Genomic DNA, 143,538 nt, shown 5'->3' on the forward strand with positions numbered 1-143,538 from the left:
GATATGCCAGAGTGAATGGGAGTAAACGCGGTTTGGAGAAATATCTGCTTCTAAAACCAAAACGGAGCAACCTAACTGAACGGCCTTCAATGTGTGCGTTCAACTTACAGAGTTGATCTGACGTGTGTTTGCAGGAGTTTGTAAACCCTTTCTGTGAAGAAGCGCAAAACGCATTTTCCCAGGCAAAAGCAAGCATTTCCCAAATAGCTGTAAATCTCCGTCTGAAACACAAAACGAACGTATCCTTCAGACTGCTCTGCTGGGTGTTCGCTGACCTAAGGGAGTTGAATCTGTTTCTAGATTAAGAAAGTGAGAAGCACGTTGCTTCTCGGAGCTACGTTTTGATATGCCAGAGTGAATGGGAGTAAACGCGGTTTGGAGAAATATCTGCTTCTAAAACCAAAACAAAGCAACCTAACAGAACGGCCGTCAATGTGTCCGTTCAACTTACAGAGTTAAACTGATGTGTGTTTGCAGGAGTTTCTAAACCCTTTCTGTGAAGAAGCGCAAAACGCATTTTCCCAGGCAAAGGCAAGCATTTCCCAAATAGCTATAAATCTCCGTCTGAAACACAAAACGAACGTATCCTTCAGACTGCTCTGCTGAGTGTTCGCTTACCTAAGAGAAGTGAATCTACCTCTAGATTCAGAGAGAGAGTAGCACGTTGCTTCTCGGAGCTGCGTTTTGATATGCCAGAGTGAATGGGAGTAAACGCGGTTTGGAGAAATATCTTCTTCTAAAACCAAAACGGAGCAACCTAACAGAACGGCCTTCAATGTGTGCGTTCAACTTACAGAGTTAAACTGATGTGTGTTTGCAGGAGTTTCTAAACCCTTTCTGTAAAGAAGCGCAAAACGCATTTTTCCCAGCCAAATGCAAGCATTTCCCAAATAGCTGTAAATCTCCGTCTGAAACACAAAACGAACGTATTCTTCCGACTGCTCTGCTGGGTGTTCGCTGACCTAAGGGAGTTGAATCTGCTTCTAGATTCAGAGAGTGAGAAGCACGTTGCTTCTCGGAGCTGCGTTTTGATATGCCAGAGTGAATGGGAGTAAACGCGGTTTGGAGAAATATCTGCTTGTAGAACCAAATCGGAGCAACCTAACAGAACGGCCTTCAATGTGTGCGTTCAACTTACAGAGTTAAACTGATGTGTGTTTTCAGGAGTTTCTAAACCCTTTCTGTGAAGAAGCGCAAAACGCATTTTCCCAGGCAAAAGCCAGCATTTCCCAAATAGCTGTAAATCTCCGTCTGAAACACCGAACGAACGTATCCTTCAGACTGCTCTGCTGGGTGTTCGCTTACCTAAAAGAATTGAATCTACCTCTAGATTCAGAGACAGAGAAGCACGTTGCTTCTCGGAGCTGCGTTTTGATATGCCAGAGTGAATGGAAGTAAACGCGGTTTGGAGAAATATCTGCTTCTAAAACCAAAACGGAGCAACATAACAGAACGGCCTTCAATGTGTGCGTTCAACTTACAGAGTTAAACTGATGTGTGTTTGCAGGAGTTTCTAAACACTTTCTGTGAAGAAGCGCAAAACGCATTTTCCCAGCCAAATGCACGCATTTCCGAAATAGTTGTAAATCTCCGTCTGAAACACAAAACGAACGTATCCTTCAGACTGCTTTGCTGGGTGTTCGCTGACCTAAGGGAGTTGAATTTGCCTGTAGATTCAGAGAGTGAGAAGCACGTTGCTTCTCGGAGCTGCGTTTTGATATGCCAGAGTGAATGGGAGTAAACGCGGTTGGGAGAAATATCTGCTTCTAAAACCAAAACGGAGCAACCTAACAGAACGGCCTTCAATGTGTGCGTTCAACTTACATAGTTAAACTGATGTGTGTTTGCAGGAGTTTCTAAACCCTTTCTGTGAAGAAGCGCAAAACGCATTTTCCCAGGCAAAAGCAAGCATTTCCCAAATAGCTGTAAATCTCCGTCTGAAACAAAAAACGAACGTATCCTTCAGACTGCTCTGCTCAGTGTTCGATGACCTAAGGGAGTTGAATCTGCCTCTAAATTCAGAGAGTGAGAAGCACGTTGCTTCTCGGAGCTGCGTTTTGATATGCCAGAGTGAATGGGAGTAAACGCGGTTGGGAGAAATATCTGCTTCTAAAACCAAAACGGAGCAACCTAACAGAACAGCCTTCAATGTGTGCGTTCAACTTACAGAGTTAAACTGATGTGTGTTTGCAGGAGTTTCTAAACCCTTTCTGTGAAAAAGCGCAAAACGCATTTTCCCAGGCAAAAGCAAGCATTTCCCAAATAGCTGTAAATCTCCGTCTGAAACACAAAACGAACGTATCCTTCAGACTGCTCTGCTGCGTGTTCGCTGACCTAAGGGAGTTGAATCTGCCTCTAGATTCAGAGAGTGAGAAGCACGTTGCTTCTCGGAGCTGCGTTTTGATATGCCACAGTGAATGGGAGTACACGCGGTTTGGAGAAATATCTGCTTCTAAAACCAAAACGGAGCAACCTAACACAACGGCCTTCAATGTGTGCGTTCAACTTACAGAGTTAACTGATGTGTGTTTGCAGGAGTTTCTAAACCCTTTCTGTGAAGAAGCGCAAAACGCATATTCCCAGGCAAAAGCAAGCATTTCCCAAATAGCTGTAAATCTCGGTCTGAAACAAAAAACGAACGTATCCTTCAGACTGCTCTGCTGGGTGTTCGCTTACCTAAAAGAATTGAATCTACTTCTAGATTCAGAGAGTGAGAAGCACGTTGCTTCTCGGAGCTGCGTTTTGATATGCCAGAGTGAATGGGAGTAAACGCGGTTTGGAGAAATATCTGCTTCTAAAACCAAAACGGAGCAACCTAACAGAACGGCCTTCAATGTGTGCGTTCAACTTACAGAGTTAAACTGATGTGTGTTTGCAGGAGTTTCTAAACCCTTTCTGTGAAGAAGCGCAAAACGCATTTTCCCAGGCAAAAGCAAGCATTTCCCAAATATCTGTAAATCTCCCTCTGAAACACAAAACGAAAGTATCCTTCAGACTGCTCTGCTGAGTGTTCGATGACCTAAGGGAGTTGAATCTGCCTCTAGATTCAGAGAGTGAGGAGCACGTTCATTCTCGGAGCTGCGTTTTGATATGCCAGAGTGAATGGGAGTAAACGCGGATTGGAGAAATATCTGCTTCTTAGACCAAAACGGAGCAACATAACTGAACGGCCTTCAATGTGTGCGTTCAACTTACGAAGTTAAACTGATGTGTGTTTGCAGGAGTTTCTAAACCCTTTCTGTGAAGAAGCGCAAAACGCATTTTCCCAGGCAAAATCAAGCATTTCCCAAATAGCTGTAAATCTCCGTCTGAAACAAAAAACGAACGTATCCTTCAGACTGCTCTGCTGGGTGTTCGCTTAGCTAAGGGAGTTGAGTCTGCCTCGAGATTCAGAGAGTGAGAAGCACGTTGCTTCACGGAGCTGCGTTTTGATATGCCAGAATGAATGCGAGTAAACGCGGTTTGGAGAAATATCTGCTTCTAAAATTAAAACGGAGCAACCTAACAGAACGGCCTTCAATGTGTCCGTTGAACTTATAGAGTTAAACTGATGTGTGCTTGCAGGAGTTTCTAAACCCTTTCTGTGAAGAAGCGCAAAACGCATTTTGCCAGCCAAATGCAAGCATTTCCCAAATAGCTGTAAATCTCCGTCTGGAACACAAAACGAACGTATCCTTCAGACTGCTCTGCTGGATGTTCGCTGACCTAAGGGAGTTGAATCTGCCTCTAGATTCAGAAAGTGAGAAGCACGTTGCTTCTCGGAGCTGCGTTTTGATATGCCAGAGTGAATGGGAGTAAACGCGGTTTGGAGAAATATCTGCTTCTAAAACCAAAACGGAGCAACCTAACAGAACGGCCTTCAATGTGTCCGTTGAATTTACAGAGTTAAACTGATGTGTGTTTGCAGGAGTTTCTAAACCCTTTCTGTGAAGAAGCGCAAAACGCATTTTCCAAGGCAAAAGCAAGCATTTCCCAAATAGCTGTAAATCTCCGTCTGAAACAAAAAACGAACGTATCCTTCAGACTGCTCTGCTGAGTGTTCGATGACCTAAGGGAGTTTAATCTGCCTCTAGATTCAGAGAGTGAGAAGCACGTTCATTCTCGGAGCTGCGTTTTGATATGCCAGAGTGAATGGGAGAAAACGCGGTTTGGAGAAATACCTGCTTCTAAAACCAAAACGGAGCAACCTAACAGAACGGCCTTCAATGAGTGCGTTCAACTTACTGAGTTAAACAGATGTGTGTTTGCAGGAGTTTCTAAACCCTTTCTGTGAAGAAGCGCAAAACGCATTTTCCCAGCCAAATGCAAGCATTTTCCAAATAGCTGTAAATCTCCGTCTGATACACAAAATGAACGTGTCCTTCAGACTGCTCTGCAGGGTGTTCGCTTACCTAAGGCAGTTGAATCTGCCTCTAGATTCAGAGAGTTAGAAGCACGTTGCTTCTCGGAGCTGCGTTTTGATATGACAGAGTGAATGGGAGTAAACGCAGTTTGGAGAAATATCTGCTTCTAAAACCAAAACGGAGCCACCTAACCGAACGGCCTTCAATGTGTGCGTTCAACGTACAGAGTTAAACTGATGTGTGTTTGCAGGAGTTTCTAAACCCTTTCTGTGAAAAAGTGCAAAACGCATTTTCCCAGGCAAAAGCAAGAATTTCCCAAATAGCTATAAATCTCCGTCTGAAACACAAAACGAACGTATCCTTCAGACTGCTCTGCTGGGTGTTCGCTTAGCTAAGGGAGTTAAATCTGCCTCTAGATTTAGAGAGTGAGAAGCACGTTGCTTCTCGGAGCTGCGTTTTGATATGCCAGAGTGAATGGGAGTAAACGCGGTTTGGAGAAATATCTGCTTCTAAAACCAAAACGGAGCAACCTAACAGAACGGCCTTCAATGTGTCCGTTGAATTTACAGAGTTAAACTGATGTGTGTTTGCAGGAGTTTCTAAACCCTTTCTGTGAAGAACCGCAAAACGCATTTTCCCAGCCAAATGCAAGCATTTCCCAAATAGCTGTAAATCTCCGTCTGAAACACAAAACGAACGTATCCTTCAGACTGCTCTGCTGGGTGTTCGCTGACCTAAGGGAGTTGAATCTGCCTCTAGATACAGAGAGTAAGAATCACGTTGCTTCTCGGAGCTGCGTTTTGATATGCCAGAGTGAATGGGAGTAAACGCGGTTTGGAGGAATAACTGCTTCTAAAACCAAAACGGAGCAACCTAACAGAACGGCCTTCAATGTGTGCGTTCAACTTACAGAGTTAAACAGATGTGTGTTTACAGGAGTTTCTAAACCCTTTCTGTGAAGAAGCGCAAAACGCATTTTCCCAGGCAAAAGCAAGCATTTCCCAAATAGCTGTAAATCTCCGTCTGAAACACAAAACGAACGTATCCTTCAGACTGCTCTGCTGGGTGTTCGCTTACCTAAAATAATTGAATCTACCTCTAGATTCAGAGTGAGAAGCACGTTGCTTCTCAAAGCTGCGTTTTGATATGCCAGAGTGAATGGGAGTAAACGCGGTTTGGAGAAATATCTGCTTCTAAAACCAAAACGGAGCAACCTAACAGAACGGCCTTCAATGTGTGCGTTCAACTTACAGAGTTAAACTGATGTGTATTTGCAGGAGTTTCTAAACCCTTTCTGTGAAGAAGCGCAAAACGCATTTTCCCAGCCAAATGCAAGCATTTCCCAAATAGTTGTAAATCTCCGTCTGAAACACAAAACGAACGTATCCTTCAGACTGCTCTGCTGGGTGTTCGCTGACCTAAGGGAGTTGAATTTGCCTCTAGATTCAGAGAGTGAGAAGCACGTTGCTTCTCGGAGCTGCGTTTTGATATGCCAGAGTGAATGGGAGTAAACGCGGTTTGGAGAAATATCTGCTTCTAAAACCAAAACGGAGCAACCTAACAGAACGGCCTTCAATGTGTGCGTTCAACTTACAGAGTTAAACTGATGTGTATTTGCAGGAGTTTCTAAACCCTTTCTGTGAAGAAGCGCAAAACGCATTTTCCCAGGCAAAAGCAAGCATTTCCCAAATAGCTGTAAATCTCGGTCTGAAACAAAAAACGAACGTATCCTTCAGACTGCTCTGCTGGGTGTTCGCTTACCTAAAAGAATTGAATCTACTTCTAGATTCAGAGAGTGACAAGCACGCTGCTTCTCGGAGCTGCGTTCTGATATGCCAGAGTGAATGGGAGTAAACGCGGTTTGGAGAAATATCTGCTTCTAAAACCAAAACGGAGCAACCTAACAGAACGGCCTTCAATGTGTGCGTTCAACTTACAGAGTTAAACTGATGTGTGTTTGCAGGAGTTTCTAAACCCTTTCTGTGAAGAAGCGCAAAACGCATTTTCCCAAGCAAAAGCAAGCATTTCCCAAATAGCTGTAAATCTCCGTCTGAAACACAAAACGAAAATATCCTTCAGACTGCTCTGCTGAGTGTTCGATGACCTAAGGGAGTTGAATCTGCCTCTAGATTCAGAGAGTGAGAAGCACGTTCATTCTCAGAGCTGCGTTTTGATATGCCAGAGTGAATGGGAGTAAACGCGGTTTGGAGAAATATCTGCTTCTTAGACCAAAACGGAGCAACATAACAGAACGGCCTTCAATGTGTGCGTTCAACTTACGAAGTTAAACTGATGTGTGTTTGCAGGAGTTTCTAAACCCTTTCTGTGAAGAAGCGCAAAACGCATTTTCCCAGGCAAAAGCAAGCATTTCCCCAATAGCTGTAAATCTCCGTCTGAAACACAAAACGAACGTATCCTTCAGACTGCTTTGCTGGGTGTTCGTTTTGCTAAGGGAGTTGAGTCTGCCTCTAGATACAGAGAGTGAGAAGCACGTTGCTTCACGGAGCTGCGTTTTGATATGCCAGAATGAATGGGAGTAAACGCGGTTTGGAGAAATATCTGCTTCTAAAACCAAAACGGAGCAACCTAACAGAACGGCCTTCAATGTGTGCGTTCAACCTACAGAGTTAAACTGATGTGTGTTTGCAGGAGTTTCTAAACCCTTTCTGTGAAGAAGGGCAAAACGCATTTTCCGAGGCAAAAGCAAGCATTTCCCAAATAGCTGTAAATCTCCGTCTGAAACACAAAACGAACGTATCCTTCAGAATGCTCTGCTGGGTGTTCGCTTACCTAAAAGAATTGAATCTACCTCTAGATTCAGAGAGTGAGAAGCACGTTGCTTCTCAAAGCTGCGTTTTGATATGCCAGAGTGAATGGGAGTAAACGCGGTTTGGAGAAATATCTGCTTCTAAAACCAAAACGGAGCAACCTAACAGAACGGCCTTCAATGTGTGCGTTCAACTTACAGAGTTAAACTGATGTGTGTTTGCAGGAGTTTCTAAACCCTTTCTGTGAAGAAGCGCAAAACGCATTTTCCCAGCCAAATGCAAGCATTTCCCAAATAGTTGTAAATCTCCGTCTGAAACACAAAACGAACGTGTCCTTCAGACTGCTCTGCAGGGTGTTCGCTTACCTAAGGCAGTTGAATCTGCCTCTAGATTCAGAGAGTTAGAAGCACGTTGCTTCTCGGAGCTGCGTTTTGATATGACAGAGTGAATGGGAGTAAACGCAGTTTGGAGAAATATCTGCTTCTAAAACCAAAACGGAGCCACCTAACCGAACGGCCTTCAATGTGTGCGTTCAACGTACAAAGTTAAACTGATGTGTGTTTGCAGGAGTTTCTAAACCCTTTCTGTGAAAAAGCGCAAAACGCATTTTCCCAGGCAAAACAAGCATTTCCCAAATAGCTGTAAATCTCCGTCTGAAACACAAAACGAACGTATCCTTCAGACTGCTCTGCTGGGTGTTCGCTGACCTAAGGGAGTTGAATCTGACTCTAGATACAGAGAGTGAGAAGCACGTTGCTTCTCGGAGCTGCGTTTTGATATGCCAGAGTGAATGGGAGTAAACGCGGTTTGGAGAAATATCTGCTTCTAAAACCAAAACGGAGTAACCTAACAGAACGGCCTTCAATGTGTGCATTCAACTTACAGAGTTAAACTGATGTGTGTTTGCAGGAGTTTCTAAACCCTTTCTGTGAAGAAGCGCAAAACGCATTTTCCCAGGCAAAAGCAAGCATTTCCCAAATAGCTGTAAATCTCCGTCTGAAACAAAAAACGAACGTATCCTTCAGACTGCTCTGCTGAGTGTTCGATGACCTAAGGGAGTTGAATCTGCCTCTAGATTCAGAAAGTGAGAAGCACGTTCATTCTCGGAGCTGCGTTTTGATATGCCAGAGTGAATGGGAGTAAACGCGGTTTGGAGAAATACCTGCTTCTAAAACCAAAACGGAGCAACCTAACAGAACGGCCTTCAATGAGTGCGTTCAACTTACTGAGTTAAACAGATGTGTGTTTGCAGGAGTTTCTAAACCTTTTCTGTGAAGAAGCGCAAAACGCATTTTCCCAGCCAAATGCAAGCATTTCCCAAATAGCTGTAAATCTCCGTCTGATACAGAAAACGAACGTGTCCTTCAGACTGCTCTGCAGGGTGTTCGCTTACCTAAGGCAGTTGAATCTGCCTCTAGATTCAAAGAGTTAGAAGCACGTTGCTTCTCGGAGCTGCGTTTTGATATGACAGAGTGAATGGGAGTAAACGCAGTTTGGAGAAATATCTGCTTCTAAAACCAAAACGGAGCCACCTAACCGAACGGCCTTCAATGTGTGCGTTCAACGTACAGAGTTAAACTGATGTGTGTTTGCAGGAGTTTCTAAACCCTTTCTGTGAAAAAGCGCAAAACGCATTTTCCCAGGCAAAAGCAAGCATTTCCCAAATAGCTGTAAATCTCCGTCTGAAACACAAAACGAACGTATCCTTCAGACTGCTCTGCTGGGTGTTCGCTGACCTAAGGGAGTTGAATCTGCCACTAGATACAGAGAGTGAGAAGCACGTTGCTTCTCGGAGCTGCGTTTTGATATGCCAGAGTGAATGGGAGTAAACGCGGTTTGGAGAAATAACTGCTTCTAAAACCAAAACGGAGCAACCTAACAGAACGGCCTTCAATGTGTGCGTTCAACTTACAGAGTTAAACAGATGTGTGTTTGCAGGAGTTTCTAAACCCTTTCTGTGAAGAAGCGCAAAACGCATTTTCCCAGGCAAAAGCAAGCATTTCCCAAATAGCTGTAAATCTCCGTCTGAAACACAAAACGAACGTATCCTTCAGACTGCTCTGCTGGGTGTTCGCTTACCTAAAAGAATTTAATCTACCTCTAGATTCAGAGTGAGAAGCACGTTGCTTCTCAAAGCTGCGTTTTGATATGCCAGAGTGAATGGGAGTAAACGCGGTTTGGAGAAATATCTGCTTCTAAAACCAAAACGGAGCAACCTAACTGAACGGCCTTCAATGTGTGCGTTCAACTTACGAAGTTAAACTGATGTGTGTTTGCAGGAGTTTCTAAACACTTTCTGTGAAGAAGCGCAAAACGCATTTTCCCAGCCAAATGCACGCATTTCCGAAATAGTTGTAAATCTCCGTCTGAAACACAAAACGAACGTATCCTTCAGACTGCTTTGCTGGGTGTTCGCTGACCTAAGGGAGGTGAATTTGCCTCTAGATTCAGAGAGTGAGAAGCACGTTGCTTCTCGGAGCTGCGTTTTGATATGCCAGAGTGAATGGGAGTAAACGCGGTTTGGAGAAATATCTGCTTCTAAAACCAAAACGGAGCAACCTAACAGAACGGCCTTCAATGTGTGCGTTCAACTTACATAGTTAAACTGATGTGTGTTTGCAGGAGTTTCTAAACCCTTTCTGTGAAGAAGCGCAAAACGCATTTTCCCAGGCAAAAGCAAGCATTTCCCAAATAGCTGTAAATCTCCGTCTGAAACAAAAAACGAACGTATCCTTCAGACTGCTCTGCTCAGTGTTCGATGACCTAAGGGAGTTGAATCTGCCTCTAAATTCAGAGAGTGAGAAGCACGTTCATTCTCGGAGCTGCGTTTTGATATGCCAGAGTGAATGGGAGTAAACGCGGTTTGGAGAAATATCTGCTTCTAAAACCAAAACGGAGCAACCTAACAGAACAGCCTTCAATGTGTGCGTTCAACTTACAGAGTTAAACTGATGTGTGTTTGCAGGAGTTTCTAAACCCTTTCTGTGAAAAAGCGCAAAACGCATTTTCCCAGGCAAAAGCAAGCATTTCCCAAATAGCTGTAAATCTCCGTCTGAAGAACAAAACGAACGTATCCTTCAGACTGCTCTGCTGCGTGTTCGCTGACCTAAGGGAGTTGAATCTGCCTCTAGATTCAGAGAGTGAGAAGCACGTTGCTTCTCGGAGCTGCGTTTTGATATGCCACAGTGAATGGGAGTAAACGCGGTTTGGAGAAATATCTGCTTCTAAAACCAAAACGGAGCAACCTAACAGAACGGCCTTCAATGTGTGCGTTCAACTTACAGAGTTAACTGATGTGTGTTTGCAGGAGTTTCTAAACCCTTTCTGTGAAGAAGCGCAAAACGCATATTCCCAGGCAAAAGCAAGCATTTCCCAAATAGCTGTAAATCTCGGTCTGAAACAAAAAACGAACGTATCCTTCAGACTGCTCTGCTGGGTGTTCGCTTACCTAAAAGAATTGAATCTACTTCTAGATTCAGAGAGTGAGAAGCACGTTGCTTCTCGGAGCTGCGTTTTGATATGCCAGAGTGAATGGGAGTAAACGCGGTTTGGAGAAATATCTGCTTCTAAAACCAAAACGGAGCAACCTAACAGAACGGCCTTCAATGTGTGCGTTCAACTTACAGAGTTAAACTGATGTGTGTTTGCAGGAGTTTCTAAACCCTTTCTGTGAAGAAGCGCAAAACGCATTTTCCCAGGCAAAAGCAAGCATTTCCCAAATAGCTGTAAATCTCCCTCTGAAACACAAAACGAAAGTATCCTTCAGACTGCTCTGCTGAGTGTTCGATGACCTAAGGGAGTTGAATCTGCCTCTAGATTCAGAGAGTGAGGAGCACGTTCATTCTCGGAGCTGCGTTTTGATATGCCAGAGTGAATGGGAGTAAACGCGGATTGGAGAAATATCTGCTTCTTAGACCAAAACGGAGCAACATAACTGAACGGCCTTCAATGTGTGCGTTCAACTTACGAAGTTAAACTGATGTGTGTTTGCAGGAGTTTCTAAACCCTTTCTGTGAAGAAGCGCAAAACGCATTTTCCCAGGCAAAAGCAAGCATTTCCCAAATAGCTGTAAATCTCCGTCTGAAACAAAAAACGAACGTATCCTTCAGACTGCTCTGCTGGGTGTTCGCTTAGCTAAGGGAGTTGAGTCTGCCTCGAGATTCAGAGAGTGAGAAGCACGTTGCTTCACGGAGCTGCGTTTTGATATGCCAGAATGAATGCGAGTAAACGCGGTTTGGAGAAATATCTGCTTCTAAAATTAAAACGGAGCAACCTAACAGAACGGCCTTCAATGTGTCCGTTGAACTTATAGAGTTAAACTGATGTGTGTTTGCAGGAGTTTCTAAACCCTTTCTGTGAAGAAGCGCAAAACGCATTTTGCCAGCCAAATGCAAGCATTTCCCAAATAGCTGTAAATCTCCGTCTGGAACACAAAACGAACGTATCCTTCAGACTGCTCTGCTGGATGTTCGCTGACCTAAGGGAGTTGAATCTGCCTCTAGATTCAGAAAGTGAGAAGCACGTTGCTTCTCGGAGCTGCGTTTTGATATGCCAGAGTGAATGGGAGTAAACGCGGTTTGGAGAAATATCTGCTTCTAAAACCAAAACGGAGCAACCTAACAGAACGGCCTTCAATGTGTGCATTCAACTTACATAGTTAAACTGATGTGTGTTTGCAGGAGTTTCTAAACCCTTTCTGTGAAGAAGCGCAAAACGCATTTTCCAAGGCAAAAGCAAGCATTTCCCAAATAGCTGTAAATCTCCGTCTGAAACAAAAAACGAACGTATCCTTCAGACTGCTCTGCTGAGTGTTCGATGACCTAAGGGAGTTTAATCTGCCTCTAGATTCAGAGAGTGAGAAGCACGTTCATTCTCGGAGCTGCGTTTTGATATGCCAGAGTGAATGGGAGAAAACGCGGTTTGGAGAAATACCTGCTTCTAAAACCAAAACGGAGCAACCTAACAGAACGGCCTTCAATGAGTGCGTTCAACTTACTGAGTTAAACAGATGTGTGTTTGCAGGAGTTTCTAAACCCTTTCTGTGAAGAAGCGCAAAACGCATTTTCCCAGCCAAATGCAAGCATTTTCCAAATAGCTGTAAATCTCCGTCTGATACACAAAATGAACGTGTCCTTCAGACTGCTCTGCAGGGTGTTCGCTTACCTAAGGCAGTTGAATCTGCCTCTAGATTCAGAGAGTTAGAAGCACGTTGCTTCTCGGAGCTGCGTTTTGATATGACAGAGTGAATGGGAGTAAACGCAGTTTGGAGAAATATCTGCTTCTAAAACCAAAACGGAGCCACCTAACCGAACGGCCTTCAATGTGTGCGTTCAACGTACAGAGTTAAACTGATGTGTGTTTGCAGGAGTTTCTAAACCCTTTCTGTGAAAAAGCGCAAAACGCATTTTCCCAGGCAAAAGCAAGAATTTCCCAAATAGCTATAAATCTCCGTCTGAAACACAAAACGAACGTATCCTTCAGACTGCTCTGCTGGGTGTTCGCTTAGCTAAGGGAGTTAAATCTGCCTCTAGATTTAGAGAGTGAGAAGCACGTTGCTTCTCGGAGCTGCGTTTTGATATGCCAGAGTGAATGGGAGTAAACGCGGTTTGGAGAAATATCTGCTTCTAAAACCAAAACGGAGCAACCTAACAGAACGGCCTTCAATGTGTCCGTTGAACTTACAGAGTTAAACTGATGTGTGTTTGCAGGAGTTTCTAAACCCTTTCTGTGAAGAACCGCAAAACGCATTTTCCCAGCCAAATGCAAGCATTTCCCAAATAGCTGTAAATCTCCGTCTGAAACACAAAACGAACGTATCCTTCAGACTGCTCTGCTGGGTGTTCGCTGACCTAAGGGAGTTGAATCTACCTCTAGATACAGAGAGTAAGAATCACGTTGCTTCTCGGAGCTGCGTTTTGATATGCCAGAGTGAATGGGAGTAAACGCGGTTTGGAGAAATAACTGCTTCTAAAACCAAAACGGAGCAACCTAACAGAACGGCCTTCAATGTGTGCGTTCAACTTACAGAGTTAAACAGATGTGTGTTTACAGGAGTTTCTAAACCCTTTCTGTGAAGAAGCGCAAAACGCATTTTCCCAGGCAAAAGCAAGCATTTCCCAAATAGCTGTAAATCTCCGTCTGAAACACAAAACGAACGTATCCTTCAGACTGCTCTGCTGGGTGTTCGCTTACCTAAAAGAATTGAATCTACTTCTAGATTCAGAGAGTGACAAGCACGCTGCTTCTCGGAGCTGCGTTTTGATATGCCAGAGTGAATGGGAGTAAACGCGGTTTGGAGAAATATCTGCTTCTAAAACCAAAACGGAGCAACCTAACAGAACGGCCTTCAATGTGTGCGTTCAACTTACAGAGTTAAACTGATGTGTGTTTGCAGGACTTTCTAAACCCTTTCTGTGAAGAAGCGCAAAACGCATTTTCCCAAGCAAAAGCAAGCATTTCCCAAATAGCTGTAAATCTCCGTCTGAAACACAAAACGAAAGTATCCTTCAGACTGCTCTGCTGAGTGTTCGATGACCTAAGGGAGTTGAATCTGCCTCTAGATTCAGAGAGTGAGAAGCACGTTCATTCTCAGAGCTGCGTTTTGATATGCCAGAGTGAATGGAAGTAAACGCGGTTTGGAGAAATATCTGCTTCTTAGACCAAAACGGAGCAACATAACAGAACGGCCTTCAATGTGTGCGTTCAACTTACGAAGTTAAACTGATGTGTGTTTGCAGGAGTTTCTAAACCCTTTCTGTGAAGAAGCGCAAAACGCATTTTCCCAGGCAAAAGCAAGCATTTCCCCAATAGCTGTAAATCTCCGTCTGAAACACAAAACGAACGTATCCTTCAGACTGCTTTGCTGGGTGTTCGTTTTGCTAAGGGAGTTGAGTCTGCCTCTAGATACAGAGAGTGAGAAGCACGTTGCTTCACGGAGCTGCGTTTTGATATGCCAGAATGAATGGGAGTAAACGCGGTTTGGAGAAATATCTGCTTCTAAAACCAAAACGGAGCAACCTAACAGAACGGCCTTCAATGTGTGCGTTCAACCTACAGAGTTAAACTGATGTGTGTTTGCAGGAGTTTCTAAACCCTTTCTGTGAAGAAGGGCAAAACGCATTTTCCGAGGCAAAAGCAAGCATTTCCCAAATAGCTGTAAATCTCCGTCTGAAACACAAAACGAACGTATCCTTCAGAATGCTCTGCTGGGTGTTCGCTTACCTAAAAGAATTGAATCTACCTCTAGATTCAGAGAGTGAGAAGCACGTTACTTCTCAAAGCTGCGTTTTGATATGCCAGAGTGAATGGGAGTAAACGCGGTTTGGAGAAATATCTGCTTCTAAAACCAAAACGGAGCAACCTAACAGAACGGCCTTCAATGTGTGCGTTCAACTTACAGAGTTAAACTGATGTGTTTTTGCAGGAGTTTCTAAACCCTTTCTGTGAAGAAGCGCAAAACGCATTTTCCCAGCCAAATGCAAGCATTTCCCAAATAGTTGTAAATCTCCGTCTGAAACACAAAACGAACGTGTCCTTCAGACTGCTCTGCAGGGTGTTCGCTTACCTAAGGCAGTTGAATCTGCCTCTAGATTCAGAGAGTTAGAAGCACGTTGCTTCTCGGAGCTGCGTTTTGATATGACAGAGTGAATGGGAGTAAACGCAGTTTGGAGAAATATCTGCTTCTAAAACCAAAACGGAGCCACCTAACCGAACGGCCTTCAATGTGTGCGTTCAACGTACAAAGTTAAACTGGTGTGTGTTTGCAGGAGTTTCTAAACCCTTTCTGTGAAGAAGCGCAAAACGCATTTTCCCAGCCAAATGCAAGCATTTCCCAAATAGTTGTAAATCTCCGTCTGAAACACAAAACGAACGTATCCTTCAGACTGCTCTGCTGGGTGTTCGCTGACCTAAGGGAGTTGAATTTGCCTCTAGATTCAGAGAGTGAGAAGCACGTTGCTTCTCGGAGCTGCGTTTTGATATGCCAGAGTGAATGGGAGTAAACGCGGTTTGGAGAAATATCTGCTTCTAAAACCAAAACGGAGCAACCTAACAGAACGGCCTTCAATGTGTGCGTTCAACTTACATAGTTAAACTGATGTGTGTTTGCAGGAGTTTCTAAACCCTTTCTGTGAAGAAGCGCAAAACGCATTTTCCCAGGCAAAAGCAAGCATTTCCCAAATAGCTGTAAATCTCCGTCTGAAACACAAAACGAACGTATCCTTCAGACTGCTCTGCTGCGTGTTCGCTGACCTAAGGGAGTTGAATCTGCCTCTAGATTCAGAGAGTGAGAAGCACGTTGCTTCTCGGAGCTGCGTTTTGATATGCCAGAGTGAATGGGAGTAAACGCGGTTTGGAAAAATATCTGCTTCTAAAACCAAAACGGAGCAACCTAACAGAACGGCCTTCAATGTGTGCGTTCAACTTACAGAGTTAACTGATGTGTGTTTGCAGGAGTTTCTAAACCCTTTCTGTGAAGAAGCGCAAAACGCATTTTCCCAGGCAAAAGCAAGCATTTCCCAAATAGCTGTAAATCTCGGTCTGAAACAAAAAACGAACGTATCCTTCAGACTGCTCTGCTGGGTGTTCGCTTACCTAAAAGAATTGAATCTACTTCTAGATTCAGAGAGTGAGAAGCACGTTGCTTCTCGGAGCTGCGTTTTGATATGCCAGAGTGAATGGGAGTAAACGCGGTTTGGAGAAATATCTGCTTCTAAAACCAAAACGGAGCAACCTAACAGAACGGCCTTCAATGTGTGCGTTCAACTTACGAAGTTAAACTGATTTGTGTTTGCAGGAGTTTCTAAACCCTTTCGGTGAAGAAGCGCAAAACGCGTTTTCCCAGGCAAAAGCAAGCATTTCCCCAATAGCTGTAAATCTCCGTCTGAAACACAAAACGAACGTATCCTTCAGACTGCTCTGCTGGGTGTTCGTTTTGCTAAGGGAGTTGAGTCTGCCTCTAGATACAGAGAGTGAGAAGCACGTTGCTTCACGGAGCTGCGTTTTGATATGCCAGAATGAATGGGAGTAAACGCGGTTTGGAGAAATATCTGCTTCTAAAACCAAAACGGAGCAACCTAACAGAACGGCCTTCAATGTGTGCGTTCAACCTACAGAGTTAAACTGATGTGTGTTTGCAGGAGTTTCTAAACCCTTTCTGTGAAGAAGCGCAAAACGCATTTTCCGAGGCAAAAGCAAGCATTTCCCAAATAGCTGTAAATCTCCGTCTGAAACACAAAACGAACGTATCCTTCAGAATGCTCTGCTGGGTGTTCGCTTACCTAAAAGAATTGAATCTACCTCTAGATTCAGAGAGTGAGAAGCACGTTGCTTCTCAAAGCTGCGTTTTGATATGCCAGAGTGAATGGGAGTAAACGCGGTTTGGAGAAATATCTGCTTCTAAAACCAAAACGGAGCAACCTAACAGAACGGCCTTCAATGTGTGCGTTCAACTTACAGAGTTAAACTGATGTGTGTTTGCAGGAGTTTCTAAACCCTTTCTGTGAAGAAGCGCAAAACGCATTTTCCCAGCCAAATGCAAGCATTTCCCAAATAGTTGTAAATCTCCGTCTGAAACACAAAACGAACGTATCCTTCAGACTGCTCTGCTGGGTGTTCGCTGACCTAAGGGAGTTGAATTTGCCTCTAGATTCAGAGAGTGAGAAGCACGTTGCTTCTCGGAGCTGCGTTTCGATATGCCAGAGCGAATGGGAGTAAACGCGGTTTGGAGAAATATCTGCTTCTAAAACCAAAACGGAGCAACCTAACAGAACGGCCTTCAATGTGTGCGTTCAACTTACATAGTTAAACTGATGTGTGTTTGCAGGAGTTTCTAAACCCTTTCTGTGAAGAAGCGCAAAACGCATTTTCCCAGGCAAAAGCAAGCATTTCCCAAATAGCTGTAAATCTCCGTCTGAAACAAACAACGAATGTATACTTCAGACTGCTCTGCTGAGTGTTCGATGACCTAAGGGAGTTGAATCTGCCTCTAGATTCAGAGAGTGAGAAGCACGTTAATTCTCGGAGCTGGGTTTTGATATGCCAGAGTGAATGGGAGTAAACGCGGTTTGGAGAAATATCTGCTTCTTAGACCAAAACGGAGAAACATAACTGAACGGCCTTCAATGTGTGCGTTCAACTTACGAAGTTAAACTGATGTGTGTTTGCAGGAGTTTCTAAACCCTTTCTGTGAAGAAGCGCAAAACGGATTTTCCCAGGCAAAAGCAAGCATTTCCCAAATAGCTGTAAATCTCCGTCTGAAACACAAAACGAACGTATCCTTCAGACTGCTCTGCTGGGTGTTCGCTTAGCTAAGGGAGTTGAGTCTGCCTCGAGATTCAGAGAGTGAGAAGCACGTTGCTTCACGGAGCTGCGTTTTGATATGCCAGAGTGAATGGGAGTAAACGCGGTTTGGAAAAATATCTGCTTTCAAAACCAAAACGGAGCAACCTAACAGAACGGCCTTCAATGTGTCCGTTGAACTTACAGAGTTAAACTGATGTGTGTTTGCAGGAGTTTCTAAACCCTTTCTGTGAAGAAGCGCAAAACGCATTTTGCCAGCCAAATGCAAGCATTTCCCAAATAGCTGTAAATCTCCGTCTGGAACACAAAACGAACGTATCCTTCAGACTGCTCTGCTGGATGTTCGCTGACCTAAGGGAGTTGAATCTGCCTCTAGATTCAGAAAGTGAGAAGCAAGTTGCTTCTCGGAGCTGCGTTTTGATATGCCAGAGTGAATGGGAGTAAACGCGGTTTGGAGAAATATCTGCTTCTAAAACCAAAACGGAGCAACCTAACAGAACGGCCTTCAATGTGTGCATTCAACTTACATAGTTAAACTGATGTGTGTTTGCAGGAGTTTCTAAACCCTTTCTGTGAAGAAGCGCAAAACGCATTTTCCCAGGCAAAAGCAAGCATTTCCCAAATAGCTGTAAATCTCCGTCTGAAACAATAAACGAACGTATCCTTCAGACTGCTCTGCTGAGTGTTCGATGACCTAAGGGAGTTGAATCTGCCTCTAGATTCAGAGAGTGAGAAGCACGTTCATTCTCGGAGCTGCGTTTTGATATGCCAGAGTGAATGGGAGAAAACGCGGTTTGGAGAAATACCTGCTTCTAAAACCAAAACGGAGCAACCTAACAGAACGGCCTTCAATGAGTGCGTTCAACTTACTGAGTTAAACAGATGTGTGTTTGCAGGAGTTTCTAAACCCTTTCTGTGAAGAAGCGCAAAACGCATTTTCCCAGCCAAATGCAAGCATTTCCCAAATAGCTGTAAATCTCCGTCTGATACACAAAACGAACGTGTCCTTCAGACTGCTCTGCAGGGTGTTCGCTTACCTAAGGCAGTTGAATCTGCCTCTAGATTCAGAGAGTTAGAAGCACGTTGCTTCTCGGAGCTGCGTTTTGATATGACAGAGTGAATGGGAGTAAACGCAGTTTGGAGAAATATCTGCTTCTAAAACCAAAACGGAGCCACCTAACCGAACGGCCTTCAATGTGTGCGTTCAACGTACAGAGTTAAACTGATGTGTGTTTGCAGGAGTTTCTAAACCCTTTCTGTGAAAAAGCGCAAAACGCATTTTCCCAGGCAAAAGCAAGCATTTCCCAAATAGCTGTAAATCTCCGTCTGAATCACAAAACGAACGTATCCTTCAGACTGCTCTGCTGGGTGTTCGCTTAGCTAAGGGAGTTAAATCTGCCTCTAGATTTAGAGAGTGAGAAGCACGTTGCTTCTCGGAGCTGCGTTTTGATATGCCAGAGTGAATGGGAGTAAACGCGGTTTGGAGAAATATCTGCTTCTAAAACCAAAACGGAGCAACCTAACAGAACGGCCTTCAATGTGTCCGTTGAACTTACAGAGTTAAACTGATGTGTGTTTGCAGGAGTTTCTAAACCCTTTCTGTGAAGAACCGCAAAACGCATTTTCCCAGCCAAATGCAAGCATTTCCCAAATAGCTGTAAATCTCCGTCTGAAACAGAAAACGAACGTATCCTTCAGACTGCTCTGCTGGGTGTTCGCTGACCTAAGGGAGTTGAATCTGCCTCTAGATACAGAGAGTGAGAAGCACGTTGCTTCTCGGAGCTGCGTTTTGATATGCCAGAGTGAATGGGAGTAAACGCGGTTTGGAGAAATAACTGCTTCTAAAACCAAAACGGAGCAACCTAACAGAACGGCCTTCAATGTGTGCGTTCAACTTACAGAGTTAAACTGATGTGTGTTTGCAGGAGTTTCTAAACCCTTTCTGTGAAGAAGCGCAAAACGCATTTTCCCAGCCAAATGCAAGCATTTCCCAAATAGTTGTAAATCTCCGTCTGAAACACAAAACGAACGTATCCTTCAGACTGCTCTGCTGGGTGTTCGCTGACCTAAGGGAGTTGAATTTGCCTCTAGATTCAGAGAGTGAGAAGCACGTTGCTTCTCGGAGCTGCGTTTCGATATGCCAGAGTGAATGGGAGTAAACGCGGTTTGGAGAAATATCTGCTTCTAAAACCAAAACGGAGCAACCTAACAGAACGGCCTTCAATGTGTGCGTTCAACTTACATAGTTAAACTGATGTGTGTTTGCAGGAGTTTCTAAACCCTTTCTGTGAAGAAGCGCAAAACGCATTTTCCCAGGCAAAAGCAAGCATTTCCCAAATAGATGTAAATCTCCGTCTGAAACAAACAACGAATGTATACTTCAGGCTGCTCTGCTGAGTGTTCGATGACCTAAGGGAGTTGAATCTGCCTCTAGATTCAGAGAGTGAGAAGCACGTTAATTCTCGGAGCTGGGTTTTGATATGCCAGAGTGAATGGGAGTAAACGCGGTTTGGAGAAATATCTGCTTCTTAGACCAAAACGGAGAAACATAACTGAACGGCCTTCAATGTGTGCGTTCAACTTACGAAGTTAAACTGATGTGTGTTTGCAGGAGTTTCTAAACCCTTTCTGTGAAGAAGCGCAAAACGGATTTTCCCAGGCAAAAGCAAGCATTTTCCAAATAGCTGTAAATCTCCGTCTGATACACAAAACGAACGTATCCTTCAGACTGCTCTGCTGGGTGTTCGCTTAGCTAAGGGAGTTGAGTCTGCCTCGAGATTCAGAGAGTGAGAAGCACGTTGCTTCACGGAGCTGCGTTTTGATATGCCAGAGTGAATGGGAGTAAACGCGGTTTGGAAAAATATCGGCTTTCAAAACCAAAACGGAGCAACCTAACAGAACGGCCTTCAATGTGTGCGTTCAACTTACAGAGTTAACTGATGTGTGTTTGCAGGAGTTTCTAAACCCTTTCTGTGAAGAAGCGCAAAACGCATATTCCCAGGCAAAAGCAAGCATTTCCCAAATAGCTGTAAATCTCGGTCTGAAACAAAAAACGAACGTATCCTTCAGACTGCTCTGCTGGGTGTTCGCTTACCTAAAAGAATTGAATCTACTTCTAGATTCAGAGAGTGAGAAGCACGTTGCTTCTCGGAGCTGCGTTTTGATATGCCAGAGTGAATGGGAGTAAACGCGGTTTGGAGAAATATCTGCTTCTAAAACCAAAACGGAGCAACCTAACAGAACGGCCTTCAATGTGTGCGTTCAACTTACAGAGTTAAACTGATGTGTGTTTGCAGGAGTTTCTAAACCCTTTCTGTGAAGAAGCGCAAAACGCATTTTCCCAGGCAAAAGCAAGCATTTCCCAAATAGCTGTAAATCTCCCTCTGAAACACAAAACGAAAGTATCCTTCAGACTGCTCTGCTGAGTGTTCGATGACCTAAGGGAGTTGAATCTGCCTCTAGATTCAGAGAGTGAGGAGCACGTTCATTCTCGGAGCTGCGTTTTGATATGCCAGAGTGAATGGGAGTAAACGCGGATTGGAGAAATATCTGCTTCTTAGACCAAAACGGAGCAACATAACTGAACGGCCTTCAATGTGTGCGTTCAACTTACGAAGTTAAACTGATGTGTGTTTGCAGGAGTTTCTAAACCCTTTCTGTGAAGAAGCGCAAAACGCATTTTCCCAGGCAAAAGCAAGCATTTCCCAAATAGCTGTAAATCTCCGTCTGAAACAAAAAACGAACGTATCCTTCAGACTGCTCTGCTGGGTGTTCGCTTAGCTAAGGGAGTTGAGTCTGCCTCGAGATTCAGAGAGTGAGAAGCACGTTGCTTCACGGAGCTGCGTTTTGATATGCCAGAATGAATGGGAGTAAACGCGGTTTGGAGAAATATCTGCTTCTAAAATTAAAACGGAGCAACCTAACAGAACGGCCTTCAATGTGTCCGTTGAACTTATAGAGTTAAACTGATGTGTGTTTGCAGGAGTTTCTAAACCCTTTCTGTGAAGAAGCGCAAAACGCATTTTGCCAGCCAAATGCAAGCATTTCCCAAATAGCTGTAAATCTCCGTCTGGAATACAAAACGAACGTATCCTTCAGACTGCTCTGCTGGATGTTCGCTGACCTAAGGGAGTTGAATCTGCCTCTAGATTCAGAAAGTGAGAAGCACGTTGCTTCTCGGAGCTGCGTTTTGATATGCCAGAGTGAATGGGAGTAAACGCGGTTTGGAGAAATATCTGCTTCTAAAACCAAAACGGAGCAACCTAACAGAACGGCCTTCAATGTGTGCATTCAACTTACATAGTTAAACTGATGTGTGTTTGCAGGAGTTTCTAAACCCTTTCTGTGAAGAAGCGCAAAACGCATTTTCCAAGGCAAAAGCAAGCATTTCCCAAATAGCTGTAAATCTCCGTCTGAAACAAAAAACGAACGTATCCTTCAGACTGCTCTGCTGAGTGTTCGATGACCTAAGGGAGTTTAATCTGCCTCTAGATTCAGAGAGTGAGAAGCACGTTCATTCTCGGAGCTGCGTTTTGATATGCCAGAGTGAATGGGAGAAAACGCGGTTTGGAGAAATATCTGCTTCTAAAACCAAAACGGAGCCACCTAACCGAACGGCCTTCAATGTGTGCGTTCAACGTACAGAGTTAAACTGATGTGTGTTTGCAGGAGTTTCTAAACCCTTTCTGTGAAAAAGCGCAAAACGCATTTTCCCAGGCAAAAGCAAGAATTTCCCAAATAGCTATAAATCTCCGTCTGAAACACAAAACGAACGTATCCTTCAGACTGCTCTGCTGGGTGTTCGCTTAGCTAAGGGAGTTAAATCTGCCTCTAGATTTAGAGAGTGAGAAGCACGTTGCTTCTCGGAGCTGCGTTTTGATATGCCAGAGTGAATGGGAGTAAACGCGGTTTGGAGAAATATCTGCTTCTAAAACCAAAACGGAGCAACCTAACAGAACGGCCTTCAATGTGTCCGTTGAATTTACAGAGTTAAACTGATGTGTGTTTGCAGGAGTTTCTAAACCCTTTCTGTGAAGAACCGCAAAACGCATTTTCCCAGCCAAATGCAAGCATTTCCCAAATAGCTGTAAATCTCCGTCTGAAACACAAAACGAACGTATCCTTCAGACTGCTCTGCTGGGTGTTCGCTGACCTAAGGGAGTTGAATCTGCCTCTAGATACAGAGAGTAAGAATCACGTTGCTTCTCGGAGCTGCGTTTTGATATGCCAGAGTGAATGGGAGTAAACGCGGTTTGGAGAAATAACTGCTTCTAAAACCAAAACGGAGCAACCTAACAGAACGGCCTTCAATGTGTGCGTTCAACTTACAGAGTTAAACAGATGTGTGTTTACAGGAGTTTCTAAACCCTTTCTGTGAAGAAGCGCAAAACGCATTTTCCCAGGCAAAAGCAAGCATTTCCCAAATAGCTGTAAATCTCCGTCTGAAACACAAAACGAACGTATCCTTCAGACTGCTCTGCTGGGTGTTCGCTTACCTAAAATAATTGAATCTACCTCTAGATTCAGAGTGAGAAGCACGTTGCTTCTCAAAGCTGCGTTTTGATATGCCAGAGTGAATGGGAGTAAACGCGGTTTGGAGAAATATCTGCTTCTAAAACCAAAACGGAGCAACCTAACAGAACGGCCTTCAATGTGTGCGTTCAACTTACAGAGTTAAACTGATGTGTATTTGCAGGAGTTTCTAAACCCTTTCTGTGAAGAAGCGCAAAACGCATTTTCCCAGCCAAATGCAAGCATTTCCCAAATAGTTGTAAATCTCCGTCTGAAACACAAAACGAACGTATCCTTCAGACTGCTCTGCTGGGTGTTCGCTGACCTAAGGGAGTTGAATTTGCCTCTAGATTCAGAGAGTGAGAAGCACGTTGCTTCTCGGAGCTGCGTTTTGATATGCCAGAGTGAATGGGAGTAAACGCGGTTTGGAGAAATATCTGCTTCTAAAACCAAAACGGAGCAACCTAACAGAACGGCCTTCAATGTGTGCGTTCAACTTACAGAGTTAAACTGATGTGTATTTGCAGGAGTTTCTAAACCCTTTCTGTGAAGAAGCGCAAAACGCATTTTCCCAGGCAAAAGCAAGCATTTCCCAAATAGCTCTAAATCTCGGTCTGAAACAAAAAACGAACGTATCCTTCAGACTGCTCTGCTGGGTGTTCGCTTACCTAAAAGAATTGAATCTACTTCTAGATTCAGAGAGTGACAAGCACGCTGCTTCTCGGAGCTGCGTTCTGATATGCCAGAGTGAATGGGAGTAAACGCGGTTTGGAGAAATATCTGCTTCTAAAACCAAAACGGAGCAACCTAACAGAACGGCCTTCAATGTGTGCGTTCAACTTACGAAGTTAAACTGATTTGTGTTTGCAGGAGTTTCTAAACCCTTTTTGTGAAGAAGCGCAAAACGCGTTTTCCCAGGCAAAAGCAAGCATTTCCCCAATAGCTGTAAATCTCCGTCTGAAACACAAAACGAACGTATCCTTCAGACTGCTCTGCTGGGTGTTCGTTTTGCTAAGGGAGTTGAGTCTGCCTCTAGATACAGAGAGTGAGAAGCACGTTGCTTCACGGAGCTGCGTTTTGATATGCCAGAATGAATGGGAGTAAACGCGGTTTGGAGAAATATCTGCTTCTAAAACCAAAACGGAGCAACCTAACAGAACGGCCTTCAATGTGTGCGTTCAACCTACAGAGTTAAACTGATGTGTGTTTGCAGGAGTTTCTAAACCCTTTCTGTGAAGAAGCGCAAAACGCATTTTCCGAGGCAAAAGCAAGCATTTCCCAAATAGCTGTAAATCTCCGTCTGAAACACAAAACGAACGTATCCTTCAGAATGCTCTGCTGGGTGTTCGCTTACCTAAAAGAATTGAATCTACCTCTAGATTCAGAGAGTGAGAAGCACGTTGCTTCTCAAAGCTGCGTTTTGATATGCCAGAGTGAATGGGAGTAAACGCGGTTTGGAGAAATATCTGCTTCTAAAACCAAAACGGAGCAACCTAACAGAACGGCCTTCAATGTGTGCGTTCAACTTACAGAGTTAAACTGATGTGTGTTTGCAGGAGTTTCTAAACCCTTTCTGTGAAGAACCGCAAAACGCATTTTCCCAGCCAAATGCAAGCATTTCCCAAATAGTTGTAAATCTCCGTCTGAAACACAAAACGAACGTATCCTTCAGACTGCTCTGCTGGGTGTTCGCTGACCTAAGGGAGTTGAATTTGCCTCTAGATTCAGAGAGTGAGAAGCACGTTGCTTCTCGGAGCTGCGTTTCGATATGCCAGAGTGAATGGGAGTAAACGCGGTTTGGAGAAATATCTGCTTCTAAAACCAAAACGGAGCAACCTAACAGAACGGCCTTCAATGTGTGCGTTCAACTTACATAGTTAAACTGATGTGTGTTTGCAGGAGTTTCTAAACCCTTTCTGTGAAGAAGCGCAAAACGCATTTTCCCAGGCAAAAGCAAGCATTTCCCAAATAGCTGTAAATCTCCGTCTGAAACAAACAACGAATGTATACTTCAGACTGCTCTGCTGAGTGTTCGATGACCTAAGGGAGTTGAATCTGCCTCTAGATTCAGAGAGTGAGAAGCACGTTAATTCTCGGAGCTGGGTTTTGATATGCCAGAGTGAATGGGAGTAAACGCGGTTTGGAGAAATATCTGCTTCTTAGACCAAAACGGAGCAACCTAACAGAACGGCCTTCAATGTGTGCGTTCAACTTACGAAGTTAAACTGATGTGTGTTTGCAGGAGTTTCTAAACCCTTTCTGTGAAGAAGCGCAAAACGGATTTTCCCAGGCAAAAGCAAGCATTTCCCAAATAGCTGTAAATCTCCGTCTGAAACACAAAACGAACGTATCCTTCAGACTGCTCTGCTGGGTGTTCGCTTAGCTAAGGGAGTTGAGTCTGCCTCGAGATTCAGAGAGTGAGAAGCACGTTGCTTCACGGAGCTGCGTTTTGATATGCCAGAGTGAATGGGAGAAAACGCGGTTTGGAGAAATACCTGCTTCTAAAACCAAAACGGAGCAACCTAACAGAACGGCCTTCAATGAGTGCGTTCAACTTACTGAGTTAAACAGATGTGTGTTTGCAGGAGTTTCTAAACCCTTTCTGTGAAGAAGCGCAAAACGCATTTTCCCAGCCAAATGCAAGCATTTCCCAAATAGCTGTAAATCTCCGTCTGATACACAAAACGAACGTGTCCTTCAGACTGCTCTGCAGGGTGTTCGCTTACCTAAGGCAGTTGAATCTGCCTCTAGATTCAGAGAGTTAGAAGCACGTTGCTTCTCGGAGCTGCGTTTTGATATGACAGAGTGAATGGGAGTAAACGCAGTTTGGAGAAATATCTGCTTCTAAAACCAAAACGGAGCCACCTAACCGAACGGCCTTCAATGTGTGCGTTCAACGTACAGAGTTAAACTGATGTGTGTTTGCAGGAGTTTCTAAACCCTTTCTGTGAAAAAGCGCAAAACGCATTTTCCCAGGCAAAAGCAAGCATTTCCCAAATAGCTGTAAATCTCCGTCTGAAACACAAAACGAACGTATCCTTCAGACTGCTCTGCTGGGTGTTCGCTTAGCTAAGGGAGTTAAATCTGCCTCTAGATTTAGAGAGTGAGAAGCACGTTGCTTCTCGGAGCTGCGTTTTGATATGCCAGAGTGAATGGGAGTAAACGCGGTTTGGAGAAATATCTGCTTCTAAAACCAAAACGGAGCAACCTAACAGAACGGCCTTCAATGTGTCCGTTGAACTTACAGAGTTAAACTTATGTGTGTTTGCAGGAGTTTCTAAACCCTTTCTGTGAAGAACCGCAAAACGCATTTTTCCAGCCAAATGCAAGCATTTCCCAAATAGCTGTAAATCTCCGTCTGAAACAGAAAACGAACGTATCCTTCAGACTGCTCTGCTGGGTGTTCGCTGACCTAAGGGAGTTGAATCTGCCTCTAGATACAGAGAGTGAGAAGCACGTTGCTTCTCGGAGCTGCGTTTTGATATGCCAGAGTGAATGGGAGTAAACGCGGTTTGGAGAAATAACTGCTTCTAAAACCAAAACGGAGCAACCTAACAGAACGGCCTTCAATGTGTGCGTTAAACTTACAGAGTTAAACAGATGTGTGTTTGCAGGAGTTTCTAAACCCTTTCTGTGAAGAAGCGCAAAACGCATTTTTCCAGGCAAAAGCAAGCATTTCCCAAATAGCTGTAAATCTCCGTCTGAAACCCAAAACGAACGTATCCTTCAGACAGCTCTGCTGGGTGTTCGCTTACCTAAAAGAATTGAATCTACCTCTAGATTCAGAGAGTGAGAAGCACGTTGTTTCTCGGAGCTGCGTTTTGATATGCCAGAGTGAATGGGAGTAAACGCGGTTTGGAGAAATATCTGCTTCTAAAACCTAAACGGAGCAACCTAACAGAACGGCCTTCAATGTGTGCGTTCAACTTACAGAGCTAAACTGATGTGTGTTTGCAGGAGTTTCTAAACCCTTTCTGTGAAGAAGCGCAAAACGCATTTTTTCAGCCAAATGCAAGCATTTCCCAAATAGCTGAAAATCTCCGTCTGAAACACAAAACAAACGTATCCTTCAGACTGCTCTGCTGGGTGTTCGCTGACCTAAGGGAGCTGAATCTGCCTCTAGATGCAGAAAGTGAGAAGCACGTTGCTTCTCGGAGCTGCGTTTTGATATGCCAGAGTGAATGGGAGTAAACGCGGTTTGGAGAAATATCTGCTTCTAAAACCAAAACGGAGCAACATAACAGAACGGCCTTCAATGTGTCCGTTCAACTTACAGAGTTAAACTGATGTGTTTTTGCAGGAGTTTCTAAACACTTTCTGTGAAGAAGCGCAGAACGCATTTTCCCAGGCAAAAGCAAGCATTTCCCAAATAGCTGTAAATCTTTGTCTGAAATACAAAACGAACGTATCCTTCAGACTGCTCTGCTGGGTGTTCGCTTTCCTAAAAGAATTGAATCTACCTCTAGATTCAGAGAGTGAGAAGCACGTTGCTTCTCGGAGCTGCGTTTAGATATGCCAGAGTGAATGGGAGTAAACGCGGTTTCGAGAAATATCTGCTTCTAAAACCAAAACGGAGCAACCTAACAGAACGGCCTTCAATGTGTGCGTTCAACTTACAGAATTAAAATGACGTGTGTTTGCAGGAGTTTCTAAACACTTTCTGTGAATAAGCGAAAAAGGCATTTTCCCAGGCAAAAGCAAGCATTTCCCAAATAGCTGTAAATCTCCGTCTGAAACACAAAACGAACGTATGCTTCAGACTGGTCTGCTGGGTGTGCGCTTACCTAAAAGAATTGAATCTACCTTTAGATTCAGAGAGTGAGAAGCACGTTGCTTCTCGGAGCTGCGTTTTGATATGCCAGAGTGAATGGGAGTAAACGCGGTTTGGAGAAATATCTGCTTCTAAAACCAAAACGGAGCAAGCTAACAGAACGGCCTTCAATGTGTGCGTTCAACTTACACAGTTAAACTGATGTGTGTTTGCAGGAGTTTCTAAACCCTTTCTGTGAAGAAGCGCAAAACGCATTTGGCCAGGCAAATAAGCATTTCCTAAATAGCTGTAAATCTTCGTCTGAAACACAAAACGAACGTATCCTTCAGACTGCTCTGCTGGGTGTTCGCTTACCTAAAAAAATTGAATCTACCTCTAGATTCAGAGAGTGAGGAGCACGTTGCTTCTCGGAGCTGCGTTTTGATATGCCAGAGTGAATGGGAGTAAACGCGGTTTGGAGAAATATCTGCTTCTAAAACCAAAACGGAGCAACCTAACAGAACGGCTTTCAATGTGTGCGTTCAACTTACAGAGTTAAACTGATGTGTGTTTGCAGGAGTTTCTAAACCCATTCTGTGAAGAAGCGCAAAACGCATTTTCCCAGGCAAAAGCAATCATTTCCGAAATAGCTGTAAATCTCCGTCTGAAACACAAAACGAACGTATCCTTCAGACTGCTCTGCTGGGTGTTCGCTTACCTAAAAGAATTGAATCTACCTCTAGATTAAGAGAGTGAGAAACACGTTGCTTCTCGGAGCTGCGTTTTGATATGCCAGAGTGAATGGGAGTAAAGGCGGTTTGGAGAAATATCTGCTTCTGAAACCAAAACGGAGCAACATAACAGAACGACCTTCAATGTGTGCGTTCAACTTACAGAGTTAAATTGATGTGTGTTTGCAGGGGTTTCTAAACACTTTCTGTGAAAAAGCGCCAGACGCATTTCCCAAGTCAAATGCAAGCATTTCCCAAATAGTTGTAAATCTCCGTCTGAAACACAAAACGAACGTATTGTTCAGACTGCTCTGCTGGGTGTTCGCTGACCTAAGGGAGTTGAATATGCCTCTAGATTCAGAGAGTGAGAAGCACGTTGCTTCTCGGAGCTGCGTTTTGATATGCCAGAGGGAATGGGAGTAAACGCGGTATGGAGAAATATCTGCTTCTAAAACCAAAACGGAGCAACCTAACAGAACGGCCTTCAATGTGTGCCTTCAACTTACAGAGTTAAACTGATGTGTGTTTGCAGGAGTTTCTAAACCCTTTCTGTGAAGAAGCGCAAAACGCATTTGGCAAGGCAAATAAGCATTTCGTAAATAGCTGTAAATCTTCGTCTGAAACACAAAACGAACGTATCCTTCAGACTGCTCTGCTGGGTGTTCACTTACCTAAAAAAATTGAATCTACCTCTAGATTCAGAGAGTGAGAAGCACGTTGCTTCTCGGAGCTGCGTTTTGATATGCCAGAGTGAATGGGAGTAAACGCGGTTTGGAGAAATATCTGCTTCTAAAACCAAAACGGAGCAACCTAACAGAACGGCCTTCAACGTGTGCGTTCAACTTACAGAGTTTAACTGATGTGTGTTTGCAGGAGTTTCTAAACCCTTTCTGTGAAGAAGCGCAAAACGCATTTTCCCAGGCAAAAGCAAGCATTTCCCAAATAGCTGTAAATCTCCGTCTGAAACACAAAACGAACCTATCTTTCAGACTGCTCTGCTGGGTGTTCGCTTACCTAAAAGAATTGAATCTACCTCTAGATTCAGAGAGTGAGAAGCACGTTGCTTCTCGGAGCTGCGTTTTGACATGCCAGAGTGAATGGGAGTAAACACGGTTTGGAGAAATATCTGCTTCTAAAACCAAAACGGAGCAACCTAACAGAACGGCCTTCAATGTGTGCGATCAACTTACAGAGTTAAACTGATGTGTGTTTGCAGGAGTTTCTAAACCCTTTCTGTGAAGAAGCGCAAAACGCATTTTCCCAGGCAAAAGCAAGCATTTCCCAAATAGCTGTAAATCTCCGTCTGAAACACAAAACGAACGTATTCTTCAGACTGCTCTGCTGGGTGTTCGCTTACCTAAAAGAATTGAATCTACCTCTAGATTCAGAGAGTGAGAATCACGTTACTTCTCAAAGCTGCGTTTTGATATGCCAGAGTGAATGGGAGTAAACGCGGTTTGGAAAAATATCTGCTTCTAAAACCAAAACGGAGCAACCTAACAGAACGGCCTTCAACGTGTGCGTTCAACTTACAGAGTTTAACTGATGTGTGTTTGCAGGAGTTTCTAAACCCTTTCTGTGAAGAAGCGCAAAACGCATTTTCCCAGGCAAAAGCAAGCATTTCCCAAATAGCTGTAAATCTCCGTCTGAAACACAAAACGAACCTATCTTTCAGACTGCTCTGCTGGGTGTTCGCTTACCTAAAAGAATTGAATCTACCTCTAGATTCAGAGAGTGAGAAGCACGTTGCTTCTCGGAGCTGCGTTTTGACATGCCAGAGTGAATGGGAGTAAACACGGTTTGGAGAAATATCTGCTTCTAAAACCAAAACGGAGCAACCTAACAGAACGGCCTTCAATGTGTGCGTTCAACTTACAGATTTGATCTGACGTGTGTTTGCAGGAGTTTGTAAACCCTTTCTGTGAAGAAGCGCAAAACGCATTTTCCCAGGCAAAAGCAAGCATTTCCCAAATAGCTGTAAATCTCCGTCTGAAACACAAAACGAACGTATCCTTCAGACTGCTCTGCTGGGTGTTCGCTGACCTAAGGGAGTTGAATCTGCCTCTAGATTAAGAAAGTGAGAAGCACGTTGCTTCTCGGAGCTACGTTTTGATATGCCAGAGTGAATGGGAGTAAACGCGGTTTGGAGAAATATCTGCTTCTAAAACCAAAACAAAGCAACCTAACAGAACGGCCGTCAATGTGTCCGTTCAACTTACAGAGTTAAACTGATGTGTGTTTGCAGGAGTTTCTAAACCCTTTCTGTGAAGAAGCGCAAAACGCATTTTCCCAGGCAAAGGCAAGCATTTCCCAAATAGCTATAAATCTCCGTCTGAAACACAAAACGAACGTATCCTTCAGACTGCTCTGCTGAGTGTTCGCTTACCTAAGAGAAGTGAATCTACCTCTAGATTCAGAGAGAGAGTAGCACGTTGCTTCTCGGAGCTTCGTTTTGATATGCCAGAGTGAATGGGAGTAAACGCGGTTTGGAGAAATATCTTCTTCTAAAACCAAAACGGAGCAACCTAACAGAACGGCCTTCAATGTGTGCGTTCAACTTACAGAGTTAAACTGATGTGTGTTTGCAGGAGTTTGTAAACCCTTTCTGTAAAGAAGCGCAAAACGCATTTTTCCCAGCCAAATGCAAGCATTTCCCAAATAGCTGTAAATCTCCGTCTGAAACACAAAACGAACGTATCCTTCCGACTGCTCTGCTGGGTGTTCGCTGACCTATGGGAGTTGAATCTGCTTCTAGATTCAGAGAGTGAGAAGCACGTTGCTTCTGGGAGCTGCGTTTTGATATGCCAGAGTGAATGGGAGTAAACGCGGTTTGGAGAAATATCTGCTTGTAGAACCAAAACGGAGCAACCCAACAGAACGGCCTTCAATGTGTGCGTTCAACTTACAGAGTTAAACTGATGTGTGTTTTCAGGAGTTTCTAAACCCTTTCTGTGAAGAAGCGCAAAACGCATTTTCCCAGGCAAAAGCAAGCATTTCCCAAATAGTTGTAAATCTCGGTCTGAAACAAAAAACGAACGTATCCTTTAGACTGCTCTGCTGGGTGTTCGCTTACCTAATAGAATTGAATCTACTTCTAGATTCAGAGAGTGAGAAGCACGTTGCTTCTCGGAGCTGCGTTTTGATATGCCAGAGTGAATGGGAGTAAACGCGGTTTGGAGAAATATCTGCTTCTAAAACCAAAACGGAGCAACCTAACAGAACGGCCTTCAATGTGTGCGTTCAACTTACAGAGTTAAACTGATGTGTGTTTGCAGGAGTTTCTAAACCCTTTCTGTGAAGAAGCGCAAAACGCATTTTCCCAGGCAAAAGCAAGCATTTCCCAAATAGCTGTAAATCTCCCTCTGAAACACAAAACGAAAGTATCCTTCAGACTGCTCTGCTGAGTGTTCGATGACCTAAGGGAGTTGAATCTGCCTCTAGATTCAGAGAGTGAGGAGCACGTTCATTCTCGGAGCTGCGTTTTGATATGCCAGAGTGAATGGGAGTAAACGCGGTTTGGAGAAATATCTGCTTCTTAGACCAAAACGGAGCAACATAACTGAACGGCCTTCAATGTGTGCGTTCAACTTACGAAGTTAAACTGATGTGTGTTTGCAAAAGTTTCTAAACCCTTTCTGTGAAGAAGCGCACAACGCATTTTCCCAGGCAAAAGCAAGCATTTTTCAAATAGCTGTAAATCTCCGTCTGAAACACAAAACGAACGTATCCTTCAGACTGCTCTGCTGGGTGTTCGCTTAGCTAAGGGAGTTGAGTCTGCCTCGAGATTCAGAGAGTGAGAAGCACGTTGCTTCACGGAGCTGCGTTTTGATATGCCAGAATGAATGGGAGTAAACGCGGTTTGGAGAAATATCTGCTTCTAAAACCAAAACGGAGCAACCTAACAGAACGGCCTTCAATGTGTCCGTTGAACTTACAGAGTTAAACTGATGTGTGTTTGCAGGAGTTTCTAAACCCTTTCTGTGAAGAAGCGCAAAACGCATTTTGCCAGCCAAATGCAATCATTTCCCAAATAGCTGTAAATCTCCGTCTGGAACACAAAACGAACGTATCCTTCAGACTGCTCTGCTGGATGTTCGCTGACCTAAGGGAGTTGAATCTGCCTCTAGATTCAGAAAGTGAGAAGCACGTTGCTTCTCGGAGCTGCGTTTTGATATGCCAGAGTGAATGGGAGTAAACGCGGTTTGGAGAAATATCTGCTTCTAAAACCAAAACGGAGCAACCTAACAGAACGGCCTTCAATGTGTGCATTCAACCTACATAGTTAAACTGATGTGTGTTTGCAGGAGTTTCTAAACCCTTTCTGTGAAGAAGCGCAAAACGCATTTTCCCAGGCAAAAGCAAGCGTTTCCCAAATAGCTGTAAATCTCCGTCTGAAACAAAAAACGAACGTATCCTTCAGACTGCTCTGCTGAGTGTTCGATGACCTAAGGGAGTTGAATCTGCCTCTAGATTCAGAGAGTGAGAAGCACGTTCATTCTCGGAGCTGCGTTTTGATATGCCAGAGTGAATGTGAGAAAACGCGGTTTGGAGAAATACCTGCTTCTAAAACCAAAACGGAGCAACCTAACAGAACGGCCTTCAATGAGTGCCTTCAACTTACTAAGTTAAACAGATGTGTGTTTGCAGGAGTTTCTAAACCCTTTCTGTAAAGAAGCGCAAAACGCATTTTCCCAGCCAAATGCAAGCATTTTCCAAATAGCTGTAAATCTCCGTCTGATACACAAAATGAACGTGTCCTTCAGACTGCTCTGCAGGGTGTTCGCTTACCTAAGGCAGTTGAATCTGCCTCGAGATTCAGAGAGTTAGAAGCACGTTGCTTCTCGGAGCTGCGTTTTGATATGACAGAGTGAATGGGAGTAAACGCAGTTTGGAGAAATATCTGCTTCTAAAACCAAAACGGAGCCACCTAACCGAACGGCCTTCAATGTGTGCGTTCAACGTAGAGAGTTAAACTGATGTGTGTTTGCAGGAGTTTCTAAACCCTTTCTGTGAAAAAGCGCAAAACGCATTTTCCCAGGCAAAAGCAAGCATTTCCCAAATAGCTGTAAATCTCCGTCTGAAACACAAAACGAACGTATCCTTCAGACTGCTCTGCTGGGTGTTCGCTGACCTAAGGGAGTTAAATCTGCCTCTAGATTTAGAGAGTGAGAAGCACGTTGCTTCTCGGAGCTGCGTTTTGATATGCCAGAGTGAATGGGAGTAAACGCGGTTTGGAGAAATATCTGCTTCTAAAACCAAAACGGAGCAACCTAACAGAACGGCCTTCAATGTGTCCGTTGAACTTACAGAGTTAAACTGATGTGTGTTTGCAGGAGTTTCCAAACCCTTTCTGTGAAGAACCGCAAAACGCATTTTCCCAGCCAAATGCAAGCATTTCCCAAATAGCTGTAAATCTCCGTCTGAAACACAAAACGAACGTAACCTTCAGACTTCTCTGCTGGGTGTTCGCTGACCTAAGGGAGTTGAATCTGCCTCTAGATACAGAGAGTGAGAAGCACGTTGCTTCTCGGAGCTGCGTTTTGATATGCCAGAGTGAATGGGAGTAAACGCGGTTTGGAGAAATAACTGCTTCTAAAACCAAAACGGAGCAACCTAACAGAACGGCCTTCAATGTGTGCGTTCAACTTACAGAGTTAAACAGATGTGTGTTTGCAGGAGTTTCTAAACCCTTTCTGTGAAGAAGCGCAAAACGCATTTTCCCAGGCAAAAGCAAGCATTTCCCAAATAGCTGTAAATCTCCGTCTGAAACACAAAACGAACGTATCCTTCAGACTGCTCTGCTTGGTGTTCGCTTACCTAAAAGAATTGAATCTACCTCTAGATTCAGAGTGAGAAGCACGTTGCTTCTCAAAGCTGCGTTTTGATATGCCAGAGTGAATGGGAGTAAACGCGGTTTGGAGAAATATCTGCTTCTAAAACCAAAACGGAGCAACCTAACAGAACGGTCTTCAATGTGTGCGTTCAACTTACAGAGTTAAACTGATGTGTGTTTGCAGGAGTTTCTAAACCCTTTCTGTGAAGAAGCGCAAAACGCATTTTCCCAGCCAAATGCAAGCATTTCCCAAATACTTGTAAATCTCCGTCTGAAACACAAAACGAACGTATCCTTCAGACTGCTCTGCTGGGTGTTCGCTGACCAAAGGGAGTTGAATTTGCCTCTAGATTCAGAGAGTGAGAAGCACGTTGCTTCTCGGAGCTGCGTTTTGATATGCCAGAGTGAATGGGAGTAAACGCGGTTTGGAGGAATATCTGCTTCTAAAACCAAAACGGAGCAACCTAACAGAACGGCCTTCAATGTGTCCGTTGAACTTACAGAGTTAAACTGATGTGTGTTTGTAGGAGTTTCTAAACCCTTTCTGTGAAGAAGCGCAAAACGCATTTTGCCAGCCAAATGCAAGCATTTCCCAAATAGCTGTAAATCTCCGTCTGGAACACAAAACGAACGTATCCTTCAGACTGCTCTGCTGGATGTTCGCTGACCTAAGGGAGTTGAATCTGCCTCTAGATTCAGAAAGTGAGAAGCACGTTGCTTCTCGAAGCTGCGTTTTGATATGCCAGAGTGAATGGGAGTAAACGCGGTTTGGAGAAATATCTGCTTCTCAAACCAAAACGGAGCAACCTAACAGAACGGCCTTCAATGTGTGCATTCAACTTACATAGTTAAACTGATGTGTGTTTGCAGGAGTTTCTAAACCCTTTCTGTGAAGAAGCGCAAAACGCATTTTCCCAGGCAAAAGCAAGCATTTCCCAAATAGCTGTAAATCTCCGTCTGAAACAAAAAACGAACGTATCCTTCAGACTGCTCTGCTGAGTGTTCGATGACCTAAGGGAGTTGAATCTGCCTCTAGATTCAGAGAGTGAGAAGCACGTTCATTCTCGGAGCTGCGTTTTGATATGCCAGAGTGAATGGGAGAAAACGCGGTTTGGAGAAATACCTGCTTCTAAAACCAAAACGGAGCAACCTAACAGAACGGCCTTCAATGAGTGCCTTCAACTTACTGAGTTAAACAGATGTGTGTTTGCAGGAGTTTCTAAACCCTTTCTGTAAAGAAGCGCAAAACGCATTTTCCCAGCCAAATGCAAGCATTTTCCAAATAGCTGTAAATCTCCGTCTGATACACAAAATGAACGTGTCCTTCAGACTGCTCTGCAGGGTGTTCGCTTACCTAAGGCAGTTGAATCTGCCTCTAGATTCAGAGAGTTAGAAGCACGTTGCTTCTCGGAGCTGCGTTTTGATATGTCAGAGTGAATGGGAGTAAACGCAGTTTGGAGAAATATCTGCTTCTAAAACCAAAACGGAGCCACCTAACCGAACGGCCTTCAATGTGTGCGTTCAACGTAGAGAGTTAAACTAATGTGTGTTTGCAGGAGTTTCTAAACCCTTTCTGTGAAAAAGCGCAAAACGCATTTTCCCAGGCAAAAGCAAGCATTTCCCAAATAGCTGTAAATCTCCGTCTGAAACACAAAACGAACGTATCCTTCAGACTGCTCTGCTGGGTGTTCGCTGTCCTAAGGGAGTTAAATCTGCCTCTAGATTTAGAGAGTGAGAAGCACGTTGCTTCTCGGAGCTGCGTTTTGATATGCCAGAGTGAATGGGAGTAAACGCGGTTTGGAGAAATATCTGCTTCTAAAACCAAAACGGAGCAACCTAACAGAACGGCCTTCAATGTGTCCGTTGAACTTACAGAGTTAAACTGATGTGTGTTTGCAGGAGTTTCTAAACCCTTTCTGTGAAGAACCGCAAAACGCATTTTCCCAGCCAAATGCAAGCATTTCCCAAATAGCTGTAAATCTCCGTCTGAAACACAAAACGAACGTAACCTTCAGACTTCTCTGCTGGGTGTTCGCTGACCTAAGGGAGTTGAATCTGCCTCTAGATAGAGAGAGTGAGAAGCACGTTGCTTCTCGGAGCTGCGTTTTGATATGCCAGAGTGAATGGGAGTAAACGCGGTTTGGAGAAATAACTGCTTCTAAAACCAAAACGGAGCAACCTAACAGAACGGCCTTCAATGTGTGCGTTCAACTTACAGAGTTAAACTGATGTGTGTTTGCAGGAGTTTCTAAACCCTTTCTGTGAAGAAGCGCAAAACGCATTTTCCCAGGCAAAAGCAAGCATTTCCCAAATAGCTGTAAATCTCCGTCTGAAACACAAAACGAACGTATCCTTCAGACTGCTCTGCTGGGTGTTCGCTTACCTAAAAGAATTGAATCTACCTCTAGATTCAGAGTGAGAAGCACGTTGCTTCTCAGAGCTGCGTTTTGATATGCCAGAGTGAATGGGAGTAAACGCGGTTTGGAGAAATATCTGCTTCTAAAACCAAAACGGAGCAACCTAACAGAACGGCCTTCAATGTGTGCGTTCAATTTACAGAGTTAAACTGATGTGTGTTTGCAGGAGTTTCTAAACCCGTTCTGTGAAGAAGCGCAAAACGCATTTTCCCAGCCAAATGCAAGCATTTCCCAAATACTTGTAAATCTCCGTCTGAAACACAAAACGAACGTATCCTTCAGACTGCTCTGCTGGGTGTTCGCTGACCTAAGGGAGTTGAATTTGCCTCTAGATTCAGAGAGTGAGAAGCACGTTGCTTCTCGGAGCTGCGTTTTGATATGCCAGAGTGAATGGGAGTAAACGCGGTTTGGAGAAATATCTGCTTCTAAAACCAAAACGGAGCAACCTAACAGAACGGCCTTCAATGTGTGCGTTCAACTTACATAGTTAAACTGATGTGTGTTTGCAGGAGTTTCTAAACCCTTTCTGTGAAGAAGCGCAAAACGCATTTTCCCAGGCAAAAGCAAGCATTTCCCAAATAGCTGTAAATCTCCGTCTGAAACAAAAAACGAACGTATCCTTCAGACTGCTCTGCTGAGTGTTCGATGACCTAAGGGAGTTGAATCTGCCTCTAAATTCAGAGAGTGAGAAGCACGTTCATTCTCGGAGATGCGTTTTGATATGCCAGAGTGAATGGGAGTAAACGCGGTTTGGAGAAATATCTGCTTCTAAAACCAAAACGGAGCAACCTAACCGAACAGCCATCAATGTGTGCGTTCAACTTACAGAGTTAAACTGATGTGTGTTTGCAGGAGTTTCTAAACCCTTTCTGTGAAAAAGCGCAAAACGCATTTTCCCAGGCAAAAGCAAGCATTTCCCAAATAGCTGTAAATCTCCGTCTGAAACACAAAACGAATGTATCCTTCAGACTGCTCTGCTGCGTGTTCGCCGACCTAAGGGAGTTGAATCTGCCTCTAGATTCAGAGAGTGAGAAGCACGTTGCTTCTCGGAGCTGCGTTTTGATATGTCAGAGTGAATGGGAGTAAACGCGGTTTGGAAAAATATCTGCTTCTAAAACCAAAACGGAGCAACCTAACAGAACGGCCTTCAATGTGTGCGTTCAACTTACAGAGTTAACTGATGTGTGTTTGCAGGAGTTTCTAAACCCTTTCTGTGAAGAAGCGCAAAACGCATTTTCCCAGGCAAAAGCAAGCATTTCCCAAATAGCTGTAAATCTCGGTCTGAAACAAAAAACGAACGTATCCTTCAGACTGCTCTGCTGGGTGTTCGCTTACCTAAAAGAATTGAATCTACTTCTAGATTCAGAGAGTGAGAAGCACGTTGCTTCTCGGAGCTGCGTTTTGATATGCCAGAGTGAATGGGAGTAAACGCGTTTTGGAGAAATATCTGCTTCTAAAACCAAAACGGAGCAACCTAACAGAACGGCCTTCAATGTGTGCGTTCAACTTACAGAGTTAAACTGATGTGTGTTTGCAGGAGTTTCTAAACCCTTTCTGTGAAGAAGCGCAAAACGCATTTTCCCAAGCAAAAGCAAGCATTTCCCGAATAGCTGTAAATCTCCGTCTGAAACACAAAACGAACGTATCCTTCAGACTGCTCTGCTGCGTGTTCGCTTAGCTAAGGGAGTGAAATCTGCCTCTAGATTTAGAGAGTGAGAAGCACGTTGCTTCTCGGAGCTGCGTTTTGATATGCCAGAGTGAATGGGAGTAAACGCGGTTTGGAGAAATATCTGCTTCTAAAACCAAAACGGAGCAACCTAACAGAACGGCCTTCAATGTGTCCGTTGAACTTACAGAGTTAAACTGATGTGTGTTTGCAGGAGTTTCTAAACCCTTTCTGTGAAGAACCGCAAAACGCATTTTCCCAGCCAAATGCAAGCATTTCCCAAATAGCTGTAAATCTCCGTCTGAAACACAAAACGAACGTATCCTTCAGACTGCTCTGCTGGGTGTTCGCTGACCTAAGGGACTTGAATCTGCCTCTAGATACAGAGAGTAAGAATCACGTTGCTTCTCGGAGCTGCGTTTTGATATGCCAGAGTGAATGGGAGTAAACGCGGTTTGGAGAAATAACTGCTTCTAAAACCAAAACGGAGCAACCTAACAGAACGGCCTTCAATGTGTGCGTTCAACTTACAGAGTTAAACAGATGTGTGTTTACAGGAGTTTCTAAACCCTTTCTGTGAAGAAGCGCAAAACGCATTTTCCCAGGCAAAAGCAAGCATTTCCCAAATAGCTGTAAATCTCCGTCTGAAACACAAAACGAACGTATCCTTCAGACTGCTCTGCTGGGTGTTCGCTTACCTAAAAGAATTGAATCTACCTCTAGATTCAGAGTGAGAAGCACGTTGCTTCTCAAAGCTGCGTTTTGATATGCCAGAGTGAATGGGAGTAAACGCGGTTTGGAGAAATATCTGCTTCTAAAACCAAAACGGAGCAACCTAACAGAACGGCCTTCAATGTGTGCGTTCAACTTACAGAGTTAAACTGATGTGTATTTGCAGGAGTTTCTAAACCCTTTCTGTGAAGAAGCGCAAAACGCATTTTCCCAGCCAAATGCAAGCATTTCCCAAATAGTTGTAAATCTCCGTCTGAAACACAAAACGAACGTATCCTTCAGACTGCTCTGCTGGGTGTTCGCTGACCTAAGGGAGTTGAATTTGCCTCTAGATTCAGAGAGTGAGAAGCACGTTGCTTCTCGGAGCTGCGTTTTGATATGCCAGAGTGAATGGGAGTAAACGCGGTTTGGAGAAATATCTGCTTCTAAAACCAAAACGGAGCAACCTAACAGAACGGCCTTCAATGTGTGCGTTCAACTTACAGAGTTAAACTGATGTGTATTTGCAGGAGTTTCTAAACCCTTTCTGTGAAGAAGCGCAAAACGCATTTTCCCAGGCAAAAGCAAGCATTTCCCAAATAGCTGTAAATCTCGGTCTGAAACAAAAAACGAACGTATCCTTCAGACTGCTCTGCTGGGTGTTCGCTTACCTAAAAGAATTGAATCTACTTCTAGATTCAGAGAGTGACAAGCACGCTGCTTCTCGGAGCTGCGTTTTGATATGCCAGAGTGAATGGGAGTAAACGCGGTTTGGAGAAATATCTGCTTCTAAAACCAAAACGGAGCAACCTAACAGAACGGCCTTCAATGTGTGCGTTCAACTTACAGAGTTAAACTGATGTGTGTTTGCAGGAGTTTCTAAACCCTTTCTGTGAAGAAGCGCAAAACGCATTTTCCCAAGCAAAAGCAAGCATTTCCCAAATAGCTGTAAATCTCCGTCTGAAACACAAAACGAAAGTATCCTTCAGACTGCTCTGCTGAGTGTTCGATGACCTAAGGGAGTTGAATCTGCCTCTAGATTCAGAGAGTGAGAAGCACGTTCATTCTCAGAGCTGCGTTTTGATATGCCAGAGTGAATGGGAGTAAACGCGGTTTGGAGAAATATCTGCTTCTTAGACCAAAACGGAGCAACATAACAGAACGGCCTTCAATGTGTGCGTTCAACTTACGAAGTTAAACTGATGTGTGTTTGCAGGAGTTTCTAAACCCTTTCTGTGAAGAAGCGCAAAACGCATTTTCCCAGGCAAAAGCAAGCATTTCCCCAATAGCTGTAAATCTCCGTCTGAAACACAAAACGAACGTATCCTTCAGACTGCTTTGCTGGGTGTTCGTTTTGCTAAGGGAGTTGAGTCTGCCTCTAGATACAGAGAGTGAGAAGCACGTTGCTTCACGGAGCTGCGTTTTGATATGCCAGAATGAATGGGAGTAAACGCGGTTTGGAGAAATATCTGCTTCTAAAACCAAAACGGAGCAACCTAACAGAACGGCCTTCAATGTGTGCGTTCAACCTACAGAGTTAAACTGATGTGTGTTTGCAGGAGTTTCTAAACCCTTTCTGTGAAGAAGCGCAAAACGCATTTTCCGAGGCAAAAGCAAGCATTTCCCAAATAGCTGTAAATCTCCGTCTGAAACACAAAACGAACGTATCCTTCAGAATGCTCTGATGGGTGTTCGCTTACCTAAAAGAATTGAATCTACCTCTAGATTCAGAGAGTGAGAAGCACGTTGCTTCTCAAAGCTGCGTTTTGATATGCCAGAGTGAATGGGAGTAAACGCGGTTTGGAGAAATATCTGCTTCTAAAACCAAAACGGAGCAACCTAACAGAACGGCCTTCAATGTGTGCGTTCAACTTACAGAGTTAAACTGATGTGTGTTTGCAGGAGTTTCTAAACCCTTTCTGTGAAGAAGCGCAAAACGCATTTTCCCAGCCAAATGCAAGCATTTCCCAAATAGTTGTAAATCTCCGTCTGAAACACAAAACGAACGTGTCCTTCAGACTGCTCTGCAGGGTGTTCGCTTACCTAAGGCAGTTGAATCTGCCTCTAGATTAAGAGAGTTAGAAGCACGTTGCTTCTCGGAGCTGCGTTTTGATATGACAGAGTGAATGGGAGTAAACGCAGTTTGGAGAAACATCTGCTTCTAAAACCAAAACGGAGCCACCTAATCGAACGGCCTTCAATGTGTGCGTTCAACGTACAAAGTTAAACTGATGTGTGTTTGCAGGAGTTTCTAAACCCTTTCTGTGAAGAAGCGCAAAACGCATTTTCCCAGGCAAAAGCAAGCATTTCCCAAATAGCTGTAAATCTCCGTCTGAAACAAACAACGAATGTATCCTTCAGACTGCTCTGCTGAGTGTTCGATAACCTAAGGGAGTTGAATCTGCCTCTAGATTCAGAGAGTGAGAAGCACGTTAATTCTCGGAGCTGGGTTTTGATATGCCAGAGTGAATGGGAGTAAACCCGGTTTGGAGAAATATCTGCTTCTTAGACCAAAACGGAGAAACATAACTGAACGGCCTTCAATGTGTGCGTTCAACTTACGAAGTTAAACTGATGTGTGTTTGCAGGAGTTTCTAAACCCTTTCTGTGAAGAAGCGCAAAACGGATTTTCCCAGGCAAAAGCAAGCATTTCCCAAATAGCTGTAAATCTCCGTCTGAAACACAAAACGAACGTATCCTTCAGACTGCTCTGCTGGGTGTTCGCTTAGCTAAGGGAGTTGAGTCTGCCTCGAGATTCAGAGAGTGAGAAGCACGTTGCTTCACGGAGCTGCGTTTTGATATGCCAGAGTGAATGGGAGTAAACGCGGTTTGGAAAAATATCTGCTTTCAAAACCAAAACGGAGCAACCTAACAGAACGGCCTTCAATGTGTCCGTTGAACTTACAGAGTTAAACTGATGTGTGTTTGCAGGAGTTTCTAAACCCTTTCTGTGAAGAAGCGCAAAACGCATTTTGCCAGCCAAATGCAAGCATTTCCCAAATAGCTGTAAATCTCCGTCTGGAACACAAAACGAACGAATCCTTCAGACTGCTCTGCTGGATGTTCGCTGACCTAAGGGAGTTGAATCTGCCTCTAGATTCAGAAAGTGAGAAGCACGTTGCTTCTCGGAGCTGCGTTTTGATATGCCAGAGTGAATGGGAGTAAACGCGGTTTGGAGAAATATCTGCTTCTAAAACGAAAACGGAGAAACCTAACAGAACGGCCTTCAATGTGTGCATTCAACTTACATAGTTAAACTGATGTGTGTTTGCAGGAGTTTCTAAACCCTTTCTGTGAAGAAGCGCAAAACGCATTTTCCCAGGCAAAAGCAAGCATTTCCCAAATAGCTGTAAATCTCCGTCTGAAACCCAAAACGAACGTATCCTTCAGACAGCTCTGCTGTGTGTTCGCTTACCTAAAAGAATTGAATCTACCTCTAGATTCAGAGAGTGAGAAGCACGTTGTTTCTCGGAGCTGCGTTTTGATATGCCAGAGTGAATGGGAGTAAACGCGGTTTGGAGAAATATCTGCTTCTAAAACCTAGACGGAGCAACCTAACAGAACGGCCTTCAATGTGTGCGTTCAACTTACAGAGCTAAACTGATGTGTGTTTGCAGGAGTTTCTAAACCCTTTCTGTGAAGAAGCGCAAAACGCATTTTTTCAGCCAAATGCAAGCATTTCCCAAATAGCTGTAAATCTCCGTCTGAAACACAAAACGAACGTATCCTTCAGACTGCTCTGCTGGGTGTTCGCTGACCTAAGGGAGTTGAATCTGCCTCTAGATGCAGAAAGTGAGAAGCACGTTGCTTCTCGGAGCTGCGTTTTGATATGCCAGAGTGAATGGGAGTAAACGCGGTTTTTAGAAATATCTGCTTCTATAACCAAAACGGAGCAACATAACAGAACGGCCTTCAATGTGTCCGTTCAACTTACAGAGTTAAACTGATGTGTGTTTGCAGGAGTTTCTAAACACTTTCTGTGAAGAAGCGCAAAACGCATTTTCCCAGGCAAAAGCAAGCATTTCCCAAATAGCTGTAAATCTTTGTCTGAAACACAAAACGAACGTATCCTTCAGACTGCTCTGCTGGGTGTTCGCTTTCCTAAAAGAATTGAATCTACCTCTAGATTCAGAGAGTGAGAAGCACGTTGCTTCTCGGAGCTGCGTTTAGATATGCCAGAGTGAATGGGAGTAAACGCGGTTTCGAGAAATATCTGCTTCTAAAACCAAAACGGAGCAACCTAACAGAACGGCCTTCAATGTGTGCGTTCAACTTACAGAATTAAAATGACGTGTGTTTGCAGGAGTTTCTAAACACTTTCTGTGAATAAGCGAAAAAGGCATTTTCCCAGGCAAAAGCAAGCATTTCCCAAATAGCTGTAAATCTCCGTCTGAAACACAAAACGAACGTATGCTTCAGACTGGTCTGCTGGGTGTGCGCTTACCTAAAAGAATTGAATCTACCTTTAGATTCAGAGAGTGAGAAGCACGTTGCTTCTCGGAGCTGCGTTTTGATATGCCAGAGTGAATGGGAGTAAACGCGGTTTGGAGAAATATCTGCTTCTAAAACCAAAACGGAGCAACCTAACATAACGGCCTTCAATGTGTGCGTTCAACTTACAGAGTTAAACTGATGTGTGTTTGCAGGAGTTTCTAAACCCTTTCTGTGAAGAAGCGCAAAACGCATTTGGCCAGGCAAATAAGCATTTCCTAAATAGCTGTAAATCTTCGTCTGAAACACAAAACGAACGTATCCTTCAGACTGCTCTGCTGGGTGTTCGCTTACCTAAAAAAATTGAATCTACCTCTAGATTCAGAGAGTGAGGAGCACGTTGCTTCTCGGAGCTGCGTTTTGATATGCCAGAGTGAATGGGAGTAAACGCGGTTTGGAGAAATATCTGCTTCTAAAACCAAAACGGAGCAACCTAACAGAACGGCCTTCAATGTGTGCGTTCAACTTACATAGTTAAACTGATGTGTGTTTGCAGGAGTTTCTAAACCCATTCTGTGAAGAAGCGCAAAACGCATTTTCCCAGGCAAAAGCAATCATTTCCGAAATAGCTGTAAATCTCCGTCTGAAACACAAAACGAACGTATCCTTCAGACTGTTCTGCTGGGTGTTCGCTTACCTAAAAGAATTGAATCTACCTCTAGATTAAGAGAGTGAGAAGCACGTTGCTTCTCGGAGCTGCGTTTTGATATGCCAGAGTGAATGGGAGTAAAGGCGGTTTGGAGAAATATCTGCTTCTGAAACCAAAACGGAGCAACCTAACAGAACGGCCTTCAATGTGTGCGTTCAACTTACAGAGTTGAACAGATGTGTGTTTGCAGGAGTTTCTAAACCCTTTCTGTGAAGAAGCGCAAAACGCATTTTCCCAGGCAAAAGCAAGCATTTCCCAAATAGCTGTAAATCTCCGTCTGAAACACAAAACGAACGTATCCTTCAGACTGCTCTGCTGGGTGTTCGCTTACCTAAAAGAATTGAATCTACCTCTAGATTCAGAGTGAGAAGCACGTTGCTTCTCGGAGCTGCGTTTTGATATGCCAGAGTGAATGGGAGTAAACGCGGTTTGGAGAAATATCTGCTTCTAAAACCAAAACGGAGCAACCTAACAGAACGGCCTTCAATGTGTCCGTTGAACTTACAGAGTTAAACTGATGTGTGTTTGCAGGAGTTTCTAAACCCTTTCTGTGAAGAACCGCAAAACGCATTTTCCCAGCCAAATGCAAGCATTTCCCAAATAGCTGTAAATCTCCGTCTGAAACACAAAACGAACGTAACCTTCAGACTTCTCTGCTGGGTGTTCGCTGACCTAAGGGAGTTGAATCTGCCTCTAGATACAGAGAGTGAGAAGCACGTTGCTTCTCGGAGCTGCGTTTTGATATGCCAGAGTGAATGGGAGTAAACGCGGTTTGGAGAAATAACTGCTTCTAAAACCAAAACGGAGCAACCTAACAGAACGGCCTTCAATGTGTGCGTTCAACTTACAGAGTTAAACAGATGTGTGTTTGCAGGAGTTTCTAAACCCTTTCTGTGAAGAAGCGCAAAACGCATTTTCCCAGGCAAAAGCAAGCATTTCCCAAATAGCTGTAAATCTCCGTCTGAAACACAAAACGAACGTATCCTTCAGACTGCTCTGCTGGGTGTTCGCTGACCTAAGGGAGTTGAATTTGCCTCTAGATTCAGAGAGTGAGAAGCACGTTGCTTCTCGGAGCTGCGTTTTGATATGCCAGAGTGAATGGGAGTAAACGCGGTTTGGAGAAATATCTGCTTCTAAAACCAAAACGGAGCAACCTAACAGAACGGCCTTCAATGTGTGCGTTCAACTTACATAGTTAAACTGATGTGTGTTTGCAGGAGTTTCTAAACCCTTCCTGTGAAGAAGCGCAAAACGCATTTTCCCAGGCAAAAGCAAGCATTTCCCAAATAGCTGTAAATCTCCGTCTGAAACAAAAAACGAACGTATCCTTCAGACTGCTCTGCTGAGTGTTCGATGACCTAAGGGAGTTGAATCTGCCTCTAAATTCAGAGAGTGAGAAGCACGTTCATTCTCGGAGATGCGTTTTGATATGCCAGAGTGAATGGGAGTAAACGCGGTTAGGAGAAATATCTGCTTCTAAAACCAAAACGGAGCAACCTAACCGAACAGCCATCAATGTGTGCGTTCAACTTACAGAGTTAAACTGATGTGTGTTTGCAGGAGTTTCTAAACCCTTTCTGTGAAAAAGCGCAAAACGCATTTTCCCAAGCAAAAGCAAGCATTTCCCAAATAGCTGTAAATCTCCGTCTGAAACACAAAACGAATGTATCCTTCAGACTGCTCTGCTGCGTGTTCGCCGACCTAAGGGAGTTGAATCTGCCTCTAGATTCAGAGAGTGAGAAGCACGTTGCTTCTCGGAGCTGCGTTTTGATATGTCAGAGTGAATGGGAGTAAACGCGGTTTGGAAAAATATCTGCTTCTAAAACCAAAACGGAGCAACCTAACAGAACGGCCTTCAATGTGTGCGTTCAACTTACAGAGTTAACTGATGTGTGTTTGCAGGAGTTTCTAAACCCTTTCTGTGAAGAAGCGCAAAACGCATTTTCCCAGGCAAAAGCAAGCATTTCCCAAATAGCTGTAAATCTCGGTCTGAAACAAAAAACGAACGTATCCTTCAGACTGCTCTGCTGGGTGTTCGCTTACCTAAAAGAATTGAATCTACTTCTAGATTCAGAGAGTGAGAAGCACGTTGCTTCTCGGAGCTGCGTTTTGATATGCCAGAGTGAATGGGAGTAAACGCGTTTTGGAGAAATATCTGCTTCTAAAACCAAAACAGAGCAACCTAACAGAACGGCCTTCAATGTGTGCGTTCAACTTACAGAGTTAAACTGATGTGTGTTTGCAGGAGTTTCTAAACCCTTTCTGTGAAGAAGCGCAAAACGCATTTTCCCAAGCAAAAGCAAGCATTTCCCGAATAGCTGTAAATCTCCGTCTGAAACACAAAACGAAAGTATCCTTCAGACTGCTCTGCTGAGTGTTCGATGACCTAAGGGAGTTGAATCTGCCTGTAGATTCAGAGAGTGAGAAGCACGTTCATTCTCAGAGCTGCGTTTTGATATGCCAGAGTGAATGGGAGTAAACGCGGTTTGGAGAAATATCTGCTTCTTAGACCAAAACGGAGCAACATAACAGAACGGCCTTCAATGTGTGCGTTCAACTTACGAAGTTAAACTGATGTGTGTTTGCAGGAGTTTCTAAACCCTTTCTGTGAAGAAGCGCAAAACGCATTTTCCCAGGCAAAAGCAAGCATTTCCCCAATAGCTGTAAATCTCCGTCTGAAACACAAAACGAACGTATCCTTCAGACTGCTCTGCTGGGTTTTCGTTTTGCTAAGGGAGTTGAGTCTGCCTCTAGATACAGAGAGTGAGAAGCACGTTGCTTCACGGAGCTGCGTTTTGATATGCCAGAATGAATGGTAGTAAACGCGGTTTGGAGAAATATCTGCTTCTAAAACCAAAACGGAGCAACCTAACAGAACGGCCTTCAATGTGTGCGTTCAACCTACAGAGTTAAACTGATGTGTGTTTGCAGGAGTTTCTAAACCCTTTCTGTGAAGAAGCGCAAAACGCATTTTCCGAGGCAAAAGCAAGCATTTCCCAAATAGCTGTAAATCTCCGTCTGAAACACAAAACGAACGTATCCTTCAGAATGCTCTGCTGGGTGTTCGCTTACCTAAAACAATTGAATCTACCTCTAGATTCAGAGAGTGAGAAGCACGTTGCTTCTCAAAGCTGCGTTTTGATATGCCAGAGTGAATGGGCGTAAACGCGGTTTGGAGAAATATCTGCTTCTAAAACCAAAACGGAGCAACCTAACAGAACGGCCTTCAATGTGTGCGTTCAACTTACAGAGTTAAACTGATGTGTGTTTGCAGGAGTTTCTAAACCCTTTCTGTGAAGAAGCGCAAAACGCATTTTCCCAGCCAAATGCAAGCATTTCCCAAATAGTTGTAAATCTCCGTCTGAAACACAAAACGAACGTATCCTTCAGACTGCTCTGCAGGGTGTTCGCTGACCTAAGGGAGTTGAATTTGCCTCTAGATTCAGAGAGTGAGAAGCACGTTGCTTCTCGGAGCTGCGTTTTGATATGCCAGAGTGAATGGGAGTAAACGCGGTTTGGAGAAATATCTGCTTCTAAAACCAAAACGGAGCAACCTAACAGAACGGCCTTCAATGTGTGCATTCAACTTACATAGTTAAACTGATGTGTGTTTGCAGGAGTTTCTAAACCCTTTCTGTGAAGAAGCGCAAAACGCATTTTCCCAGGCAAAAGCAAGCATTTCCCAAATAGCTGTAAATCTCCGTCTGAAACAAACAACGAATGTATCCTTCAGACTGCTCTGCTGAGTGTTCGATGACCTAAGGGAGTTGAATCTGCCTCTAAATTCAGAGAGTGAGAAGCACGTTCATTCTCGGAGCTGCGTTTTGATATGCCAGAGTGAATGGGAGTAAACGCGGTTTGGAGAAATATCTGCTTCTAAAACCAAAACGGAGCAACCTAACAGAACGGCCTTCAATGTGTGCGTTCAACTTACAGAGTTAACTGATGTGTGTTTGCAGGAGTTTCTATACCCTTTCTGTGAAGAAGCGCAAAACGCATTTTCCCAGGCAAAAGCAAGCATTTCCCAAATACCTGTAAATCTCGGTCTGAAACAAAATACGAACGTATCCTTCAGACTGCTCTGCTGGGTGTTCGCTTACCTAAAAGAATTGAATCTACTTCTAGATTCAGAGAGTGAGAAGCACGTTGCTTCTCGGAGCTGCGTTTTGATATGCCAGAGTGAATGGGAGTAAACGCGGTTTGGAGAAATATCTGCTTCTAAAACCAAAACGGAGCAACCTAACAGAACGGCCTTCAATGTGTGCGTTCAACTTACAGAGTTAAACTGATGTGTGTTTGCAGGAGTTTCTAAACCCTTTCTGTGAAGAAGCGCAAAACGCATTTTCCCAGGCAAAAGCAAGCATTTCCCAAATAGCTGTAAATCTCCCTCTGAAACACAAAACGAAAGTATCCTTCAGACTGCTCTGCTGAGATTTCGATGACCTAAGGGAGTTGAATCTTCCTCTAGATTCAGAGAGTGAGAAGCACGTTACTTCTCGGAGCTGCGTTTTGATATGCCAGAGTGAATGGGAGTAAACGCGGTTTGGAGAAATATCTGCTTCTTAGACCAAAACGGAGCAACATAACAGAACGGCCTTCAATGTGTGCGTTCAACTTACGAAGTTAAACTGATGTGTGTTTGCAGGAGTTTCTAAACCCTTTCTGTGAAGAACCGCAAAACGCATTTTCCCAGGCAAAAGCAAGCATTTCCCAAATAGCTGTAAATCTCCGTCTGAAACAAAAAACGAACGTATCCTTCAGACTGCTCTGCTGAGTGTTCGATGACCTAAGGGAGTTGAATCTGCCTCTAGATTCAGAGAGTGAGAAGCACTTTCATTCTCGGAGCTGCGTTTTGATATGCCAGAGTGAATGGGAGAAAACGCGGTTTGGAGAAATACCTGCTTCTAAAACCAAAACAAAGCAACCTAACAGAACTGCCTTCAATGAGTGCGTTCAACTTACTGAGTTAAACTGATGTGTGTTTGCAGGAGTTTCTAAACCCTTTCTGTGAAGAAGCGCAAAACGCATTTTCCCAGCCAAATGCAAGCATTTCCCAAATAGCTGTAAATCTCCGTCAGATACACAAAACGAACGTGTCCTTCAGACTTCTCTGCAGGGTGTTCGCTTACCTAAGGGAGTTGAATCTGCCTCTAGATTCAGAGAGTTAGAAGCACGTTGCTTCTCAAAGCTGCGTTTTGATATGACAGAGTGAATGGGAGTAAACGCGGTTTGGAGAAATATCTGCTTCTAAAACCAAAACGGAGCCACCTAACCGAACGGCCTTCAATGTGTGCGTCCAACGTACAGAGTTAAACTGATGTGTGTTTGCAGGAGTTTCTAAACCCTTTCTGTGAAGAAGCGCAAAACGCATTTTCCCAGGCAAAAGCAAGCATTTCCCAAATAGCTGTAAATCTCCGTCTGAAACACAAAACGAACGTATCCTTCAGACTGCTCTGCTGGGTGTTCGCTGACCTAAGGGAGTTGAATCTGCCTCTAGATTCAGAGAGTGAGAAGCACGTTCATTCTCGGAGCTGCGTTTTGATATGCCAGAGTGAATGGGAGAAAACGCGGTTTGGAGAAATACCTGCTTCTAAAACCAAAACGGAGCAACCTAACAGAACGGCCTTCAATGAGTGCGTTCAACTTACTGAGTTAAACAGATGTGTGTTTGCAGGAGTTTCTAAACCCTTTCTGTGAAGAAGCGCAAAACGCATTTTCCCAGCCAAATGCAAGCATTTCCCAAATAGCTGTAAATTTCCGTCTGATACACAATACGAACGTGTTTTTCAGACTGCTCTGCAGGGTGTTCGCTTATCTAAGGCAGTTGAATCTGCCTCTAGATTCAGAGAGTTAGAAGCACGTTGCTTCTCGGAGCTGCGTTTTGATATGACAGAGTGAATGGGAGTAAACGCAGTTTGGAGAAATATCTGCTTCTAAAACCAAAACGGAGCCACCTAACCGAACGGCCTTCAATGTGTGCGTTCAACGTACAGAGTTAAACTGATGTGTGTTTGCAGGAGTTTCTAAACCCTTTCTGTGAAAAAGCGCAAAACGCATTTTCCCAGGCAAAAGCAAGCATTTCCCAAATAGCTGTAAATCTCCGTCTGAAACACAAAACGAACGTATCCTTCAGACTGCTCTGCTGGGTGTTCGCTTAGCTAAGGGAGGTAAATCTGCCTCTAGATTTAGAGAGTGAGAAGCACGTTGCTTCTCGGAGCTGCGTTTTGATATGCCAGAGTGAATGGGAGTAAACGCGGTTTGGAGAAATATCTGCTTCTAAAACCAAAACGGAGCAACCTAACAGAACGGCCTTCAATGTGTCCGTTGAACTTACAGAGTTAAACTGATGTGTGTTTGCAGGAGTTTCTAAACCCTTTCTGTGAAGAACCGCAAAACGCAATTTCCCACCCAAATGCAAGCATTTCCCAAATAGCTGTAAATCTCCGTCTGAAACACAAGACGAACGTATCCTTCAGACTGCTCTGCTGGGTGTTCGCTGACCTAAGGGAGTTGAATCTGCCTCTAGATACAGAGAGTGAGAAGCACGTTGCTTCTCGGAGCTGCGTTTTGATATGCCAGAGTGAATGGGAGTAAACGCGGTTTGGAGAAATAACTGCTTCTAAAACCGAAACAAAGCAACCTAACAGAACGGCCTTCAATGTGTGCGTTCAACTTACAGAGTTAAACAGATGTGTGTTTGCAGGAGTTTCTAAACCCTTTCTGTGAAGAAGCGCAAAACGCATTTTCCCAGGCCAAAGCAAGCATTTCCCAAATAGCTGTAAATCTCCGTCTGAAACACAAAACGAACGTATCCTTCAGACTGCTCTGCTGGGTGTTCGCTTACCTAAAAGAATTGAATCTACCTCTAGATTCAGAGTGAGAAGCACGTTGCTTCTCAAAGCTGCGTTTTTATATGCCAGAGTGAATGGGAGTAAACGCGGTTTGGAGAGATATCTGCTTCTAAAACCAAAACGGAGCAACCTAACAGAACGGCCTTCAATGTGTGCGTTCAACTTACAGAGTTAAACTGATGTGTGTTTGCAGGAGTTTCTAAACCCTTTCTGTGAAGAAGCGCAAAACGCATTTTCCCAGCCAAATGCAAGCATTTCCCAAATAGTTGTAAATCTCCGTTTGAAACACAAAACGAACGTATCCTTCAGACTGCTCTGCTGGGTGTTCGCTGACCTAAGGGAGTTGAATTTGCCTCTAAATTCAGAGAGTGAGAAGCACGTTGCTTCTCGGAGCTGCGTTTTGATATGCCAGAGTGAATGGGAGTAAACGCGGTTTGGAGAAATATCTGCTTCTAAAACCATAACGGAGCAACCTAACAGAACGGCCTTCAATGTGTGCGTTCAACTTACATAGTTAAACTGATGTGTGTTTGCAGGAGTTTCTAAACCCTTTCTGTGAAGAAGCGCAAAACGCATTTTCCCAGGCAAAAGCAAGCATTTCCCAAATAGCTGTAAATCTCCGTCTGAAACAAAAAACGAACGTATCCTTCAGACTGCTCTGCTGAGTGTTCGATGACGTAAGGGAGTTGAATCTGCCTCTAAATTCAGAGAGTGAGAAGCACGTTCATTCTCGGAGATGCGTTTTGATATGCCAGAGTGAATGGGAGTAAACGCGGTTTGGAGAAATATGTGCTTCTAAAACCAAAACGGAGCAACCTAACAGAACAGCCATCAATGTGTGCGTTCAACTTACAGAGTTAAACTGATGTGTGTTTGCAGGAGTTTCTCAACCCTTTCTGTGAAAAAGCGCAAAACGCATTTTCCCAGGCAAAAGCAAGCATTTCCCAAATAGCTGTAAATCTCCGTCTGAAACACAAAACGAATGTATCCTTCAGACTGCTCTGCTGCGTGTTCGCTGACCTAAGGGAGTTGAATCTGCCTCTAGATTCAGAGAGTGAGAAGCACGTTGCTTCTCGGAGCTGCGTTTTGATATGCCAGAGTGAATGGAAGTAAACGCGGTTTGGAAAAATATCTGCTTCTAAAACCAAAACGGAGCAACCTAACAGAACGGCCTTCAATGTGTGCGTTCAACTTACAGAGTTAACTGATGTGTGTTTGCAGGAGTTTCTAAACCCTTTCTGTGAAGAAGCGCAAAACGCATTTTCCCAGGCAAAAGCAAGCATTTCCCAAATAGCTGTAAATCTCGGTCTGAAACAAAAAACGAACGTATCCTTCAGACTGCTCTGCTGGGTGTTCGCTTACCTAAAAGAATTGAATCTACTTCTAGATTCAGAGAGTGAGAAGCACGTTGCTTCTCGGAGCTGCATTTTGATATGCAAGAGTGAATGGGAGTAAACGCGTTTTGGAGAAATATCTGCTTCTAAAACCAAAACGGAGCAACCTAACAGAACGGCCTTCAATGTGTGCGTTCAACTTACAGAGTTAAACTGATGTGTGTTTGCAGGAGTTTCTAAACCCTTTCTGTGAAGAAGCGCAAAACGCATTTTCCCAAGCAAAAGCAAGCATTTCCCAAATAGCTGTAAATCTCCGTCTGAAACACAAAACGAAAGTATCCTTCAGACTGCTCTGTGGAGTGTTCGATGACCTAAGGGAGTTGAATCTGCCTCTAGATTCAGAGAGTGAGAAGCACGTTCATTCTCAGAGCTGCGTTTTGATATGCCAGAGTGAATGGGAGTAAACGCGGTTTGGAGAAATATCTGCATCTTAGACCAAAACGGAGCAACATAACAGAACGGCCTTCAATGTGTGCGTTCAAGTTACGAAGTTAAACTGATGTGTGTTTGCAGGAGTTTCTAAACCCTTTCTGTGAAGAAGCGCAAAACGCATTTTCCCAGGCAAAAGCAAGCATTTCCCCAATAGCTGTAAATCTCCGTCTGAAACACAAAACGAACGTATCCTTCAGACTGCTCTGCTGGGTGTTCGTTTTGCTAAGGGAGTTGAGTCTGCCTCTAGATACAGAGAGTGAGAAGCACGTTGCTTCACGGAGCTGCGTTTTGATATGCCAGAATGAATGGGAGTAAACGCGGTTTGGAGAAATATCTGCTTCTAAAACCAAAACGGAGCAACCTAACAGAACGGCCTTCAATGTGTGCGTTCAACCTACAGAGTTAAACTGATGTGTGTTTGCAGGAGTTTCTAAACCCTTTCTGTGAAGAAGCGCAAAACGCATTTTCCGAGGCAAAAGCATGCATTTCCCAAATAGCTGTAAATCTCCGTCTGAAACACAAAACGAACGTATCCTTCAGACTGCTCTGCTGGGTGTTCGCTTACCTAAAAGAATTGAATCTACCTCTAGATTCAGAGTGAGAAGCACGTTGCTTCTCAGAGCTGCGTTTTGATATGCCAGAGTGAATGGGAGTAAACGCGGTTTGGAGAAATATCTGCTTCTAAAACCAAAACGGAGCAACCTAACAGAACGGCCTTCAATGTGTGCGTTCAATTTACAGAGTTAAACTGATGTGTGTTTGCAGGAGTTTCTAAACCCGTTCTGTGAAGAAGCGCAAAACGCATTTTCCCAGCCAAATGCAAGCATTTCCCAAATACTTGTAAATCTCCGTCTGAAACACAAAACGAACGTATCCTTCAGACTGCTCTGCTGGGTGTTCGCTGACCTAAGGGAGTTGAATTTGCCTCTAGATTCAGAGAGTGAGAAGCACGTTGCTTCTCGGAGCTGCGTTTTGATATGCCAGAGTGAATGGGAGTAAACGCGGTTTGGAGAAATATCTGCTTCTAAAACCAAAACGGAGCAACCTAACAGAACGGCCTTCAATGTGTGCGTTCAACTTACATAGTTAAACTGATGTGTGTTTGCAGGAGTTTCTAAACCCTTTCTGTGAAGAAGCGCAAAACGCATTTTCCCAGGCAAAAGCAAGCATTTCCCAAATAGCTGTAAATCTCCGTCTGAAACAAAAAACGAACGTATCCTTCAGACTGCTCTGCTGAGTGTTCGATGACCTAAGGGAGTTGAATCTGCCTCTAAATTCAGAGAGTGAGAAGCACGTTCATTCTCGGAGATGCGTTTTGATATGCCAGAGTGAATGGGAGTAAACGCGGTTTGGAGAAATATCTGCTTCTAAAACCAAAACGGAGCAACCTAACCGAACAGCCATCAATGTGTGCGTTCAACTTACAGAGTTAAACTGATGTGTGTTTGCAGGAGTTTCTAAACCCTTTCTGTGAAAAAGCGCAAAACGCATTTTCCCAGGCAAAAGCAAGCATTTCCCAAATAGCTGTAAATCTCCGTCTGAAACACAAAACGAATGTATCCTTCAGACTGCTCTGCTGCGTGTTCGCCGACCTAAGGGAGTTGAATCTGCCTCTAGATTCAGAGAGTGAGAAGCACGTTGCTTCTCGGAGCTGCGTTTTGATATGTCAGAGTGAATGGGAGTAAACGCGGTTTGGAAAAATATCTGCTTCTAAAACCAAAACGGAGCAACCTAACAGAACGGCCTTCAATGTGTGCGTTCAACTTACAGAGTTAACTGATGTGTGTTTGCAGGAGTTTCTAAACCCTTTCTGTGAAGAAGCGCAAAACGCATTTTCCCAGGCAAAAGCAAGCATTTCCCAAATAGCTGTAAATCTCGGTCTGAAACAAAAAACGAACGTATCCTTCAGACTGCTCTGCTGGGTGTTCGCTTACCTAAAAGAATTGAATCTACTTCTAGATTCAGAGAGTGAGAAGCACGTTGCTTCTCGGAGCTGCGTTTTGATATGCCAGAGTGAATGGGAGTAAACGCGTTTTGGAGAAATATCTGCTTCTAAAACCAAAACGGAGCAACCTAACAGAACGGCCTTCAATGTGTGCGTTCAACTTACAGAGTTAAACTGATGTGTGTTTGCAGGAGTTTCTAAACCCTTTCTGTGAAGAAGCGCAAAACGCATTTTCCCAAGCAAAAGCAAGCATTTCCCGAATAGCTGTAAATCTCCGTCTGAAACACAAAACGAACGTATCCTTCAGACTGCTCTGCTGCGTGTTCGCTTAGCTAAGGGAGTGAAATCTGCCTCTAGATTTAGAGAGTGAGAAGCACGTTGCTTCTCGGAGCTGCGTTTTGATATGCCAGAGTGAATGGGAGTAAACGCGGTTTGGAGAAATATCTGCTTCTAAAACCAAAACGGAGCAACCTAACAGAACGGCCTTCAATGTGTCCGTTGAACTTACAGAGTTAAACTGATGTGTGTTTGCAGGAGTTTCTAAACCCTTTCTGTGAAGAACCGCAAAACGCATTTTCCCAGCCAAATGCAAGCATTTCCCAAATAGCTGTAAATCTCCGTCTGAAACACAAAACGAACGTATCCTTCAGACTGCTCTGCTGGGTGTTCGCTGACCTAAGGGACTTGAATCTGCCTCTAGATACAGAGAGTAAGAATCACGTTGCTTCTCGGAGCTGCGTTTTGATATGCCAGAGTGAATGGGAGTAAACGCGGTTTGGAGAAATAACTGCTTCTAAAACCAAAACGGAGCAACCTAACAGAACGGCCTTCAATGTGTGCGTTCAACTTACAGAGTTAAACAGATGTGTGTTTACAGGAGTTTCTAAACCCTTTCTGTGAAGAAGCGCAAAACGCATTTTCCCAGGCAAAAGCAAGCATTTCCCAAATAGCTGTAAATCTCCGTCTGAAACACAAAACGAACGTATCCTTCAGACTGCTCTGCTGGGTGTTCGCTTACCTAAAAGAATTGAATCTACCTCTAGATTCAGAGTGAGAAGCACGTTGCTTCTCAAAGCTGCGTTTTGATATGCCAGAGTGAATGGGAGTAAACGCGGTTTGGAGAAATATCTGCTTCTAAAACCAAAACGGAGCAACCTAACAGAACGGCCTTCAATGTGTGCGTTCAACTTACAGAGTTAAACTGATGTGTATTTGCAGGAGTTTCTAAACCCTTTCTGTGAAGAAGCGCAAAACGCATTTTCCCAGCCAAATGCAAGCATTTCCCAAATAGTTGTAAATCTCCGTCTGAAACACAAAACGAACGTATCCTTCAGACTGCTCTGCTGGGTGTTCGCTGACCTAAGGGAGTTGAATTTGCCTCTAGATTCAGAGAGTGAGAAGCACGTTGCTTCTCGGAGCTGCGTTTTGATATGCCAGAGTGAATGGGAGTAAACGCGGTTTGGAGAAATATCTGCTTCTAAAACCAAAACGGAGCAACCTAACAGAACGGCCTTCAATGTGTGCGTTCAACTTACAGAGTTAAACTGATGTGTATTTGCAGGAGTTTCTAAACCCTTTCTGTGAAGAAGCGCAAAACGCATTTTCCCAGGCAAAAGCAAGCATTTCCCAAATAGCTGTAAATCTCGGTCTGAAACAAAAAACGAACGTATCCTTCAGACTGCTCTGCTGGGTGTTCGCTTACCTAAAAGAATTGAATCTACTTCTAGATTCAGAGAGTGACAAGCACGCTGCTTCTCGGAGCTGCGTTTTGATATGCCAGAGTGAATGGGAGTAAACGCGGTTTGGAGAAATATCTGCTTCTAAAACCAAAACGGAGCAACCTAACAGAACGGCCTTCAATGTGTGCGTTCAACTTACAGAGTTAAACTGATGTGTGTTTGCAGGAGTTTCTAAACCCTTTCTGTGAAGAAGCGCAAAACGCATTTTCCCAAGCAAAAGCAAGCATTTCCCAAATAGCTGTAAATCTCCGTCTGAAACACAAAACGAAAGTATCCTTCAGACTGCTCTGCTGAGTGTTCGATGACCTAAGGGAGTTGAATCTGCCTCTAGATTCAGAGAGTGAGAAGCACGTTCATTCTCAGAGCTGCGTTTTGATATGCCAGAGTGAATGGGAGTAAACGCGGTTTGGAGAAATATCTGCTTCTTAGACCAAAACGGAGCAACATAACAGAACGGCCTTCAATGTGTGCGTTCAACTTACGAAGTTAAACTGATGTGTGTTTGCAGGAGTTTCTAAACCCTTTCTGTGAAGAAGCGCAAAACGCATTTTCCCAGGCAAAAGCAAGCATTTCCCCAATAGCTGTAAATCTCCGTCTGAAACACAAAACGAACGTATCCTTCAGACTGCTTTGCTGGGTGTTCGTTTTGCTAAGGGAGTTGAGTCTGCCTCTAGATACAGAGAGTGAGAAGCACGTTGCTTCACGGAGCTGCGTTTTGATATGCCAGAATGAATGGGAGTAAACGCGGTTTGGAGAAATATCTGCTTCTAAAACCAAAACGGAGCAACCTAACAGAACGGCCTTCAATGTGTGCGTTCAACCTACAGAGTTAAACTGATGTGTGTTTGCAGGAGTTTCTAAACCCTTTCTGTGAAGAAGCGCAAAACGCATTTTCCGAGGCAAAAGCAAGCATTTCCCAAATAGCTGTAAATCTCCGTCTGAAACACAAAACGAACGTATCCTTCAGAATGCTCTGATGGGTGTTCGCTTACCTAAAAGAATTGAATCTACCTCTAGATTCAGAGAGTGAGAAGCACGTTGCTTCTCAAAGCTGCGTTTTGATATGCCAGAGTGAATGGGAGTAAACGCGGTTTGGAGAAATATCTGCTTCTAAAACCAAAACGGAGCAACCTAACAGAACGGCCTTCAATGTGTGCGTTCAACTTACAGAGTTAAACTGATGTGTGTTTGCAGGAGTTTCTAAACCCTTTCTGTGAAGAAGCGCAAAACGCATTTTCCCAGCCAAATGCAAGCATTTCCCAAATAGTTGTAAATCTCCGTCTGAAACACAAAACGAACGTGTCCTTCAGACTGCTCTGCAGGGTGTTCGCTTACCTAAGGCAGTTGAATCTGCCTCTAGATTAAGAGAGTTAGAAGCACGTTGCTTCTCGGAGCTGCGTTTTGATATGACAGAGTGAATGGGAGTAAACGCAGTTTGGAGAAACATCTGCTTCTAAAACCAAAACGGAGCCACCTAATCGAACGGCCTTCAATGTGTGCGTTCAACGTACAAAGTTAAACTGATGTGTGTTTGCAGGAGTTTCTAAACCCTTTCTGTGAAGAAGCGCAAAACGCATTTTCCCAGGCAAAAGCAAGCATTTCCCAAATAGCTGTAAATCTCCGTCTGAAACAAACAACGAATGTATCCTTCAGACTGCTCTGCTGAGTGTTCGATAACCTAAGGGAGTTGAATCTGCCTCTAGATTCAGAGAGTGAGAAGCACGTTAATTCTCGGAGCTGGGTTTTGATATGCCAGAGTGAATGGGAGTAAACCCGGTTTGGAGAAATATCTGCTTCTTAGACCAAAACGGAGAAACATAACTGAACGGCCTTCAATGTGTGCGTTCAACTTACGAAGTTAAACTGATGTGTGTTTGCAGGAGTTTCTAAACCCTTTCTGTGAAGAAGCGCAAAACGGATTTTCCCAGGCAAAAGCAAGCATTTCCCAAATAGCTGTAAATCTCCGTCTGAAACACAAAACGAACGTATCCTTCAGACTGCTCTGCTGGGTGTTCGCTTAGCTAAGGGAGTTGAGTCTGCCTCGAGATTCAGAGAGTGAGAAGCACGTTGCTTCACGGAGCTGCGTTTTGATATGCCAGAGTGAATGGGAGTAAACGCGGTTTGGAAAAATATCTGCTTTCAAAACCAAAACGGAGCAACCTAACAGAACGGCCTTCAATGTGTCCGTTGAACTTACAGAGTTAAACTGATGTGTGTTTGCAGGAGTTTCTAAACCCTTTCTGTGAAGAAGCGCAAAACGCATTTTGCCAGCCAAATGCAAGCATTTCCCAAATAGCTGTAAATCTCCGTCTGGAACACAAAACGAACGAATCCTTCAGACTGCTCTGCTGGATGTTCGCTGACCTAAGGGAGTTGAATCTGCCTCTAGATTCAGAAAGTGAGAAGCACGTTGCTTCTCGGAGCTGCGTTTTGATATGCCAGAGTGAATGGGAGTAAACGCGGTTTGGAGAAATATCTGCTTCTAAAACGAAAACGGAGAAACCTAACAGAACGGCCTTCAATGTGTGCATTCAACTTACATAGTTAAACTGATGTGTGTTTGCAGGAGTTTCTAAACCCTTTCTGTGAAGAAGCGCAAAACGCATTTTCCCAGGCAAAAGCAAGCATTTCCCAAATAGCTGTAAATCTCCGTCTGAAACCCAAAACGAACGTATCCTTCAGACAGCTCTGCTGTGTGTTCGCTTACCTAAAAGAATTGAATCTACCTCTAGATTCAGAGAGTGAGAAGCACGTTGTTTCTCGGAGCTGCGTTTTGATATGCCAGAGTGAATGGGAGTAAACGCGGTTTGGAGAAATATCTGCTTCTAAAACCTAAACGGAGCAACCTAACAGAACGGCCTTCAATGTGTGCGTTCAACTTACAGAGCTAAACTGATGTGTGTTTGCAGGAGTTTCTAAACCCTTTCTGTGAAGAAGCGCAAAACGCATTTTTTCAGCCAAATGCAAGCATTTCCCAAATAGCTGTAAATCTCCGTCTGAAACACAAAACGAACGTATCCTTCAGACTGCTCTGCTGGGTGTTCGCTGACCTAAGGGAGTTGAATCTGCCTCTAGATGCAGAAAGTGAGAAGCACGTTGCTTCTCGGAGCTGCGTTTTGATATGCCAGAGTGAATGGGAGTAAACGCGGTTTTTAGAAATATCTGCTTCTATAACCAAAACGGAGCAACATAACAGAACGGCCTTCAATGTGTCCGTTCAACTTACAGAGTTAAACTGATGTGTGTTTGCAGGAGTTTCTAAACACTTTCTGTGAAGAAGCGCAAAACGCATTTTCCCAGGCAAAAGCAAGCATTTCCCAAATAGCTGTAAATCTTTGTCTGAAACACAAAACGAACGTATCCTTCAGACTGCTCTGCTGGGTGTTCGCTTTCCTAAAAGAATTGAATCTACCTCTAGATTCAGAGAGTGAGAAGCACGTTGCTTCTCGGAGCTGCGTTTAGATATGCCAGAGTGAATGGGAGTAAACGCGGTTTCGAGAAATATCTGCTTCTAAAACCAAAACGGAGCAACCTAACAGAACGGCCTTCAATGTGTGCGTTCAACTTACAGAATTAAAATGACGTGTGTTTGCAGGAGTTTCTAAACACTTTCTGTGAATAAGCGAAAAAGGCATTTTCCCAGGCAAAAGCAAGCATTTCCCAAATAGCTGTAAATCTCCGTCTGAAACACAAAACGAACGTATGCTTCAGACTGGTCTGCTGGGTGTGCGCTTACCTAAAAGAATTGAATCTACCTTTAGATTCAGAGAGTGAGAAGCACGTTGCTTCTCGGAGCTGCGTTTTGATATGCCAGAGTGAATGGGAGTAAACGCGGTTTGGAGAAATATCTGCTTCTAAAACCAAAACGGAGCAACCTAACATAACGGCCTTCAATGTGTGCGTTCAACTTACAGAGTTAAACTGATGTGTGTTTGCAGGAGTTTCTAAACCCTTTCTGTGAAGAAGCGCAAAACGCATTTGGCCAGGCAAATAAGCATTTCCTAAATAGCTGTAAATCTTCGTCTGAAACACAAAACGAACGTATCCTTCAGACTGCTCTGCTGGGTGTTCGCTTACCTAAAAAAATTGAATCTACCTCTAGATTCAGAGAGTGAGGAGCACGTTGCTTCTCGGAGCTGCGTTTTGATATGCCAGAGTGAATGGGAGTAAACGCGGTTTGGAGAAATATCTGCTTCTAAAACCAAAACGGAGCAACCTAACAGAACGGCCTTCAATGTGTGCGTTCAACTTACATAGTTAAACTGATGTGTGTTTGCAGGAGTTTCTAAACCCATTCTGTGAAGAAGCGCAAAACGCATTTTCCCAGGCAAAAGCAATCATTTCCGAAATAGCTGTAAATCTCCGTCTGAAACACAAAACGAACGTATCCTTCAGACTGTTCTGCTGGGTGTTCGCTTACCTAAAAGAATTGAATCTACCTCTAGATTAAGAGAGTGAGAAGCACGTTGCTTCTCGGAGCTGCGTTTTGATATGCCAGAGTGAATGGGAGTAAAGGCGGTTTGGAGAAATATCTGCTTCTGAAACCAAAACGGAGCAACCTAACAGAACGGCCTTCAATGTGTGCGTTCAACTTACAGAGTTAAACAGATGTGTGTTTGCAGGAGTTTCTAAACCCTTTCTGTGAAGAAGCGCAAAACGCATTTTCCCAGGCAAAAGCAAGCATTTCCCAAATAGCTGTAAATCTCCGTCTGAAACACAAAACGAACGTATCCTTCAGACTGCTCTGCTGGGTGTTCGCTTACCTAAAAGAATTGAATCTACCTCTAGATTCAGAGTGAGAAGCACGTTGCTTCTCGGAGCTGCGTTTTGATATGCCAGAGTGAATGGGAGTAAACGCGGTTTGGAGAAATATCTGCTTCTAAAACCAAAACGGAGCAACCTAACAGAACGGCCTTCAATGTGTCCGTTGAACTTACAGAGTTAAACTGATGTGTGTTTGCAGGAGTTTCTAAACCCTTTCTGTGAAGAACCGCAAAACGCATTTTCCCAGCCAAATGCAAGCATTTCCCAAATAGCTGTAAATCTCCGTCTGAAACACAAAACGAACGTAACCTTCAGACTTCTCTGCTGGGTGTTCGCTGACCTAAGGGAGTTGAATCTGCCTCTAGATACAGAGAGTGAGAAGCACGTTGCTTCTCGGAGCTGCGTTTTGATATGCCAGAGTGAATGGGAGTAAACGCGGTTTGGAGAAATAACTGCTTCTAAAACCAAAACGGAGCAACCTAACAGAACGGCCTTCAATGTGTGCGTTCAACTTACAGAGTTAAACAGATGTGTGTTTGCAGGAGTTTCTAAACCCTTTCTGTGAAGAAGCGCAAAACGCATTTTCCCAGGCAAAAGCAAGCATTTCCCAAATAGCTGTAAATCTCCGTCTGAAACACAAAACGAACGTATCCTTCAGACTGCTCTGCTGGGTGTTCGCTGACCTAAGGGAGTTGAATTTGCCTCTAGATTCAGAGAGTGAGAAGCACGTTGCTTCTCGGAGCTGCGTTTTGATATGCCAGAGTGAATGGGAGTAAACGCGGTTTGGAGAAATATCTGCTTCTAAAACCAAAACGGAGCAACCTAACAGAACGGCCTTCAATGTGTGCGTTCAACTTACATAGTTAAACTGATGTGTGTTTGCAGGAGTTTCTAAACCCTTCCTGTGAAGAAGCGCAAAACGCATTTTCCCAGGCAAAAGCAAGCATTTCCCAAATAGCTGTAAATCTCCGTCTGAAACAAAAAACGAACGTATCCTTCAGACTGCTCTGCTGAGTGTTCGATGACCTAAGGGAGTTGAATCTGCCTCTAAATTCAGAGAGTGAGAAGCACGTTCATTCTCGGAGATGCGTTTTGATATGCCAGAGTGAATGGGAGTAAACGCGGTTAGGAGAAATATCTGCTTCTAAAACCAAAACGGAGCAACCTAACCGAACAGCCATCAATGTGTGCGTTCAACTTACAGAGTTAAACTGATGTGTGTTTGCAGGAGTTTCTAAACCCTTTCTGTGAAAAAGCGCAAAACGCATTTTCCCAAGCAAAAGCAAGCATTTCCCAAATAGCTGTAAATCTCCGTCTGAAACACAAAACGAATGTATCCTTCAGACTGCTCTGCTGCGTGTTCGCCGACCTAAGGGAGTTGAATCTGCCTCTAGATTCAGAGAGTGAGAAGCACGTTGCTTCTCGGAGCTGCGTTTTGATATGTCAGAGTGAATGGGAGTAAACGCGGTTTGGAAAAATATCTGCTTCTAAAACCAAAACGGAGCAACCTAACAGAACGGCCTTCAATGTGTGCGTTCAACTTACAGAGTTAACTGATGTGTGTTTGCAGGAGTTTCTAAACCCTTTCTGTGAAGAAGCGCAAAACGCATTTTCCCAGGCAAAAGCAAGCATTTCCCAAATAGCTGTAAATCTCGGTCTGAAACAAAAAACGAACGTATCCTTCAGACTGCTCTGCTGGGTGTTCGCTTACCTAAAAGAATTGAATCTACTTCTAGATTCAGAGAGTGAGAAGCACGTTGCTTCTCGGAGCTGCGTTTTGATATGCCAGAGTGAATGGGAGTAAACGCGTTTTGGAGAAATATCTGCTTCTAAAACCAAAACAGAGCAACCTAACAGAACGGCCTTCAATGTGTGCGTTCAACTTACAGAGTTAAACTGATGTGTGTTTGCAGGAGTTTCTAAACCCTTTCTGTGAAGAAGCGCAAAACGCATTTTCCCAAGCAAAAGCAAGCATTTCCCGAATAGCTGTAAATCTCCGTCTGAAACACAAAACGAAAGTATCCTTCAGACTGCTCTGCTGAGTGTTCGATGACCTAAGGGAGTTGAATCTGCCTGTAGATTCAGAGAGTGAGAAGCACGTTCATTCTCAGAGCTGCGTTTTGATATGCCAGAGTGAATGGGAGTAAACGCGGTTTGGAGAAATATCTGCTTCTTAGACCAAAACGGAGCAACATAACAGAACGGCCTTCAATGTGTGCGTTCAACTTACGAAGTTAAACTGATGTGTGTTTGCAGGAGTTTCTAAACCCTTTCTGTGAAGAAGCGCAAAACGCATTTTCCCAGGCAAAAGCAAGCATTTCCCCAATAGCTGTAAATCTCCGTCTGAAACACAAAACGAACGTATCCTTCAGACTGCTCTGCTGGGTTTTCGTTTTGCTAAGGGAGTTGAGTCTGCCTCTAGATACAGAGAGTGAGAAGCACGTTGCTTCACGGAGCTGCGTTTTGATATGCCAGAATGAATGGTAGTAAACGCGGTTTGGAGAAATATCTGCTTCTAAAACCAAAACGGAGCAACCTAACAGAACGGCCTTCAATGTGTGCGTTCAACCTACAGAGTTAAACTGATGTGTGTTTGCAGGAGTTTCTAAACCCTTTCTGTGAAGAAGCGCAAAACGCATTTTCCGAGGCAAAAGCAAGCATTTCCCAAATAGCTGTAAATCTCCGTCTGAAACACAAAACGAACGTATCCTTCAGAATGCTCTGCTGGGTGTTCGCTTACCTAAAACAATTGAATCTACCTCTAGATTCAGAGAGTGAGAAGCACGTTGCTTCTCAAAGCTGCGTTTTGATATGCCAGAGTGAATGGGCGTAAACGCGGTTTGGAGAAATATCTGCTTCTAAAACCAAAACGGAGCAACCTAACAGAACGGCCTTCAATGTGTGCGTTCAACTTACAGAGTTAAACTGATGTGTGTTTGCAGGAGTTTCTAAACCCTTTCTGTGAAGAAGCGCAAAACGCATTTTCCCAGCCAAATGCAAGCATTTCCCAAATAGTTGTAAATCTCCGTCTGAAACACAAAACGAACGTATCCTTCAGACTGCTCTGCAGGGTGTTCGCTGACCTAAGGGAGTTGAATTTGCCTCTAGATTCAGAGAGTGAGAAGCACGTTGCTTCTCGGAGCTGCGTTTTGATATGCCAGAGTGAATGGGAGTAAACGCGGTTTGGAGAAATATCTGCTTCTAAAACCAAAACGGAGCAACCTAACAGAACGGCCTTCAATGTGTGCATTCAACTTACATAGTTAAACTGATGTGTGTTTGCAGGAGTTTCTAAACCCTTTCTGTGAAGAAGCGCAAAACGCATTTTCCCAGGCAAAAGCAAGCATTTCCCAAATAGCTGTAAATCTCCGTCTGAAACAAACAACGAATGTATCCTTCAGACTGCTCTGCTGAGTGTTCGATGACCTAAGGGAGTTGAATCTGCCTCTAAATTCAGAGAGTGAGAAGCACGTTCATTCTCGGAGCTGCGTTTTGATATGCCAGAGTGAATGGGAGTAAACGCGGTTTGGAGAAATATCTGCTTCTAAAACCAAAACGGAGCAACCTAACAGAACGGCCTTCAATGTGTGCGTTCAACTTACAGAGTTAACTGATGTGTGTTTGCAGGAGTTTCTATACCCTTTCTGTGAAGAAGCGCAAAACGCATTTTCCCAGGCAAAAGCAAGCATTTCCCAAATACCTGTAAATCTCGGTCTGAAACAAAATACGAACGTATCCTTCAGACTGCTCTGCTGGGTGTTCGCTTACCTAAAAGAATTGAATCTACTTCTAGATTCAGAGAGTGAGAAGCACGTTGCTTCTCGGAGCTGCGTTTTGATATGCCAGAGTGAATGGGAGTAAACGCGGTTTGGAGAAATATCTGCTTCTAAAACCAAAACGGAGCAACCTAACAGAACGGCCTTCAATGTGTGCGTTCAACTTACAGAGTTAAACTGATGTGTGTTTGCAGGAGTTTCTAAACCCTTTCTGTGAAGAAGCGCAAAACGCATTTTCCCAGGCAAAAGCAAGCATTTCCCAAATAGCTGTAAATCTCCCTCTGAAACACAAAACGAAAGTATCCTTCAGACTGCTCTGCTGAGATTTCGATGACCTAAGGGAGTTGAATCTTCCTCTAGATTCAGAGAGTGAGAAGCACGTTACTTCTCGGAGCTGCGTTTTGATATGCCAGAGTGAATGGGAGTAAACGCGGTTTGGAGAAATATCTGCTTCTTAGACCAAAACGGAGCAACATAACAGAACGGCCTTCAATGTGTGCGTTCAACTTACGAAGTTAAACTGATGTGTGTTTGCAGGAGTTTCTAAACCCTTTCTGTGAAGAACCGCAAAACGCATTTTCCCAGGCAAAAGCAAGCATTTCCCAAATAGCTGTAAATCTCCGTCTGAAACAAAAAACGAACGTATCCTTCAGACTGCTCTGCTGAGTGTTCGATGACCTAAGGGAGTTGAATCTGCCTCTAGATTCAGAGAGTGAGAAGCACTTTCATTCTCGGAGCTGCGTTTTGATATGCCAGAGTGAATGGGAGAAAACGCGGTTTGGAGAAATACCTGCTTCTAAAACCAAAACAAAGCAACCTAACAGAACTGCCTTCAATGAGTGCGTTCAACTTACTGAGTTAAACTGATGTGTGTTTGCAGGAGTTTCTAAACCCTTTCTGTGAAGAAGCGCAAAACGCATTTTCCCAGCCAAATGCAAGCATTTCCCAAATAGCTGTAAATCTCCGTCAGATACACAAAACGAACGTGTCCTTCAGACTTCTCTGCAGGGTGTTCGCTTACCTAAGGGAGTTGAATCTGCCTCTAGATTCAGAGAGTTAGAAGCACGTTGCTTCTCAAAGCTGCGTTTTGATATGACAGAGTGAATGGGAGTAAACGCGGTTTGGAGAAATATCTGCTTCTAAAACCAAAACGGAGCCACCTAACCGAACGGCCTTCAATGTGTGCGTCCAACGTACAGAGTTAAACTGATGTGTGTTTGCAGGAGTTTCTAAACCCTTTCTGTGAAGAAGCGCAAAACGCATTTTCCCAGGCAAAAGCAAGCATTTCCCAAATAGCTGTAAATCTCCGTCTGAAACACAAAACGAACGTATCCTTCAGACTGCTCTGCTGGGTGTTCGCTGACCTAAGGGAGTTGAATCTGCCTCTAGATTCAGAGAGTGAGAAGCACGTTCATTCTCGGAGCTGCGTTTTGATATGCCAGAGTGAATGGGAGAAAACGCGGTTTGGAGAAATACCTGCTTCTAAAACCAAAACGGAGCAACCTAACAGAACGGCCTTCAATGAGTGCGTTCAACTTACTGAGTTAAACAGATGTGTGTTTGCAGGAGTTTCTAAACCCTTTCTGTGAAGAAGCGCAAAACGCATTTTCCCAGCCAAATGCAAGCATTTCCCAAATAGCTGTAAATTTCCGTCTGATACACAATACGAACGTGTTTTTCAGACTGCTCTGCAGGGTGTTCGCTTATCTAAGGCAGTTGAATCTGCCTCTAGATTCAGAGAGTTAGAAGCACGTTGCTTCTCGGAGCTGCGTTTTGATATGACAGAGTGAATGGGAGTAAACGCAGTTTGGAGAAATATCTGCTTCTAAAACCAAAACGGAGCCACCTAACCGAACGGCCTTCAATGTGTGCGTTCAACGTACAGAGTTAAACTGATGTGTGTTTGCAGGAGTTTCTAAACCCTTTCTGTGAAAAAGCGCAAAACGCATTTTCCCAGGCAAAAGCAAGCATTTCCCAAATAGCTGTAAATCTCCGTCTGAAACACAAAACGAACGTATCCTTCAGACTGCTCTGCTGGGTGTTCGCTTAGCTAAGGGAGGTAAATCTGCCTCTAGATTTAGAGAGTGAGAAGCACGTTGCTTCTCGGAGCTGCGTTTTGATATGCCAGAGTGAATGGGAGTAAACGCGGTTTGGAGAAATATCTGCTTCTAAAACCAAAACGGAGCAACCTAACAGAACGGCCTTCAATGTGTCCGTTGAACTTACAGAGTTAAACTGATGTGTGTTTGCAGGAGTTTCTAAACCCTTTCTGTGAAGAACCGCAAAACGCAATTTCCCACCCAAATGCAAGCATTTCCCAAATAGCTGTAAATCTCCGTCTGAAACACAAGACGAACGTATCCTTCAGACTGCTCTGCTGGGTGTTCGCTGACCTAAGGGAGTTGAATCTGCCTCTAGATACAGAGAGTGAGAAGCACGTTGCTTCTCGGAGCTGCGTTTTGATATGCCAGAGTGAATGGGAGTAAACGCGGTTTGGAGAAATAACTGCTTCTAAAACCGAAACAAAGCAACCTAACAGAACGGCCTTCAATGTGTGCGTTCAACTTACAGAGTTAAACAGATGTGTGTTTGCAGGAGTTTCTAAACCCTTTCTGTGAAGAAGCGCAAAACGCATTTTCCCAGGCCAAAGCAAGCATTTCCCAAATAGCTGTAAATCTCCGTCTGAAACACAAAACGAACGTATCCTTCAGACTGCTCTGCTGGGTGTTCGCTTACCTAAAAGAATTGAATCTACCTCTAGATTCAGAGTGAGAAGCACGTTGCTTCTCAAAGCTGCGTTTTTATATGCCAGAGTGAATGGGAGTAAACGCGGTTTGGAGAGATATCTGCTTCTAAAACCAAAACGGAGCAACCTAACAGAACGGCCTTCAATGTGTGCGTTCAACTTACAGAGTTAAACTGATGTGTGTTTGCAGGAGTTTCTAAACCCTTTCTGTGAAGAAGCGCAAAACGCATTTTCCCAGCCAAATGCAAGCATTTCCCAAATAGTTGTAAATCTCCGTTTGAAACACAAAACGAACGTATCCTTCAGACTGCTCTGCTGGGTGTTCGCTGACCTAAGGGAGTTGAATTTGCCTCTAAATTCAGAGAGTGAGAAGCACGTTGCTTCTCGGAGCTGCGTTTTGATATGCCAGAGTGAATGGGAGTAAACGCGGTTTGGAGAAATATCTGCTTCTAAAACCATAACGGAGCAACCTAACAGAACGGCCTTCAATGTGTGCGTTCAACTTACATAGTTAAACTGATGTGTGTTTGCAGGAGTTTCTAAACCCTTTCTGTGAAGAAGCGCAAAACGCATTTTCCCAGGCAAAAGCAAGCATTTCCCAAATAGCTGTAAATCTCCGTCTGAAACAAAAAACGAACGTATCCTTCAGACTGCTCTGCTGAGTGTTCGATGACGTAAGGGAGTTGAATCTGCCTCTAAATTCAGAGAGTGAGAAGCACGTTCATTCTCGGAGATGCGTTTTGATATGCCAGAGTGAATGGGAGTAAACGCGGTTTGGAGAAATATGTGCTTCTAAAACCAAAACGGAGCAACCTAACAGAACAGCCATCAATGTGTGCGTTCAACTTACAGAGTTAAACTGATGTGTGTTTGCAGGAGTTTCTCAACCCTTTCTGTGAAAAAGCGCAAAACGCATTTTCCCAGGCAAAAGCAAGCATTTCCCAAATAGCTGTAAATCTCCGTCTGAAACACAAAACGAATGTATCCTTCAGACTGCTCTGCTGCGTGTTCGCTGACCTAAGGGAGTTGAATCTGCCTCTAGATTCAGAGAGTGAGAAGCACGTTGCTTCTCGGAGCTGCGTTTTGATATGCCAGAGTGAATGGAAGTAAACGCGGTTTGGAAAAATATCTGCTTCTAAAACCAAAACGGAGCAACCTAACAGAACGGCCTTCAATGTGTGCGTTCAACTTACAGAGTTAACTGATGTGTGTTTGCAGGAGTTTCTAAACCCTTTCTGTGAAGAAGCGCAAAACGCATTTTCCCAGGCAAAAGCAAGCATTTCCCAAATAGCTGTAAATCTCGGTCTGAAACAAAAAACGAACGTATCCTTCAGACTGCTCTGCTGGGTGTTCGCTTACCTAAAAGAATTGAATCTACTTCTAGATTCAGAGAGTGAGAAGCACGTTGCTTCTCGGAGCTGCATTTTGATATGCAAGAGTGAATGGGAGTAAACGCGTTTTGGAGAAATATCTGCTTCTAAAACCAAAACGGAGCAACCTAACAGAACGGCCTTCAATGTGTGCGTTCAACTTACAGAGTTAAACTGATGTGTGTTTGCAGGAGTTTCTAAACCCTTTCTGTGAAGAAGCGCAAAACGCATTTTCCCAAGCAAAAGCAAGCATTTCCCAAATAGCTGTAAATCTCCGTCTGAAACACAAAACGAAAGTATCCTTCAGACTGCTCTGTGGAGTGTTCGATGACCTAAGGGAGTTGAATCTGCCTCTAGATTCAGAGAGTGAGAAGCACGTTCATTCTCAGAGCTGCGTTTTGATATGCCAGAGTGAATGGGAGTAAACGCGGTTTGGAGAAATATCTGCATCTTAGACCAAAACGGAGCAACATAACAGAACGGCCTTCAATGTGTGCGTTCAAGTTACGAAGTTAAACTGATGTGTGTTTGCAGGAGTTTCTAAACCCTTTCTGTGAAGAAGCGCAAAACGCATTTTCCCAGGCAAAAGCAAGCATTTCCCCAATAGCTGTAAATCTCCGTCTGAAACACAAAACGAACGTATCCTTCAGACTGCTCTGCTGGGTGTTCGTTTTGCTAAGGGAGTTGAGTCTGCCTCTAGATACAGAGAGTGAGAAGCACGTTGCTTCACGGAGCTGCGTTTTGATATGCCAGAATGAATGGGAGTAAACGCGGTTTGGAGAAATATCTGCTTCTAAAACCAAAACGGAGCAACCTAACAGAACGGCCTTCAATGTGTGCGTTCAACCTACAGAGTTAAACTGATGTGTGTTTGCAGGAGTTTCTAAACCCTTTCTGTGAAGAAGCGCAAAACGCATTTTCCGAGGCAAAAGCATGCATTTCCCAAATAGCTGTAAATCTCCGTCTGAAACACAAAACGAACGTATCCTTCAGACTGCTCTGCTGGGTGTTCGCTTACCTAAAAGAATTGAATCTACCTCTAGATTCAGAGAGTGAGAAGCACGTTGCTTCTCAAAGCTGCGTTTTGATATGCCAGAGTGAATGGGAGTAAACGCGGTTTGGAGAAATATCTGCTTCTAAAACCAAAACGGAGCAACCTAACAGAACGGCCTTCAATGTGTGCGTTCAACTTACAGAGTTAAACTGATGTGTGTTTGCAGGAGTTTCTAAACCCTTTCTGTGAAGAAGCGCAAAACGCATTTTCCCAGCCAAATGCAAGCATTTCCCAAATAGTTGTAAATCTCCGTCTGAAACACAAAACGAACGTATCCTTCAGACTGCTCTGCTGGGTGTTCGCTGACCTAAGGGAGTTGAATTTGCCTCTAGATTCAGAGAGTGAGAAGCACGTTGCTTCTCGGAGCTGCGTTTTGATATGCCAGAATGAATGGGAGTAAACGCGGTTTGGAGAAATATCTGCTTCTAAAACCAAAACGGAGCAACCTAACAGAACGGCCTTCAATGTGTGCGTTCAACTTACATAGTTAAACTGATGTGTGTTTGCAGGAGTTTCTAAACCCTTTCTGTGAAGAAGCGCAAAATGCATTTTCCCAGGCAAAAGCAAGCATTTCCCAAATAGCTGTAAATCTCCGTCTGAAACAAACAACGAATGTATCCTTCAGACTGCTCTGCTGAGTGTTCGATGACCTAAGGGAGTTGAATCTGCCTCTAAATTCAGAGAGTGAGAAGCACGTTCATTCTCGGAGCTGCGTTTTGATATGCCAGAGTGAATGGGAGTAAACGCGGTTTGGAGAAATATCTGCTTCTAAAACCAAAACGGAGCAACCTAACAGAACAGCCTTCAATGTGTGCGTTCAACTTACAGAGTTAAACTGATGTGTGTTTGCAGGAGTTTCTAAACCCTTTCTGTGAAAAAGCGCAAAACGCATTTTCCCAGGCAAAAGCAAGCATTTCCCAAATAGCTGTAAATCTCCGTCTGAAACACAAAACGAACGTATCCTTCAGACTGCTCTGCTGGGTGTTCGCTTAGCTAAGGGAGTTCAATCTGCCTCTAGATTTAGAGAGTGAGAAGCACGTTGCTTCTCGGAGCTGCGTTTTGATATGCCAGAGTGAATGGGAGTAAACGCGGTTTGGAGAAATATCTGCTTCTAAAACCAAAACGGAGCAACTTAACAGAACGGCCTTCAATGTGTCCGTTGAACTTACAGAGTTAAACTGATGTGTGTTTGCAGGAGTTTCTAAACCCTTTCTGTGAAGAACCGCAAAACGCATATTCCCAGCCAAATGCAAGCATTTCCCAAATAGCTGTAAATCTCCGTCTGAAACACGAAACGAACGTATCCTTCAGACTGCTCTGCTGGGTGTTCGCTGACCTAAGGGAGTTGAATCTGCCTCTAGATACAGAGAGTGAGAAGCACGTTGCTTCTCGGAGCTGCGTTTTGATATGCCAGAGTGAATGGGAGTAAACGCGGTTCTGAGAAATAACTGCTTCTAAAACCAAAACGGAGCAACCTAACAGAACGGCCTTCAATGTGTGCGTTCAACTTACAGAGTTAAACTGATGTGTGTTTGCAGGAGTTTCTAAACCCTTTCTGTGAAGAAGCGCAAAACGCATATTCCCAGCCAAATGCAAGCATTTCCCAAATAGCTGTAAATCTCCGTCTGAAACACAAAAGGAACGTATCCTTCAGACTGCTCTGCTGGGTGTTCGCTGACCTAAGGGAGTTGAATCTGCCTCTAGATTCAGAGAGTGAGAAGCACGTTGCTTCTCGGAGCTGCGTTTTGATATGCCAGAGTGAATGGGAGAAAACGCGGTTTGGAGAAATATCTGCTTCTAAAACCAAAACAAAGCAACCTAAAAGAACGGCCTTCAATTTGTGCGTTCGACTTAAAGAGTTAAACTGATGTGTGTTTGCAGGAGTTTCTAAACCCTTGCTGTGAAGAAGCGCAAAACGCAATTTCCCAGGCAAACAGAAGCAATTCCCAACTAGATCTAAATCTCCGTCTGTAACACAAAACGAACGTATCCTTCAGACTACTCTGCTGGGTGTTCGCTGACCTAAGGGAGTTGAATCTGCCTCTAGATTCAGAGAGTGAGAAGCACGTTGCTTCTCGGAGCTGCGTTTTAATATGCCAGAGTGAATGGGAGTAAACGCGGTTTGGAGAAATACCTGCTTCTAAAACCAAAACGGAGCAACCTAACAGAACGGCCTTCAATGAGTGCGTTCAACTTACAGAGTTAAACTGATGTGTGTTTGCAGGAGTTTCTAAACCCTTTCTGTGAAGAAGCGCAAAACGCATTTTCCCAGGCAAAAGCAAGCATTTCCCAAATAGCTGTAAATCTCCGTCTGAAACACAAAACGAACGTATCCTTCAAACTGCTCTGCTGGGTGTTCGCTTACCTAAAGGAATTGAATCTACCTCTAGATTCAGAGAGTGAGAAGCACGTTGCTTCTCGGAGCTGCGTTTTGATATGCCAGAGTGAATGGGAGTAAACGCGGTTTGGAGAAATATCTGCTTCTAAAACCAAAACGGAGCAACCTAACAGAACGGCCTTCAATGTGTCCGTTGAACTTACAGAGTTAAACTGATGTGTGTTTGAAGTAGTTTCTAAACCCTTTCTGTGAAGAACCGCAAAACGCATTTTCCCAGGCAAAAGCAAGCATTTCCCAAATAGCTGTAAATCTCCTTCTGAAACACAAAACGAACGTATCCTTCAGACTGCTCTGCTGGGTGTTCGCTGACCAAGGGAGTTGAATCTGCCTCTAGATTCAGAGAGTGAAAAGCACGTTCATTCTCGGAGCTGCGTTTTGATATGCCAGAGTGAATGGGAGAAAACGCGATTTGGAGAAATATCTGCTTCTAAAACCAAAACGGAGCAACCTAACAGAACGGCCTTCAATGTGTGCGTTCAACTTACAGAGTTAAACTGATGTGTGTTTGCAGGAGTTTCTAAACCATTTCTGTGAAAAAACGCAAAACGCATTTTCCGAGGCAAAAGCAAGCATTTCCCAAATAGCTGTAAATCTCCGTCTGAAACACAAAACGAACGTATCCTTCAGACTGCTCTGCTGGGTGTTAGCTTAGCTAAGGGAGTTGAATCTGCCTCTAGATTTAGAGAGTGAGAAGCACGTTGCTTCTCGGAGCTGCGTTTTGATATGCCAGAGTTGATGGGAGTAAACGCGGTTTGGAGAAATATCTGCTTCTAAAACCAAAACGGAGCAACCTAACAGAACGGCCTTCAATGTGTCCGTTGAACTTACAGAGTTAAACTGATGTGTGTTTGCAGGAGTTTCTAAACCCTTTCTGTGAAGAACCGCAAAACGCATTTTCCCAGCCAAATGCAAGCATTTCTTACATAGCTGTAAATCTCCGTCTGAAACACAAAACGAACGTATCCTTCAGACTGCTCTGCTGGGTGTTCGCTGACCTAAGGGAGTTGAATCTGCCTCTAGATACAGAGAGTGAGAAGCACGTCTCTTCTCGGAGCTGCGTTTTGATATGCCAGAGTGAATGGGAGTAAACGCGGTTTGGAGAAATAACTGCTTCTAAAACAAAAACGGAGCAACCTAACAGAACGGCCTTCAATGTGTGCGTTAAACTTACAGAGTTAAACTGATGTGTGTTTGCAGGAGTTTCTAAACCCTTTCTGTGAAGAAGCGCAAAACGCATTTTCCCAGCCAAATGCAAGCGTTTCCAAAATAGTTGTAAATCTCCGTCTGAAACTCAAAACGAACGTATCCTTCAGACTGCTCTGCTGGGTGTTCGCTGACCTAAGGGAGTTCAATTTGCCTCTAGATTCAGAGAGTGAGAAGCACGTTGCTTCTCGGAGCTGCGTTTTGATATGCCAGAGTGAATGGGAGTAAACGCGGTTTGGAGAAATATCTGCTTCTAAAACCAAAACGGAGCAACCTAACAGAACGGCCTTCAATGTGTGCGTTCAACTTACAGAGTTAAACTGATGTGTGTTTTCAGGAGTTTCTAAACCCTTTCTGTGAAGAAGCGCAAATCGCATTTTCCCAGGCAAAAGCAAGCATTTCCCAAATAGCTGTAAATCTCCGTCTGAAACACAAAACGAACGTATCCTTCAGAATGCTCTGCTGGGTGTTCGCTTACCTAAAAGAATTGAATCTACCTCTAGATTCAGAGACTGAGAAGCACGTTGCTTCTCGGAGCTGCGTTTTGATATGCCACAGTGAATGGGAGTAAACGCGGTTTGGAGAAATATCTGCTTCTAAAACCAAAACGGAGCAACCTAACAGAACGGCCTTCAATGTGTGCGTTCAACTTACAGAGTTAAACTGATGTGTGTTTGCAGGAGTTTCTAAACCCTTTCTGTGAAGAAGCGCAAAACGCATTTTCCCAGGCAAAGGCAAGCATTTCCCAAATAACTGTAAATCTCCGTCTGAAACACAAAACGAACGTATCCTTCAGACTGCTCTGCTGGGTGTTCGCTTACCTAAGAGAAGTGAATCTACCTCTAGATTCAGAGAGTGAGAAGCACGTTGCTTCTCGGAGCTGCGTTTTGATATGCCAGAGTGAATGGGAGTAAACGAGGTTTGGAGAAATATCTGCTTCTAAAAGCAAAACGGAGCAACCTAACAGAACGGTCTTCAATGTGTGCGTTCAACTTACAGAGTTAAACTGATGTGTGTTTTCAGGAGTTTCTAAACACTTTCTGTGAAGAAGCGCAAAACGCATTTTCCCAGGCAAAAGGAAGCATTTCCCAAATAGCTGTAAATCTCCGTCTGAAACACAAAACGAACGTATCCTTCAGACTGCTCTGCTGGGTGTTCGCTTACCTAAAAGAATTGAATCTACCTCTAGATTCAGAGACTGAGAAGCACGTTGCTTCTCGTAGCTGCGTTTTGATATGCCAGAGTAAATGGGAGTAAACGCGGTTTGGAGAAATATCTGCTTCTAAAACGAAAACGGAGCAACCTAACAGAACGGCCTTCAATGTGTGCGTTCAACCTACAGAGTTAAAGTGATGTGTGTTTGCAGGAGTTTCTAAACACTTGCTGTAAAGAAGCGCAAAACGCATTTTCCCAGGCAAAAAGAAGCATTTCCCAAATAGATGTAAATCTCCGTCTGTAACACAAATCGAACGTATCCTTCAGACTGCTCTGCTGGGTGTTCGCTGACCTAAGGGAGTTGAATCTGCCTCTAGATTCAGAGAGTGAGAAGCACGTTGCTTCTCAGACCTGCGTTTTGATATGCCAGAATGAATGGGAGTAAACCCGGTTTGGAGAAATACCTGCTTCTAAAACCAAAATGGAGCAACCTAACAGAACGGCCTTCAATGAGTGCGTTCAACATACTGAGTGAAACTGATGTGTGTTTGCAGGAGTTTCTAAACCCTTTCTGTGAAGAAGCGCAAAACGCATTTTCCCAGCCAAATGCAAGCATTTCCCAAATAGCTGTAAATCTCCGTCTGAAACACAAAACTAACCTATCCTTCAGACTGCTCTGCTTGGTGTTCGCTTACCTAAGGGAGTGAATCTGCATCTAGATTCAGAGAGTAAGAAGCACGTTGCTTCTCGAAGCTGCGTTTTGATATGCCAGAGTGAATGGGAGTAAACGCGGTTTGGAGAAATAGCTGCTTCTAATACCAAAACGGAACAACCTAACAGAACGGCCTTCAATGTGTGCGTTCTACTTACAGAGTTAAACTGATGTGTGTTTGCCGGGTTTCTAAACCCTTTCTGTGAAGAAGCGCAAAACGCATTTTCCCAGCCAAATGCAAGCATTTCCCAAATAGCTGTAAATCTCCGTCTGAAACACAAAACGAACGTATCCTTCAGACTACTCTGCTGGGTGTTCGCTGACCTAAGGGAGTTGAATCTGCCTCTAGCTTCAGAATGAGAACCACGTTGCTTCTCGGAGCTGCGTTTTGATATGCCAGAGTGAATGGGAGTAAACGCGGTTTGGAGAAATATCTGCTTCTAAAACCAAAAGGGAGCAACCTAACAGAACGGCCTTCAATGTGTGCGTTCAACTTACAGAGTTAAACTGATGTGTGTTTGCAGGAGTTTCTAAACCCTTTCTGTAAAGAAGCGCAAAACGCATTTTCCCAGCCAAATGCAAGCATTTCCCAAATAGCTGCAAATCTCCGTCTGAAACACAAAACGAACGTATCCTTCAGACTGCTCTGCTGGGTGTTCGCTGACCTAAGGGAGGTGAATCTGCCTCTAGATTCAGAGAGTGAGAAGCACGTTGCTTCTCGGAGCTGCGTTTTGATATGCCAGAGTGAATGGGAGTAAACGCGGTTTCGAGAAATATCTGCTTCTAAAACCATAACGGAGCAACCTAACAGAACGGCCTTCAATGTGTGCGTTCAACTTACAGAGTTAAATTGATGTGTGTTTGCAGGAGTTTCTAAACCCTTTCTGTGAAGAAGCGCCAAACGCATTTCCCCAGTCAAATGCAAGCATTTCCCAAATAGTTGTAAATCTCCGTCTGAAACACAAAACGAACGTATCCTTCCGACTGCTCTGCTGGGTGTTCGCTGACCTAAGGGAGTTGAATCTGCTTCTAGATTCAGAGAGTGAGAAGCACGTTGCTTCTCGGAGCTGCGTTTTGATATGCCAGAGTGAATGGGAGTAACCGCGGTTTGGAGAAATATCTGCTTCTAGAACCAAAACGGAGCAACCTAACAGAACGGCCTTCAATGTGTGCGTTCAACTTACAGAGTTAAACTGATGTGTGTTTTCAGGAGTTTCTAAACCCTTTCTGTGAAGAAGCGCAAAACGCATTTTCCCAGGCAAAAGCAAGCATTTCCCAAATAGCTGTAAATCTCCGTCTGAAACACCAAACGAACGTATCCTTCAGACTGCTCTGCTGGGTGTTCGCTTACCTAAAAGAATTGAATCTACCTCTAGATTCAGAGACAGAGAAGCACGTTGCTTCTCGGAGCTGCGTTTTGATATGCCAGAGTGAATGGGAGTAAACGCGGTTTGGAGAAATATCTGCTTCTAAAACCAAAACGGAGCAACCTAACAGAACGGCCTTCAATGTGTGCGTTCAACTTACATAGTTAAACTGATGTGTGTTTGCAGGAGTTTCTAAACCCTTTCTGTGAAGAAGCGCAAAACGCATTTTCCCAGGCAAAAGCAAGCATTTCCCAAATAGCTGTAAATCTCCGTCTGAAACAAAAAACGAACGTATCCTTCAGACTGCTCTGCTGAGTTTTCGATGACCTAAGAAAGTTGAATCTGCCTCTAAATTCAGAGAGTGAGAAGCACGTTCATGCTCGGAGCTGCGTTTTGATATGCCAGAGTGAATGGGAGTAAACGCGGTTTGGAGAAATATCTGCTTCTAAAACCAAAACGGAGCAACCTAACAGAACAGCCTTCAATGTGTGCGTTCAACTTACAGAGTTAAACTGATGTGTGTTTGCAGGAGTTTCTAAACCCTTTCTGTGAAAAAGCGCAAAACGCATTTTCCCAGGCAAAAGCAAGCATTTCCCAAATAGCTGTAAATCTCCGTCTGAAACACAAAACGAACGTATCCTTCAGACTGCTCTGCTGCGTGTTCGCTGACCTAAGGGAGTTGAATCTGCCTCTAGATTCAGAGACTGAGAAGCACGTTGCTTCTCGGAGCTGCGTTTTGATATGCCAGAGTGAATGGGAATAAACGCGGTTTGGAGAAATATCTGCTTCTTAGACCAAAACGGAGCAACATAACTTAACGGCCTTCAATGTGTGCGTTCAACTTACGAAGTTAAACTGATGTGTGTTTGCAGGAGTTTCTAAACCCTTTCTGTGAAGAAGCGCAAAACGCATTTTCCCAGGCAAAAGCAAGCATTTCCCAAATAGCTGTAAATCTCCGTCTGAAACACCAAACGAACGTATCCTTCAGACTGCTCTGCTGAGTTTTCGATGACCTAAGAAAGTTGAATCTGCCTCTAGATTCAGAGACTGAGAAGCACGTTGCTTCTCGGAGCTGCGTTTTGATATGCCAGAGTGAATGGGAGTAAACGCGGTTTGGAGAAATATCTGCTTCTAAAACCAAAACGGAGCAACCTAACAGAACGGCCTTCAATGTGTGCGTTCAACTTACAGAGTTAACTGATGTGTGTTTGCAGGAGTTTCTAAACCCTTTCTGTGAAGAAGCGCAAAACGCATTTTCCCAGGCAAAAGCAAGCATTTCCCAAATAGCTGTAAATCTCGGTCTGAAACAAAAAACGAACGTATCCTTCAGACTGCTCTGCTGGGTGTTCGCTTACCTAAAAGAATTGAATCTACTTCTAGATTCAGAGAGTGAGAAGCACGTTGATTCTCGGAGCTGCGTTTTGATATGCCAGAGTGAATGGGAGTAAACGCGGTTTGGAGAAATATCTGCTTCTAAAACCAAAACGGAGCAACCTAACAGAACGGCCTTCAATGTTTGCATTCAACTTACATAGTTAAACTGATGTGTGTTTGCAGGAGTTTCTAAACCCTTTCTGTGAAGAAGCGCAAAACGCATTTTCCCAGGCAAAAGCAAGCATTTCCCAAATAGCTGTAAATCTCCGTCTGAAACACAAAACGAACGTATCCTTCAGACTGCTCTGCTGGGTGTTCGCTGACCTAAGGGAGTTGAATCTGCCTCTAGATACAGAGAGTGAGAAGCACGTTGCTTCTCGGAGCTGCGTTTTGATATGCCAGAGTGAATGGGAGTAAACGCGGTTTGGAGAAATAACTGCTTCTAAAACCAAAACGGAGCAACCTAACAGAACGGCCTTCAATGTGTGCGTTCAACTTACAGAGTTAAACAGATGTGTGTCTGCAGGAGTTTCTAAACCCTTTCTGTGAAGAAGCGCAAGACTCATTTTCCCAGGCAAACACAAGCATTTCCCAAATAGCTATAAATCTCCGTGTGAAACACAAAACGAACGTATCCTTCAGACTGCTCTGCTGGGTGTTCGCTTACCTAAGAGAAGTGAATCTACCTCTAGATTCAGAGAGAGAGTAGCACGTTGCTTCTCGGAGCTGCGTTTTGATATGCCAGAGTGAATGGTAGTAAACGCGGTTTGGAGAAATATCTTCTTCTAAAACCAAAACGGAGCAACCTAACAGAACAGCCTTCAATGTGTGCGTTCAACTTACAGAGTTAAACTGATGTGTGTTTGCAGGAGTTTCTAAACCCTTTCTGTAAAGAAGCGCCAAACGCATTTTTCCCAGCCAAATGCAAGCATTTCCCAAATAGCTGTAAATCTCCGTCTGAAACACAAAACGAACGTATCCTTCCGACTGCTCTGCTGGGTGTTCGCTGACCTAAGGGAGTTGAATCTGCTTCTAGATTCAGAGAGTGAGAAGCACGTTGCTTCTCGGAGCTGCGTTTTGATATGCCAGAGTGAATGGGAGTAACCGCGGTTTGGAGAAATATCTGCTTCTAGAACCAAAACGGAGCAACCTAACAGAACGGCCTTCAATGTGTGCGTTCAACTTACAGAGTTAAACTGATGTGTGTTTTCAGGAGTTTCTAAACCCTTTCTGTGAAGAAGCGCAAAACGCATTTTCCCAGGCAAAAGCAAGCATTTCCCAAATAGCTGTAAATCTCCGTCTGAAACACAAAACGAACGTATCCTTCAGACTGCTCTGCTGGGTGTTCGCTTACCTAAAAGAATTGAATCTACCTCTAGATTAAGAGTGAGAAGCACGTTGCTTCTCAAAGCTGCGTTTTGATATGCCAGAGTGAATGGGAGTAAACGCGGTTTGGAGAAATATCTGCTTCTAAAACCAAAACGGAGCAACCTAACAGAACGGCCTTCAATGTGTGCGTTCAACTTACAGAGTTAAACTGATGTGTGTTTGCAGGAGTTTCTAAACTTTTTCTGTGAAGAAGCGCAAAACGCATTTTCCCAGCCAAATGCAAGCATTTCCCAAATAGCTGTAAATCTCCGTCTGAAACAAAAAACGAACGTTTCCTTCAGACTGCTCTGCTGAGTGTTCGATGACCTAAGGGAGTTGAATCTGCCTCTAAATTCAGAGAGTTAGAAGCACGTTCATTCTCGGAGATGCGTTTTGATATGCCAGAGTGAATGGGAATAAACGCGGTTTGGAGAAATATCTGCTTCTAAATCCAAAACGGAGCAACCTAACAGAACAGCCTTCAATGAGTGCGTTCAACTTACAGAGTTAAACTGATGTGTGTTTGCAGGAGTTTCTAAACCCTTTCTGTGAAAAAGCGCAAAACGCATTTTCCCAGGCAAAAGCAAGCATTTCCCAAATAGCTGTAAATCTCCGTCTGAAACACAAAACGAACGTATCCTTCAGACTGCTCTGCTGGGTGTTCGCTTACCTAAAAGAATTGAATCTACTTCTAGATTCAGAGAGTGAGAAGCACGTTGCTTCTCGGAGCTGCGTTTTGATATGCCAGAGTGAATGGGAGTAAACGCGGTTTGGAGAAATATCTGCTTCTAAAACCAAGACGGAGCAACCTAACAGAACGGCCTTCAATGTGTGCGTTCAACTTACAGAGTTAAACTGATGTGTGTTTGCAGGAGTTTCTAAACCGTTTCTGTGAAGAAGAGCAAAACGCATTTTCCCAGCCAAATGCAAGCATTTCCCAAATAGCTGTAAATCTCCGTCTGAAACACAAAACGAACGTATCCTTCAGACTGCTCTGCTGGGTGTTCGCTGACCTAAGGGAGTTGAATCTTCCTCTAGATTCAAAGAGTGAGAAGCACGTTGCTTCTCGGAGCTGCGTTTTATATGCCAGAGTGAATGGGAGTAAACGCGGTTTGGAGAAATATCTGCTTCTAAAACCAAAACGGAGCAACCTAACAGAACGGCCTTCAATGTGTGCGTTCAACTTACAGAGTTAAACTGATGTGTGTTTGCAGGAGTTTCTAAACCCTTTCTGTGAAGAAGCGCAAAACGCATTTTCCCAGGCAAAAGCAAGCATTTCCCAAATAGCTGTAAATCTCCGTCTTAAACACAAAACGAACGTATCCTTCAGACTGCTCTGCTGGGTGTTCGCTTACCTAGAAGAATTGAATCTACCTCTAGATTCAGAGAGTGAGAAGCACGTTGCTTCTCGGAGCTCCGTTTTGATATGCAAGTGTGAATGGGAGTAAACGCGGTTTGGAGAAATATCTGCTTCTAAAACCAAAACGGAGCAACCTAACAGAACGGCCTTCAAGGTGTCCGTTGAACTTACAGAGTTAAACTGATGTGTGTTTGAAGTAGTTTCTAAACCCTTTCTGTGAAGAACCGCAAAACGCATTTTCCCAGGCAAAAGCAAGCATTTCCCAAATAGCTGTAAATCTCCTTCTGATACACAAAACGAACGTATCCTTCAGACTGCTCTGCTGGGTGTTCGCTGACCTAAGGGAGTTGAATCTGCCTCTAGATTCAGAGAGTGAAAAGCACGTTCATTCTCGGAGCTGCGTTTTTATATGCCAGAGTGAATGGGAGAAAACGCGGTTTGGAGAAATATCTGCTTCTAAAACCAAAACGGAGCAACCTAACAGAACGGCCTTCAATGTGTGCGTTCAACTTATAGAGTTAAACAGATGTGTGTTTGCAGGAGTTTCTAAATTCTTTCTGTGAAGAAGCGCAAAACGCATTTTCCCAGGCAAAAGCAAGCATTTCCCAAATAGCTGTAAATCTCCGTCTGAAACACAAAACGAACGTAACCTTCAGACTGCTCTGCTGGGTGTTCGCTTACCTAAAAGAATTGAATCTACCTCTAGATTCAGAGAGTGAGAAGCACGTTGCTTCTCGAAGCTGCGTTTTGATATGCCAGAGTGAATGGGAGTAAACGCGGTTTGGAGAAATATCTGCTTCTAAAACCAAAACGGAGCAACCTAACGGAACGGCCTTCAATGTGTGCGTTCAACTTACAGAGTTAAACTGATGTGTGTTTGCAGGAGTTTCTAAACCCTTTCTGTGAAGAAGCGCAAAACGCATTTTTTCAGGCAAAAGCAAGCATTTCCCAAATAGCTGTAAATCTCCGTCTGAAACACAAAACGAACGTATCCTTCAGACTGCTCTGCTGGGTGTTCGCTGACCTAAGGGAGTTGAATCTGCCTCTAGATTCAGAGAGTGAGAAGCACGTTCATTCTCGGAGCTGCGTTTTGATATGCCAGAGTGAATGGGAGTAAACGCGGTTTGGAGAAATATCTGCTTCTTAGACCAAAACGGAGCAACATAACAGAACGGCCTTCAATGTGTGCGTTCAACTTACAGAGTTAAACTGATGTGTGTTTGCAGGAGTTTCTAAACCCTTTCTGTGAAGAAGCGCAAAACGCATTTTCCCAGGCAATAGCAAGCATTTCCCAAATAGCTGTATATCTCCGTCTGAAACACAAAACGAACGTATCCTTCAGACTGCTCTGCTGGGTGTTCGCTGACCTAAGGGAGTTGAGTCTGCCTCTAGATACAGAGAGTGAGAAGCACGTTGCTTCACGGAGACTCGTTTTGATATGCCAGAATGAATGGGAGTAAACGCGGTTTGGAGAAATATCTGCTTCTAAAACCAAAACGGAGCAACCTAACAGAACGGCCTTCAATGTGTCCGTTGAACTTACAGAGTTAAACTGATGTGTGCTTGCAGGAGTTTCTAAACCCTTTCTGTGAAGAAGCGCAAAACGCATTTTGCCAGCCAAATGCAAGCATTTCCCAAATAGCTGTAAATCTCCGTCTGAAACACAAAACGAACGTATCCTTCAGACTGCTCTGCTGGATGTTCGCTAACCTAAGGGAGTTTAATCTGCCTCTAGATTCAGAAAGTGAGAAGCACGTTGCTTCTCGGAACTGCGTTTAGATATGCCAGAGTGAATGGGAGTAAACGCGGTTTGGAGAAATATCTGCTTCTAAAACCAAAACGGAGCAATCTAACAGAACGGCCTTCAATGTGTGCGTTCAACTTACAGAGTTGAACTGTCGTGTGTTTGCAGGAGTTTGTAAACCCTTTCTGTGAAGAAGCGCAAAACGCATTTTCCCAGCCAAATACAAGCATTTCCCAAATAGCTGTAAATCTCCGTCTGAAACACAAAACGAACGTATCCTTCAGTCTGCTCTGCTGGGTGTTCGCTGACCTAAGGCAGTTGAATCTGCCTTTAGATTCAGAAAGTGAGAAGCACGTTGGTTCTTGGAGCTGCGTTTTGATATGCCAGAGTGAATGGGAGTAGACGCGGTTTGGAGATATATCTGCTTCTAAAACCAAAACGGAGCAACCTAACAGAACGGCCTTCAATGTGTCCGTTCAACTTACAGAGTTAAACTGATGTGTGTTTGCAGGAGATTCTAAACCCTTTCTGTGGAGAAGCGGAAAACGCATTTTCCCAGGCAAAGGCAAGCATTTCCCAAATAGCTGTAAATCTCCGTCTGAAACACAAAACGAACGTATCCTTCAGACTGCGCTGCTGGGTGTTCGCTTACCTAAGAGAAGTGAATCTACCTCTAGATTCAGAGAGTGAGAAGCACGTTGCTTCTCGGAGCTGCGTTTTGATATGCCAAAGTGAATGGGAGTAAACGCGGTTTGGAGAAATATCTGCTTCTAAAACCAAAACGGAGCAACCTAAGAGAACGGTCTTCAATGTGTGCGTTCAACTTACAGAGTTAAAATGATGTGTGTTTTCAGGAGTTTCTAAACCCTTTCTGTGAAGAAGCGCAAATCGCATTTTCCCAGGCAAAAGCAAGCATTTCCCAAATAGCTGTAAATCTCCGTCTGAAACACAAAACGAACGTATCCTTCAGAATGCTCTGCTGGGTGTTCGCTTACCTAAAAGAATTGAATCTACCTCTAGATTCAGAGACTGAGAAGCACGTTGCTTCTCGGAGCTGCGTTTTGATATGCCAGAGTGAATGGGAGTAAACGCGGTTTGGAGAAATATCTGCTTCTAAAACCAAAACGGAGCAACCTAACAGAACGGCCTTCAATGTGTGCGTTCAACTTACAGAGTTAAACTGATGTGTGTTTGCAGGAGTTTCTAAACCCTTTCTGTGAAGAAGCGCAAAACGCATTTTCCCAGGCAAAAGCAAGCATTTCCCAAATAGCTGTAAATCTCCGTCTGAAACAAAAAACGAACGTATCCTTCAGACTGCTCTGCTGAGTGTTCGATGACCGAAGGGAGTTGAATCTGCCTCTAGATTCAGAGAGTGAGAAGCACGTTCATTCTCGGAGCTGCGTTTTGATATGCCAGAGTGAATGGGAGTAAACGCGGTTTGGAGAAATATCTGCTTCTAAAACCAAAACGGAGCAACCTAACAGAACAGCCTTCAATGAGTGCGTTCAACTTACAGAGTTAAACTGATGTGTGTTTGCAGGAGTTTCTAAACCCTTTCTGTGAAAAAGAGCAAAACGCATTTTCCCAGGCAAAAGCAAGCATTTCACAAATAGCTGTAAATCTCCGTCTGAAACACAAAACGAACGTATCCTTCAGACTGCTCTGCTGCGTGTTCGCTGACCTAAGGGAGTTGAATCTGCCTCTAGATTCAGAGAGTGAAAAGCACGTTACTTCTCGGAGCTGCGTTTTGATATGCCAGAGTGAATGGGAGTAAACGCGGTATGGAGAAATATCTGCTTCTAAAACCAAAACGGAGCAACCTAACAGAACGGCCTTCAATGTGTGCGTTCAACTTACAGAGTTAAACTGATGTGTGTTTGCAGGAGTTTCTAAACCCTTTCTGTGAAGAAGCGCAAAACGCATTTTCCCAGGCAAAAGCAAGCATTTCCCAAATAGCTGTAAATCTCCGTCTGAAACGCAAAACGAACGTATCCTTCAGAATGCTCTGCTGAGTGTTCGATGACCTAAGGGAGTTGAATCTGCCTCTAGATTCAGAGAGTGGAAGCACGTTCATTCTCGGAGCTGCGTTTTGATATGCCAGAGTGAATGGGAGAAAACGCAGTTTGGATAAATATCTGCTTCTAAAACCAAAACGAAGCAACCTAACAGAACGGCCTTCAATGTGTGCGTTCAACTTACAGAGTTAAACTGATGTGTGTTTGCAGGAGTTTCTAAACCCTTTCTGTGAAGAAGCGCAAAACGCATTTTCCCAGGAAAAAGCAAGCATTTCCCAAATAGCTGTAAATCTCCGTCTGAAACACAAAACGAACGTATCCTTCAGACTGCTCTGCTTGGAGTTCGCTTACCTAAAAGAATTGAATCTACCTCTAGATTCAGAGAGTGAGAAGCACATTGCTTCTAGGAGCTGCGTTTTGATATGCCAGAGTGAATGGGAGTAAACGCGGTTTGGAGAAATATCTGCTTCTAAAACCAAAACGGAGCAACCTAACAGAACGGCCTTCAATGTGTGCGTTCAACGTACAGAGTTAAACTGATGTGTGTTTGCAGGAGTTTCTAAACCCTTTCTGTGAAGAAGCGCAAAACGCATTTTTCAAGGCAAAAGCGAGCATTTCCCAAATAGCTGTAAATCTCCGTCTGAAACACAAAACGAACGTATCCTTCAGACTGCTCTGCTGGGTGTTCGCTTACCTAAAAGAATTGAATCTACCTCTAGATTCAGAGAGTGAGAAGCACGTTGCTTCTCGGAGCTGCGTTTTGATATGCCAGAGTGAATGGGAGTAAACGCGGTTTGGAGAAATATCTGCTTCTAAAACCAAAACGGAGCAACCTAACAGAACGGCCTTCAATGTGTGCGTTCAACTTACAGAGTTAAACTGATGTGTGTTTGCAGGAGTTTCTAAACCCTTTCTGTGAAGAAGCGCAAAACACATTTTCGCAGGCAAAATCAAGCATTTCCCAAATAGATAGAAATCTCCGTCTGAAACACAAAACGAACGTATCCTTCAGACTGCTCTGCTGGGTGTTCGCTTACCTAAAAGAATTGAATCTACCTCTAGATTCAGAGAGTGAGAAGCACGTTGCTTCTCGGAGCTGCGTTTTGATATGCCAGAGTGAATGGTAATAAACGCGGTTCGGAGAAATATCTGCTTCTAAAACCAAAACGGAGCAACCTAACAGAACGGCCTTCAATGTGTGCGTTCAACTTACAGAGTTAAACTGATGTGTGTTTGCAGGAGTTTCTAAACCCTTTCTGTAAAGAAGCGCAAAACGCAATTTCCCAGCCAAATGCAAGCATTTCCCAAATAGCTGTAAATCTCCATCTGAAACACAAAACGAACGTATCCTTCCGACTGCTCTGCTGGGTGTTCGCTGACCTAAGGGAGTTGAATCTGCCTCTAGATTCAGAGAGTGAGAAGCACGTTGCTTCTCCGAGCTGCGTTTTGATATGCCAGAGTGAATGGGAGTAAACGCGGTTTGGAGAAATATCTGCTTCTAAAACCAAAACGGAGCAACCTAACAGAACGGCCTTCAATGTGTGCGTTCAACTTACATTGTTAAACTGATGTGTGTTTGCAGGAGTTTCTAAACACTTTCTGTAAAGAAGCGCAAAACGCAATTTCCCAGCCAAATGCAAGCATTTCCGAAATAGTTGTAAATCTCCGTCTGAAACACAAAACGAACGTATCCTTCAGACTGCTCTGCTGAGTGTTCGATGACCTAAGGGAGTTGAATCTGCCTCTAGATTCAGAGAGTGAGAAGCACGTTGCTTCTCGGAGCTGCGTTTTGATATGCCAGAGTGAATGGGAGTAAACGCGGTATGGAGAAATATCTGCTTCTAAAATCAAAACGGAGCAACCTAACAGAACGGCCTTCAATGTGTGCCTTCAAGTTACAGAGTTAAACTGATGTGTGTTTGCAGGAGTTTCTAAACCCTTTCTGTGAAGAAGCGCAAAATGCATTTTCCCAGGCAAAAGCAAGCATTTCCCGAATAGCTGTAAATCTCCGTCTGAAACACAAAACGAACGTGTCCTTCAGACTGCTCTGCTGAGTGTTCGATGACCTAAGGGAGTTGAATCTGCCTCTAGATTCAGAGAGTGAGAAGCACGTTCATTCTCAGAGCTGCGTTTTCATATGCCAGAGTGAATGGGAGAAAACGCGGTTTGGAGAAATATCTGCTTCTAAAACCAAAACGGAGCAACCTAACAGAACGGCTTTCAATGTGTGCGTTCAACTTACAGAGTTAAACTGATGTGTGTTTGCAGGAGTTTCTAAACCCTTTCTGTGAAGAAGCGCAAAACGCATTTTTTCAGGCAAAAGCAAGCATTTCCCAAATAGCTGTAAATCTCGGTCTGAAACACAAAACGAACGTATCCTTCAGACTGCTCTGCTGGGTGTTCGCTTACCTAAAAGAATTGAATCTACTTCTAGATTCAGAGAGTGAGAAGCACGTTGCTTCTCGGAGCTGCGTTTTGATATGCCAGAGTGAATGGGAGTAAACGCGGTTTGAAGAAATATCTGCTTCTAAAACCAAAACGGAGCAATCTAACAGAGCGGCCTTCAATGTGTGCGTTCAACTTACAGAGTTAAACTGATGTGTGTTTGCAGGAGTTTCTAAACACTTTCTGTAAAGAAGCGCAAAACGCAATTTCCCAGCCAAATGCAAGCATTTCCGAAATAGTTGTAAATCTCCGTCTGAAACACAAAACGAACGTATCCTTCAGACTGCTCTGCTGAGTGTTCGATGACCTAAGGGAGTTGAATCTGCCTCTAGATTCAGAGAGTGAGAAGCACGTTGCTTCTCGGAGCTGCGTTTTGATATGCCAGAGTGAATGGGAGTAAACGCGGTATGGAGAAATATCTGCTTCTAAAATCAAAACGGAGCAACCTAACAGAACGGCCTTCAATGTGTGCCTTCAAGTTACAGAGTTAAACTGATGTGTGTTTGCAGGAGTTTCTAAACCCTTTCTGTGAAGAAGCGCAAAATGCATTTTCCCAGGCAAAAGCAAGCATTTCCCGAATAGCTGTAAATCTCCGTCTGAAACACAAAACGAACGTGTCCTTCAGACTGCTCTGCTGAGTGTTCGATGACCTAAGGGAGTTGAATCTGCCTCTAGATTCAGAGAGTGAGAAGCACGTTCATTCTCAGAGCTGCGTTTTCATATGCCAGAGTGAATGGGAGAAAACGCGGTTTGGAGAAATATCTGCTTCTAAAACCAAAACGGAGCAACCTAACAGAACGGCTTTCAATGTGTGCGTTCAACTTACAGAGTTAAACTGATGTGTGTTTGCAGGAGTTTCTAAACCCTTTCTGTGAAGAAGCGCAAAACGCATTTTTTCAGGCAAAAGCAAGCATTTCCCAAATAGCTGTAAATCTCGGTCTGAAACACAAAACGAACGTATCCTTCAGACTGCTCTGCTGGGTGTTCGCTTACCTAAAAGAATTGAATCTACTTCTAGATTCAGAGAGTGAGAAGCACGTTGCTTCTCGGAGCTGCGTTTTGATATGCCAGAGTGAATGGGAGTAAACGCGGTTTGAAGAAATATCTGCTTCTAAAACCAAAACGGAGCAATCTAACAGAGCGGCCTTCAATGTGTGCGTTCAACTTACAGAGTTAAACTGATGTGTGTTTGCAGGAGTTTCTAAACCCTTTCTGTGAAGAAGCGCAAAACGCATTTTCCCAGGAAAAAGCAAGCATTTCCCAAATAGCTGTAAATCTCCGTCTGAAACACAAAACGAACGTATCCTTCAGACTGCTCTGCTGGGTGTTCGCTTACCTAAAAGAATTGAATCTACCTCTAGATTCAGAGAGTGAGAAGCACATTGCTTCTAGGAGCTGCGTTTTGATATGCCAGAGTGAATGGCAGTAAACGCGGTTTGGAGAAATATCTGCTTCTAAAACAAAAACGGAGCAACCTAACAGAACGGCCTTCAATGTGTGCGTTCAACTTACAGAGTTAAACTGATGTGTGTTTGCAGGAGTTTCTAAACCCTTTCTGTGAAGAAGCGCAAAACGCATTTTCTTAGGAAAAAGCAAGCATTTCCCAAATAGATGTAAATCTCGGTCTGAAACACAAAACGAACGTATCCTTCAGACTGCTCTGCTGGGTGTTCGCTTACCTAAAAGAATTGAATCTACCTCTAGATTCAGAGAGTGAGAAGCACGTTGCTTCTCGGAGCTGCGTTTTGATATGCCAGAGTGAATGGTAGTAAACGCGGTTTGGAGAAATATCTGCTTCTAAAACCAAAACGGAGCAACCTAACAGAACGGCCTTCAATGTGTGCGTTCAACTTACAGAGTTAAACTGATGTGTGTTTGCAAGAGTTTCTAAACCCTTTCTGTAAAGAAGCGCAAAACGCAATTTCCCAGCCAAATGCAAGCATTTCCCAAATATCTGTAAATCTCCATCTGAAACACAAAACGAACGTATCCTTCCGACTGCTCTGCTGGGTGTTCGCTAACCTAAGGGAGTTGAATCTGCCTCTAGATTCAGAGAGTGAGAAGCACGTTGCTTCTCCGAGCTGCGTTTTGATATGCCAGAGTGAATGGGAGTAAACGCGGTTTGGAGAAATATCTGCTTCTAAAACCAAAACGGAGCAACCTAACAGAACGGCCTTCAATGTGTGCGTTCAACTTACAGAGTTAAACTGATGTGTGTTTGCAGGAGTTTCTAAACCCTTTCTGTAAAGAAGCGCAAAACGCAATTTCCCAGCCAAATGCAAGCATTTCCGAAATAGTTGTAAATCTCCGTCTGAAACACAAAACGAACGTATCCTTCAGACTGCTCTGCTGAGTGTTCGATCACCTAAGGGAGTTGAATCTGCCTCTTGATTCAGAGAGTGAGAAGCACGTTCATTCTCGGAGCTGCGTTTTGATATGCCAGAGTGAATGGGAGTAAACGCGGTTTGGAGAAATATCTGCTTCTAAAACCAAAACGGAGCAACCTAACAGAACGGCCTTCAATGTGTGCGTTCAACTTACAGAGTTAAACTGATGTGTGTTTGCAGGAGTTTCTAAACCCTTTCTGTGAAGAAGCGCAAAACGCATTTTCTTAGGAAAAAGCAAGCATTTCCCAAATAGATGTAAATCTCGGTCTGAAACACAAAACGAACGTATCCTTCAGACTGCTCTGCTGGGTGTTCGCTTACCTAAAAGAATTGAATCTACCTCTAGATTCAGAGAGTGAGAAGCACGTTGCTTCTCGGAGCTGCGTTTTGATATGCCAGAGTGAATGGTAGTAAACGCGGTTTGGAGAAATATCTGCTTCTAAAACCAAAACGGAGCAACCTAACAGAACGGCCTTCAATGTGTGCGTTCAACTTACAGAGTTAAACTGATGTGTGTTTGCAAGAGTTTCTAAACCCTTTCTGTAAAGAAGCGCAAAACGCAATTTCCCAGCCAAATGCAAGCATTTCCCAAATAGCTGTAAATCTCCATCTGAAACACAAAACGAACGTATCCTTCCGACTGCTCTGCTGGGTGTTCGCTAACCTAAGGGAGTTGAATCTGCCTCTAGATTCAGAGAGTGAGAAGCACGTTGCTTCTCCGAGCTGCGTTTTGATATGCCAGAGTGAATGGGAGTAAACGCGGTTTGGAGAAATATCTGCTTCTAAAACCAAAACGGAGCAACCTAACAGAACGGCCTTCAATGTGTGCGTTCAACTTACAGAGTTAAACTGATGTGTGTTTGCAGGAGTTTCTAAACCCTTTCTGTAAAGAAGCGCAAAACGCAATTTCCCAGCCAAATGCAAGCATTTCCGAAATAGTTGTAAATCTCCGTCTGAAACACAAAACGAACGTATCCTTCAGACTGCTCTGCTGAGTGTTCGATCACCTAAGGGAGTTGAATCTGCCTCTTGATTCAGAGAGTGAGAAGCACGTTCATTCTCGGAGCTGCGTTTTGATATGCCAGAGTGAATGGGAGTAAACGCGGTTTGGAGAAATATCTGCTTCTAAAACCAAAACGGAGCAACCTAACAGAACGGCCTTCAATGTGTGCGTTCAACTTACAGAGTTAAACTGATGTGTGTTTGCAGGAGTTTCTAAACCCTTTCTGTGAAGAAGCGCAAAACGCATTTTCTTAGGAAAAAGCAAGCATTTCCCAAATAGATGTAAATCTCGGTCTGAAACACAAAACGAACGTATCCTTCAGACTGCTCTGCTGGGTGTTCGCTTACCTAAAAGAATTGAATCTACCTCTAGATTCAGAGAGTGAGAAGCACGTTGCTTCTCGGAGCTGCGTTTTGATATGCCAGAGTGAATGGTAGTAAACGCGGTTTGGAGAAATATCTGCTTCTAAAACCAAAACGGAGCAACCTAACAGAACGGCCTTCAATGTGTGCGTTCAACTTACAGAGTTAAACTGATGTGTGTTTGCAAAAGTTTATAATCCTTTCTGTGAAGAAGCGCAAAACGCATTTTCCCAGCCAAATGCAAGCATTTCCCAAATAGCTGTAAATCTCCGTCTGAAACACAAAACGAAAGTATCCTTCAGACTACTCTGCTGAGTGTTCGATGACCTAAGGGAGTTGAATCTGCCTCTAGATTCAGAGAGTGAGAAGCACGTTCATTCTCGGAGCTGCGTTTTGATATGCCAGAGTGAATGGGAGTAAACGCGGTTTGGAGAAATATCTGCTTCTAAAACCAAAACGGAGCAACCTAACAGAACGGCCTTCAATGTGTGCGTTCAACTTACAGAGTTAAACTGATGTGTGTTTGCAGGAGTTTCTAAACCCTTTCTGTGAAGAAGCGCAAAACGCATTTTCCCCTCCAAATGCAAGCATTTCCCAAATAGCTGTAAATCTCCGTCTGAAACACAAAACGAACGTATTTTTCAGACTGTTCTGCTGGGTGTTCGCTTACCTGAAAGAATTGAATCTACCTCTAGATTCAGAGAGTGAGAAGCACGTTGCTTCTCGGAGCTGCGTTTTGATATGCCAGAGTGAATGGGAGTAAACGCGGTTTGGAGAAATATCTGCTTCTAAAACCACAACGGAGCAACCTAACAGAACGGCCTTCAATGTGTGCGTTCAACTTACAGAGTTAAACTGATTTGTGTTTGCAGGAGTTTCTAAACCCTTTCTGTGAAGAAGCGCAAAACGCATTTTCCCAGGCAAAAGCAAGCATTTCCCAAATAGCTGTAAATCTCCGTCTGAAACACAAAACGAACGTATCCTTCAGACTGTTCTGCTGGGTGTTCGCTTACCTGAAAAAATTGAATCTACCTCTAGATTCAGAGAGTGAGAAGCACGTTGCTTCTCGGAGCTGCGTTTTGATATGCCAGAGTGAATGGGAGTAAACGCGGTTTGGAGAAATATCTGCTTCTAAAACCAAAACGGAGCAACCTAACAGAACGGCCTTCAATGTGTGCGTTCAACTTACAGAGTTAAACTGATGTGTGTTTGCAGGAGTTTCTAAACCCTTTCTGTGAAGAAGCGCAAAACGCATTTTCCCAGCCAAATGCAAGCATTTCCCAAATAGCTGTAAATCTCCGTCTGAAACACAAAACGAACGTATCCTTCAGACTTCTCTTCTGGGTGTTCGCTGACCTAAGGGAGTTGAATCTGCCTCTAGATTCAGAGAGTGAGAAGCACGTTGCTTCTCGGAGCTGCGTTTTGATATGCCAGAGTGAATGGGAGTAAACGCGGTTTGGAGAAATATCTGCTTCTATAACCAAAACGGAGCAACCTATCAAAACGGCCTTCAATGTGTGCGTTCAACTTACAGAGTTAAACTGATGTGTGTTTGCAGGAGTTTCTAAACCCTTTCTGTGAAGAAGCGCAAAACGCATTTTCCCAGGCAAAAGCAAGCATTTCCCAAATAGCTGTAAATCTCCGTCTGAAACACAAAACGAACGTATCCTTCAGACTGCTCTGCTGGGTGTTCTCTTACCTAAGGGAGTTGAATCTGCCTCTAGATGCAGAAAGTGAGAAGCACGTTGCTTCTCGGAGCTGCGTTTTGATATGCCAGAGTGTATGGGAGTAAACGCGGTTTGGAGAAATATCTGCTTCTAAAACCAAAACGGAGAAACCTAACAGAACGGCCTTCAATGTGTCCGATCAACTTACAGAGTTGAACTGATGTGTGTTTGCAGGAGTTTCTAAACCCTTTCTGTGAAGAAGCGCAAAACGCATTTTCCCCTCCAAATGCAAGCATTTCCCAAATAGCTGTAAATCTCCATCTGAAACACAAAACGAAGGTATCCTTCAGACTGCTCTGCTGGGTGTTCGCTTACCAAAAAGAATTGAATCTACCTCTAGATTCAGAGAGTGAGAAGCACGTTGATTCTCGGAGCTGCCTTTAGATATGCCAAAGTGAATGGGAGTAAACGCGGTTTGGAGAAATATCTGCTTCTAAAACCAAAACGGAGCAACCTAACAGAACGGCCTTCAATGTGTGCGTTCAACTTACAGAGTTAAACTGATGTGTGTTTGCAGGAGTTTCTAAACCCTTTCTGTGAAGAAGCGAAAAACGCATTTTCCCAGGCAAAAGAAGCATTTCCCAAATAGCTGTAAATCTCCGTCTGAAACACAAAACGAACGTATCCTTCAGACTGCTCTGCTGGGTGTTCACTTACCTAAAAGAATTGAATCTACCTCTAGATTCAGAGAATGAGGAGCACGTTGCTTCTCGGAGCTGCGTTTTGATATGCCAGAGTGAATGGGAGTAAACGCGGTTTGGAGAAATATCTGCTTCTAAAACCAAAACGGAGCAACCTAACAGAACGGTCTTCAATGTGTGCGTTCAACTTACAGAGTTAAAATGATGTGTGTTTTCAGGAGTTTCTAAACCCTTTCTTTGAAGAAGCGCAAATCGCATTTTCCCAGGCAAAGCAAGCATTTCCCAAATAGCTGTAAATCTCCGTCTGAAACACAAAACGAACGTATCCTTCAGAATGCTCTGCTGGGTGTTCGCTTACCTAAAAGAATTGAATCTACCTCTAGATTCAGAGACTGAGAAGCACGTTGCTTCTCGGAGCTGCGTTTTGATATGCCAGAGTGAATGGGAGTAAACGCGGTTTGGAGAAATATCTGCTTCTAAAACCAAAACGGAGCAACCTAACAGAACGGCCTTCAATGGGTGCGTTCAACTTACAGAGTTAAACTGATGTGTGTTTGCAGGAGTTTCTAAACCCTTTCTGTGAAGAAGCGCAAAACGCATTTTCCCAGGCAAAAGCAAGCATTTCCCAAATAGCTGTAAATCTCCGTCTGAAACAAAAAACGAACGTATCCTTCAGACTGCTCTGCTGAGTGTTCGATGACCGAAGGGAGTTGAATCTGCCTCTAGATTCAGAGAGTGAGAAGCACGTTCATTCTCGGAGCTGCGTTTTGATATGCCAGAGTGAATGGGAGTAAACGCGGTTTGGAGAAATATCTGCTTCTAAAACCAAAACGGAGCAACCTAACAGAACAGCCTTCAATGTGTGCGTTCAACTTACAGAGTTAAACTGATGTGTGTTTGCAGGAGTTTCTAAACCCTTTCTGTGAAAAAGCGCAAAACGCATTTTCCCAGGCAAAAGCAAGCATTTCCCAAAAAGCTGTAAATCTCCGTCTGAAACACAAAACGAACGTATCCTTCAGACTGCTCTGCTGCGTGTTCGCTGACCTAAGGGAGTTGAATCTGCCTCTAGATTCAGAGAGTGAGAAGCACGTTGCTTCTCGGAGCTGCGTTTTGATATGCCAGAGTGAAAGGGAGTAAACGCGGTTTGGAGAAATATCTGCTTCTAAAACCAAAACCGAGCAACCTAACAGAACGGCCTTCAATGTGTGCGTTCAACTTACAGAGTTAACTGATGTGTGTTTGCAGGAGTTTCTAAACCCTTTCTGTGAAGAAGCGCAAAACGCATTTTCCCAGGCAAAGGCAAGCATTTCCCAAATATCTGTAAATCTCCGTCTGAAACACAAAACGAACGTATCCTTCAGACTGCTCTGCTGGGTGTTCGCTTACCTAAGAGAAGTGAATCTACCTCTAGATTCAGAGAGTGAGAAGCACGTTGCTTCTCGGAGCTGCGTTTTGATATGCCAGAGTGAATGGGAGTAAACGCGGTTTGGAGAAATATCTGCTTCTAAAACCAAAACGGAGCAACCTAACAGAACGGTCTTCAATGTGTGCGTTCAACTTACAGAGATAAACTGATGTGTGTTTTCAGGAGTTTCTAAACCCTTTCTGTGAAGAAGCGCAAAACGCATTTTCCCAGTCAAAAGCAAGCATTTCCCAAATAGCTGTAAATCTTCGTCTGAAACAAAAAACGAACGTATCCTTCAGACTGCTCTGCTGGGTGTTCGCTTACCTAAAAGAATTGAATCTACCTCTAGATTAAGAGACTGAGAAGCACGTTGCTTCTCGGAGCTGCGTTTTGATATGCCAGAGTGAATGGGAGTAAACGCGGTTTGGAGAAATATCTGCTTCTAAAACGAAAACGGAGCAACCTAACAGAACGGCCTTCAATGTGTGCGTTCAACCTACAGAGTTAAAGTGATGTGTGTTTGCAGGAGTTTCTAAACACTTGCTGTGAAGAAGCGCAAAACGCATTTTCCCAGGCAAAAATAAGCATTTCCCAAATAGATGTAAATCTCCGTCTGTAACACAAATCGAACGTATCCTTCAGACTGCTCTGCTGGGTGTTCGCTGACCTAAGGGAGTTGAATCTGCCTCTAGATTCAGAGAGTGAGAAGCACGTTGCTTCTCAGAGCTGCGTTTTGATATGCCAGAGTGAATGGGAGTAAATCCGGTTTGGAGAAATACCTGCTTCTAAAACCAAAACGGAGCAACCTAACAGAACGGCCTTCAATGAGTGCGTTCAACTTACTGAGTTAAACTTATGTGTGTTTGCAGGAGTTTCTAAACCCTTTCTGTGAAGAAGCGCAAAACGCATTTTCCCAGCCAAATGCAAGCATTTTCCAAATAGCTGTAAATCTCCGTCTGAAACACAAAACTAACGTATCCTTCAGACTGCTCTGCTTGGTGTTCGCTTACCTAAGGGAGTGAATCTGCATCTAGATTCAGAGAGTAAGAAGCACGTTGCTTCTCGGAGCTGCGTTTTGATATGCCAGAGTGAATGGGAGTAAACGCGGTTTGGAGAAATAGCTGCTTCTAATACCAAAACGGAACAACCTAACAGAACGGCCTTCAATGTGTGCGTTCTACTTACAGAGTTAAACTGATGTGTGTTTGCCGGGTTTCTAAACCCTTTCTGTGAAGAAGCGCAAAATGCATTTTCCCAGGCAAAAGCAAGCATTTCCCAAATAGCTGTAAATCTCCGTCTGAAACACAAAACGAACGTATCCTTCAGACTACTCTGCTGGGTGTTCGCTGACCTAAGGGAGTTGAATATGCCTCTAGCTTCAGAATGAGAAGCACGTTGCTTCTCGGAGCTGCGTTTTGATATTCCAGAGTGAATGAGAGTAAACGCGGTTTGGAGAAATATCTGCTTCTAAAACCAAAAGGGAGCAACCTAACAGAACGGCCTTCAATCTGTGCGTTCAACTTACAGAGTTAAACTGATGTGTGTTTGCAGGAGTTTCTAAACCCTTTCTGTGAAGAAGCGCAAAACGCATTTTCCCAGCCAAATTCAAGCATTTCCCAAATAGCTGCAAATCTCCGTCTGAAACACAAAACGAACGTATCCTTCAGACTGCTCTGCTGGGTGTTCGCTTACCTAAGGGAGTTGAATCTGCCTCTAGATTCAGAGAGTGAGAAGCACGTTGCTTCTCGGAGCTGCGTTTTGATATGCCAGAGTGAATGGGAGTAAACGCGGTTTGGAGAAATATCTGCTTCTAAAACCAAAACGGAGCAACCTAACAGAACGGCCTTCAATGTGTGCGTTCAACTTACATAGTTAAACTGATGTGTGTTTTCAGGAGTTTCTAAACCCTTTCTGTGAAGAAGCGCAAAACGCATTTTCCCAGGCAAAAGCAAGCATTTCCCAAATAGCTGTAAATCTCCGTCTGAAACACAAAACGAACGTATCCTTCAGACTGCTCTGCTGGGTGTTCGCTTACCTAAAAGAATTGAATCTACCTCTAGATTCAGAGACTGAGAAGCACGTTGCTTCTCGGAGCTGCGTTTTGATATGCCAGAGTGAATGGGAGTAAACGCGGTTTGGAGAAATATCTGCTTCTAAAACCAAAACACAGCAACCTAACAGAACGGCCTTCAATGTGTGCGTTCAACTTACAGAGATAAACTGATGTGTGTTTGAAGGAGTTTCTAAACCCTTTCTGTGAAGAAGCGCAAAACGCATTTTCCCAGGCAAAAGAAGCATTTCCCAAATAGCTGTAAATCTCCGTCTGAAACACAAAACGAACGTATCCTTCAGACTGCTCTGCTAAGTGTTCACTTACCTAAAAGAATTGAATCTACCTCTAGATTCAGAGAGTGAGAAGCACGTTGCTTCTCGGAGCTGCGTTTTGATATGCCAGAGTGAATGGGAGTAAACGCGGTTTGGAGAAATATCTGCTTCTAAAACCAAAACGGAGCAACCTAACAGAACGGTCTTCAATGTGTGCGTTCAACTTACAGAGTTAAAATGATGTGTGTTTTCAGGAGTTTCTAAACCCTTTCTGTGAAGAAGCGCAAATCGCATTTTCCCAGGCAAAAGCAAGCATTTCCCAAATAGCTGTAAATCTCCGTCTGAAACACAAAACGAACGTATCCTTCAGAATGCTCTGCTGGGTGTTCGCTTACCTAAAAGAATTGAATCTACCTCTAGATTCAGAGACTGAGAAGCACGTTGCTTCTCGGAGCTGCGTTTTGATATGCCAGAGTGAATGGGAGTAAACGCGGTTTGGAGAAATATCTGCTTCTAAAACCAAAACGGAGCAACCTAACAGAACGGCCTTCAATGTGTGCGTTCAACTTACAGAGTTAAACTGATGTGTGTTTGCAGGAGTTTCTAAACCCTTTCTGTGAAGAAGCGCAAAACGCATTTTCCCAGGCAAAAGCAAGCATTTCCCAAATAGCTGTAAATCTCCGTCTGAAACAAAAAACGAACGTATCCTTCAGACTGCTCTGCTGAGTGTTCGATGACCGAAGGGAGTTGAATCTGCCTCTAGATTCAGAGAGTGAGAAGCACGTTCATTCTCGGAGCTGCGTTTTGATATGCCAGAGTGAATGGGAGTAAACGCGGTTTGGAGAAATATCTGCTTCTAAAACCAAAACGGAGCAACCTAACAGAACAGCCTTCAATGTGTGCGTTCAACTTACAGAGTTAAACTGATGTGTGTTTGCAGGAGTTTCTAAACCCTTTCTGTGAAAAAGCGCAAAACGCATTTTCCCAGGCAAAAGCAAGCATTTCCCAAATAGCTGTAAATCTCCGTCTGAAACACAAAACGAACGTATCCTTCAGACTGCTCTGCTGCGTGTTCGCTGACCTAAGGGAGTTGAATCTGCCTCTAGATTCAGAGAGTGAGAAGCACGTTGCTTCTCGGAGCTGCGTTTTGATATTCCAGAGTGAAAGGGAGTAAACGCGGTTTGGAGAAATATCTGCTTCTAAAACCAAAACCGAGCAACCTAACAGAACGGCCTTCCATGTGTGCGTTCAACTTACAGAGTTAACTGATGTGTGTTTGCAGGAGTTTCTAAACCCTTTCTGTGAAGAAGCGCAAAACGCATTTTCCCAGGCAAAAGCAAGCATTTCCCAAATAGCTGTAAATCTCGGTCTGAAACAAAAAACGAACGTATCCTTCAGACTGCTCTGCTGGGTGTTCGCTTACCTAAAAGAATTGAATCTACTTCTAGATTCAGAGAGTGAGAAGCACGTTGCTTCTCGGAGCTGCGTTTTGATATGCCAGAGTGAATGAAAGTAAACGCGGTTTGGAGAAATATCTGCTTCTAAAACCAAAACGGAGCAACCTAACAGAACGGCCTTCAATGTGTGCGTTCAACTTACAGAGTTAAACTGATGTGTCTTTGCAGGAGTTTCTAAACACTTTCTGTGAAGAAGCGCAAAACCCATTTTCCCAGGCAAAAGCAAGCATTTCCCAAATAGCTGTAAATCTCCGTCTGAAACACAAAACGAAAGTATCCTTCAGACTGCTCTGCTGAGTGTTCGATGACCTAAGGGAGTTGAATCTGCCTCTAGATTCAGAGAGTGAGAAGCACGTTCATTCTCGGAGCTGCGTTTTGATATGCCAGAGTGAATGGGAGTAAACGCGGTTTGGAGAAATATCTGCTTCTTAGACCAAAACGGAGCAACATAACAGAACGGCCTTCAATGTGTGCGTTCAACTTACAGAGTTAAACTGATGTGTGTTTGCAGGAGTTTCTAAACCCTTTCTGTGAAGAAGCGCAAAACGCATTTTCCCAGGGAAAAGCAAGCATTTCCCAAATAGCTGTAAATCTCCGTCTGAAACACAAAACGAACGTATCCTTCAAACTGCTCTGCTGGGTGTTCGCTTAGCTAAGGGAGTTGAGTCTGCCTCTAGATACAGAGAGTGAGAAACACGTTGCTTCACGGAGCTGCGTTTTGATATGCCAGAATGAATGGGAGTAAACGCGGTTTGGAGAAATATCTGCTTCTAAAACCAAAACGGAGCAACCTAACAGAACGGCCTTCAATGTGTCCGTTGAACTTACAGAGTTAAACTGATGTGTGTTTGCAGGAGTTTCTAAACCCTTTCTGTGAAGAAGCGCAAAACGCATTTTGCCAGCCAAATGCAAGCATTTCCCAAATAGCTGTAAATCTCCGTCTGAAACACAAAACGAACGTATCCTTCAGACTGCTCTGCTGGATGTTCGCTGACCTAAGGGAGTTGAATCTGACTCTAGATTCAGAAAGTGAGAAGCACGTTGCTTCTCGGAGCTGCGTTTTGATATGCCAGAGTGAATGAAAGTAAACGCGGTTTGGGGAAATATCTGCTTCTAAAACCAAAACGGAGCAACCTAACAAAACGGCCTTCAATGTGTCCATTCAACTTACATAGATAAACTGATGTGTGTTTGCAGGAGTTTCTAAACCCTTTCTGTGAAGAAGCGCAAAACGCGTTTTTTCAGGCAAAAGCAAGCATTTCACAAATAGCTGTAAATCTCCGTCTGAAACAAAAAACGAACGTATCCTTCAGACTGCTCTGCTGAGTGTTCGATGACCTAAGGGAGTTGAATCTGCCTCTAGATTCAGAGAGTGAGAAGCACGTTCATTCTCGGAGCTGCGTTTTGATATGCCAGAGTGAATGGGAGTAAACGCGGTTTGGAGAAATCTCTGCTTCTAAAACCAAAACGGAGCAATCTAACAGAACGGCCTTCAATGTGTGCGTTCAGCTTACAGAGTTGAACTGACGTGTGTTTGCAGGAGTTTGTAAACCCTTTCTGTGAAGAAGCGCAAAACGCATTTTCCCAGCCAAATACAAGCATTTCCCAAATAGCTGTAAATCTCCGTCTGAAACACAAAACGAACGTATCCTTCAAACTGCTCTGCTGGGTGTTCGCTGACCTAAGGGAGTTGAATCTGCCTCTAGATTCAGAAAGTGAGAAGCACGTTGCTTCTCGGAGCTGCGTTTTGATATGCCAGAGTGAATGGGAGTAAACGCGGTTTGGAGATATATCTGCTTCTAAAACCAAAACGGAGCAACCTAACAGAACGGCCTTCAATGTGTCCGTTAAACTTACAGAGTTAAACTGATGTGTGTTTGCAGGAGTTTCTAAACCCTTTCTGTGAAGAAGCGCAAAACGCATTTTCCCAGGCAAAGGCAAGCATTTCCCAAATATCTGTAAATCTCCGTCTGAAACACAAAACGAACGTATTTTTCAGACTGCTCTGCTGGGTGTTCGCTTACCTAAGAGAAGTGAATCTACCTCTAGATTCAGAGAGTGAGAAGCACGTTGCTTCTCGGAGCTGCGTTTTGATATGCCAGAGTGAATGGGAGTAAACGCGGTTTGGAGAAATATCTGCTTCTAAAACCAAAACGGAGCAACCTAACAGAACGGTCTTCAATGTGTGCGTTCAACTTACAGAGATAAACTGATGTGTGTTTTCAGGAGTTTCTAAACCCTTTCTGTGAAGAAGCGCAAAACGCATTTTCCCAGTCAAAAGCAAGCATTTCCCAAATAGCTGTAAATCTTCGTCTGAAACAAAAAACGAACGTATCCTTCAGACTGCTCTGCTGGGTGTTCGCTTACCTAAAAGAATTGAATCTACCTCTAGATTAAGAGACTGAGAAGCACGTTGCTTCTCGGAGCTGCGTTTTGATATGCCAGAGTGAATGGGAGTAAACGCGGTTTGGAGAAATATCTGCTTCTAAAACGAAAACGGAGCAACCTAACAGAACGGCCTTCAATGTGTGCGTTCAACCTACAGAGTTAAAGTGATGTGTGTTTGCAGGAGTTTCTAAACACTTGCTGTGAAGAAGCGCAAAACGCATTTTCCCAGGCAAAAATAAGCATTTCCCAAATAGATGTAAATCTCCGTCTGTAACACAAATCGAACGTATCCTTCAGACTGCTCTGCTGGGTGTTCGCTGATTTAAGGGAGTTGAATCTGCCTCTAGATTCAGAGAGTGAGAAGCACGTTGCTTCTCAGAGCTGCGTTTTGATATGCCAGAGTGAATGTGAGTAAATCCGGTTTGGAGCAATACCTGCTTCTAAAACCAAAACGGAGCAACCTAACAGAACGGCCTTCAATGAGTGCGTTCAACCTACTGAGTTGAACTTATGTGTGTTTGCAGGAGTTTCTAAACCCTTTCTGTGAAGAAGCGCAAAACGCATTTTCCCAGCCAAATGCAAGCATTTTCCAAATAGCTGTAAATCTCCGTCTGAAACACAAAACTAACGTATCCTTCAGACTGCTCTGCTTGGTGTTCGCTTACCTAAGGGAGTGAATCTGCATCTAGATTCAGAGAGTAAGAAGCACGTTGCTTCTCGAAGCTGCGTTTTGATATGCCAGAGTGAATGGGAGTAAACGCGGTTTGGAGAAATAGCTGCTTCTAATACCAAAACGGAACAACCTAACAGAACGGCCTTCAATGTGTGCGTTCTACTTACAGAGTTAAACTGATGTGTGTTTGCCGGGTTTCTAAACCCTTTCTGTGAAGAAGCGCAAAATGCATTTTCCCAGGCAAAAGCAAGCATTTCCCAAATAGCTGTAAATCTCCGTCTGAAACACAAAACGAACGTATTTTTCAGACTACTCTGCTGGGTGTTCGCTGACCTAAGGGAGTTGAATATGCCTCTAGCTTCAGAATGAGAAGCACGTTGCTTCTCGGAGCTGCGTTTTGATATTCCAGAGTGAATGAGAGTAAACGCGGTTTGGAGAAATATCTGCTTCTAAAACCAAAAGGGAGCAACCTAACAGAACGGCCTTCAATCTGTGCGTTCAACTTACAGAGTTAAACTGATGTGTGTTTGCAGGAGTTTCTAAACCCTTTCTGTGAAGAAGCGCAAAACGCATTTTCCCAGCCAAATTCAAGCATTTCCCAAATAGCTGCAAATCTCCGTCTGAAACACAAAACGAACGTATCCTTCAGACTGCTCTGCTGGGTGTTCGCTTACCTAAGGGAGTTGAATCTGCCTCTAGATTCAGAGAGTGAGAAGCACGTTGCTTCTCGGAGCTGCGTTTTGATATGCCAGAGTGAATGGGAGTAAACGCGGTTTGGAGAAATATCTGCTTCTAAAACCAAAACGGAGCAACCTAACAGAACGGCCTTCAATGTGTGCGTTCAACTTACATAGTTAAACTGATGTGTGTTTTCAGGAGTTTCTAAACCCTTTCTGTGAAGAAGCGCAAAACGCATTTTCCCAGGCAAAAGCAAGCATTTCCCAAATAGCTGTAAATCTCCGTCTGAAACACAAAACGAACGTATCCTTCAGACTGCTCTGCTGGGTGTTCGCTTACCTAAAAGAATTGAATCTACCTCTAGATTCAGAGACTGAGAAGCACGTTGCTTCTCGGAGCTACGTTTTGATATGCCAGAGTGAATGGGAGTAAACGCGGTTTGGAGAAATATCTGCTTCTAAAACCAAAACGAAGCAACCTAACAGAACGGCCTTCAATGTGTGCGTTCAACTTACAGAGATAAACTGATGTGTGTTTGAAGGAGTTTCTAAACCCTTTCTGTGAAGAAGCGCAAAACGCATTTTCCCAGGCAAAAGAAGCATTTCCCAAATAGCTGTAAATCTCCGTCTGAAACACAAAACGAACGTATCCTTCAGACTGCTCTGCTAAGTGTTCACTTACCTAAAAGAATTGAATCTACCTCTAGATTCAGAGAGTGAGAAGCACGTTGCTTCTCGGAGCTGCGTTTTGATATGCCAGAGTGAATGGGAGTAAACGCGGTTTGGAGAAATATCTGCTTCTAAAACCAAAACGGAGCAACCAAACAGAACGGTCTTCAATGTGTGCGTTCAACTTACAGAGTTAAAATGATGTGTGTTTTCAGGAGTTTCTAAACCCTTTCTGTGAAGAAGCGCAAATCGCATTGTCCCAGGCAAAAGCAAGCATTTCCCAAATAGCTGTAGATCTCCGTCTGAAACACAAAACGAACGTATCCTTCAGAATGCTCTGCTGGGTGTTCGCTTACCTAAAAGAATTGAATCTACCTCTAGATTCAGAGACTGAGAAGCACGTTGCTTCTCGGAGCTGCGTTTTGATATGCCAGAGTGAATGGGAGTAAACGCGGTTTGGAGAAATATCTGCTTCTAAAACCAAAACGGAGCAACCTAACAGAACGGCCTTAAATGTGTGTGTTCAACTTACAGAGTTAAACTGATGTGTGTTTGCAGGAGTTTCTAAACCCTTTCTGTGAAGAAGCGCAAAACGCATTTTCCCAGGCAAAAGCAAGCATTTCCCAAATAGCTGTAAATCTCCGTCTGAAACAAAAAACGAACGTATCCTTCAGACTGCTCTGCTGAGTGTTCGATGACCGAAGGGAGTTGAATCTGCCTCTAGATTCAGAGAGTGAGAAGCACGTTCATTCTCGGAGCTGCGTTTTGATATGCCAGAGTGAATGGGAGTAAACGCGGTTTGGAGAAATATCTGCTTCTAAAACCAAAACGGAGCAACCTAACAGAACAGCCTTCAATGTGTGCGTTCAACTTACAGAGTTAAACTGATGTGTGTTTGCAGGAGTTTCTAAACCCTTTCTGTGAAAAAGCGCAAAACGCATTTTCCCAGGCAAAAGCAAGCATTTCCCAAATAGCTGTAAATCTCCGTCTGAAACACAAAACGAACGTATCCTTCAGACTGCTCTGCTGCGTGTTCGCTGACCTAAGGGAGTTGAATCTGCCTCTAGATTCAGAGAGTGAGAAGCACGTTGCTTCTCGGAGCTGCGTTTTGATATGCCAGAGTGAAAGGGAGTAAACGCGGTTTGGAGAAATATCTGCTTCTAAAACCAAAACCGAGCAACCTAACAGAACGGCCTTCAATGTGTGCGTTCAACTTACAGAGTTAACTGATGTGTGTTTGCAGGAGTTTCTAAACCCTTTCTGTGAAGAAGCGCAAAACGCATTTTCCCAGGCAAAAGCAAGCATTTCCCAAATAGCTGTAAATCTCGGTCTGAAACAAAAAACGAACGTATCCTTCAGACTGCTCGGCTGGGTGTTCGCTTACCTAAAAGAATTGAATCTACTTCTAGATTCAGAGAGTGAGAAGCACGTTGCTTCTCGGACCTGCGTTTTGATATGCCAGAGTGAATGAAAGTAAACGCGGTTTGGAGAAATATCTGCTTCTAAAACCAAAACGGAGCAACCTAACAGAACGGCCTTCAATGTGTGCGTTCAACTTACAGAGTTAAACTGATGTGTGTTTGCAGGAGTTTCTTAACACTTTCTGTGAAGAAGCGCAAAACCCATTTTCCCAGGCAAAAGCAAGCATTTCCCAAATAGCTGTAAATCTCCGTCTGAAACACAAAACGAAAGTATCCTTCAGACTGCTCTGCTGAGTGTTCGATGACCTAAGGGAGTTGAATCTGCCTCTAGATTCAGAGAGTGAGAAGCACGTTCATTCTCGGAGCTGCGTTTTGATATGCCAGAGTGAATGGGAGTAAACGCGGTTTGGAGAAATATCTGCTTCTTAGACCAAAACGGAGCAACATAACAGAACGGCCTTCAATGTGTGCGTTCAACTTACAGAGTTAAACTGATGTGTGTTTGCAGGAGTTTCTAAACCCTTTCTGTGAAGAAGCGCAAAACGCATTTTCCCAGGGAAAAGCAAGCATTTCCCAAATAGCTGTAAATCTCCGTCTGAAACACAAAACGAACGTATCCTTCAAACTGCTCTGCTGGGTGTTCGCTTAGCTAAGGGAGTTGAGTCTGCCTCTACATACAGAGAGTGAGAAACACGTTGCTTCACGGAGCTGCGTTTTGATATGCCAGAATGAATGGGAGTAAACGCGGTTTGGAGAAATATCTGCTTCTAAAACCAAAACGGAGCAACCTAACAGAACGGCCTTCAATGTGTCCGTTGAACTTACAGAGTTAAACTGATGTGTGTTTGCAGGAGTTTCTAAACCCTTTCTGTGAAGAAGCGCAAAACGCATTTTGCCAGCCAAATGCAAGCATTTCCCAAATAGCTGTAAATCTCCGTCTGAAACACAAAACGAACGTATCCTTCAGACTGCTCTGCTGGATGTTCGCTGACCTAAGGGAGTTGAATCTGACTCTAGATTCAGAAAGTGAGAAGCACGTTGCTTCTCGGAGCTGCGTTTTGATATGCCAGAGTGAATGAAAGTAAACGCGGTTTGGGGAAATATCTGCTTCTAAAACCAAAACGGAGCAACCTAACAAAACGGCCTTCAATGTGTGCATTCAACTTACATAGATAAACTGATGTGTGTTTGCAGGAGTTTCTAAACCCTTTCTGTGAAGAAGCGCAAAACGCGTTTTTTCAGGCAAAAGCAAGCATTTCCCAAATAGCTGTAAATCTCCGTCTGAAACAAAAAACGAACGTATCCTTCAGACTGCTCTGCTGAGTGTTCGATGACCTAAGGGAGTTGAATCTGCCTCTAGATTCAGAGAGTGAGAAGCACGTTCATTCTCGGAGCTGCGTTTTGATATGCCAGAGTGAATGGGAGTAAACGCGGTTTGGAGAAATCTCTGCTTCTAAAACCAAAACGGAGCAATCTAACAGAACGGCCTTCAATGTGTGCGTTCAGCTTACAGAGTTGAACTGACGTGTGTTTGCAGGAGTTTGTAAACCCTTTCTGTGAAGAAGCGCAAAACGCATTTTCCCAGCCAAATACAAGCATTTCCCAAATAGCTGTAAATCTCCGTCTGAAACACAAAACGAACGTATCCTTCAGACTGCTCTGCTGGGTGTTCGCTGACCTAAGGGAGTTGAATCTGCCTCTAGATTCAGAAAGTGAGAAGCACGTTGCTTCTCGGAGCTGCGTTTTGATATGCCAGAGTGAATGGGAGTAAACGCGGTTTGGAGATATATCTGCTTCTAAAACCAAAACGGAGCAACCTAACAGAACGGCCTTCAATGTGTCCGTTAAACTTACAGAGTTAAACTGATGTGTGTTTGCAGGAGTTTCTAAACCCTTTCTGTGAAGAAGCGCAAAACGCATTTTCCCAGGCAAAGGCAAGCATTTCCCAAATATCTGTAAATCTCCGTCTGAAACACAAAACGAACGTATTTTTCAGACTGCTCTGCTGGGTGTTCGCTTACCTAAGAGAAGTGAATCTACCTCTAGATTCAGAGAGTGAGAAGCACGTTGCTTCTCGGAGCTGCGTTTTGATATGACAGAGTGAATGGGAGTAAACGCGGTTTGGAGAAATATCTGCTTCTAAAACGAAAACGGAGCAACCTAACAGAACGGCCTTCAATGTGTGCGTTCAACCTACAGAGTTAAAGTGATGTGTGTTTGCAGGAGTTTCTAAACACTTGCTGTGAAGAAGCGCAAAACGCATTTTCCCAGGCAAAAATAAGCATTTCCCAAATAGATGTAAATCTCCGTCTGTAACACAAATCGAACGTATCCTTCAGACTGCTCTGCTGGGTGTTCGCTGACCTAAGGGAGTTGAATCTGCCTCTAGATTCAGAGAGTGAGAAGCACGTTGCTTCTCAGAGCTGCGTTTTGATATGCCAGAGTGAATGGGAGTAAATCCGGTTTGGAGAAATACCTGCTTCTAAAACCAAAACGGAGCAACCTAACAGAACGGCCTTCAATGAGTGCGTTCAACTTACTGAGTTGAACTTATGTGTGTTTGCAGGAGTTTCTAAACCCTTTCTGTGAAGAAGCGCAAAACGCATTTTCCCAGCCAAATGCAAGCATTTTCCAAATAGCTGTAAATCTCCGTCTGAAACACAAAACTAACGTATCCTTCAGACTGCTCTGCTTGGTGTTCGCTTACCTAAGGGAGTGAATCTGCATCTAGATTCAGAGAGTAAGAAGCACGTTGCTTCTCGAAGCTGCGTTTTGATATGCCAGAGTGAATGGGAGTAAACGCGGTTTGGAGAAATAGCTGCTTCTAATACCAAAACGGAACAACCTAACAGAACGGCCTTCAATGTGTGCGTTCTACTTACAGAGTTAAACTGATGTGTGTTTGCCGGGTTTCTAAACCCTTTCTGTGAAGAAGCGCAAAATGCATTTTCCCAGGCAAAAGCAAGCATTTCCCAAATAGCTGTAAATCTCCGTCTGAAACACAAAACGAACGTATCCTTCAGACTACTCTGCTGGGTGTTCGCTGACCTAAGGGAGTTGAATATGCCTCTAGCTTCAGAATGAGAAGCACGTTGCTTCTCGGAGCTGCGTTTTGATATGCCAGAGTGAATGAGAGTAAACGCGGTTTGGAGAAATATCTGCTTCTAAAACCAAAAGGGAGCAACCTAACAGAACGGCCTTCAATGTGTGCGTTCAACTTACAGAGTTAAACTGATGTGTGTTTGCAGGAGTTTCTAAACCCTTTCTGTGAAGAAGCGCAAAACGCATTTTCCCAGCCAAATTCAAGCATTTCCCAAATAGCTGCAAATCTCCGTCTGAAACACAAAACGAACGTATCCTTCAGACTGCTCTGCTGGGTGTTCGCTGACCTAAGGGAGTTGAATCTGCCTCTAGATTCAGAGAGTGAGAAGCACGTTGCTTCTCGGAGCTGCGTTTTGATATGCCAGAGTGAATGGGAGTAAACGCGGTTTGGAGAAATATCTGCTTCTAAAACCAAAACGGAGCAACCTAACAGAACGGCCTTCAATGTGTGCGTTCAACTTACATAGTTAAACTGATGTGTGTTTTCAGGAGTTTCTAAACCCTTTCTGTGAAGAAGCGCAAAACGCATTTTCCCAGGCAAAAGCAAGCATTTCCCAAATAGCTGCAAATCTCCGTCTGAAACACAATACGAACGTATCCTTCAGACTGCTCTGCTGGGTGTTCGCTGACCTAAGGGAGTTGAATCTGCCTCTAGATTCAGAGAGTGAGAAGCACGTTGCTTCTCCGAGCTGCGTTTTGATATGCCAGAGTGAATGGGAGTAAACGCGGTTTGGAGAAATATCTGCTTCTAAAACCAAAACGGAGCAACCTAACAGAACGGCCTTCAATGTGTGCGTTCAACTTACATTGTTAAACTGATGTGTGTTTGCAGGAGTTTCTAAACACTTTCTGTAAAGAAGCGCAAAACGCAATTTCCCAGCCAAATGCAAGCATTTCCGAAATAGTTGTAAATCTCCGTCTGAAACACAAAACGAACGTATCCTTCAGACTGCTCTGCTGAGTGTTCGATGACCTAAGGGAGTTGAATCTGCCTCTAGATTCAGAGAGTGAGAAGCACGTTCATTCTCGGAGCTGCGTTTTGATATGCCAGAGTGAATGGGAGTAAACGCGGTTTGGAGAAATATCTGCTTCTAAAACCAAAACGGAGCAACCTAACAGAACGGCCTTCAATGTGTGCGTTCAACTTACAGAGTTAAACTGATGTGTGTGTGCAGGAGTTTCTAAACCCATTCTGTGAAGAAGCGCAAAACGCATTTTCCCAGGCAAAAGCAATCATTTCCCAAATAGCTGTAAATCTCAGTCTGAAACACAAAACGAACGTATCCTTCAGACTGCTCTGCTGGGTGTTCGCTTACCTAAAAGAATTGAATCTACCTCTAGATTAAGAGAGTGAGAAGCACTTTGCTTCTCGGAGCTGCGTTTTGATATGCCAGAATGAATGGGAGTAAAGGCGGTTTGGAGAAATATCTGCTTCTAAAACCAAAACGGAGCAACATAACAGAACGGCCTTCAATGTGTGCGTTCAACTTACAGAGTTAAATTGATGTGTGTTTGCAGAACTTTCTAAACCCTTTCTGTGAAGAAGCGCAAAACGCATTTTCCAAGTCAAATGCAAGCATTTCCCAAATAGTTGTAAATCTCCGTCTGAAACACAAAACGAACGTATCCTTCAGACTGCTCTGCTGGGTGTTCGCTGACCTAAGGCAGTTGAATATGCCTCTAGATTCAGAGAGTGAGAAGCACGTTGCTTCTCGGAGCTGCGTTTTGATATGCCAGAGTGAATGGGAGTAAACGCGGTATACAGAAATATCTGCTTCTAAAATCAAAACGGAGCAACCTAACAGAACGGCCTTCAATGTGTGCCTTCAACTTACAGAGTTAAACTGATGTGTGTTTGCAGGAGTTTCTAAACCCTTTCTGTGAAGAAGCGCAAAATGCATTTTCCCAGGCAAAAGCAAGCATTTCCCAAATAGCTGTAAATCTCCGTCTGAAACACAAAACGAACGTGTCCTTCAGACTGCTCTGCTGAGTGTTCGATGACCTAAGGGAGTTGAATCTGCCTCTAGATTCAGAGAGTGAGAAGCACGTTCATTCTCAGAGCTGCGTTTTGATATGCCAGAGTGAATGGGAGAAAACGCGGTTTTGAGAAATATCTGCTTCTAAAACCAAAACGGAGCAACCTAACAGAACGGCCTTCAATGTGTGCGTTCAACTTACAGAGTTAAACTGATGTGTGTTTGCAGGAGTTTCTAAACCCTTTCTGTGAAGAAGCGCAAAACGCATTTTTTCAGGCAAAAGCAAGCATTTCCCAAATAGCTGTAAATCTCGGTCTGAAACACAAAACGAACGTATCCTTCAGACTGCTCTGCTGGGTGTTCGCTTACCTAAAAGAATTGAATCTACTTCTAGATTCAGAGAGTGAGAAGCACGTTGCTTCTCGGAGCTGCGTTTTGATATGCCAGAGTGAATGGGAGTAAACGCGGTTTGAAGAAATATCTGCTTCTAAAACCAAAACGGAGCAATCTAACAGAGCGGCCTTCAATGTGTGCGTTCAACTTACAGAGTTAAACTGATGTGTGTTTGCAGGAGTTTCTAAACCCTTTCTGTGAAGAAGCGCAAAACGCATTTTCCCAGGAAACAGCAAGCATTTCCCAAATAGCTGTAAATCTCCGTCTGGAACACAAAACGAACGTATCCTTCAGACTGCTCTGCTGGGTGTTCGCTTACCTAAAAGAATTGAATCTACCTCTAGATTCAGAGAGTGAGAAGCACATTGCTTCTAGGAGCTGCGTTTTGATATGCCAGAGTGAATGGCAGTAAACGCGGTTTGGAGAAATATCTGCTTCTAAAACAAAAACGGAGCAACCTAACAGAACGGCCTACAATGTGTGCGTTCAACTTACAGAGTTAAACTGATGTGTGTTTGCAGGAGTTTCTAAACCCTTTCTGTGAAGAAGCGCAAAACGCATTTTCTTAGGAAAAAGCAAGCATTTCCCAAATAGATGTAAATCTCGGTCTGAAACACAAAACGAACGTATCCTTCAGACTGCTCTGCTGGGTGTTCGCTTACCTAAAAGAATTGAATCTACCTCTAGATTCAGAGAGTGAGAAGCACGTTGCTTCTCGGAGCTGCGTTTTGATATGCCAGAGTGAATGGTAGTAAACGCGGTTTGGAGAAATATCTGCTTCTAAAACCAAAACGGAGCAACCTAACAGAACGGCCTTCAATGTGTGCGTTCAACTTACAGAGTTAAACTGATGTGTGTTTGCAAGAGTTTCTAAACCCTTTCTGTAAAGAAGCGCAAAACGCAATTTCCCAGCCAAATGCAAGCATTTCCCAAATAGCTGTAAATCTCCATCTGAAACACAAAACGAACGTATCCTTCCGACTGCTCTGCTGGGTGTTCGCTGACCTAAGGGAGTTGAATCTGCCTCTAGATTCAGAGAGTGAGAAGCACGTTGCTTCTCCGAGCTGCGTTTTGATATGCCAGAGTGAATGGGAGTAAAGGCGGTTTGGAGAAATATCTGCTTCTAAAAGCAAAACGGAGCAACCTAACAGAACGGCCTTCAATGTGTGCGTTCAACTTACAGAGTTAAACTGATGTGTGTTTGCAGGAGTTTCTAAACCCTTTCTGTAAAGAAGCGCAAAACGCAATTTCCCAGCCAAATGCAAGCATTTCCGAAATAGTTGTAAATCTCCGTCTGAAACACAAAACGAACGTATCCTTCAGACTGCTCTGCTGAGTGTTCGATGACCTAAGGGAGTTGAATCTGCCTCTTGATTCAGAGAGTGAGAAGCACGTTCATTCTCGGAGCTGCGTTTTGATATGCCAGAGTGAATGGGAGTAAACGCGGTTTGGAGAAATATCTGCTTCTAAAACCAAAACGGAGCAACCTAACAGAACGGCCTTCAATGTGTGCGTTCAACTTACAGAGTTAAACTGATGTGTGTTTGCAGGAGTTTCTAAACCCATTCTGTGAAGAAGCGCAAAACGCATTTTCCCAGGCAAAAGCAATCATTTCCCAAATAGCTGTAAATCTCCGTCTGAAACACAAAACGAACGTATCCTTCAGACTGCTGGGCTGGGTGTTCGCTTAACTAAAAGAATTGAATCTACCTCTAGATTAAGAGAGTGAGAAGCACGTTGCTTCTCGGAGCTGCGTTTTGATATGCCAGAGTGAATGGTAGTAAAGGCGGTTTGGAGAAATATCTGCTTCTAAAACAAAAACGGAGCAACATAACAGAACGGCCTTCAATGTGTGCGTTCAACTTACAGAGTTAAATTGATGTGTGTTTGCAGAACTTTCTAAACCCTTTCTGTGAAGAAGCGCAAAACGCATTTTCCCAGTCAAATGCAAGCATTTCCCAAATAGTTGTAAATCTCCGTCTGAAACACAAAGCGAACGTATCCTTCAGACTGCTCTGCTGGGTGTTCGCTGACCTAAGGGAGTTGAATATGCCTCTAGATTCAGAGAGTGAAAAGCACGTTGCTTTTCGGAGCTGCGTTTTGATATGCCAGAGTGAATGGGAGTAAACGCGGTTTGGAGAAATATCTGCTTCTAAAACCAAAACGGAGCAACCTAACAGAACGGCCTTCAATGTGTGCGTTCAACTTACAGAGTTAAACTGATGTGTGTTTGCAGGAGTTTCTAAACCCTTTCTGTGAAGAAGCGCAAAACGCATTTTCCCAGGCAAAAGCAAGCATTTCCCAAATAGCTGTAAATCTCCGTCTGAAACACAAAACGAACGTATCCTTCAGACAGCTCTGCTGGGTGTTCGCTTAGCTAAGGGTGTTGAATCTGCCTCTAGATTTAGAGAGTGAGAAGCACGTTGCTTCTCGGAGCTGCGTTTTGATATGCCAGAGTGAATGGGAGTAAACGCGGTTTGGAGAAATATCTGCTTCTAAAAAAAAACGGAGCAACCTAACAGAACGGCCTTCAATGTGTGCGTTCAACTTACCGAGTTAAACTGATGTGTGTTTGCAGGAGTTTCTAAACTTTTTCTGTGAAGAAGCACAAAACGCATTTTCCCAGGCAAAAGCAAGCATTTCCCAAATAGCTGTAAATCTCCGTCTGAAACACAAAACGAACGTATCCTTCAGACTGCTCTGCTGGGTGTTCGCTTACCTAAGGGAGTTGAATTTGCCTCTAGATTCAGAGAGTGAGAAGCACGTTGCTTCTCGAAGCTGCGTTTTGATATGCCAGACTGAATGGGACTAAACGCGGTTTGGAGAAATATCTACTTCTAAAACCAAAACGGAGCAACGTAACAGAACGGCCTTCAATGTGTTCGTTCAACTTACAGAGTTAAACTGATGTGTGTTTGCAGGAGTTTCTAAACCCTTTCTGTGAAGAAGCGCAAAACGCATTTTCCCAGGCAAAAGCAAGCATTTCCCAAATAGCTGTAAATCTCCGTCTGAAACACAAAACGAACGTATCCTTCAGACAGCTCTACTGGGTTTTCGCTTACCTAAGGGAGTTGAATCTGCCTCTAGATTCAGAGAGTGAGAAGCACGTTGCTTCTCGAAGCTGCGTTTTGATATGCCAGAGTGAATGGGAGTAAACGCGGTTTGGAGAAATATCTGCTTCTAAAACCAAAACGGAGCAACCTAACAGAACGGCCTTCAATGTGTGCGTTCAACTTACAGAGTTAAACTGATGTGTGTTTGCAGGAGTTTCTAAACACTTTCTGTGAAGAAGCGCAAAACGCATTTTCCCAGGCAAAAGCAAGCATTTCCCAAATAGCTGTAAATCTCCGTCTGAAACACAAAAGGAACGTATCCTTCAGACTGCTCTGCTGGGTGTTCGCTTAGCTAAGGGAGTTGAATCTGCCTCTAGATTTAGAGAGTGAGAAGCACGTTGCTTCTCGGAGCTGCGTTTTGATATGCCAGAGTGAATGGGATTTAACGCGGTTTGGAGAAATATCTGCTTCTAAAACCAAAACGGAGCAACCTACCAGAACGGCCTTCAATGTGTCCGTTGAACTTACAAAGTTAAACTGATGTGTGTTTGCAGGAGTTTCTAAACCCTTTCTGTGAAGAAGCGCAAAACGCATTTTCCCAGCCAAATGCAAGCATTTCCCAAATAGCTGTAAATCTCCGTCTGAAACACAAAACGAACGTATCCTTCAAACTGCTCTGCTGGGTGTTCGCTTAGCTAAGGGAGTTGAATCTGCCTCTAGATTCAGAGAGTGAGAAGCACGTTGCTTCTCGGAGCTGCGTTTTGATATGCCAGAGTGAATGGGAGTAAACGCGGTTTGGAGAAATATCTGCTTCTAAAACCAAAACGGAGCAACCTAACAGAACGGCCTTCAATGTGTGCGTTCAACTTACAGAGTTAAACTGATGTGTGTTTGCAGGAGTTTCTAAACCCTTTCTGTGAAGAAGCGCAAAACGCATTTTCTTAGCCAAATGCAAGCATTTCCCAAATAGCTGTAAATCTCCGTCTGAAACACAAAACGAACGTATCCTTCAGACTGCTCTGATGGGTGTTCGCTGACCTAAGGGAGTTGAATCTGCCTCTAGATTCAGAGAGTGAGAAGCACGTTGCTTCTCGGAGCTGCGTTTTGATATGCCAGAGTGAATGGGAGTAAACGCGGTTTGGAGAAATATCTGCTTCTAAAACCAAAACGGAGCAACCTAACAGAACGGCCTTCAATGTGTGCGTTCAACTTACAGAGTTAAACTGATGTGTGTTTGCAGGTGTTTCTAAACCCTTTCTGTGAAGAAGCGCAGAACGCATTTTCCCAGGTAAAAGCAAGCATTTCCCAAATAGCTGTAAAACTCCGTCTGAAACACAAAACGAACGTATCCTTCAGACTGCTCTGCTGAGTGTACGATGACCTAAGGGAGTTGAATCTGCCTCTAAATTCAGAGAGTGAGAAGCACGTTGCTTCTCGGAGCTGCGTTTTGATATGCCAGAGTGAATGGGAGTAAACGCGGTTTGGAGAAATATCTGCTTCTAAAACCAAAACGGAGCAACCTAACAGAACGGCCTTCAATGTGTGCGTTCAACTTACAGAGTTAAACTGATGTGTGTTTGCAGGAGTTTCTAAACCCTTTCTGTGAAGAAGCGCAAAACGCATTTTCCCAGGCAAAAGCAAGCATTTCCCAAATAGCTGTAAATCTCCGTCTAAAACACAAAACGAACGTATCCTTCAGACTGCTCTGCTGGGTGTTCGCTTAGCTAAGGGAGTTGAATCTGCCTCTAGATTCAGAGAGTGAGAAGCACGTTGCTTCTCGGAGCTGCGTTTTGATATGCCAGAGTGAATGGGAGTAAACGCGGTTTGGAGAAATATCTGCTTCTAAAACCAAAACGGAGCAACCTAACAGAACGGCCTTCAATGTGTCCGTTCAACTTACAGAGTTAAACTGATGTGTGTTTGCAGGAGTTTCTAAACCCTTTCTGTGAAGAAGGGCAAAACGCATTTTCCCAGGCAAAGGCAATCATTTCCCAAATAGCTTTAAATCTCCGTCTGCAACACAAAACAAACGTATCCTTCAGACTGCTCTGCTGGGTGTTCGCTTACCTAAAAGAATTGAATCTACCTCTAGATTCAGAGAGTGAGAAGCACGTTGCTTCTCGGAGCTGCGTTTAGATATGCCAGAGTGAATGGGAGTAAACGCGGTTTGGAGAAATATCTGCTTCTAAAACCAAAACGGAGCAACCTAACAGAACGGCCTTCAATGTGTGCGTTCAACTTACAGAATTAAACTGATGTGTGTTTGCAGGAGTTTATAAACCCTTTCTGTGAAGAAGCGCAAAACGCATTTTCCCATTCAAAAGCAAGCATTTCCCAAATAGCTGTAAATCTCCGTCTGAAACACAAAACGAACGTATCCTTCAGACTGCTCTGCTGGGTGTGCGCTTACCTAAAAAATTGAATCTACCTCTAGATTCAGAGAGTGAGAAGCACGTTGCTTCTCGGAGCTGCGTTTTGATATGCCAGAGTGAATGGGAGTAAACGCGGTTTGGAGAAATATCTGCTTCTAAAACCAAAACGGAGCAACCTAACAGAACGGCCTTCAATGTGTGCGTTCAACTTACATTGTTAAACTGATGTGTGTTTGCAGGAGTTTCTAAACCCTTTCTGTGAAGAAGCGCAAAACGCATTTTCCCAGGAAAAAGCAAGCATTTCCCAAATAGCTGTAAATCTCCGTCTGAAACAAAAGACGAACGTATCCTTCAGACTGCTCTGCTGAGTGTTCGATGACCTAAGGGAGTTGAATCTGCCTCTAGATTCAGAGAGTGAGAAGCACGTTCATTCTCGGAGCTGCGTTTTGATATGCCAGAGTGAATGGGAGTAAACGCGGTTTGGAGAAATATCTGCTTCTAAAACCAAAACGGAGCAACCTAACAGAACGGCCTTCAATGTGTGCGTTCAACTTACAGAGTTAAACTGATGTGTGTTTGCAGGAGTTTCTAAACCCTTTCTGTGAAGAAGCGCAAAACGCATTTTCCCAGGCAAAAGCAAGCATTTCCCAAATAGCTGTAAATCTCCGTCTGAAACACAAAACGAACGTATCCTTCAAACTGTTCTGCTGGGTGTTCGCTTACCTGAAAGAATTGAATCTACCTCTAGATTGAGAGAGTGAGAAGCACGTTGCTTCTCGGAGCTGCGTTTTGATATGCCAGAGTGAATGGGAGTAAACGCGGTTTGGAGAAATATCTGCTTCTAAAACCAAAACGGAGCAACCTAACAGAACGGCCTTCAATGTGTGCGTTCAACTTACAGAGTTAAACTGATGTGTGTTTGCAGGAGTTTCTAAACCCTTTCTGTGAAGAAGCGCAAAACGCATTTTCCCAGGCAAAAGCAAGCATTTCCCAAATAGCTGTAAATCTCCGTCTGAAACACAAAACGAACGTATCCTTCAGACTGTTCTGCTGGGTGTTCGCTTACCTGAAAGAATTGAATCTACCTCTAGATTCAGAGAGTGAGAAGCACGTTGCTTCTCGGAGCTGCGTTTTGATATGCCAGAGTGAATGGGAGTAAACGCGGTTTGGAGAAATATCTGCTTCTAAAACCAAAACGGAGCAACCTAACAGAACGGCCTTCAATGTGTGCGTTCAACTTACAGAGTTAAACTGATGTGTGTTTGCAGGAGTTTCTAAACCCTTTCTGTGAAGAAGCGCAAAACGCATTTTCCCAGCCAAATGCAAGCATTTCCCAAATAGCTGTAAATCTCCGTCTGAAACACAAAACGAACGTATCCTTCAGACTTCTCTGCTGGGTGTTCGCTGACCTAAGGGAGTTGAATCTGCCTCTAGATTCAGAGAGTGAGAAGCACGTTGCTTCTCGGAGCTGCGTTTTGATATGCCAGAGTGAATGGGAGTAAACGCGGTTTGGAGAAATATCTGCTTCTATAACCAAAACGGAGCAACCTATCAGAACGGCCTTCAATGTGTGCGTTCAACTTACAGAGTTAAACTGATGTGTGTTTGCAGGAGTTTCTAAACCCTTTCTGTGAAGAAGCGCAAAACGCATTTTCCCAGGCAAAAGCAAGCATTTCCCAAATAGCTGTAAATCTCCGTCTGAAACACAAAACGAACGTATCCTTCAGACTGCTCTGCTGGGTGTTCTCTTACCTAAGGGAGTTGAATCTGCCTCTAGATGCAGAAAGTGAGAAGCACGTTGCTTCTCGGAGCTGCGTTTTGATATGCCAGAGTGTATGGGAGTAAACGCGGTTTGGAGAAATATCTGCTTCTAAAACCAAAACGGAGAAACCTAACAGAACGGCATTCAATGTGTCCGATCAAATTACAGAGTTGAACTGATGTGTGTTTGCAGGAGTTTCTAAACCCTTTCTGTGAAGAAGCGCAAAACGCATTTTCCCCTCCAAATGCAAGCATTTCCCAAATAGCTGTAAATCTCCATCTGAAACACAAAACGAACGTATCCTTCAGACTGCTCTGCTGGGTGTTCGCTTACCAAAAAGAATTGAATCTACCTCTAGATGTAGAGAGTGAGAAGCACGTTGATTCTCGGAGCTGCCTTTAGATATGCCAAAGTGAATGGGAGTAAACGCAGTTTGGAGAAATATCTGCTTCTAAAACCAAAACGGAGCAACCTAACAGAACGGCCTTCAATGTGTGCGTTCAACTTACAGAGTTAAACTGATGTGTGTTTGCAGGAGTTTCTAAACCCTTTCTGTGAAGAAGCGAAAAACGCATTTTCCCAGGCAAAAGAAGCATTTCGCAAATAACTGTAAATCTCCGTCTGAAACACAAAACGAACGTATCCTTCAGACTGCTCTGCTGGGTGTTCACTTACCTAAAAGAATTGAATCTACCTCTAGATTCAGAGTGAGAAGCACGTTGCTTCTCGGAGCTGCGTTTTGATATGCCAGAGTGAATGGGAGTAAACGCGGTTTGGAGAAATATCTGCTTCTAAAACCAAAACGGAGCAACCTAACAGAACGGCCTTCAATGTGTGCGTTCAACTTACAGAGATAAACTGATGTGTGTTTGAAGGAGTTTCTAAACCCTTTCTGTGAAGAAGCGCAAAACGCATTTTCCCAGGCAAAAGAAGCATTTCCCAAATAGCTGTAAATCTCCGTCTGAAACACAAAACGAACGTATCCTTCAGACTGCTCTGCTAAGTGTTCACTTACCTAAAAGAATTGAATCTACCTCTAGATTCAGAGAGTGAGAAGCACGTTGCTTCTCGGAGCTGCGTTTTGATATGCCAGAGTGAATGGGAGTAAACGCGGTTTGGAGAAATATCTGCTTCTAAAGCCAAAACGGAGCAACCTAACAGAACGGCCTTCAATGTGTGCGTTCAAGTTACAGAGTTAAACTGATGTGTGTTTGAAGGAGTTTCTAAACCCTTTCTGTGAACAAGCGAAAAACGCATTTTCCCAGGCAAAAGAAGCATTTCCCAAATAGCTGTAAATCTCCGTCTGAAACAAAAAACGAACGTATCCTTCAGACTGCTCTGCTGGGTGTTCGCTTACCTAATAGAATTGAATCTACCTCTAGATTCAGAGTGAGAAGCACGTTGCTTCTCGGAGCTGGGTTTTGATATGCCAGAGTGAATGGGAGTAAACGCGGTTTGGAGAAATATCTGCTTCTAAAACCAAAACGGAGCAACCTAACAGAACGGCCTTCAATGTGTGCGTTCAACTTACAGAGTTAAACTGGTGTGTGTTTGCAGGAGTTTCTAAACCCTCTCTGTGAAGAAGCGCAAAACACATTTTCCCAGGCAAAAGCAAGCATTTCCCAAATAGCTGTAAATCTCCGTCTGAAACACAAAACGAACGTATCCTTCAGACTGCTCTGCTGGGTGTTCGCTGACCTAAGGGAGTTGAATCTGCCTCTAGATTCAGAAAGTGAGAAGCACGTTGCTTCTCGGAGCTGCCTTTTGATATGCCAGAGTGAATGGGAGTAAACGCGGTTTGGAGAAATATCTGCTTCTAAAACCAAAACAAAGCAACCTAACAGAACGGCCGTCAATGTGTCCGTTCAACTTACAGAGTTAAACTGATGTGTGTTTGCAGGAGTTTCTAAACCCTTTCTGTGAAGAATCGCAAAACGCATTTTCCCAGGTAAAGGCAAGCATTTCCCAAATAGCTGTAAATCTCCGTCTGAAACACAAAACGAACGTATCCTTCAGACTGCTCTGCTGGGTGTTCGCTTACCTAAGAGAGGTGAATCTACCTCTAGATTCAGAGAATGAGTAGCACGTTGCTTCTCGGAGCTGCGTTTTGATATGCCAGAGTGAATGGGAGTAAACGCGGTTTGGAGAAATATCTTCTTCTAAAACCAAAACGGAGCAACCTAAGAGAAAGGCCTTCAATGTGTGCGTTCAACTTACAGAGTTAAACTGATATGTGTTTGCAGGAGTTTCTAAACCCTTTCTGTAAAGAAGCGCAAAACGCATTTTTCCCAGCCAAATGCAAGCATTTCCCAAATAGCTGTAAATCTCCGTCTGAAACACAAAACGAACGTATCCTTCCGACTGCTCTGCTGGGTGTTCTCTGACCTAAGGGAGTTGAATCTGCTTCTAGATTCAGAGAGTGAGAAGCACGTTGCTTCTCGGATCTGCGTTTTGATATGCCAGAGTGAATGGGAGTAAACGCGGTTTGGAGAAATATCTGCTTCTAGAACCAAAACGGAGCAACCTAACAGAACGGCCTTCAATGTGTGCGTTCAACTTACAGAGTTAAACTGATGTGTGTTTTCAGGAGTTTCTAAACCGTTTCTGTGAAGAAGCGCAAAACGCATTTTCCCAGGCAAAAGCAAGCATTTCCCAAATAGCTGTAAATCTCCGTCTGAAACACCAAACGAACGTATCCTTCAGACTGCTCTGCTGGGTGTTCGCTTACCTAAAAGAATTGAATCTACCTCTAGATTCAGAGACTGAGAAGCACGATGCTTCTAGGAGCTGCGTTTTGATATGCCAGAGTGAATGGTAGTAAACGCGGTTTGGAGAAATATCTGCTTCTAAAACCAAAACGGAGCAACCTAACAGAACGGCCTTCAATGTGTGCATTGAACTTACAGAGTTAAACTGATGTGTGTATGCAGGAGTTTCTAAACACTTTCTGTGAAGAAGCGCAAAACGCATTTTCCCAGCCAAATGCAAGCATTTCCGAAATAGGTGTAAATCTCCGTCTGAAACACAAAACGAACGTATCCTTCAGACTGCTCTGCTGAGTGTTCGATGACCTAAGGGCGTTGAATCTGCCTCTAGATTCAGAGAGTGAGAAGCACGTTCATTCTCGGAGCTGCGTTTTGATATGCCAGAGTGAATGGTAGTAAACGCGGTTTGGAGAAATATCTGCTTCTAAAACCAAAACGGAGCAACCTAACAGAACGGCCTTCAATGTGTGCGTTCAACTTACAGAGTTAAACTGATGTGTGTTTGCAGGAGTTTCTAAACCCATTCTGTGAAGAAGCGCAAAACGCAGTTTCCCAATCAAAAGCAATCATTTCCCAAATAGCTGTAAATCTCCGTCTGAAACACAAAACGAACGTATCCTTCAGACTGCTCTGCTGGGTGTTCGCTTACCTAAAAGAATTGAATCTACTTCTAGATTAAGAGAGTGAGAAGCACGTTGCTTTTAGGAGCTGCGTTTTGATATGCCAGAGTGAATGGGAGTAAACGCGGTTTGGAGAAATATCTGCTTCTAAAACCAAAACGGAGCAACATAACAGAACGGCCTTCAATGTGTGCGTTCAACTTGAAGAGTTAAATTGATGTGTGTTTGCAGGAGTTTCTAAACCCTTTCTGTGAAGAAGCGCAAAACGAATTTCCCAGTCAAATGCAAGCATTTCCCAAATAGTTGTAAATCTCCGTCTGAAACACAAAACGAACGTATCCTTCAGACTGCTCTGCTGGGTGTTCGCTGACCTAAGGGAGTTGAATATGCCTCTAGATTCAGAGAGTGAGAAGCACGTTGCTTCTCGGAGCTGCGTTTTGATATGCCAGAGTGAATGGGAGTAAACGCGGTATGGAGAAATATCTGCTTCTAAAACCAAAACGGAGCAACCTAACAGAACGGCCTTCAATGTGTGCGTTCAACTTACAGAGTTAAACTGATGTGTGTATGCAGGAGTTTCTAAACACTTTCTGTGAAGAAGCGCAAAACGCATTTTCCCAGCCAAATGCAAGCATTTCCGAAATAGTTGTAAATCTCCGTCTGAAACACAAAACGAACGTATCCTTCAGACTGCTCTGCTGAGTGTTCGATGACCTAAGGGAGTTGAATCTGCCTCTAGATTCAGAGAGTGAGAAGCACGTTCATTCTCGGAGCTGCGTATTGATATGCCAGAGTGAATGGGAGTAAACGCGGTTTGGAGAAATATCTGCTTCTAAAACCAAAACGGAGCAACCTAACAGAACGGCCTTCAATGTGTGCGTTCAACTTACAGAGTTAAACTGATGTGTGTTTGCAGGAGTTTCTAAACCCTTTCTGTGAAGAAGCGAAAAACGCATTTTCCCAGGCAAAAGAAGCATTTCCCAAATAGCTGTAAATCTCCGTCTGAAACACAAAACGAACGTATCCTTCAAACTGCTCTGCTGGGTGTTCACTTACCTAAAAGAATTGAATCTACCTCTAGATTCAGAGAGTGAGAAGCACGTTGCTTCTCGGAGCTGCGTTTTGATATGCCAGAGTGAATGGGAGTAAACGCGGTTTGGAGAAATATCTGCTTCTAAAACCAAAACGGAGCAACCTAACAGAACGGCCTTCAATGTGTGCGTTCAAGTTACAGAGTTAAACTGATGTGTGTTTGAAGGAGTTTCTAAACCCTTTCTGTGAAGAAGCGCAAAACGCATTTTCCCAGGCAAAAGAAGCATTTCCCAAATAGCTGTAAATCTCCGTCTGAAACACAAAACGAACGTATCCTTCAGACTGCTCTGCTAAGTGTTCACTTACCTAAAAGAATTGAATCTACCTCTAGATTCAGAGAGTGAGAAGCACGTTGCTTCTCGGAGCTGCGTTTTGATATGCCAAAGTGAATGGGAGTAAACGCGGTTTGGAGAAATATCTGCTTCTAAAACCAAAACGGAGCAACCTAACAGAACGGCCTTCAATGTGTGCGTTCAACTTACAGAGTTAAACTGATGTGTGTTTGAAGGAGTTTCTAAACCCTTTCTGTGAAGAAGCGCAAAACGCATTTTCCCAGGCAAAAGAAGCATTTCCCAAATAGCTGTAAATCTCCGTCTGAAACACAAAACGAACGTATCCTTCAGACTGCTCTGCTGGGTGTTCGCGTAGCTAAGGGAGTTGAATCTGCCTCTAGATTTAGAGAGTGAGAAGCACGTTGCTTCTCGGAGCTGCGTTTTGATATGACAGAGTGAATGGGAGAAAACGCGGTTTGGAGAAATATCTGCTTCTAAAACCAAAACAAAGCAACCTAACAGAACGGCCTTCAATGTGTGCGTTCAACTTACAGAGTTAAACTGATGTGTGTTTGCAGGAGTTTCTAAACCCTTTCTGTGAAGAAGCGCAAAACGCATTTTCCCAGCCAAATGCAAGCATTTCCCAAATAGCTGTAAATCTCCGTCTGAAACACAAAACGAACGTATCTTCAGACTGGTCTGCTGGGTGTGCGCTTACCTAAAAGAATTGAATCTACCTCTAGATTCAGAGAGTGAGAAGCACGTTGCTTCTCGGAGCTGCGTTTTGATATGCCAGAGTGAATGGGAGTAAACGAGGTTTGGAAAAATATCTGCTTCTAAAACCAAAACGGAGCAACCTAACAGAACGGCCTTCAATGTGTGCGTTCAACTTACAGAGTTAAACTGATGTGTGTTTGCAGGAGTTTCTAAACCCTTTCTGTGAAGAAGCGCAAAACGCATTTGGCCAGGCAAATAAGCATTTCCTAAATAGCTGTAAATCTTCGTCTGAAACACAAAACGAACGTATCTTTCAGACTGCTCTGCATAGTGTTCGATGACCTAAGGGAGTTGAATCTGCCTCTAGATTCAGAGAGTGAGAAGCACGTTCATTCTCGGAGCTGCGTTTTGATATGCCAGAGTGAATGGGAGTAAACGCGGTTTGGAGAAATATCTGCTTCTAAAACCAAAACGGAGCAACCTAACAGAACGGCCTTCAATGTGTCCGTTCAACTTACAGAGTTAACTGATGTGTGTTTGCAGGAGTTTCTAAACCCTTTCTGTGAAGAAGCGCAAAATGCATTTTCCCAGGCAAAAGAAAGGATTTCCCAAATAGCTGTAAATCTCCGTCTGAAACACAAAACGAAGGTATCCTTCAGACTGCTCTGCTGGGTGTTCGCTTACCTAAGGGAGTTGAATCTGCCTCTAGATTCAGAGAGTGAGAAGCACGTTGCTTCTCGAAGCTGCGTTTTGATATGCCAGAGTTAATGGGAGTAAACGCGTTTTGGAGAAATATCTGCTTCTAAAACCAAAACGGAGCAACCTAACAGAACGGCCTTCAATGTGTGCGTTCAACTTACAGAGTTAAACTGATGTGTGTTTGCAGGAGTTTCTAAACCCTTTCTGTGAAGAAGCGCAAAACGCATTTTCCCAGGCAAAAGCAAGCATTTCCCAAATAGCTGTAAATCTCCGTCTGAAACACAAAACGAACGTATCCTTCACACATCTCTGCTGGGTGTTCGCTTAGCTAAGGGAGTTGAATCTGCCTCTAGATTTAGAGAGTGAGAAGCACGTTGCTTCTCGGAGCTTCGTTTTGATATGCCAGAGTGAATGGGAGTAAACGCGGTTTGGAGAAATATCTGCTTCTAAAACCAAAACGGAGCAACCTAACAGAACGGCCTTCAATGTGTGCGTTCAACTTACAGAGTTAAACTGATGTGTGTTTGCAGGAATTTCTAAACCCTTTCTGTGAAGAAGGGCAAAACGCATTTTCCCAGGCAAAAGCAAGCATTTCCCAAATACCTGTAAATCTCCGTCTGAAACAAAATACGAACGTATCCTTCAGAGTGCTCTGCTGAGTGTTCGATGACCTAAGGGAGTTGAATCTGCCTCTAGATTCAGAGAGTGAAAAGCACGTTCATTCTCGGAGCTGCGTTTTGATATGCCAGAGTGAATGGGAGTAAACGCGGTTTGGAGAAATATCTGCTTCTCAAACCAAAACGGAGCAACCTAACAGAACGGCCTTCAATGTGTGCGTTCAACTTACAGAGTTAAACTGATGTGTGTTTGCAGGAGTTTCTAAACCCTTTCTATTAAGAAGCGCAAAATGCATTTTCCCAGGCAAAAGCAAGGATTTCCCAAATAGCTGTAAATCTCCGTCTGAAACACAAAACGAACGTATCCTTCAGACTGCTCTGCTGGGTGTTCGCTTACCTAAGAAAGTTGAATCTGCCTCTAGATTCAGAGAGTGAGAAGCACGTTGCTTCTCGAAGCTGCGTTTTGATATGCCAGAGTGAATGGGAGTAAACCCGGTTTGGAGAAATATCTGATTGTAAAACCAAAACGGAGCAACCTAACAGAACGGCCTTCAATGTGTTCGTTCAACTTACAGAGTTAAACTGATGTGTGTTTGCAGGAGTTTCTAAACCCTTTCTGTGAAGAAGCGCAAAACGCATTTTCCCAGCCAAATGCAAGCATTTCCCAAATAGCTGTAAATCTCCGTCTGAAACAAAAAACGAACGTATCCGTCAGACAGCTCTGCTGGGTGTTCGCTCAGCTAAGGGAGTTGAATCTGCCTCTAGATTTAGAGAGTGAGAAGCACGTTGCTTCTCGGAGCTGCGATTTGATATGCCAGAGTGAATGGGAGTAAACGCGGTTTGGAGAAATATCTGCTTCTAAAACCAAAACGGAGCAACCTAACAGAATGGCCTTCAAAGTGTCCGTTGAACTTACAGAGTTAAACTGATGTGTGTTTGCAGGAGTTTCTAAACCCTTTCTGTGAAGAAGCGCAAAACGCATTTTCCCAGCCAAATTCAAGCATTTCCCAAATAGCTGTAAATCTCCGTCTAAAACACAAAACGAACGTATCCTTCAGACTGCTCTGCTGGGTGTTCGCTTAGCTAAAAAAGTTGAATCTGCCTCTAGATTCAGAGAGTGAGAAGCACGTTGCTTCTCGGAGCTGCGTTTTGATATGCCAGAGTGAATGGGAGTAAACGCGGTTTGGAGAAATATCTGCTTCTAAAACCAAAACGGAGCAACCTAACAGAACGGCCTTCAAAGTGTGGGTTCAACTTACAGAGATAAACTGATGTGTGTTTGCAGGAGTTTCTAAACCCTTTCTGTGAAGAAGCGCAAAACGCATTTTCCCAGCCAAATGCAAGCATTTCCCAGATAGCTGTAAATCTCCGTCTGAAACACAAAACGAACGTATCCTTCAGACTGCTCTGATGGGTGTTCGCTGACCTAAGGGAGTTGAATCTGCCTCTAGATTCAGAGAGTGAGAAGCACCTTGCTTCTCAAAGCTGCGTTTTGATATGCCAGAGAGAATGGGAGTAAACGCGGTTTGGAGAAATATCTGCTTCTAAAACCAAAACGGAGCAACTTAACAGAACGGCCTTCAATGTGTGCCTTCAACTTACAGAGTTAAACTGATGTGTGTTTGCAGGAGTTTCTAAACCCTTTCTGTGAAGAAGCGCAAAACGCATTTTCCCAGGCAAAAGCAAGCATTTCCCAAATAGCTGTAAATCTCCGTCTGAAACACAAAACGAACGTATCCTTCAGACTGCTCTGCTGAGTGTACGATGACCTAAGAAAGTTGAATCTGCCTCTAGATTCAGAGAGTGAGAAGCACGTTCATTCTCGGAGCTGCGTTTTGATATGCCAGAGTGAATGGGAGTAAACGCGGTTTGGAGAAATATCTGCTTCTAAAACCAAAACGGAGCAACCTAACAGAACGGCCTTCAATGTGTGCGTTCAACTTACAGAGTTAAACTGATGTGTGTTTGCAGGAGTTTCTAAACCCTTTCTGTGACGAAGCGCAAAACGAATTTTCGCAGGTAAAAGCAAGCATTTCCCAAATAGCTGTAAATCTCCGTCTGAAACACAAAACGAACGTATTTTTTACACTGCTCTGCTGGGTGTTCGTTGACCTAAAAGAATTGAATGTGCCTTTAGATTCAGAGAGTTAGAAGCACGTTGCTTCTCGGAGCTGCGTTTTGATATGCCAGAGTGAATGGGAGTAAAGGCGGTTTGGCGAAATAACTGCTTCTAAAACCAAAACGGAGCAACCTAACAGAACGGCCTTCAATGTGTGCGTTCAACTTACAGAGTTAAACAGATGTGTGTTTGCAGGAGTTTCTAAATTCTTTCTGTGAAGAAGCGCAAAACGCATTTTCCCAGGCAAAAGCAAGCATTTCCCAAATAGCTGTAAATCTCCGTCTGAAACACAAAACGAACGTAACCTTCAGACTGCTCTGCTGGGTGTTCGGTTACCTAAAAGAATTGAATCTACCTCTAGATTCAGAGAGTGAGAGGCACGTTGCTTTTCGGGGCTGCGTTTTTATATGCCAGAGTGAATGGAAGTAAACGCGGTTTGGAGAAATATCTGCTTCTAAAACCAAAACGGAGCAACCTAACAAAACGGCCTTCAATGTGTGCGTTCAACTTACATAGTTAAACTGATGTGTGTTTGCAGAAGTTTCTAAACCCTTTCTGTGAAGAATCGCAAAACGCATTTTCCCAACCAAATGCAAGCATTTCCCAAATAGTTGTAAATCTCCGTCTGAAACACAAAACGAACGTATCCTTCAGACAGCTCTGCTGGGTGTTCGCTGACCTAAGGGAGTTGAATTTGCCTCTAGATTCAGAAAGTGAGAAGCACGTTGCTTCTCGGAGCTGCGTTTTCATATGCCAGAGTGAATGGGAGTAAACGCGGTTTGGAGAAATATCTGCTTCTGAAACCAAAACGGAGCAACCTAACAGAACGGCCTTCAATGTGTGCGTTCAACTTACATAGTTAAACTGATGTGTGTTTGCAGGAGTTTCTAAACCCTTTCTGTGAAGAAGCGAAAAAGGCATTTTCCCAGGCAAAAGCAAGCATTTCCCAAATAGCTGTAAATCTCCGTCTGAAACACAAAACGAACGTATCCTTCAGACTGCTCTGCTGGGTGTTCACTTACCTAAAAGAATTGAGTCTACCTCTAGATTCAGAGAGTGAGCAGCACGTTGCTTCTCGGAGCTGCGTTTTGATATGCCAGAGTGAATGGGAGTAAACGCGGTTTGGAGAAATATCTGCTTCCAAAACCAAAACGGAGCAAACTAACAGAACGGCCTTCAATGTGTGCGTTCAGCTTACAGAGTTAAACTGATGTGTGTTTGCAGGAGTTTCTAAACCCTTTCTGTGAAGAAGCGCAAAACGCATTTTCCCAGGCAAAAGCAAGAATTTCCCAAATAGCTGTAAATCTCAGTCTGAAACACAAAACGAACGTATCCTTCAGACTGCTCTGCTGGGTGTTCGCTGACCTAAGGGAGTTGAATCTGCCTCTAGATTCAGAGAGTGAGAAGCACGTTGCTTCTCGGAGCTGCGTTTTCATATGCCAAAGTGAATGGGAGTAAACGCGGTTTGGAGAAATATCTGCTTCTAAAACCAAAACGGAGCAACCTAACAGAACGGCCTTCAATGTGTGCGTTCAACTTACAGAGTTAAACTGATGTGTGTTTGCAGGAGTTTCTAAACCCTTTCTGTGAAGAAGCGCAAAACGCATTTTCCCAGGCAAAAGCAAGCATTTCCCAAATAGCTGTAAATCTCCGTCTGAAACACAAAACGAACGTATCCTTCAGACAGCTCTGCTGGGTGTTCGCTTACCTAAAAGAATTGAATCTACCTCTAGATTCAGAGAGTGAGAAGCACGTTGTTTCTCGGAGCTGCGTTTTGATATGCCAGAGTGAATGGGAGTAAACGCGGTTTGGAGAAATATCTGCTTCTAAAACCTAAACGGAGGAACCTAACAGAACGGCCTTCAATGTGTGCGTTCAACTTACAGAGCTAAACTGATGTGTGTTTGCAGGAGTTTCTAAACCCTTTCTGTGAAGAAGCGCAAAACGCATTTTTTCAGCCAAATGCAAGCATTTCCCAAATAGCTGTAAATCTCCGTCTGAAACACAAAACGAACGTATCCTTCAGACTGCTCTGCTGGGTGTTCGCTGACCTAAGGGAGTTGAATCTGCCTCTAAATTCAGAAAGTGAGAAGCACGTTGCTTCTCTGAGCTGCGTTTTGATATGCCAGAGTGAATGGGAGTAAACGCGGTTTTTAGAAATATCTGCTTCTAAAACCAAAACGGAGCAACCTAACAGAACGGCCTTCAATGTGTCCGTTCAACTTACAGAGTTAATCTGATGTGTGTTTGCAGGAGTTTCTAAACCCTTTCTGTGAAGAAGCGCAAAACGCATTTTCCCAGCCAAATGCAAGCATTTCCCAAATAGTTGTAAATCTCCGTCTGAAACACAAAAGGAACGTATCCTTCAGACTGCTCTGCTGGGTGTTCGCTGACCTAAGGGAGTTGAATTTGCCTCTAGATTCAGAGAGTGAGAAGCACGTTGCTTCTCGGAGCTGCGTTTTGATATGCCAGAGTGAATGGGAGTAAACGCGGTTTGGAGAAATATCTGCTTCTAAAACCAAAACGGAGCAACCTAACAGAACGGCCTTCAATGTGTGCGTTCAACTTACATAGCTAAACTGATGTGTGTTTGCAGGAGTTTCTAAACCCTTTCTGTGAAGAAGCGCAAAACGCATTTTCCCAGGCAAAAGCAAGCATTTCCCAAATAGCTGTAAATCTCCGTCTGAAACACAAAACGAACGTATCCTTCAGACTGCTCTGATGGGTGTTCGCTGACCTAAGGGAGTTGAATCTGCCTCTAGATTCAGAGAGTTAGAAGCACGCTACTTCTCGGAGCTGCGTTTTAATATGCCAGAGTGAATGGGAGTAAACGCGGTTTGGAGAAATATCTGCTTCTAAAACCAAAACGGAGCAACCTAACAGAACGGCCTTCAATGTGTGCGTTCAACTTACAGAGTAAAACTGATGTTTGTTTGCAGGAGTTTCTAAACCCTTTCTGTGAAGAAGGGCAAAACCCATTTTCCCAGGCAAAGGCAATCATTTTCCAAATAGCTGTAAGTCTCCGTCTACAACACAAAACGAACGTATCCTTCAGACTGCTCTGCTGGGTGTTCGCTTACCTAAAAGAATTGAATCTACCTCTAGATTCAGAGAGTGAGAAGCACGTTGCTTCTCGGAACTGGGTTTAGATATGCCAGAGTGAATGGGAGTAAACGCGGTTTCGAGAAATATCTGCTTCTAAAACCAAAACGGAGCAACCTAACAGAACGGCCTTCAATGTGTGCGTTCAACTTACAGAATTAAACTGATGTGTGTTTGCAGGAGTTTCTAAACCCTTTCTGTGACGAAGCGCAAAACGAATTTTCGCAGGTAAAAGCAAGCATTTCCCAAATAGCTGTAAATCTCCGTCTGAAACACAAAACGAACGTATTTTTCAGACTGCTCTGCTGGGTGTTCGTTTACCTAAAAGAATTGAATGTGCCTTTAGATTCAGAGAGTTAGAAGCACGTTGCTTCTCGGAGCTGCGTTTTGATATGCCAGAGTGAATGGGAGTAAAGGCGGTTTGGCGAAATAACTGCTTCTAAAACCAAAACGGAGCAACCTAACAGAACGGCCTTCAATGTGTGCGTTCAACTTACAGAGTTAAACAGATGTGTGTTTGCAGGAGTTTCTAAATTCTTTCTGTGAAGAAGCGCAAAACGCATTTTCCCAGGCAAAAGCAAGCATTTCCCAAATAGCTGTAAATCTCCGTCTGAAACACAAAACGAACGTAACCTTCAGACTGCTCTGCTGGGTGTTCGCTTACCTAAAAGAATTGAATCTACCTCTAGATTCAGAGAGTGAGAGGCACGTTGCTTTTCGGGGCTGCGTTTTGATATGCCAGAGTGAATGGGAGTAAACGCGGTTTGGAGAAATATCTGCTTCTAAAACCAAAACGGAGCAACCTAACAAAACGGCCTTCAATGTGTGCGTTCAACTTACATAGTTAAACTGATGTGTGTTTGCAGGAGTTTCTAAACCCTTTCTGTGAAGAATCGCAAAACGCATTTTCCCAGCCAAATGCAAGCATTTCCCAAATAGTTGTAAATCTCCGTCTGAAACACAAAACGAACGTATCCTTCAGACAGCTCTGCTGGGTGTTCGCTGACCTAAGGGAGTTGAATTTGCCTCTAGATTCAGAAAGTGAGAAGCACGTTGCTTCTCGGAGCTGCGTTTTCATATGCCAGAGTGAATGGGAGTAAACGCGGTTTGGAGAAATATCTGCTTCTGAAACCAAAACGGAGCAACCTAACAGAACGGCCTTCAATGTTTGCGTTCAACTTACATAGTTAAACTGATGTGTGTTTGCAGGAGTTTCTAAACCCTTTCTGTGAAGAAGCGAAAAAGGCATTTTCCCAGGCAAAAGCAAGCATTTCCCAAATAGCTGTAAATCTCCGTCTGAAACAAAAAACGAACGTATCCTTCAGACTGCTCTGCTGAGTGTTCGATGACCTAAGGGAGTTGAATCTGCCTCTAGATTCAGAGAGTGAGAAGCACGTTGTTTCTCGGAGCTGCGTTTTGATATGCCAGAGTGAATGGGAGTAAACGCGGTTTGGAGAAATATCTGCTTCTAAAACCAAAACGGAGCAACCTAACAGAACGGCCTTCAATGTGTGCGTTCAACTTACAGAGTTAAACTGATGTGTGTTTGCAGGAGTTTCTAAACCCTCTCTGTGAAGAAGCGCAAAACGCATTTTCCCAGGCAAAAGCAAGCATTTCCCAAATAGTTGTAAATCTCCGTCTGAAACACAAAACGAACGTATCCTTCAGACTGCTCTGCTGGGTGTTCGCTGACCTAAGGGAGTTGAATCTGCCTCTAGATTCAGAGAGTGAGAAGCACGTTGCTTCTCGGAGCTGCGTTTTGATATGCCAGAGTGAATGGGAGTAAACGGGGTTTGGAGAAATATCTGCTTCTAAAACCAAAACGGAGAAACCTAACAGAACGGCCTTCAATGTGTGCGTTCAACTTACAGAGTTAAACTGATGTGTGTTTGCAGGAGTTTCTAAACCCTTTCTGTGAAGAAGGGCAAAACGCATTTTCCCAGGCAAAAGCAAGCATTTCCCAAATAGTTAATCTCCGTCTGAAACAAAAAACGAACGTATCCTTCAGACTGCTCTGCTGAGTGTTCGATGACCTAAGGGAGTTGAATCTGCCTCTAGATTCAGAGAGTGAGAAGCACGTTCATTCTCGGAGCTGCATTTTGATATGCCAGAGTGAATGGGAGTAAACGCGGTTTGGAGAAATATCTGCTTCTAAAACCAAAACGGAGCAACCTAACAGAACGGCCTTCAATGTGTGCGTTCAACTTACAGAGTTAAACTGATGTGTGTTTGCAGGAGTTTCTAAACCCTTTCTGTGAAGAAGCGCAAAATGCATTTTCCCAGGCAAAAGCAAGGATTTCCCAAATAGCTGTAAATCTCCGTCTGAAACACAAAACGAACGTATCCTTCAGACTGCTCTGCTGGGTGTTCGCTTACCTAAAAGAATTGAATCTACCTCTAGATTCAGAGAATGAGAAGCACGTTGCTTCTCGGAGCTGCGTTTAGATATGCCAGAGTGAATGGGAGTAAACGCGGTTTCGAGAAATATCTGCTTCTAAAACCAAAACGGAGCAACCTAACAGAACGGCCTTCAATGTGTGCGTTCAACTTACAGAGTTAAACTGATGTGTGTTTGCAGGAGTTTCTAAACCCTTTCTGTGAAGAAGCGCAAACCGCATTTTCACAGCCAAATGCAAGCATTTCCCAAATAGCTGTAAATCTCCGTCTGAAACACAAAACGAACGTATCCTTCAGACTGCTCTGCTGGGTGTTCGCTTACCTAAAAGAATTGAATCTGCCTCTAGATTCAGAGAGTGAGAAGCACGTTGCTTCTCGGAGCTGCGTTTTGATATGCCAGAGTGAATGGGAGTAAACGCGGTTTGGAGAAATATCTGCTTCTAAAACCAAAACGGAGCAACCTAACAGAACGGCCTTCAATGTGTGCCTTCAACTTACAGAGTTAAACTGATGTGTGTTTGCAGGAGTTTCTAAACCCTTTCTGTAAAGAGGCGCAAAACGCATTTTCCCAGCCAAATGCAAGCATTTCCCAAAAAGCTGTAAATCTCCATCTGAAACAGAAAACGAACGTATCCTTCCGACTGCTCTGCTGGGTTTTCGCTGACATAAGGGAGTTGAATCTGCCTCTAGATTCAGAGAGTGAGAAGCACGTTGCTTCTCGGAGCTGCGTTTTGATATGCCAGAGTGAATGGGAGTAAACGCGGTTTGGAGAAATATCTCCTTCTAAAACCAAAACGGAGCAACCTAACAGAACCGCCTTCAATGTGTGCGTTCAACTTACAGAGGTAAACTGATGTGTGTTTGCAGGAGTTTCTAAACCCTTTCTGTGAAGAAGCGCAAAACGCATTTTCCCAGGCAAAAGCAAGCATTTCCCGAATAGCTGTAAATCTCCGTCTGAAACACAAAACGAACGTATCCTTCAGACTGCTCTGCTGGGTGTTCGCTTACCTAACAGAATTGAATCTACCTCTAGATTCAGAGAGTGAGAAGCACGTTGCTTCTCGGAGCTGCGTTTTGATATGCCAGAGTGAATGGGAGTAAACGGAGTTTGGAGAAATATCTGCTTCTAAAACCAAAACGGAGCAACCTAACAGAACGGCCTTCAATGTGTGCGTTCAACTTACATAGTTAAACTGATGTGTGTTTGCAGGAGTTTCTAAACCCTTTCTGTGAAGAAGCGCAAAACGCATTTTGCCAGGCAATAGAAGTTTTCCCAAATAGCTGTAAATCTCCGTCTGAAACACAAAACGAACGTATCTTTTAGACTGCTCTGCTTGGTGTTCGCTTACCTAAAAGAATTGAATCTAACTCTAGAATCAGAGAGTGAGAAGCACGTTGCTTCTAGGAGCAGCGTTTTGATATGCCAGAGTGAATGGCAGTAAACGCGGTTTGGAGAAATATCTGCTTCTAAACCCAAAACGGAGCAAACTAACAGAACGGCCTTCAATGTGTGCGTTCAACTTACAGAGTTAAACTGATGTGTGTTTGCAGCAATTTCTAAACCCTTTCTGTGAAGAAGCGCAAAACGCATTTTCCCAGGCAAAAGCAAGCATTTCCCAAATAGCTGTAAATCTCCGTCTGAAACACAAAACGAACGTATCCTTCAGACTGCTCTGCTGGGTGTTCGCTTACCTAAAAGAATTGAATCTACCTCTAGTTTCAGAGAGTGAGAAGCACGTTGCTTCTCGGAGCTGCGTTTTGATATGCCAGAGTGAATGGGAGTAAACGCGGTTTGGAGAAATATCTGCTTCTAAAACCAAAACGGAGCAACCTAACCGAACGGCCTTCAATGTGTGCGTTCAACTTAAAGAGTTAAACTGATGTGTGTTTGCAGGAGTTTCTAAACCCTTTCTGTGAAGAAGCGCAAAACGCATTTTCCCAGGTAAAAGCAAGCATTTCCCAAAGAGCTCTAAATCTCCGTCTGAAACACAAAACGAACGTATCCTTCAGACTGCTCTGCTGGGTGTTCACTTACCTAAAAGAATTGAGTCTACCTCTAGATTCAGAGAGTGAGCAGCACGTTGCTTCTCGGAGCTGCGTTTTGATATGCCAGAGTGAATGGGAGTAAACGCGGTTTGGAGAAATATCTGCTTCCAAAACCAAAACGGAGCAAACTAACAGAACGGCCTTCAATGTGTGCGTTCAGCTTACAGAGTTAAACTGATGTGTGTTTGCAGGAGTTTCTAAACCCTTTCTGTGAAGAAGCGCAAAACGCATTTTCCCAGGCAAAAGCAAGCATTTCCCAAATAGCTGTAAATCTCCGTCTGAAACACAAAACGAACGTATCCTTCAGACAGCTCTGCTGGGTGTTCGCTTACCTAAAAGAATTGAATCTACCTCTAGATTCAGAGAGTGAGAAGCACGTTGTTTCTCGGAGCTGCGTTTTGATATGCCAGAGTGAATGGGAGTAAACGCGGTTTGGAGAAATATCTGCTTCTAAAACCTAAACGGAGGAACCTAACAGAACGGCCTTCAATGTGTGCGTTCAACTTACAGAGCTAAACTGATGTGTGTTTCAGGAGTTTCTAAACCCTTTCTGTGAAGAAGCGCAAAACGCATTTTTTCAGCCAAATGCAAGCATTTCCCAAATAGCTGTAAATCTCCGTCTGAAACACAAAACGAACGTATCCTTCAGACTGCTCTGCTGGGTGTTCGCTGACCTAAGGGAGTTGAATCTGCCTCTAAATTCAGAAAGTGAGAAGCACGTTGCTTCTCGGAGCTGCGTTTTGATATGCCAGAGTGAATGGGAGTAAACGCGGTTTTTAGAAATATCTGCTTCTAAAACCAAAACGGAGCAACCTAACAGAACGGCCTTCAATGTGTCCGTTCAACTTACAGAGTTAATCTGATGTGTGTTTGCAGGAGTTTCTAAACCCTTTCTGTGAAGAAGCGCAAAACGCATTTTCCCAGCCAAATGCAAGCATTTCCCAAATAGTTGTAAATCTCCGTCTGAAACACAAAACGAACGTATCCTTCAGACTGCTCTGCTGGGTGTTCGCTGACCTAAGGGAGTTGAATTTGCCTCTAGATTCAGAGAGTGAGAAGCACGTTGCTTCTCGGAGCTGCGTTTTGATATGCCAGAGTGAATGGGAGTAACCGCGGTTTGGAGAAATATCTGCTTCTAAAACCAAAACGGAGCAACCTAACAGAACGGCCTTCAATGTGTGCGTTCAACTTGCAGAGTAAAACTGATGTGTGTTTGCAGGAGTTTCTAAACCCTTTCTGTGAAGAAGGGCAAAACCCATTTTCCCAGGCAAAAGCAATCATTTTCCAAATAGCTGTAAGTCTCCGTCTACAACACAAAACGAACGTATCCTTCAGACTGCTCTGCTGGGTGTTCGCTTACCTAAAAGAATTGAATCTACCTCTAGATTCAGAGAGTGAGAAGCACGTTGCTTCTCGGAACTGGGTTTAGATATGCCAGAATGAATGGGAGTAAACGCGGTTTCGAGAAATATCTGCTTCTAAAACCAAAACGGAGCAACCTAACAGAACGGCCTTCAATGTGTGCGTTCAACTTACAGAATTAAACTGATGTGTGTTTGCAGGAGTTTCTAAACCCTTTCTGTGACGAAGCGCAAAACGAATTTTCGCAGGTAAAAGCAAGCATTTCCCAAATAGCTGTAAATCTCCGTCTGAAACACAAAACGAACGTATTTTTCAGACTGCTCTGCTGGGTGTTCGTTGACCTAAAAGAATTGAATGTGCCTTTAGATTCAGAGAGTTAGAAGCACGTTGCTTCTCGGAGCTGCGTTTTGATATGCCAGAGTGAATGGGAGTAAAGGCGGTTTGGCGAAATAACTGCTTCTAAAACCAAAACGGAGCAACCTAACAGAACGGCCTTCAATGTGTGCGTTCAACTTACAGAGTTAAACAGATGTGTGTTTGCAGGAGTTTCTAAATTCTTTCTGTGAAGAAGCGCAAAACGCATTTTCCCAGGCAAAAGCAAGCATTTCCCAAATAGCTGTAAATCTCCGTCTGAAACACAAAACGAACGTAACCTTCAGACTGCTCTGCTGGGTGTTCGCTTACCTAAAAGAATTGAATCTACCTCTAGATTCAGAGAGTGAGAGGCACGTTGCTTTTCGGGGCTGCGTTTTGATATGCCAGAGTGAATGGGAGTAAACGCGGTTTGGAGAAATATCTGCTTCTAAAACCAAAACGGAGCAACCTAACAAAACGGCCTTCAATGTGTGCGTTCAACTTACATAGTTAAACTGATGTGTGTTTGCAGGAGTTTCTAAACCCTTTCTGTGAAGAATCGCAAAACGCATTTTCCCAGCCAAATGCAAGCATTTCCCAAATAGTTGTAAATCTCCGTCTGAAACACAAAACGAACGTATCCTTCAGAAAGCTCTGCTGGGTGTTCGCTGACCTAAGGGAGTTGAATTTGCCTCTAGATTCAGAAAGTGAGAAGCACGTTGCTTCTCGGAGCTGCGTTTTCATATGCCAGAGTGAATGGGAGTAAACGCGGTTTGGAGAAATATCTGCTTCTGAAACCAAAACGGAGCAACCTAACAGAACGGCCTTCAATGTGTGCGTTCAACTTACATAGTTAAACTGATGTGTGTTTGCAGGAGTTTCTAAACCCTTTCTGTGAAGAAGCGAAAAAGGCATTTTCCCAGGCAAAAGCAAGCATTTCCCAAATAGCTGTAAATCTCCGTCTGAAACAAAAAACGAACGTATCCTTCAGACTGCTCTGCTGGGTGTTCGCTGACCTAAGGGAGTTGAATCTGCCTCTAGATTCAGAGAGTGAGAAGCACGTTGCTTCTCGGAGCTGCGTTTTGATATGCCAGAGTGAATGGGAGTAAACGCGGTTTGGAGAAATATCTGCTTCTAAAACCAAAACGGAGCAACCTAACAGAACGGCCTTCAATGTGTGCGTTCAACTTACAGAGTTAAACTGATGTGTGTTTGCAGGAGTTTCTAAACCCTTTCTGTGAAGAAGGGCAAAACGCATTTTCCCAGGCAAAAGCAAGCATTTCCCAAATAGTTAATCTCCGTCTGAAACAAAATACGAACGTATTTTTCAGACTGCTCTGCTGAGTGTTCGATGACCTAAGGGAGTTGAATCTGCCTCTAGATTCAGAGAGTGAGAAGCACGTTCATTCTCGGAGCTGCATTTTGATATGCCAGAGTGAATGGGAGTAAACGCGGTTTGGAGAAATATCTGCTTCTAAAACCAAAACGGAGCAACCTAACAGAACGGCCTTCAATGTGTGCGTTCAACTTACAGAGTTAAACTGATGTGTGTTTGCAGGAGTTTCTAAACCCTTTCTGTGAAGAAGCGCAAAATGCATTTTCCCAGGCAAAAGCAAGGATTTCCCAAATAGCTGTAAATCTCCGTCTGAAACACAAAACGAACGTATCCTTCAGACTGCTCTGCTGGGTGTTCGCTTACCTAAAAGAATTGAATCTACCTCTAGATTCAGAAAGTGAGAAGCACGTTGCTTCTCGGAACTGCGTTTAGATATGCCAGAGTGAATGGGAGTAAACGCGGTTTCGAGAAATATCTGCTTCTAAAACCAAAACGGAGCAACCTAACAGAACGGCCTTCAATGTGTGCGTTCAACTTACAGAGTTAAACTGATGTGTGTTTGCAGGAGTTTCTAAACCCTTTCTGTGAAGAAGCGCAAACCGCATTTTCCCAGCCAAATGCAAGCATTTCCCAAATAGCTGTAAATCTCCGTCTGAAACACAAAACGAACGTATCCTTCAGACTGCTCTGCTGGGTGTTCGCTTACCTAAAAGAATTGAATCTGCCTCTAGATTCAGAGAGTGAGAAGCACGTTGCTTCTCGGAGCTGCGTTTTGATATGCCAGAGTGAATGGGAGTAAACGCGGTTTGGAGAAATATCTGCTTCTAAAACCAAAACGGAGCAACCTAACAGAACGGCCTTCAATGTGTGCCTTCAACTTACAGAGTTAAACTGATGTGTGTTTGCAGGAGTTTCTAAACCCTTTCTGTAAAGAGGCGCAAAACGCATTTTCCCAGCCAAATGCAAGCATTTCCCAAAAAGCTGTAAATCTCCATCTGAAACAGAAAACGAACGTATCCTTCCGACTGCTCTGCTGGGTGTTCGCTGACATAAGGGAGTTGAATCTGCCTCTAGATTCAGAGAGTGAGAAGCACGTTGCTTCTCGGAGCTGCGTTTTGATATGCCAGAGTGAATGGGAGTAAACGCGGTTTGGAGAAATATCTGCTTCTAAAACCAAAACGGAGCAACCTAACAGAACGGCCTTCAATGTGTGCGTTCAACTTACAGAGGTAAACTGATGTGTGTTTGCAGGAGTTTCTAAACCCTTTCTGTGAAGAAGCGCAAAACGCATTTTCCCAGGCAAAAGCAAGCATTTCCCAAATAGCTGTAAATCTCCGTCTGAAACACAAAACGAACGTATCCTTCAGACTGCTCTGCTGGGTGTTCGCTTACCTAACAGAATTGAATCTACCTCTAGATTCAGAGAGTGAGAAGCACGTTGCTTCTCGGAGCTGCGTTTTGATATGCCAGAGTGAATGGGAGTAAACGGAGTTTGGAGAAATATCTGCTTCTAAAACCAAAACGGAGCAACCTAACAGAACGGCCTTCAATGTGTGCGTTCAACTTACATAGTTAAACTGATGTGTGTTTGCAGGAGTTTCTAAACTTTTTCTGTGAAGAAGCGCAAAACGCATTTTGCCAGGCAATAGAAGTTTTCCCAAATAGCTGTAAATCTCCGTCTGAAACACAAAACGAACGTATCTTTTAGACTGCTCTGCTTGGTGTTCGCTTACCTAAAAGAATTGAATCTAACTCCAGAATCAGAGAGTGAGAAGCACGTTGCTTCTAGGAGCAGCGTTTTGATATGCCAGAGTGAATGGCAGTAAACGCGGTTTGGAGAAATATCTGCTTCTAAACCCAAAACGGAGCAAACTAACAGAACGGCCTTCAATGTGTGCGTTCAACTTACAGAGTTAAACTGATGTGTGTTTGCAGCAATTTCTAAACCCTTTCTGTGAAGAAGCGCAAAACGCATTTTCCCAGGCAAAAGCAAGCATTTCCCAAATAGCTGTAAATCTCCGTCTGAAACACAAAACGAACGTATCCTTCAGACTGCTCTGCTGGGTGTTCGCTTACCTAAAAGAATTGAATCTACCTCTAGTTTCAGAGAGTGAGAAGCACGTTGCTTCTCGGAGCTGCGTTTTGATATGCCAGAGTGAATGGGAGTAAACGCGGTTTGGAGAAATATCTGCTTCTAAAACCAAAACGGAGCAACCTAACCGAACGGCCTTCAATGTGTGCGTTCAACTTAAAGAGTTAAACTGATGTGTGTTTGCAGGAGTTTCTAAACCCTTTCTGTGAAGAAGCGCAAAACGCATTTTCCCAGGTAAAAGCAAGCATTTCCCAAAGAGCTCTAAATCTCCGTCTGAAACACAAAACGAACGTATCCTTCAGACTGCTCTGCTGGGTGTTCGCTTACCTAAAAGAATTGAGTCTACCTCTAGATTCAGAGAGTGAGCAGCACGTTGCTTCTCGGAGCTGCGTTTTGATATGCCAGAGTGAATGGGAGTAAACGCGGTTTGGAGAAATATCTGCTTCCAAAACCAAAACGGAGCAACCTAACAGAACGGCCTTCAATGTGTGCGTTCAACTTACAGAGTTAAACTGATGTGTGTTTGCAGGAGTTTCTAAACACTTTCTGTGAAGAAGCGCAAAACGCATTGTCCCAGGCAAAAGCAAGCATTTCCCAAATAGCTGTAAATCTCCGTCTGAAACACAAAACGAACGTATCCTTCAGACAGCTCTGCTGGGTGTTCGCTTACCTAAAAGAATTGAATCTACCTCTAGATTCAGAGAGTGAGAAGCACGTTGTTTCTCGGAGCTGCGTTTTGATTTGCCAGAGTGAATGGGAGTAAACGCGGTTTGGAGAAATATCTGCTTCTAAAACCTAAACGGAGGAACCTAACAGAACGGCCTTCAATGTGTGCGTTCAACTTACAGAGCTAAACTGATGTGTGTTTGCAGGAGTTTCTAAACCCTTTCTGTGAAGAAGCGCAAAACGCATTTTTTCAGCCAAATGCAAGCATTTCCCAAATAGCTGTAAATCTCCGTCTGAAACACAAAACGAACGTATCCTTCAGACTGCTCTGCTGGGTGTTCGCTGACCTAAGGGAGTTGAATCTGCTTCTAAATTCAGAAAGTGAGAAGCACGTTGCTTCTCGGAGCTGCGTTTTGATATGCCAGAGTGAATGGGAGTAAACGCGGTTTTTAGAAATATCTGCTTCTAAAACCAAAACGGAGCAACATAACAGAACGGCCTTCAATGTGTCCGTTCAACTTACAGAGTTAATCTGATGTGTGTTTGCAGGAGTTTCTAAACCCTTTCTGTAAAGAAGCGCAAAACGCATTTTCCCAGGCAAAGGCAAGCATTTCCCAAATAGCTGTAAATCTCCGTCTGAAACACAAAACGAACGTATCCTTCAGACTGCTCTGCTGGGTGTTCGCTTACCTAAAAGAATTGAATCTACCTCTAGATTCAGAGAGTGAGAAGCACGTTGCTTCTCGGAGCTGCGTTTAGATATGCCAGAGTGAATGGGAGTAAACGCGGTTTCGAGAGATATCTGCTTCTAAAACCAAAACGGAGCAACCTAACAGAACGGCCTTCAATGTGTGCGTTCAACTTACAGAGTTAAACTGATGTGTGTTTGCAGGAGTTTCTAAACACTTTCTGTGAAGAAGCGAAAAAGGCATTTTCCCAGGCAAAAGCAAGCATTTCCCAAATAGCTGTAAATCTCCGTCTGAAACACAAAAGGAACGTATCCTTCAGACTGGTCTGCTGGGTGTGCGCTTACCTAAAAGAATTGAATCTACCTCTAGATTCAGAGAGTGAGAAGCACGTTGCTTCTCGGAGCTGCGTTTTGATATGCCAGAGTGAATGGGAGTAAACGCGATTTGGAGAAATATCTGCTTCTAAAACCAAAACGGAGCAACCTAACAGAACGGCCTTCAATGTGTGCGTTCAACTTACAGAGTTAAACTGATGTGCGTTTGCAGGAGTTTCTAAACCCTTTCTGTGAAGAAGCGCAAAACGCATTTGGCCAGGCAAATAAGCATTTCCTAAATAGCTGTAAATCTTCGTCTGAAACACAAAATAACGTATCCTTCAGACTGCTCTGCTGGGTGTTCGCTTACCTAAAAAAATTGAATCTACCTCTAGATTCAGAGAGTGAGAAGCACGTTGCTTCTCGGAGCTGCGTTTTGATATGCCAGAGTGAATGGGAGTAAACGCGGTTTGGAGAAATATCTGCTTCTAAAACCAAAACGGAGCAACCTAACAGAACGGCCTTCAATGTGTGCGTTCAACTTACAGAGTTAAACTGATGTGTGTTTGCAGGAGTTTCTAAACCCTTTCTGTGAAGAAGCGCAAAACGCATTTTCCCAGGCAAAAGCAAGCATTTCCCAAATAGCTGTAAATCTCCGTCTGAAACACAAAACGAACGTATCCTTCAGACTGCTCTGCTGGGTGTTCGCTGACCTAAGGGAGTTGAATTTGCCTCTAGATTCAGAAAGTGAGAAGCACGTTGCTTCTCGGAGCTGCGTTTTCATATGCCAGAGTGAATGGGAGTAAACGCGGTTTGGAGAAATATCTGCTTCTAAAACCAAAACGGAGCAACCTAACAGAACGGCCTTCAATGTGTGCGTTCAACTTACATAGTTAAACTGATGTGTGTTTGCAGGAGTTTCTAAACCCTTTCTGTGAAGAAGCGCAAAACGCATTTTCCCAGGCAAAAGCAAGCATTTCCCAAATAGCTGTAAATCTCGGTCTGAAACAAAAAACGAACGTATCCTTCAGACTGCTCTGCTGAGTGTTCGATGACCTAAGGGAGTTGAATCTGCCTCTAGATTCAGAGAGTGAGAAGCACGTTCATTCTCGGAGCTGCGTTTTGATATGCCAGAGTGAATGCAAGTAAACGCGGTTTGGAGAAATATCTGCTTCTAAAACCAAAACGGAGAAACCTAACAGAACGGCCTTCAATGTGTGCGGTCAACTTACAGAGTTAAACTGATGTGTGTTTGCAGGAGTTTCTAAACCCTTTCTGTGAAGAAGCGCAAAACGCATTTTCCCAGGCAAAAGCAAGCATTTCCCCAATAGCTGTAAATCTCCGTCTGAAACACAAAACGAACGTATCCTTCAGACTGCTCTGCTGGGTGTTCGTTTTGCTAAGGGAGTTGAGTCTGCCTCTAGATACAGAGAGTGAGAAGCACGTTGCTTCACGGAGCTGCGTTTTGATATGCCAGAATGAATGGGAGTAAACGCGGTTTGGAGAAATATCTGCTTCTAAAACCAAAACGGAGCAAAATAACAGAACGGCCTTCAATGTGTGCGTTCAACCTACAGAGTTAAACTGATGTGTGTTTGCAGGAGTTTCTAAACCCTTTCTGTGAAGAAGCGCAAAACGCATTTTTCCAGGCAAAAGCAAGCATTTCCCAAATAGCTGTAAATCTCCGTCTGAAACACAAAACGAACGTATCCTTCAGACTGCTCTGCTGAGTGTACGATGACCTAAGGGAGTTGAATCTGCCTCTAGATTCAGAGAGTGAGAAGCACGTTGCTTCTCGGAGCTGCGTTTTGATATGCCAGAGTGAATGGGAGTAAACGCGGTTTGGAGAAATAACTGCTTCTAAAACCAAAACGGAGCAACCTAACAGAACGGCCTTCAATGTGTGCGTTCAACTTACAGAGTTAAACTGATGTGTGTTTGCAGGAGTTTCTAAACCCTTTCTGTGAAGAAGCTCAAAACGCATTTTCTTAGCCAAATGCAAGCATTTCCCAAATAGCTGTAAATCTCCGTCTGAAACACAAAACGAACGTATCCTTCAGAATGCTCTGCTGGGTGTTCGCTTACCAAAAAGAATTGAATCTACCTCTAGATTCAGAGAGTGAGAAGCACGTTGCTTCTCAAAGCTGCGTTTTGATATGCCAGAGTGAATGGGAGTAAAAGCGGTTTGGAGAAATATCTGCTTCTAAAACCAAAACGGAGCAACCTAACAGAACGGCCTTCAATGTGTGCGTTCAACTTACAGAGTTAAACTGATGTGTGTTTGCAGGAGTTTCTAAACCCTTTCTGTGAAGAAGCTCAAAACGCATTTTCCCAGCCAAATGCAAGCATTTCCCAAATAGTTGTAAATCTCCGTCTGAAACACAAAACGAACGTATCCTTCAGACTGCTCTGCTGGGTGTTCGCTGACCTAAGGGAGTTGAATTTGCCTCTAGATTCAGAGAGTGAGAAGCACGTTGCTTCTCGGAGCTGCGTTTTGATATGCCAGAGTGAATGGGAGTAAACGCGGTTTGGAGAAATATCTGCTTCTAAAACCAAAACGGAGCAACCCAACAGAACGGCCTTCAATGTGTGCGTTCAACTTACATAGTTAAACTGATGTGTGTTTGCAGGAGTTTCTAAACCCTTTCTGTGAAGAAGCGCAAAACGCATTTTCCCAGGCAAAAGCAAGCATTTCCCAAATAGCTGTAAATCTCCGTCTGTAACAAACAACGAATGTATCCTTCAGACTGCTCTGCTGAGTGTTCGATGACCTAAGTGAGTTGAATCTGCCTCTAAATTCAGAGAGTGAGAAGCACGTTCATTCTCGGAGCTGCGTTTTGATATGCCAAAGTGAATGGGAGTAAACGCGGTTTGGAGAAATATCTGCTTCTAAAACCAAAACGGAGCAACCTAACAGAACAGCCTTCAATGTGTGCGTTCAACTTACAAAGTTAAACTGATGTGTGTTTGCAGGAGTTTCTAAACCCTTTCTGTGAAAAAGCGCAAAACGCATTTTCCCAGGCAAAAGCAAGCATTTCCCAAATAGCTGTAAATCTCCGTCTGAAACACAAAACGAACGTATCCTTCAGACTGCTCTGCTGGGTG

Source organism: Callithrix jacchus, chromosome 16, assembly GCF_049354715.1.
Source record: "Callithrix jacchus isolate 240 chromosome 16, calJac240_pri, whole genome shotgun sequence".
Classification (NCBI taxonomy): Eukaryota; Metazoa; Chordata; class Mammalia; order Primates; family Cebidae; genus Callithrix; species Callithrix jacchus.